Below are 143,579 nucleotides of genomic sequence, written 5' to 3'. Positions count from 1 at the left end.
GAGGTTTAGGGTTTTGGGTCTAGGCTGTAGGGTTTAGGGTTTAAGTCTTAGCATTTACAGCTTTAGGGTTTAGTGTTTTGGGTTTTGGGTTTCTGGTTTATGGTTTAGGGTTTAGGGTTTTACCTTTTAAGGTTTAGTGTTTAGTGTCTAGGGTTTAGGGTTTAGTGTTTACGGTTTACGATTTACGGTTTAGTCTTGAATGTTTAAAGTGTAGGGTTTAGGGTTTACGTTAAGCGTTTAGGGTTTTGGGTTTAGGGTTTAGGGTTCATGGTTTAGGGTTTTAGGTTCAGGGTTGAGGGTTTAAGCTTTATGGTTTAGGGGTTTACCATTTTAGGGTTTAGTGTTTAGGGTTTACAATTTACAATTTTGGGTCTAGGGTTTAGGGTCTAGGATTTTGGGTGTACGGTTTAAGGTTTTAGTGTTTTACGGTTTCAGGGTTTTTGGTTTAGGGTTTTGGTTTTTCGATTTTGGGTCTAGGTTTTAGGGTGTAGGGCTTATGGTTTAGGGTTTAATGGTTGGGTTTAGGGTTTAGAATTTAGGGCCTAGGGTTTTGCGTCCATGGAATAGGGTTTAGGGTTTTTGGATTTAGGGTTAACAATAAAGGGTTTAGGGTTTATTGTCTTGGGTCTAGTGTTTAGGTTTTTAGGGCATAGGGTTTATGTTTTGAGGTTTATGGTTTTCGGTCTAGGGTGTGCCTAGGGTTTAAGGGTAGGGTTTAGGGTTTTGGGGTAGGGCTTAGGGTTTAGGGTTTAAGATTTAGGGTTTAGAGTCTAGGGTGTAGGGTTTAAGGTGTAAGGTTTTGGGTTTATGGTGTAGGGTTTAGGGTTTGGGGTTCAGGCGTAGGGTTTAGGGTTTAGGGTTTATGGTTTAGGTTTTAGTATTTAGGGTTTAGTGTTTAATGTTTAGGGTGTATGGTTTAGGGTTTGCATTTTAGGTTTAGGGTTTAGGGTTTAGGGTTGAGTGTTTTGGGTTTAGGGTTTATGGTTTAGGATCTAGGGTCTAAGGTTTAGGGTTTAGGGTTTGGGGTTTTGGGTTTTGGGTTTGCTATGTGGGTTTAGTGTTTTAGCTTTTTAGGGGTTTTGGGTTTAGGGTTTAGGGTTTTGGGGTTTAGGGTTTACGATGTGGGGTTTTGTGTTTTAGCTTTTTAGGGGTTTTGGGTTTAGGGTTTAGGATTTGGGGTTTAGGGTTCTGGGTTTAGTGTTTAGGGTTTATTGTCTAGGGTTTAGTATTTAGGGTTTTAGTGCTTAGGGTTTATGGTTTGAGGTTTAAGGTTTTGGGTTTAGGGTTTAGATCTTAGCGTTTACAGTTTTAGGGTTTAGTGTTTAGGGTTTTGGGTTTATGGTTTATGGTTTAGAGTTTAGGGTTTTACCTTTTAGGGTTTAGTGTTTAGGGTCTAGGGTTTAGGGTTTAGTGTTTAGGATTGATAGTTTAGTGTTAAATGTTTAGGGTGTAGGGTTTAGGGTGTATGTTTTAAGGTTTAGGGTTCAGGGTTTAAGGTTTATGGTTTAGGGGTTTGCCATTTTAGGGTTTAGTGTTTAGGGTTTATAGTTTACGATTTCGGGTTTAGGGTTTAAGGTCTGGGATTTTGGGTGTACGGTTTAGGGTTTTAGTGTTTTAGGGTTTTAGGGTTTAGGGTTCAGGGTTTTGGTTTTGGGGTTTTTGGTCTAGGGTGTAGGGTGTATGGTTTAGGGTTTAATTGTCAGGTTTGGGGTTTAGAATTTAGGGCTTAGGGTTTTGGGTTTAGGGTTTAGGGTTTAGGGTTTTTGGGTTTAGGGTTAATGATATAGGGTTTAGGGTTTATCGTTTATGGTTTTAGGATTTAATGTTTAGGGTTTAGTGTTTTTAGTTTAGGATTTTAGGGTTTAAGGTTTAGGGTCTAAGGTCTAAATAGGGTCTAAGGTCCAAGGTTCAATGTCTAGGGTTCATGGTTTAGGGTTCAGGGTTTTATCATTTAGGGTTTTCGGTGTAGGGTTTATGTTGTTGCTGATTAGGGTTTAGGGTTTAGCGTTTAGGGTTTAGGATTTAGAAATTGAAGAGGATGTAACTTCTTCTTTTGAACTCTGATTTGGGCATCGGGTTTCCAATTTTGGAGTTGGGTCGAGGTTAGGGTTTAGGGTTTAGTGTTTAGTGTTAAAGTTTTATGGCTTCTAGGGTTCAGGGCATAGGGTTTAGGATTTGGGGTTTTGGGTTTAGGATTTTAGGGTTTTAGGTTTAGGGTTTAGGGTTGAGGGTTGTAAGTTTAAGGTTTAGGGTTTAGGATTTTAAGCTTAGAGTTTATGGTTTTGGGTGTAGGGTTTAGTATTTTAGGACTTTAGGAGTTTAGGGGTTAGGGTTTAGGGTTTCGGGTTTAGGGTTTAGGGTTTAAGGTTTTAGGGTTTAGTGTTTGGGGTTTAGGGTTTAGGGTTTAGGGTTTAGGGTTTTGAATTTAGGGTTTAGAGTTTAGGTTTCAGGGTTTAGGGTATAGGGTCTAAGGTTTAAGGTTTAGGGTTAACTGTTTAATGTTTAGGGTCTAGGGTTTTGGGTGTAGTGTTTAGGGTTTTAGAGTTTTAGGGGTTTAGGGTTTAGGGTTTGGGGTCTACAATTTAGGTTTTTGGTTGTAGGGTTTAGGGTTTATGGTTTTGGGGTAAGGTTTAGGGCTGAGGGTTTAAAATTTTGGGCTTAGCGTTTAGGGTCTAGGGTTTAGAGTCTAGGGTGTCGGGTTTAGGGTCTAGGGTTTATGGTGTAGGGTTTAGAGTTTAGGGTTTTTGGGTTTTTTGTTTAGGGTTTTAAGGTCTTATAATTTTAGGGTCTTTAGGGTTTAGGGTGTAGGGGTTTAGGGTTTTAGGGTTTAGGGTTTAATGATTTTAGGGTGTTAGGTGTTTAGGGTTTAGGGTTTAGGGTTTAGGGTTTAGTGTTTTAGGGTTCTAGGGGTTTAAGGTTTAGGGTTTAGGGTTTGGGGTTTAGGGTTTAGGGTTTTATGGTTTGTGGTCTAGGGTTTGGGTTTTTGAGGTTTAGGGTTTAGGGTTTAGGATTTTAGATTTAGGTTTTAGGGTTTAAGGTTTATGGTTTTAGGGTTTAGTGTTTAGGATTTATGGTTTAGGGTTTAGGGTTTAGGGTTTAGTGTTTAGGGTTTTAGGAGTTTAGGGGTTAGGGTTTAGGGTTTGGGGTTTCGGGTTTAGGGTTTTAGGGTTTAGTGTTTGGGGTTTACGGTTTAGGGTTTAGGGTTTAGGGTTTTGAATTTAGGGTTTAGGGTATAGGGTCTAAGGTTTAGGGTTTAGGGTTAACTGTTTAGTGTTTAGGGTCTAGGGTTTAGGGTGTAGTGTTTAGGGTTTTAGAGTTTTAGGGGTTTAGGGTCTACGATTTAGGTTTTTGGGTGTAGGGTTTAGGGTTTATGGTTTTGGGGTAAGGTTTAGGGTTTAGGGTTTAAAATTTTTGGCTTAGCGTTTATGGTCTAGGGTTTAGAGTCTAGGGTATCGGGTTTAGGGTCCCGGGTTTATGGTGTAGGGTTTAGGGTTTAAGGTTTTTGGGTTTATTGTTTAGGGTTTTAAGGTCTTACGATTTTAAGGGCTTTAGGGTTTAGGGTGTAGGGGTTTGGGGTTTTAGGGTTTAGGGTTTAATGATTTTAGGGTTTTAGGTGTTTAGGGTTTAGGGTTTAGGGTTTAGTGTTTTAGGGTTCTAGGGGTTTAAGGTTTAGGGTTTAGGGTTTGAGGTTTAGGGTTTAAGGTTTTAAGGTTTGTGGTTTGGGGTTTGGGGTTTTGAGGTTTAGGGTTTAGGGTTTAGGTTTTAGGGTTTAGGATTTTAGATTTTGGTTTTAGGGTTTAAGGTTTATGGTTTAGGGTTTATGGTTTTAGGCTTTAGTGTTTAGGATTTATGGTTTAGGGTTTAGTGTTTAGGGTTTTAGGAGTTTAGGGGTTAGGGTTTAGGGTTTGGGGTTTAGGGTTTAGGGTTTTAGGGTTTAGTGTTTGGGGTTTACGGTTTAGGGTTTAGGGTTTAGGGTTTTGAATTTAGGGTTTAGGGTATAGGGTCTAAGGTTTAGGGTTTAGGGTTAACTGTTTAGTTTTTAGGGTCTAGGGTTTAGGGTTTAGTGTTTAGGGTTTTAGAGTTTTAGGGGTTTAGGGTCTACGATTTAGGTTTTTGGGTGTAGGGTTTAGGGTTTATGGTTTTGGGGTAAGGTTTAGGGTTTAGGGTTTAAAATTTTTGGCTTAGCGTTTAGGGTCTAGGGTTTAGAGTCTAGGGTATCGGGTTTAGGGTCTAGGGTTTATGGTGTAGGGTTTAAGGTTTAGGGTTTTTGGGTTTATTGTTTAGGGTTTTAAGGTCTTACGATTTTAAGGGCTTTAGGGTTTAGGGTGTAGGGGTTTGGGGTTTTAGGGTTTAGGGTTTAATGATTTTAGGGTTTTAGGTGTTTAGGGTTTAGGGTTTAGGGTTTAGTGTTTTAGGGTTCTAGGGGTTTAAGGTTTAGGGTTTAGGGTTTGAGGTTTAGGGTTTAAGGTTTTAAGGTTTGTGGTTTGGGGTTTGGGGTTTTGTGGTTTAGGGTTTAGGGTTTAGGTTTTAGGGTTTAGGATTTTAGATTTTTGTTTTAGGGTTTAAGGTTTATGGTTTAGGGTTTATGGTTTTAGGCTTTAGTGTTTAGGATTTATGGTTTAGGGTTTAGTGTTTAGGGTTTTAGGAGTTTAGGGGTTAGGGTTTAGTGTTTGGGGTTTAGGGTTTAGGGTTTTAGGGTTTAGTGTTTTGGGTTTACGGTTTAGGGTTTAGGGTTTATGGTTTTGAATTTAGGGTTTAGAGTTTAGGGTTCAGGGTTTAGGGTATAGAGTCTAAGGTTTAGGGTTTAGGGTTAACTGTTTAATGTTTAGGGACTAGGGTTTAGGGTGTAGTGTTTAGGGTTTTAGAGTTTTAGGGGTTTAGGGTTTAGGGTCTACGATTTAGGTTTTTGGGTGTAGGGTTTAGGGTTTATGGTTTTGGGGTAAGGTTTATGGTTTAGGGTTTAAAATTTTTGGCTTAGCGTTTAGGATCTAGGGTTTAGAGTCTAGGGTATCGGCTTTAGGGTCTAGGGTTTGTGGTGTAGGGTTTAGGGTTTAGGGTTTTTGGGTTTATTGTTTAGGGTTTTAAGGTCTTATGATTTTAAGAGCTTTAGGGTTTAGGGTGTAGGGGTTTGGGGTTTTAGGGTTTAGGGTTTAATGATTTTAGGGTTTTAGGTGTTTAGGGTTTAGGGTTTAGGGTTTAGTGTTTTAGGGTTCTAGGGGTTTAAGGTTTAGGGTTTAGGGTTTGGGGTTTAGGGTTTAAGGTTTTAAGGTTTGTGGTTTGGGGTTTTGAGGTTTAGGGTTTAGGGTTTAGGGTTTAGGATTTTAGATTTAGGTTTTAGGGTTTAAGGTTTTTGGTTTAGGGTTTATGGTTTTAGGCTTTAGTGTTTAGGATTTATGGTTTAGGGTTTAGGGTTTAGGGTTTAGTGTTTAGGGTTTATGGTTTAGGGTTTAGTGTTTTGTGTTTAGGGTCTAGGGTTTAGGGTGTAGTGTTTAGGGTTTTAGAGTTTTGGGCTTTAGTGGTTTAGGGTTTAGGGTTCAGGTTTTAGTGTTAGGGTGTGGGGTCTAGGGTGTTTTGTTTAGGGTGTAGGGTTTAGACTTTATGGCTTATGGGTACGATTTTGGTTTTAGGGTTTAGAATTTAGGGCTTAGGGTTTACAGTCTAGGGTTTGGAGTCTAGGGTGTAGGGTTTTGGGTCTAGGGTTTAGGGTTTAGGGTTTATGGTTTAGAGTTTTTGGGTTTATTGTTTTGGGTTTTAGGTTTTAGGGTGTAGGGGTTTAGGTTTTTAGTGTTTAGGGTTTAAGGGTTTTAGGGTTTGTGGTTAGGGTTTAAGGGTTAAGCTTTAGGATTTAGGGTTTACAGTTTTAGGGTTTAGTGCTTAGGGCTTAGGGTTTAGGATTTAGTGTCTAGGTTGTTGGGGTTTAGGGTTTAGGGTTTAGGGTTTAGGGTGTGGGGTTGAGGGTTTATTTTGTAGGGTTTAGGGTTTAGGGTTTAGGGCTTGGGTTTTCAGGATTTAGGGTTTATGGTGTTGGGTTTAAGGTTTATGGTTTAGCGTTAGGTTTTAGGGTATAGGCCTTAAAGTTTAGGTTTATGGTTTATGGTTTTAGGGTTTAGGGTTTAGGGTTTTAGGGTATAGGGTTTATGGTTTAGGATTTAGTGTTTAGGGATTAGGGTTTTGGGGTTTAGGGTTTAGGGTTTAGGGTTATGGGTCCTTGAAAGCTTAAAGATTATTGGAAATTGAAGAGGGCCTAACTTCTTGGTTTGAACTCTAATTTGGACGTTGGGTTTTCGGTTATGGGGTTGGGTCAGGGTTAGGGTTTAGGGTTTAGGGTTTAGGGTTTAAGGTTTAGTGCTACGGTTTTATAGCTTCATTGGTTCAGGGCTTATGGTTTAGGGTTTGGGGTTTTGGGTTTATGGTTTAGGGTTTACAGGGTTAGGGTTTTAAGTTTAGGGTTTAGGGTTTACAGTTTTGGGTTCAAGGTTCAGGGTTTTTTGTGTAGGGTTTAGCATTTTAGGGTTTTAGTGGTTTAGGGGTTAGGATTTAGGGTTTGGGGTTTAGGGTTTTGTGTTTTGGGTTTACGGTTTAGGGTTCAATATTTAAGGTTTAGGGTTTCGAGTTTAGGGTTTAGGGTTTAGGGTATAGGGTATAGGGTGTAGGGTTTGGGGTTTAGGGCTTAGTGTTTAATGTTTTGGGTATAGGGTTTAGGGTGTAGAGTTCAGGGTTTTTGTGTTTTAGGGATTTAGGGTCTAGGGTTCAGGGTTTAGGGTTTAGTGTCTAGGGTTTAGGTTTTTGGGTGCAGAGTTCAGGGTTTAGGGTTTAGGGGTAAGGTTTAGGCTTTAGGGTTTAGAATACAGGGCTTACGGTTTAGGGTCTAGGGTTTAAAGTCTTGGGTGTAGTGTTTAGGGTCTAGGGTTTATGGTGTAGGGTTTAGGGTTTAGGGTTTTTGGGTTTATTGTTTAGGGTTTAGAGGTTTAAGGTTTAGGGTGATGGGGCTTTGGTTTTTTGGGTTTAGGGTTTAACGATTTTAGGGTTTTGGGTGTTTAGGGCTTAGGGTTTAGGGTGTAGGGTTTAGTGTTTTTGGGTTTTAGGTGTTTAGGGTTTTGGGTTTGGGGTTTGGGGTTTAGGATTTAGGGTTTTCGGATTTGTGGATTAGGGTTTAGGGATTAGGGTTTAGGGTTTAGGGTTTTAGATTTAGGGTTTAGGGTTTAAGGGTTATGGTTTAGGGTTTACGATTTTAGGGTTTAATGTTTAGGATTTACGATTTGGGCTTTAGGGTTTAGGGCTCAGGGTTTAGAGTTTAGGGTTTAGGGTATAGGGTTTAGGGTTTAGTGTTTAGTGTTTAGGGTTTAGGGTTTAGGGTGTAGGGATTAAGGTTTAGGGTGGAGGGTTTTAGGCTTTAGGATTTCGAGTCTAGGGTTAAAGGTTTAGGGTGTAGGGTTTAAGGTTTATGGTTTAGCATTAGGGTTTATGGATTTAAGGTTTAGGGTATAGGCTTTAGGGTCTAGGGTTTATGGTTTACGGTTTTAGGGTTTTGGATTTTAGGGTATAAGGTTTAAGGTTTCAGATATAGGGTTTTAAGGATTAGGGTTTAGGCTTTAGGCTTTATTGTCCTTCAAATTTTGAAGATTAGGAAATTGAAAGGGCCTAACTTCTTTGTTTGAGCTCTGATTTGGACGATTGCTTTCCGATTTTGGTGTCAGGTTAGGATTAGGGTTTAGGGTTTAGGGTGTAGGTTTTAGGGTTTAGTGTTAGGGTTTTAGGGCTTTAGGGGTTTAGGGTTTAGGTTTTTGGGTTTAGGGATTTTGGTTTAGGATTTGGGGTTTAGGGTTTTAAGTTTAGGGTTTAGGGTTTAGGGTTTCAGGTTTAGAGTTTAGGGTTTAGGGTTTATTGTTTAGGGTCTAGGGTTTAGTGTGTAGTGTTTAGGGTTTTAGGGTTTAAGGTTTAGGGTTTAGGGTGGAGGGTTTGGGTTTTAGGGTTTAGGGGTTGGGTTTAGGGTTTGGGGTTTAGAATTTCGAGATTAGGGTTTAGGGTCTAGGGTTTAGAGTGTAGCGTGTAGGGTTTTGGTTCTACATTTTATGGTGTAGGGTTTAGGGTTTACGGTTTACGGTTTAGGGTGTAGGGTTTTAGTGTTTAGGGTTTAAGAGTTTTAGGAGATTAGGGTTTTGGATTTAGGGTTTGGTGTTTAGTATTGTTAAAACTTCAAAGATTATAGGAAATAGAATAAGGCCAAACTTCTTCATTTGAACTCTGATTTGGACGATTGGTTTCCAGTTTTGGAGTCAGGTAGGGGTTAAGGTTTAGGGTTTAGGGTTTAGGGTGTAGGGTTTAGGGTTTTGTGTTAGGGTTTTAGGGCTTTAGGGGTTTAGGGTTTTCGATTTAGGATTTCGGGTGTTGGGTATAGCCTTTAGGGTTTAGGGTTTAGGGTCTAGGGTTTACGGTGTAGGGTTTACGGTTTGGGGTTTAGGGGTGGGGTTTAGGGTTTAAGGTTTTTAGTTTAGGTTTTAGGGTTTTGGGTTTTGTGGTTCGGAGTTTAGGGTTTAGGGTTTTAAGGTTTAGAATTAATGGCTCAAGGTTTAGAGTCTAGGGTGTAGGGTTTAGGGTATAGGGTCTAGGGTTTAGGGTTTAGGATTTTTAGGTTTATTGTTTAGGGTTTTAGGGTTTTAGGGTTTTAGGGGTTAAGGGTTTAGGGTGTAGGGTTTCGGGTTTTAAGGTTTAGAGTTTATGGTTTTTAGGGTTTTAGGTGTTTAGGGTTTAGGGTTTAGGGTTTTAGGGTTATTTGTTTACGGTTTAAGGTTTAAGGTTTATGATTTAGGGTTTACGGTTTTAGGGTTTAGTGCTTAGTTTTTAGGGTTTAGGGTTTATGGTGTACGGTTTAAGGTTTAGGGTGTAGGGTTTTAGGTTTTAGGGTTTAGGGTCTAGGGTTTAGGGTTTAGGGTTTAGGGTGTAGGGTTTACAGTTTATGGTTTAGCGTTAGGGTTTATTGTTTTTGGGTTTAGGGTATAGGGTTTAGGGTTTACGGTTTTAGGGTTTAGGGTTTTAGGGTATAAGGTTTAAGGTTTAGGATTTAGGGTTTAGGCTTTAGGGATTTAAGGATTAGGGTTTAGGCTTTAGGCTTTAAGGTCCTTCAAACTTTAAAGATTTTAGGAAATTGTAGAGGGCCTAACTTATTTGTTTGGACTCTAATTTGGACGATTGGTTTTCGATTTTGGAGTCAGGTCGGGGTTAGGGTTTAAGGTTTAGGGCTTAGGGTGTAGGGTTTAGGGTTTAGTGTTAGGGTTTTAGTACTTTAGGGGTTTAGGGTTTAGGGTTTTGGGTTTTAGGGTTTTGGGTTTAGGGTTTTGGGTTTAGGGTTTTAAGTTTAGGGTTTAGGGTTTCGGGTGTAGAGTTTAGGGTTTAGGGTTTAGTGTTTAGGGTCAAGGGTTTAGGGTTCTACGGTTGTAGGGATTTAGGATTTATGGTTCAGGGTTTAGGGTTTAGGGTCTTAGCTTTACGATTCAAGGTGGAGGGTTTGGGGTTTAGGGTTTAGGGGTAGGATTCAGGGTTCATGGTTTAGAATTTTGGGATTAAGGTATAGGGTCTAGGGTTTAGAGTCTAGCGTGTAGGGTTTTGGGTCTATGTTTTATGGTGTAGGGTTTAGGGTTAACGATTTTGGGGTTTTGTGTTTAGGGTTTGGGGTTTACGACTTACAGTTTTAGGGTTTAGTGTTTGGGGTTTGGGGTTTAGGGTTTTGTGTTTTGGTATTTCGGGTTTTGTGTTTATGGTTTAGGGTTTAGTGTTCAGTGTTTGGGTTTTATGGTGTAGGGTTTAGGATTTAGTGTTAGGGGTTATGGGTTTAAGGTTTACGGTTAAGGGGTTTAGGGTTTAAGGTTTACAATTTTAGGGTTTATTGTTTAGGGTTTAGCATTTTGGGTTTAGGGTTTCGTGTTTAGAGTTTCGTGTTTAGGGTTTAGGGTTTATGGTCTAAGGTTTCGGGCTTAGGGTTTAGGGTTTTGCGTTTTATGGTTTACGGTCTAGTGTTTAGAGTTTAGGGTTTTTGGGTTCGAGGGGTTTAGGGTTTAGGGTTTAGGCTTTGGTGTTTTGGGTTTAGGGTTTTAGGGTTTGTGGTTTGGGGTTAAGGGTTTATTGTTTTGAGTTTAGGGGTTAGGGATTAGGGTCTAGGGTTTAAGGTTTATAGTTTAGGGTTTATGGTTTAAGTTTAGGGTTTTAGGATTTGGGGTGTAGGGTTTAGGGTTTAGTGTTAATGGTTTAGGGTTTAGGGTTTTAGTCTTTAGTGTGTAGGGTTTAGGATTTAGGGTTTATGGTTTTAGGGTTTTGGATTTAGGATTTAGGGTTTAGGGTTTAGTGTTTTGGGTTTAGGGTTTAGAGCTTAGGGCTTTGGGCTTAAGGCTTAGGGTTTAGGGTGAAGGTTTTAGCGTTTATTGTTTAAGGTTGAGGGTTTAGGGTTTAGGGTTTAGTGTTCAGTGTTTGGGTTTTATGGTGTAGGATTTAGGATATAGTGTTAGGGGTTATGGGTTTAAGGTTTACGGTTAAGGGGTTTAGGGTTTAAGGTTTACAATTTTAGGGTTTATTGTTTTGGGTTTTGTATTTTGGGTTTAGGGTATCGTGTTTAGGGTTTATGGTTTATGGTGTAATGTTTAGGGCTTAGGGTTTAGGGTTTAGGGTTTAGGGTTTTGCTTTTTATGGTTTACGGTCTAGTGTTTAAAGTTTAGGGTTTTGGGTTCTAGGGGTTTAGGGTTTAGGGTTTGGTGTTTTGGGTTTAGGGTTTTAGGGTTTGTGGTTTGGGTTTAAGGGTTTATTGTTTTGAGTTTAGGGTTTAGGGACTAGGGTCTAGGGTTTAAGGTTTACAGTTTAGGGTTTATGGTTTAAGGTTTAGGGTTTAAGGATTTGGGGTGTAGGGTTTAGGGTTTAGTGTTCATGGTTTAGGGTTTAGGGTTTTAGACTTTAGTGTTTAGGGTTTAGGATTTAGGGTTTATGGTTTTAGGGTTTTGGATTTAGGATTTAGGGTTTAGTGTTTTGGGTTTAGGGTTTAGAGCTTAGGGCTTTGGGCTTAAGGCTTAGGGTTTAGGGTGTAGGTTTTAGCTTTTATTGTTTAAGGTTGAGGGTTTAGGGTTTAGGGTTTTGTGTTCAGTGTTTGGGTTTTATGGTGTAGGATTTAGGATATAGTGTTAGGGGTTATGGGTTTAAGGTTTACGGTTATGGGGTTTAGGGTTTAAGGTTTACAATTTTAGCGTTTATTGTTTAGGGTTTAGTATTTTGGGTTTAGGGTTTTGTGTTTAGAGTTTCGTGTTTAGGGTTTAGGGTTTATGGTGTAAGGTTTAGGCCTTAGGGTTTAGGGTTTTGCGTTTTATGGTTTACGGTCTAGTGTTTGGAGTTTAGGGTTTTTGGGTTCTAGGGGTTTAGGGTTTGGTGTTTTGGGTTTAGGGTTTTAGGGTTTGTGGTTTGGGGTTAAGGGTTTATTGTTTTGAGTTTAGGGTTTAGGGATTAGGGTCTTGGGTTTAAGGTTTACAGTTTAGGGTTTATGGTTTAAGGTTTAGGGTTTTAGGATTTGGGGTGTAGGGTTTAGGGTTTAGTGTTAATGGTTTAGGGTTTAGGGTTTTAGTCTTTAGTGTATAGGGTTTAGGATTTAGGGTTTATGGTTTTAGGGTTTTGGATTTAGGATTTAGGGTTTAGGGTTTAGTGTTTTGGGTTTAGGGTTTAGAGCTTAGGGCTTTGGGCTTAAGGCTTAGGGTTTAGGGTGTAGGTTTTAGCGTTTATTGTTTAACGTTTAGGGTTTAGGGTTTAGGGTTTAGTGTTCAGTGTTTGGGTTTTATGGTGTAGGATTTAGGATATAGTGTTAGGGGTTATGGGTTTAAGGTTTACGGTTAAAGGGTTTAGGGTTTAAGGTTTACAATTTTAGGGTTTATTGTTTAGGGTTTAGTATTTTGGGTTTAGGGTTTCGTGTTTAGAGTTTCATGTTTAGGGTTTAGGGTTTATGGTGTAAGGTTTAGGGCTTAGGGTTTAGGGTTTCGGGTTTAGGGTTTTGTGTTTTATGGTTTACGGTCTAGTGTTTAGAGTTTAGGGTTTTGGGTTCTAGGGGTTTAGGGTTTAGGGTTTGGTGTTTTGGGTTTAGGGTTTTAGGGTTTGTAGTTTGGGGTTAAGGGTTTATTGTTTAGAGTTTAGGGTTTAGGGATTAGGGTCTAAGGTTTAAGGTTTACAGTTTAGGGTTTATGGTTTAAGGTTTAGGGTTTAAGGATTTGGGGTGTTGGGTTTAGGGTTTAGTGTTCATGGTTTAGGGTTTAGGGTTTTAGACTTTAGTGTTTAGGGTTTAGGATTTAGGGTTTATGGTTTTAGGGTTTTGGATTTAGAATTTAGGATTTAGGGTTTAGTGTTTTGGGTTTAGGGTTTAGAGCTTAGGGCTTTGGGCTTAAGGCTTAGGGTTTAGGGTGTAGGTTTTAGAGTTTATTGTTTAAGGTTGAGGGTTTAGGGTTTAGGGTTTAGTGTTCAGTGTTTGGGTTTTATCGTGTAGGATTTAGGATATAGTGTTAGGGGTTATGGGTTTAAGGTTTACGGTTAAGGGGTTTAGGGTTTAAGGTTTACAGTTTTAGGGTTTATTGTTTAGGGTTTAGTATTTTGGGTTTAGGGTTTCGTGTTTAGAGTTTCGTGTTTAGGGTTTAGGGTTTATGGTGTAAGGTTTAGGGCTTAGGGTTTAGGGTTTTGCGTTTTATGGTTTACGGTCTAGTGTTTAGAGTTTAGGGTTTTTGGGTTCTAGGGGTTTAGGGTTTAGGGTTTAGGGTTTGGTGTTTTGGGTTTAGGGTTTTAGGGTTTGTGGTTTGGGGTTAAGGGTTTATTGTTTTGAGTTTAGGGTTTAGGGATTAGGGTCTAGGGTTTAAGGTTTACAGTTTAGGGTTTATGGATTAAGGTTTAGGGTTTTAGGATTTGGGGTGTAGGGTTTAGGGTTTAGTTTTAATGGTTTAGGGTTTAGGGTTTTAGTCTTTAGTGTTTAGGGTTTAGGATTGAGGCTTTATGGTTTTAGGGTTTTGGATCTAGGATTTAGGGTTTAGGGTTTAGAGCTTAGGGCTTTAGGCTTAAGGCTTAGGGTTTAGGGTGTAGGTTTTAGCGTTTATTGTTTAAGGTTGAGGGTTTAGGGTTTAGGGTTTAGTGTTCAGTGTTTGGGTTTTATGGTGTAGGATTTAGGATATAGTGTTAGGGGTTATGGGTTTATGGTTTATGGTTAAGGGGTTTAGGGTTTAAGGTTTACAATTTTAGGGTTTATTGTTTAGGGTTTAGTATTTTGGGTTTAGGGTTTCGTGTTTAGAGTTTCGTGTTTAGGGTTTATGGTTTATGGTGTAAGGTTTAGGGCTTAGGGTTTAGGGTTTTGCTTTTTATGGTTTACGGTCTAGTGTTTAGAGTTTAGGGTTTTGGGTTCTAGGGGTTTAGGGTTTAGGGTTTAGGGTTTGTTGTTTTGGGTTTAGGGTTTTAGGGTTTGTGGTTTGGGGTTTAGGGTTTATTGTTTTGAGTTTAGGGTTTAGGGATTAGGGTCTAGGGTTTAAGGTTTACAGTTTAGGGTTTATGGTTTAAGGTTTAGGGTTTTAGGATTTGGGGTGTAGGGTTTAGGGTTTAGGGTTTAGTGTTCATGGTTTAGGGTTTAGGGTTTTATTCTTTAGTGTTTAGGGTTTAGGATTTAGTATTTATGGTTTTAGGGTTTTGGATTTAGGATTTAGGGTTTAGGGTTTAGTGTTTTGGGTTTAGGGTTTAGAGCTTAGGGCTTTGGGCTTAAGGCGTAGGGTTTAGGGTGTAGGTTTTAGCGTTTATTGTTTAAGGTTGAGGGTTTAGGGTTTAGGGTTTAGTGTTCAGTGTTTGGGTTTTATGGTGTTGAATTTAGGATATAGTGTTAGGGGTTATGGGTTTAAGGTTTACGGTTAAGGGGTTTAGGGTTTAAGGTTTACAATTTTAGGGTTTATTGTTTAGGGTTTAGTATTTTGGGTTTAGGGTTTCGTGTTTAGAGTTTCGTGTTTAGGGTTTAGGGTTTATGGTGTAGGGTTTAGGGCTTAGGGTTTAGGGTTTAGGGTTTTGCATTTTAGGGTTTACGGTCTAGTGTTTAGAGTTTAGGGTTTTTGGGTTCTAGTGGTTTTGGGTTTAGGGTTTAGGGTTTGTTGTTTTGGGTTTAGGGTTTTGTGGTTTGGGGTTAAGGGTTTATTGTTTTGAGTTTAGGGTTTAGGGATTAGGGTCTAGGGTTTAAGGTTTACAATTTAGGGTTTATGGTTTAAGGTTTAGGGTTGAAGGATTTGGGGTGTAGGGTTTAGGGTTTAGTGTTAATGGTTTAGGGTTTAAGGTTTTAGTCTTTAGTGTTTAGGGTTTAGGATTTAGGGTTTATGGTTCTAGGGTTTTGGATTTAGGATTTAGGGTTTAGGGTTTAGTGTTTTGGGTTTAGGGTTTAGAGCTTAGGGCTTTGGGTTTAAGGCTTAGCGTTTTGGGTGTAGGTTTTAGCGTTTATTGTTTAAGGTTGAGTGTTTAGGGTTTTATGGTTTAGTGTTCAGTGTTTGGGTTTTATGGTGTAGGGTTTAGGATTTAGTGTTAGGGGTTATGGGTTTAAGGTTTACGGTTAAGGGGTTTAGGGTTTAAGGTTTACAATTTTAGGGTTTATTGTTTAGTGTTTAGCATTTTGGGTTTAGGGTTTCGTGTTTAGAGTTTCATGTTTAAGGTTTAGGGTTTATGGTGTAAGGTTTAGGGCTTAGGGTTTAGGGTTTAGGGTTGAGGGTTCTGCGTTATATGGTTTACGGTCTAGTGTTTAGAGTTTAGGGTTTTTGGGTTCTAGGGGTTTAGGGTTTAGGGTTTAGGATTTGGTGTTTTGGGTTTAGGGTTTTAGGGTTTGTTGTTTGGGGTTAAGGGTTTATTGTTTTGAGTTTAGGGTTTAGGGATTAGGGTCTAGGGTTTAAGGTTTACAGTTTAGGGTTTATGGTTTAAGGTTTAGGGTTTTAGGATTTGGGGTGTAGGGTTTAGGGTTTAGTGTTAATGGTTTAGGGTTTAGGGTTTTAGTCTTTAGTGTTTAGGGTTTAGGATTTAGGGTTTATGGTTTTAGGGTTTTGGATTTAGGATTTAGGGTTTAGGGTTTAGTATTTTGGGTTTAGGGTTTAGAGCTTTGGGCTTTGGGCTTAAGGCTTAGGGTTTAGGGTGTAGGTTTTAGTGTTTATTGTTTAAAGTTGAGGGTTTAGGGTTAAGGGTTTAGGGTTTAGGGTTTTAGGGTTTGGGGTTTAGGGTTTAGGGTTTTCGGGTTTAGCATTTAGGGTTTAGGTTTTAGAATTTAGGGCTTAGGCTTTAGGGTTGAAGGTTTTAGAGTTTAGGGTTTAGTGTTTAGTGTTTATGGTTTAGTGTCTAGGGTTTTGTGTTTATGGTTTTAGAGCTTAGGGTTTATAGTTTGGGGTTTAGGGTTTTGGGTCTAGCGTGTAGGGTTTAGGGTTTAGGTCTTAGGGTTTACAGTTTTAGGGTTTAGTGTTTAGGGTTTTTGGTTTATGTTTTACTGTTTAGGGTTTAGGGTTTAGCGTTTAGGGTGTAGGGTTTAGGGTTTACATTTTAGGCTTTAGTTTTTAGGGTTTTAGGGTTTAGGTTCATGGTTGAGTGTTTAGGGTTTAGGGTGTAGGGTTTGGCATTTATAGTTTAGGGTTTAGGGTTTAAGGTTTTAGGGTTTGAGGTTTAGGGTTTAGGGTTAGGGTTTTAGGGTTTTGCATTTGGGGTTTAGATTTTAGGGTTTAGGGTTTAGGGTTTTTGATTTAGAGTTTAGGGTTTAAGGTTTTAGAGTTTACGGTTTATTGTATATTGTTTAGTGTCTAGGGTTTAGTGTTTAGGGTTTTAGGGCTTAGGCTTTATGGTTTGAGGTTTAGGTTTTTGGGTCTTGGGTGTAAGGTTTAGGGTTTAGGATTTAAGTCTTAGGGTTTGCAGTTTTAAGGTTTTGTGTTTATGGTTTATGGTTTAGGGTTTTGCGTTTAGAGTCTAGGGTTTAGGGTTTAGTGTTTAAGGTTTAGGGTTTTGTGTTTAATGTTTGGGGTGTAGGGTTTAGGGTTTACATTTTTGGCTTTAGGTGTTAGGGTTTTAGGGTTTAGGTTCAAGGTTGATTGTTTAGGGTTTATGGTTTAGGGTTTAGGGTTTAGAGCTTAGGGCTTTTGGTTTAAGGCTTAGGGTTTAGGGTGTAGGGTTTAGCATTTATGGTTTAGGGTTGAGGGTTTAGGGTTTTAGAGCTTGGGGTTTAGGGTTTGGGGTTTTAGGGTTTAGCATTTAGGGTTTAGGTTTTAGGGTTTAGGGTTTAGGGTTTAGGGCTTAGGCTTTAGGGTTTAAGGTTTTAGAGTTTTGGGTTTAGCTTTTATGATTTAGTGTCTAGGGTTTATCGCTTAGGGTTTTAGGCCTTAGGGTTTATGGTTTGAGGTTTAGGGTTTTGGGTCTTGGGTGTAGCGTTTAAGGTTTAGGGTTTAAGTCTTAGGGTTTACAGTTTTAAGGTTTAGTGTTTAGGGTTTTGGATTTATGGTTTAGGTTTTAGGGTTTAGCCTTTAGCGTTTAGGGTCTAGGGTTTAGGGTTTAGTGTTTAGGTTTTATGGTTTTGTCTTTAGTGTTTAGGGCGTAGGCTTTAGGGTTTACATTTTAGGCTTTAGGTTTTGGGGTTTTAGGGTTTAGGTTCAAGGTTGAGTGTTTAGGGTTTAGGGTTTAGAGCTTAGGGCTTTTGGCTTAAGGCTTAGGGTTTAGGGTGTAGTGTTTAGCATTTATGGTTTAGGGTTTAGGGTTTAGGGTTTTAGGGTTTGGGGTTTAGGGTTTAGGGTTTTAGGGTTTAGCATTTAGGGTTTAGGGTTTAGGGTTTAGGGTTTAGGGTTTTAGATTTAGGATTTAGGGTTTAAGGTTTACGGTTTAGGGTTGACGATTTTAGGGTTTAATATTTAGGGTTTAGGGTTTAAGATTTAGGATTTAGAGTTTAGGATTTAGGGTTTACAGTTTACGGTTTCGTGTTTAGTCTTTTGTGTTTAATGTTTAAGGTCTAGGGTTTAGGTTGTAGGGTTTGGGGTTTTAGGGTTTTAGGGTTTTAGTGGTTTAGGGTTTAGGGTTTAGGGTTTAGAGTTGGGGGTTTTGTGTTTAGGGTTTAGGTTCTTTGGATTAGGGTTTTGGTTGTAGGGTTTAGGGTTTAAAGGTAGGGTTTAGGCTTTAGGGATTAGTATTTAGGGCTTAGGGTTTAGGGTCTAGGCTTTAGTGTCTAGGGTGTGGGCTTTAGGGTCCAGGGTTTATGTTGTAGGGTTTAGGGTTTAGGGTTTAGGGTTTAGGATTTTTGGGTTGATTATTTAGGATTTTAGGGTCCTATTGTTTTGAGGGTTTAGGGTATAGTGTGTAGGGGTTTTTTGTTTTAGGTGTTTAGGGTTTAGGGTTTTAGGATTTGTGGTTTAGGGTTTATGGTTTAAGGTTTAGGATTTAGGGTTTACGGTTTAGGGTTTAGCGTTTAGTTTTTGGGGTATAGTATTTAGTTTCTAGGCTTATGGGTTTTAGGGTGTAGGGTTTAGGGTGTAGGGTTTATGGTTTAGGATTTAGGATGTAGGGTTGAGAGTTTAGGGTTTAGGTTTTTAGGCTTTAGGGTTTAGGGTCTAGGGTTTAGGGCTTAGGGTCTAGGGTTTACGGTTTACAATTTAGCATTGGTATGGTTTTTGGGTTTAGGGTATAGGCTTAAGGGTTTAGGGTTTACGATTTATGGTTTTTGTGTTTAGGGTTTTAGGGTTTAAGGTTTAAGGTTTAGGATTTAGGGTTTAGGTTTTAAGGTTTACGATTTTAGGGATTAGGGTTTAGGGTTTTAGGTTTTGGGTCCTTCAAACTTTAAAGATTATAGGAAATTGAAGAGGGCCTAACTTCTTCGTTTGAACTCTAATTTGGACAATTGGTTTTCAGTTTTGGAGTCAGGTTGGGGTTAGGGTTTAGGGTTTAGGGTGTAGGGTTTAGGATTTTGTGTTAGGGTTTTAAGGGTTTAGGGGTTTATGGTTTTTGGTTTTAAGGTTTTGGGTTTAGGGTTTGGGGTTTAGCGATTTAGGGGTTTAGGTCTAGTGTTTAGGGTCTAGGGTTTTGGGTTTAGAGTTAGTGTTTAGGGTGTAGGGTTTTTATTGTATAGAGTTTAGGGTCTAGGGTTTAGGCTTTATGGTTTTAGGGTTTAGGGTTTAGGGTATAGGCTTTAGGGTTTAGGGTTTAGGATTTACGGTTTTTGGGTTTAGGGTTTTAGGGTATAAAGTTTAAGGTTTAGGATTTAGGCTTTAGGGTTTAGGGTTTTAGGGATTAGGGTTTAGGGTTTAGGATCCTTCAAACTTTAAAGATTATAGGAAATAGAAGAGGGCCTAACTTCTTCGTTTGAACTCTAATTTGGACGATTGTTTTTTGGTTTTGGAGTCAGGTCGGGGTTTGGGTTTAGGGTGTAGGGTTTAGGGTTTTGTGTTAGGGTTTTAGGGCTTTTGGGGTTTAGGGTTTTGGATGTAGGGTATAAGCTTTAGGGTTTAGGGTTTAGGGTCTGGGGTTTAGGGTTTATGGTGTAGGGTTTACGGTGAAGGGTTTACGGTTTGCGGTTTAGGGGTAGGGTTCAGGGTTTAGCATTTAGGGTTTATGGTTTAGGTTTTACGGTTTAGGGTTTTGGGGTTTGGGTTCTAGGGTTTATAGTTTTAGGGTTTATGGTTTAGGGTTTAGGTTTTAGCATTTTGGTTTAGGGTTTAGGTTTCAAGATTTTAGGGTTTAGTGTTTACAGTTTAGGGTTTCAGGTTTAGGGTTTCGAATTTAGGATTTTGGGTTTAGGGGGTAGGGTTTTAGCTTTTAGGGTTTTGGGGTTCTAGGGGTTTAGGGTTTAGGGTTTGTTATTTTGGGTTTATGGTTTGTGGTTTAGGGTTTAGGGTTTAGTGTTTAGAGTTTAGGGCTTAGGGCTTAGGGATTAGGGTTTAGGGCTTAAGGTTTAGGGTTTAGGGTTTAGGGTTTAAGGTTTAGGGTTTAGGGTCTTAGGATTTCTGGTTTAGGGTATAGTGTTTAACATTCATGGTTTAAAGTTTAGGGTTTTAGTGTTTCGGGTTTAGTGTAGGGTTTATGGTTTAGGGGACTAGCGATTGGTGTTTTTGGGTTTAGTGTTTAGGGTTTAGGATTTAGGGTTTAAGGTTTTAGGGTTTAGGATTTAGGATTTAGGGTTTAGGGTTTAGTGTTTAGGGTTTAGGGTTTAAAGCTTAGGGCTTTGGGCTTGAGGCTTAGGGTTTAGGGTGTAGGGTTTAGCTTTTATGGTTTAGGGTTTAGGGTTTAAAGTTTAGGGTTTTAGGGTTTGGGGTTTTGGGTTTAGGGTTTTAGGGTTTAGAATTTAGGGTTTAGGTTTTAGAGTTTAGGGCTTAGGCTTTAGGGTTTATGGTTTTAGAGTTTACGGTTTAGTGTTTTTGGTTTAGTGTCTAGGGTTTAGTGTTTAGTGTTTATTGTTTTATGGTTTAGGGTTTATGGTTTGAGGTTTAGGGTTTAGGGTTTAAGTCTTAGGGTTTATAGTTTTAAGGTTTAGTGTTTAGGGTTTTGGGTTTATGGTTTATGATTTAGGGTTTTAGCGTTTAGGGTTTAGTGTTTAGAGTGTAGGGTTTACGGTTTAGTGTTTAGTGTTTAATGTTTAGGGAGTAGGGTTTAGGGTTTACATTTTAGGCTTTAGGGTTGAAAAGCAAGGTGTGATCCCAAGAGGGGGGGTGAATTGGATTTTAAAATTTTCTTTTAATTCTCTTTAAGAATCCTTTAGACTTCTTTTATTTCTTTTAACCAATTCTTGACTTGTTTGTTTAATTAGTCAATCACACAAGAATGAGTTAACTGCAACACTATTAGTTTAATGAAAGTATGCAAGATTCAACACTCTTTGGAATATAAACACATTCAAATTTTAAACCATTCAACCACAATATATCAATATATTAAATTCAACTTTCAACTTTTGTTGTCAACCCTGGTTATAAATTTGAATCAAGCTCTATAGTAATGGATTTGCTTTTTTAATATGATGTGTAATATGAAATCCAATCAACACAATATCCACACTCATCCCAATATTCAAAATTCAAATAAACTCTCAGTTAATTTATCTTTGGGATGCTAACCAAGTAACGTACTCTCGTATAGTTTCCGCAAGATATGGTTTAACCAACGTACTCCCTTTCGGTTTCCGTAGCCCAAATAAAAATTAAACTTTAAGTTTACTTGATTCACAAATATTCGTAGTATATATGATTTTCAATCTAAACCATCCATGCAATTTAAATATATACTGAAAATAAATAGTAGGGAAAGAAATAGTGAAACAGAGATTTTTACGAGGTTCGGCTTATACTCAGCCTACGTCCTCGCCTTTGGCAAACCACCAAAGGATTCACTAAACATGTTCCTTTACTGGGTAGAACAAATCTTTACACACTCTTTTAGTAGGCTAGAGCCCGCCTCTCCAAACGATGTACCCTCGTTCGGTTACTCCTTCAATTAGGGTTCTCCAAACGATGTACCCTCATTCGACCACACCTTAATTAGGCTAGAGCTCACCTCTTTAAGCAATATCCCCTTACTTAGCTAACGATCTAAACAATCCTTGGAATCGTCAATCTATAAGAAATACAACCAAAAGATGTGTACAAATAATGCTCACACAAAGAACTGATTAGTACAAGTTAAATCTATATACTTTAATCAAATTCACAATATGGAAATATGAAGCTCAAGAAGATATTACCATAAGCCTTCTTTCTAGGTTGAAAGAATTAATAGTAGACTCAGAAAATTTTCTTGATAAATTCACAGCAAATCTCAGTAGTGAGACTCAAAAATTGATTGCACAAGAGAGCTTTTGAGGGAGTTAGGAGATTTGAGAGCAAGAAAGCTTGTTTGCTATATTTTTTTGGTACAATTAATCCTTAACCTTGGAGGGTTAATTATAGATGACAAATTAAGTCTATTTCGTGTTCCCCAAGTGACTTGGAGTGTTTCCCAAGTTTATAAAAAGTTTGGAGCACAAGAAATATGAATTTGAATTTAAAAACTTTTAAAAAATATGATCATTAACAGTGTACAGACACCTGAAGTATCATGGTCAGTTGCCTGAAGTTTCAGAAAACTGTAATTTTCGAAGTCAGTACATGTTCAGGTGCCTGAACTCACAGGGTCAGTCGCCTGAGGTTGTTCTGTTTGCTGTTTAGGCAGCTGAAGTTCTACCGTGAATAGTGTTCAGTTGGCTGACAGCTTCGATCTTGCTTCAGTATTCTTGTCATAATTTTTTTCTATACAACTCCAAATTAGGTGTTCTTGGTGTCAAACGAAATCTAAGAGAAAATCCTACAACTTTAATGTTGAACACTATTTCAAATAAGGAGATTTTGATAGTGAAAAAATGCACCTCAATGCGGATGTATAAAAATTAACAGCATTTGGAAAATCCTCTTTTTGGCGCTTTTCATTCCAAAAATGATTCTAATCTTTTTGAAATAATTTTTGACCTAATAAGAATATTTTCCAAGTATATTAAAAGGTATCTAGGTCCAATAAATTTAGTTAAGAGATTTATGCATCCATATTGAAATTCTTTGAAGTACTTACATGAAATTTCCTATAGACTCTTTCAAATTTTCAATTCTTGAATTCCTTGAGGTCTTTATGCTTGCTTCATCTTTCTTTGACCTTTCATCAAGTTCTCTTTAATCCTCATGCTCTCATGATCTTGAAGCTTTATCTTTAAATCCATTTTTGAATTCATGCTTTAAGCTTCATATAATCATCCTTCTTTGAAGTACAAGCTTTCATGAATTTTTCTGAATACTTGACCTTGCATTCATTATTGAATCCTAAAATAACATCACTTAACCAAATATGTTAAGTTCTACTTGTTTGTTAGCATCAAAATAATATGTTAAGCCTTGTAAGACCAACAATCTCCCCCTTTTTTATGATGACAAACAAGAAGCAAAAATTGGAGTGAGCCTTAAAAAGACTCCCCCTTTGAATAAGCATCATCTCATCAATATTTGCAATATCAAAATTAATTTCAAAAACTCTTTTAAAATTATACTCGTCACTTCATAAATTGAAGTTTATCAATCAATAACAAATACTTCTCCTCCTTTTGATATATATTATGTTCATGCTCAATTTTTGCAGTATCATGCTATCATGCTCAATTTTTGCTTAAACACTTCTTCCCCTTTTGACATAAATCAAAACGGAAAAAAAATAATTAAGTTCAAGTAAAATCACATTTTGAGCATATCATCAAACATGTGTATTCAAACATATGAACGCACTAAATTTATTATTTTTCAATATAACATGTGTAGTGTGTTATAACATTCAAGTATATGAGTTGTAACTTCATTACTAACAGCTTTTTCCTTTAGATAATATTCAAGATTTCAATTGTTGATTTTGTGATACCGATTTAAAATTGAATTCATGATATCTATTTAAAATTCATGATACCAATTGATAATTGAAAATTGAATTCATGATACCAACTGAAAATTCTCTGAATTGATTAATAGGGAAACAATCATAATATAAGCAATATGACATAACACTACCCCTAAATTCAATACATTCAGTTTTGTTATCAATTTTGCTTTCATCATCCTATATTTCAAAACATTGATTTATATTATGTATCAAATATCAATATTATGCTCATATCATCAATGTTATACCATGCTCACAGATATAATTATTCTTGTCATGCTTAAAAAACCAATTGATCTTTTAGATTGTGATACCAAATTAGTTTTTTTTTTTTTTTAAATTGTAATACCAATTAAAATTTTTAAAACGTGATACCAAAAATATTCATGATACCAAAGAATTTATAGATACCAAAGTCATTATCACATTATACACAGCTCATGGATACCAATATAACCATTATATCTCTCATAGCTCATGGATATCAATATAAAAAGCAATAAATCTATCCATGTAATTCATCAATAGCGTGCATGATCAAGAATTAATCTTATATCAAAATTCATGCTTATACTCAATAATCTCATACTCAAATTTTCAACATAGTGAGCCATAAATTTTCAATATAAGTCAAGCATATCATGTAGCATATCATATAGGAATGTAAGTATATAGCATGTCATGTAGGCATTCATTCTCAAACTTATCTTAAACTTATCATTAAGTTTTTCTATTTTAACTAGTTTTTTTTGTTGATCATGAATTAAATTACTTTCTCAATTTCTAAAGGGAATGACTTAATCCATGGAAATTTTCATTTATGAACTAGTCTATCATCTCGGTACCCATACTTTCTTGGGTCTGGTTGGTTTCATAAAGGATGTTTCTTTAACTCTCCATATTTGTTTAGTTTGCATACCTTCTCTCTTAAATGGACATTCAAACTTTATATGCCCTTTTTTCTTACATTGATAGCATATGGTGTTAGTGTAAGCATTAAAGGATGTGCTTGCATTATCTTTGGAGGCTTTTGAGAAATAACCCATGTAAAGATTCCATTTCTTTTTATTTTCAATTCCATTAAATCCAATGCCTTCTTTGTTTAAATACATTCTTTGGGAGCCTACCATTTTGTTAAAGTTTTTTTTTCCTTTTGTAAAGTTATGAATGATCCTTTCTTTATCTTTAATTTGATTCTTGAGATCATTTATCTCTTTATCTTTCTTGTTATCAACCTTCTTTTGTGATTTCTCTAATTCTAGAGATGATTTTCTGATTTTATCCTCTAATTCAAAAATATATATATCTTTCTCATATTCTACAGAGGATATGGATAGAAGGTCTTCTATCATTTTTTCATTCTTACTTTCTAATTCTTTGATTTTCAAGTCTTTTTCTTTTTCTGCAAGATTTTTAGATTCTAACTCCTTTGTCATAGCTTCATTCTTACTTTTAATTTTCTTGATTCTTGAATCCTTTTCTCTTTCAGCATTTCTAAGAGATTCTAGTTCTTTCATCATTCCTTCATTCTTGTTTTTTAATGATGTATTTTGTTTGGTTACTTTAATCAGCATCTTATGTACTTTGAATAGATCATTTTGTAATTCATCATAAGATGGCATACACTCATCACTAGATTCATTACTTCAAGAATTATTTGAAGATTTAGATGAGGAGCTTTCCTCATCGTTCCAAGCCCTAAAGCACGTATAAGCAACCTCTTGATCACTTGATTCATATTCTGAACTACTTGTACTCATATCAATCCTATTATCCCTAACATCTATAGTGCCTTCGTAAGTGACTTCTAGCTTGTCCCATATTTCCTTAACTTGAATAGATCATTTTGTAATTCATCATAAGATGGCATACACTCATCACTAGATTCATTACTTCAAGAATTATTTGAAGATTTAGATAAGGAGCTTTCCTCATCGTCCCAAGCCCTAAAGCACGTACAAGCAACCTCTTGGTCACTTGATTCATATTCTGAACTACTTGTACTCATATCAATCCTATTATCCCTAACATCTATAGTGCCTTTGTAAGTGACTTCTAGCTTGTCCCATATTTCCTTAACTGATTTGCAAGTCATTACTCTATTAAATTCATTGGCATCTACAGCACAATATAAGACATTCATGGTACTAGAATTTACTTGTAGCATCTTATAGTCTATATCTGTCATATCAATTTTCTCCTTAGGAACATGTTTTTCGTCTACTAGTTTAAAAGGAATTAGGTCACCATCCAAGACAACCTCCCAAGCTTTCCAATTCATAGTTTGAAGATATATTCTCACACGCTGTTTCCAAAAAGTATAGTTCAAACCACAAAATATGGGTGGCCAAAGGGAGCTACATCTAAGTGAGCCATTAGGATATTTTTATAGCTACTAATTAAGATTTGCAATAACCCCGCTCTGATACCAATTGAAAAGCAAGGTGTAGTCCCAAGAGGGGGGGGGGTGAATTGGATTTTAAAATTTTCTTTTAATTCCTTTTAAGAATCCTTTAGACTTCTTTTCTTTCTTTTAACCAATTTTTGACTTGTTTGTTTAATTTTTCAATCACATAAGAACTTAGTTTCCTTTATCCAATCAACAGCACAATTAAACAACCAATCAATTAAGCACAATCTACAAACCAAACAACTAATTTATTTGCCAAGTTTGAGTTAAATGCAACACTATTAGTTTATGAAAGTATGCAAGATTCAACACTCTTTGGAATATAAACACATTCAAATTTTAAACCATTCAACCACAATATATCAATATATTAAATTCAACTTTCAACTTTTGTTGTCAGCCCTGGTTATAAATTTGAATCAAGCCCTGTAGTAATGGATTTGCTTTTTAATATGATGTGTAATATGAAATACAATCAACACAATATCCACACTCTTCCTAATATTCAGAATTCAAATAAACTCTCAGTTAATTTATCTTTGGGATGTTAACCAAGTAATGTACTCCCGTATGGTTTCCGCGAAATAGGGTTTAACCAACGTACTCCCTTTCGGTTTCTGCAACCCAAATCAAAATTAAACTTTAAGTTTACTTGATTCCTAAATATACTTAGTATATATGATTTTCAATTTAAACCATCCACGCAATTTAAATATGTATTGAAAATAAAGAGTAGCGAAAGAAAGAGTGAGACGAAGATTTTTACGAGGTTCGGCTAATACCCAGCCTACGTCCTCTCCTTTGGAAAACCACCAAAGGATTCACTAAACCTGTTCCTTTACCGGGCGGAACAAACCTTTACACACTCCTTCAGTAGCCATAGAGTCCGCCTCTCCAAACGATGTACCCTCATTCAGTCACTCCTTCAATTAGGCTAGAGCCTGCCTCTCCAAACGATGTACCCTTGTTCGGTTACTCCTTATTTAGGCTAGAGCCCGCCTCTCTAAGCAATATCCCCTTGCTTAGCCAATGATCCAAACAAGCCTTGGAATCGTCAATCTACAAGAAATGAAACCAAAAGATGTGTACAAATAATGCTCACACGAAGAGCTGATTAGCACAAGTTAAATCTATATACTTCAATCAAATTCACAATATGGAAATATGAAGCTCAAGAAGATATCATCGTAAGCCTTCTTTTTAGGTTGAAAGTATTAATAGTAGACTCAGAATTTTCTTAATAAATTCACAGCAAATCTCAGTAGTGAGCCTCAAAAATTGATTGCACAAGAGGGCTTTTGAGAGAGTTGGGAGATTTGAGAGCAAGAAAGCTTGTTTGCTACATTTTTTTAGTACAATTATTCCTTAGCCTTGGAGGGTTATTTATAGATGACAAATCAAGTCTATTTCGTGTTCCCCAAGGGACGTGGAGTGTTTCCCAAGTTTATAGAAAGTTTGGAGCACAAGAAATATGAATTTGAATTTAAAAACTTTTTAAAAATATGGCCATTATAGTGTTTAGGCGCCGAAGTATCGGGGCCAGTCACCTGAAGTTTTAGAAAACTGTAATTTTCAAAGTCAGTACATGTTCAGGCGCCTGAACTCACAGGGTCAGTCGCCTGAGGTTGTTCTGCCTGCTGTTTAGGTGCTTGAAGTTCTGCCATGAATAGTGTTTAGTTGGCTAACAACTTCGACCTTACTTTAGTATTCTGGTTATAACGTTTTCTATACAACAACAAATTAGGTGTTCTTGGTGTCAAAAGATAAAATCCTACAACTTTAATGTTGAACACTTTTTCAAATATGGAGATTTTGACAGAGTAAAAATGCACCTCAATGTGGATGTATAAAAATTAACAGCATTTGGAAAATCCTCTTTTTGGTGCTTTTCATTCCAAAAATGATTCTAACCTTTTTGAAATAATTTTTTACCTTATAAAAATATTTTCCAAGTATATTAAAAGGTATCTAGGTCCAATAAATTTACTTAAGAGCTTCATGCATCCATATTGATATTCTTTGAAGTACTTACATGAAATTTCCTATAGACTCTTTCAAATTTTGATCAAGTTCTCTTTAATTCTCATGCTCTCATGACCTTCAAGCTTTATCTTTAAATCCATTTTTGAATCCATGCTTTAAGTTTCGTATAATCATCTTTCTTTGAAGTACAAGCTTTCATGAATTCTTCTAAACACTTGACCTTGCATTCATCACTGAATTCTGAAATAACATCTTTTAACCAAATATGTTAAGTTCTACTTGTTTGTTAGCATCAAAATAAGATGTTAAGCCTTGCAAAGGCCAACAAGGATTTAAGGTTTTATGGTTTATGTTCAAGGTTGAGTGTTTATGGTTTAGGGTTTAGGGTTTAGGGTTTAGGGTTTAGAGCTTAGGGCTTTTGGCTTAAGGCTTAGGGTTTAGGGGGTAGGGTTTAGCATTTATGGTTTATGATTTAGGGTTTAGGGCTTTAGGTTTGGGGTTTAGGGTTTAGGGTTTTAGGGTTTAGCATTTAGGGTTTAGGTTTTGGGGTTTAGGGCTTAGGGTTCAGGGTTTAGGGTTTAGAGTTTTATTGGTTAGGGCTTAGAGTTTAGGGTTTAGGGTTTTAGGGTTTAGGGTTTAGCGTTTATGGTTTAGTTTCTAGGGTTTAGTGTTTAGGGTTTTAGGGCTTAGGATTTATGGTTTGATTTTTAGGGTTTTGGGTATAGGGTGTAGGGTTTTGGCTTTAGGGTTTAGGTCTTAAGGTTAACAATTTTAGGATTTAGTGTTTAGGGTTTAGGGTTTAAGGTTTATGGTTTAGGGTTTAGGGTTTTAGCGTTTAGGGTTTAGTGTTTCGAGTTTAGTCTTTAGGGTTTAGGGTTTAGTGTTTAATGTTTAGGGTGTAGGGTTTACGGTTTACATTTTAGGGTTTAGGGTTTACGGTTTTAGGGTTTAGGTTTAAGGTTGAGTGTTTGGGGCCTAGGGTTTAGGGTTCAGGGTTTAAGGTTTAGGGTTTAGGGTTTTAGTTTTAGGGTTTAGGGTTTAAGGTTTACAGTTTAGGGTTGACGGTTTTAGGGTTTAATGTTTAGGGTTTACGGTTTAGGGTTTAGCGTTTAAAGTTTTGGGTTTAGAGTTTAGGATTTAGGGCCTAGGATTTACAATTTTGTGTTTAGTGTTTAGTGTTTAGGGTCTAGGGTTTAGGGTCTAGGGTTTAGGGTTTTAAGGTTTTAAGGTTTTAGTGGTTTACAGTTTAGGGTTCATGGTTTAGTGTTTAGGGTTTAGGGTCTTGGGTTTAGGTTTTAGGGTGTAGGTTTTTGGGTTTAGGGTTTAGGGTTTAGGGTTTAGGGTTTAGTACTTAGGGCTTAGGGTTTGGGGTCTATGCTTTAGAGTCTAGGGTGTAGGGTTTGTGGTCTAGGGTTTATGCTGTAGGGATTAGGGTTTAGGGTTTAAGATTTTTGGGTCGTAGGGTTTTAAGGATTTGGGGTTTAGGGTGTAGGGATTTTTTGTTTTAGGGTTTAGGGTGTAAGGTTTTTTGGGTTTTAGGTGTTTAGGGTTTAGGGTTTAGGGTTTTAGGGTTTGTGGTTTAGGGTTTAAGGTTTAAGGTTTACACTTTAGGGTTTACGGTTTTAGGGTTAAGTGCTTAGTTTTTAGGGTTTAAGATTTAGTGTTTAGGTTTTTCGGTTTTAGGGTTTACGGTTTAGGGTTTAGGGTTTAGGTTGTAGGGTTTATGGTTTAGGGTTTGGGGTGTAGGGTTGAGTGTTTAGGGTGTAGGCCTTTAGGCTTTACGATTTAGGGTCTAGTGTTTATGGTTTTTGGTATAGGGTTTATGGTTTACAATTTAGTGCTAGTGTTCATGGTTTTTCGATTTAGGGTATAGGCTTTAGGGTTTACGATTTACGGTTTTAGGGTTTTGGGTTTTAGGGTTTAAGGTTTACGGTTTAAGTTTTAAGATTTTGGGTTTAGGTTTTAGGGTTTACAATTTTAGGTATTAGGGTTTCGAGTTTAGGGTTTTCGGTCCTTCAAACTTTAAAGATTATAGGAAATTGAAGAGGGCCTAACTTCTTCATTTGAACTCTGATTTGGGCGATTGGTTTCCGGTTTTGGAGTCAGGTTGTGGTTAGGGTTTAGGGTTTAGGGTGTAGGGTTTAGGGTTTTGTGTTATGGTTTTAAGGCTTTAGGGGTTTATGGTTTTGGGTTTAGGGTTTGGGTTTTGGGTTTTGGGTTTTACTATTTTCTGTTTAGGGTTTGGGGTTTAGCGGTTTAGGGTTTTAAGTTTAGTGTTTAAGGTTTTGGGTTTTGGGTTTAGAGTTAGTGTTTAGTGTTTAGGTTTTAGGTTCTAGGGTTTAAGGTGTAGTGTTTAGGGTTTTAAGGTTTTAGGGGTTTAGGGTTTAGGGTTCAGGGTTTATGGTTTAGGGTTTTGGGTCTTAGGTTTAGGGTTTAGGGTGGAGGGTTTTGGGTAGAGGGTTTAAGGGTAGGGTTTAGGGTTTAGGGTTTAGAATTTAGGGCTTAGGGTTACTCTAGGGTTTAGAGTCTAGGGTGTAGGGTTTTGGGTCTAGGGTTTATGGTTTAGGGTGTTTGGGTTTATTGTTTAGGGTTTTAGGGTTTTTGCTGTTTAGGGTTTAGGATGTAGCGGTTTTGGGTTTTAGTGTTTAGGGTTTACGAGTTTAAGGGTTTTAGGGGTTTAGGGTTTAGGGTTTACGAGTTTAGGGTTTGTAGTTTAGGGTTTAAGGTTAATGGTTTAGGACTTAGGGTTTATAGTTTTAGGGTTTAGTGCTTAGAGTTTAGGGTGTAGGATTTATTGTCAAGGTTGTACGATTTTAGGGTTTAAGGTTTAGGGTTTAGGGTGTAGGGTTTAGGGTTTAGGGTGTAGGGTTTCAGGGTTCAGGGTTTAGGGTCTAGGGTTTAGGGTTTAGGGTGTAGGGTTTATGGTTTATGGTTTAGCATTAGGTTTTAGGGTATAGGCTTTAGGGTTTAGAGTTTAGGGTTTAGGGTTTTAGGGTATAAGGTTTAATGTTTAGGTTTTAGGGTTTACGGTTTTAGTGTTTAGGGTTTAGGGTTTAGTATTTACGTCTTACGGTTTAGGGTCTATGCTTTAGAGTCTAGGGTGTAGGGTTTAACGTCAAGGGTTTATGCTGTATGGTTTAGGGTTTAGGGTTTTTGGGTTGATTGTTTAGGGTTTTTGGGTCGTAGGGTTTTAAGGGTTTAGGGTTTAGGGTGTAGGGAATTTTTTTTTTAAGGTTTAGGGTTTAAGGTTTTTTGGGTTTTAGGTGTTTAGGGTTTAGGGTTTAGGGTTTTAGGATTTGTGGTTTAGGGTTTAAGGTTTAAGGTTGACACTTTTGGGTTTACGATTTTCGATTTTAGTGCTTAACCTTTAGGGTTTAGGATTTAGTTTCTATGTTTTTGGGTTTTAGGGTTTACGGTTTAGCTTTTAGGGTTTAGGTTGTTGGGTTTATGGTTTAGGGTTTAGGGTGTAGGGTTGAGGGTATAGGGTGTAGGTTTTTAGGCTTTAGGGTTTAGGGTCTAGGGTTTATGGTTTAGGGTATAGGGTTCATGGTTTACAGTTTAGCGTTAGTGTTTATGGTTTTTGGGTTTAGGGTATAGGCTTTAGGCTTTAAGGTTTACGATTTACAGTTTTAGGGTTTTGGGTTTTAGGGTTTAAGTTTTAAGGTTAAAGATTTAGGGTTTAGGTTTTAGGGTTTACGATTTTAGGGATTAGGGTTTCGGGTTTAGGGTTTTCGGTCCTTCAAACCTTAAAGATTATAGGAAATTGAAGAGGGTCTGACTTCTTCGTTTGAACTCTGATTTGGGCGATTGGTTTTCGATTTTGGAGTTAGGTTGTGGTTAAGGTTTAGGGTTTAGGGTGTAGGGTTTAGGGTGTAGGGTTTAGGGTTTTGTGTTAGGGTTTTACGACTTTAAGGATTTATGGTTTTGGGTTTTAGGTTTTAGGGTTTTTCATTTAGGGTTTGTGGTTTTAGGGTTTAGGGTTTTAAGTTTAGTGTTTAAGGTTTTGGGTTTTTGGTTTTGAGTTAGTGTTTAGGGTTCAGGTTTTAGGTTCTAGAGTTTAGCGTGTAGTGTTTAGGGTTTTAGGGTTTTAAGGGTTTAGGATTTAGGGTTTACGGTTCAGGGTTTATGGTTTAGGGTTTAGGGTCTTAGGTTTTGGGTTTAGGGTGGACGGTTTTGGGTTTAGAGTTTTGGGGTAGGGTTCAGGGTTTAGGGCTTAGGGTTAGTCTAGGGTTTAGAGTCTAGGGTGTAGGGTTTTGGGTCTAGGGTTTATGGTTTGGGGTGTTTTGGTTTATTGTTTTTTGGTTCAGGGTTTTAGGGGTTTAGGGATTAGGGTGTAGGGTTTTGGGTTTTAGTGTTTATAGTTCACGGGTTTAGGGGTTTTAGGGGTTTAGGGTTTAGGGTTTACTATTTTAGGGTTTTATTTAGGGTTTAAGGTTAAAGGTTTAGGATTTAGGGTTTACGATTTCAGGGTTTAGTGCTTAGAGTTTAGGGTGTAGGATTTATTGTCTAGGTTGTAAGGTTTTAGGGTTTAAGGTTTAGGGTTTAGGGTGTAGGGTTTAGGGTTTAGGGTGTAGGGTTTTAGGGTTTAGGGTTTAGGGTTTAGGGTCTACGGTTTAGGGTTTAGGGTGTAGGGTTTATGGTTTATGGTTTAGCGTTAGGTTTTAGGGTATAGGCTTTATGGTTTAGGGTTTACAATTTATGGTTTTAGGGTTTAGGGTTTTATGGTATAAGGTTTAAGGTTTAGAATTTAGGGTTTAGGGTTTTAGGGTTTAGGGTTTAGGTTTCAGAGTTCTGGGTCCTTGAAACTTTAAAGATTATAAGAAATTAAAGAGTGCCTAACTTCTTCATTTGAACTCTGATTTGGACGTTTAGTTTCCGATTTTTAGGTTTGGTTGGGGTTAGGGCTTTCGGTTTAGGATGTAGGGTTTAGTGTTAAGAGTTAGGGTTTTATGGTTTTAGGGGTTCAGGGCTGAGGGTTTAGGGTTTGGGGTTTTGAGTTTAGGGTTTTAGGGTTTTGGGTTTAGGGTTTGGGGGTTAGGGGTTTATGGTTTTAAGTTTAGGGTTTAGGGTTTAGGGTTTTGGGTGTAGGGTTCAGCGTTTTAGGGTTTTAAGGGTTTAGGGGTTAGGGTTTTGTGTTTGGTGTTTAGGTTTTAGGGTTTTTGGATTTAGTGTTTAGGGTTTACGATTTAGGGTTTAGGGTTTAGGGTTTAGAGTTTAGGGTTTAGGGTTTAGGGTTTAGGGTATAGGGTCCAGGGTTTTGGATTTAGGGTTTAGTTGTTATTTTTTAGTGTCTAGGGTTTAGGGTTTTTGGGTTTTAGCGGTTTGGGGTTTAGGGTTCAGGGTTCAGAGTTTAGATTTTAGGGTTTATGGTTTAGGGTTTAGGGTTTAAGGTTTAGGGTCTAGGGTTTGGGGTTTCGGGTGTAGAGTTGAGGGTTTAGGGTTTAGGAGTAAGGTTTAGGGTTTAAGGTCTAGAATTTTGGGCTGAGGGTTTACGGTTTGGGACTTAGGGTTTTAGGGGTTTGGGGTTTAGGGTGTAGGGCTTTTGGGTTTTAGGTTTTAGGTGTTTAGGGTTTAGGGTTTGGGGTTTAGTGTTTTGTCTTTTAGGGTTTGTGGTTTGGTGTTTAGGGGTTTAGGGTTAATGGTTTTTGATTTTGGGTTTTAGATTTAGGGTTTAGGGTTTAAGGTTTATGTTTAGGGTTTACGGTTTTTGGGTTATGGTTTAGGGTTTGGGGTTTAGGGTTTAGGGTTTGGGGTTTAGGGTCTAGGGTTTAGGGTTTAGGCTTTTAGGGTTTTAGGGATTTAATGGTCTAGGGATTAGGGTTCAAGGTTTAGGGTTTAGGGTTTATGGTTTAGGTTTTAGGGTTTCGGGATTAGGGTTTAGGGTTTAGTGATAAAAACAGTGCAATCTTAAAAGGGGGGGTGAATTGGGTAATTAAAAATTATAGCCTAGGTTGAACAAGATAAACGGTATTACTTAACCCAGGGTTTATCTATGCAAATGTAAACTCAATCATTCACAATATACATACACATGTAGTAATTAAATTGCGGAAATGTAAATGAACACCCCCGATATGTTATCGAGGTTTGGCCAATAATGCCTACGTCCTCGCCTTGACCACACTAGCACAAGGATTGCCACTATAATGCTCACTTAAACGAGTGGAGTGGCACCTAATACAACCAGTTCAATTCAAGGGGCTGACCTCAACTAACACGCCTTAATAGGATGACACACCTAGCTTTCCTAACTGAGTCTAAACCAATCCGGGACTATTTCAAAGGGCTAGTCTCCCTTTTCAGGGCCCGTGCCTAGAAATACAATATATTTGAAATACAATCAAATGGTACAGTGATTGTGCCTTCGTGTAAAGCAGATATGTGCCCAATATGAACAGTATAACTAATGCACTACACAAAGATAAAATATGATAAGCTGTAGTCTAAGTGTTTACTTTCAAATATTTATGCAAATTTGGCAATCAGTGCGTGAGAGTGTAAATGATAGATTCTTCGTATCAAAATAATATTTCAATCACAATGCACAACCAAAGATCATAAGCACACTTCAAATATCTCAACAATTAATATTTCTTAATATAAACCACAATAGATATTCAGATTTAATTTATAAAGTAATTTGATCTTTGTGTTCAAGAAGATAAAATCAATCAAAGGCTATTTCAACAAAGATCTTTTTGCGTATGCACAAATATCTCAACAAAATATTTCTCAAGGTAAATCACACGAGATATTTGAAATCAATTTGCAAAAATTTATTTCACAAACAAAAAGCAATATGAACTCTTGAGTATTGCAATGATGATGCAAAACTCACAAGCTTTACGAAGTTTTCCTATGGAAGACTTATTAACAAACTATCCTAGAAAAAATTCAAGCTTACTCGCGCATAAAAATATATATATCAATCAACTTAGAACAAACGAGAGAGTAAGATAAACTAGATACTCACACTATCACTCTTACTTAGCAAGATTTGCAATGAGGATTAGTAAGAATGGAAAAAAATGAAGCTTGGATGTGAGAAATAGAGCTTTTGAGAATCAGAGGATATTTGCTAATTGTTTTTGCTAATCTGTGTCTAATTATTCCAAATAAGGGGGTATATATAGACTTCCCCCAAAATATAACCGTTTAGGACACACTTGGAATTATTAGGAAAGTTTTAATACAATTTAATTATTTTAACCCCATTTAAAAATGTTAACCACAGAAAAAAATTGGGGGCAACCCAAGAGGTTCGGTCGACCAGAAACATTTTCGTGATCGAGAGTATATGTACTATGAAGTACGGTTGACCAAATGCGTCTATTTTGAAAATTCTGGTCCTGTTTAAGCATGCAAAAACCTTATTCAAATGACCATTCATATATATGCATGTGTGAGTGTCCTAGGGTCATTTTTAGGTACTTTTTAGTTCGAGGACATCGAAAAAATCCGGTGTCAATTAACCGAATATTTCCTAAGGTCCATCTATGGACATGAGCTTAACGATCCTACCATGTAGGTAAGGCATTAATTATTACAGACCATTTCCTATTTACTATTATAGACTCAATATGATAAATATAAATTACAATGCATACACATTTTGAGTCTTCGTCTTCTACAAATCCATGTGTGTGCACCATATGATATGTTCGATTAGTCCTGCACCCAAACTCATCAAACCATTAAATACTGGAGTATTTGTCATAATCAAAACAGGGTATGACCCATAGGGTCAACATTTAGGGTTTAGTGTTTGGGGTTTAGGGTTTCGGTTTTTAGGATTTGTGGTTTAGGGTTTAGGGTTTTAGATTTAGGGTTTAGGGTTTAAGGTTTACGGTTTTAGGGTTTTGGTTTAAGGTTGAGCGTTTAGGGTTTTAGATTTAGGGTTTAGGGTTTAATGTTTACAGTTTAGGGTTGACGATTTTAGGATTTAATGTTTAGGGTTTACGATTTAGGGGTTAGGGTTTAAAGTTTGGGTTTAGAGTTTAGGATTTAGGGTCTAGGATTTACGATTTTTTGATTAGTTTTTAGTGTTTAGGGTCTAGGGTCTAGGGTTTAGGGTGTAGGGTTTAGGGTTCTAGGGTTTTAAGGTTTTAGTGGTTTACAGTTTAGGTTTCGTGGTTTAGTGTTTAGTGTTTAGGGTCTTGGGTTTAGGTTTTAGGGTGTAGGGTTTAGGGTTTAGTACTTAGGGCATAGGGTTTAAGGTCTACGCTTTAGAGTCTATGGTGTAGGGTTTATGGTCCAGGGTTTATGCTGTAGGGATTACGGTTTAGGGTTTAGGGTTTTTGGGTCATAGGGTTTTAAGGGTTTAGGGTTTAGGGTGTAGGGATTTTTGGTTTTAGGGTTTAGGGTTTAAGGTTTTTTGCGTTTTAGGTGTTTAGGGTGTTAGGGTTTGTGGTTTAGGGTTTAAGGTTTAGAGTTTACACTTTAAGGTTTACGGTTTTAGGGTTTAGTGCTTAGTTTTTAGGGTTTAGGATTTAGTGTCTAGGTTTTTGGGTTTAAGGGTTTATGGTTTAGGGTTTAGGGTTTAGGTTGTAGGGTTTATGGTTTAGGGTTTGGGGTGTAAGGTTGAGGGTTTAGGGTGTAGGCTTTTAGGTTTTACGATTTAGGGTGTAGGGTTTATGGTTTAGGGTATAGGGTTTACGATTTACAGTTTAGCATTAGTGTTTATGGTTTTTCAGTTTAGGGTATAGGATTTAGGCTTTAGGGTTTACGGTTTACGGTTTCAGGGTTTTAGGTTTTAGGGTTCAAGGTTTAAGTTTTAAGATTTTGGGTTTAGGTTTTACTGTTGACGATTTTAGGGATTAGGGTTTCGGGTTTAGGGTTTTTGGTCCTTGAAACTTTAAAAATTATAGGAAATTGAATAGGGCCTAAGTTCTTCGAACTCTGATTTGGGCGATTGGTTTCCGATTTTGGAGTCAGGTTGTGGTTAGGGTTTAGGGTTTAGGGCGTAGGGTTTAGGGTTTTGTTAGGGTTTTAGGGCTTTAGGGGTTTATGGTTTTGGGTTTAGGGTTTTGGGTTTTGGATTTTGGGTTTTAGTGTTTTCGGTTTAAGGTTTTAAGTTTAGTGTTTAAGGTTTTGGGTTTTGGGTTTAGAGTTAGTGTTTAGTGTTTAGATTTTAGGTTCTAGGGTTTAAGGTGTAGTGTTTAGGGTTTTATGGTTTTAGGGGTTTAGGGTTTAGGGTTCAAGGTTTATGGTTTAGGGTTTTGGGTCTTAGGTTTAGGGTTTAGGGTTTAGAATTTAGGGCGTAGGGTTAGTCTAGGGTGTAGGGTTTTGGGTCTAGGGTTTATGGTTTAGGGTGTTTGGGTTTATTATTTAGGGTTTTAGGGTTTTTGCAGTTTAGGGTTTAGGGTGTGGCGATTTTGGGTTTTAGTGTTTAGGGTTTACGGATTTAAGGGTTTTAGGGGTTTAGGGTTTACGGATTTAAGGGTTTTAGGGGTTTAGGGTTTAGGGTTTACGAGTTTAGGGTTTGTGGTTTAGGGTTCAAGGTTAATGGTTTAGGATTTCAGGTTTACAGTTTGGGGGTTGAGTGCTTAGAGTTTAGGGTGTAGGATTTGTTTTCTAGGTTGTACGGTTTCAGGGTTTAAGGTTTAGGGTTTAAGGTGTAGGGTTTAGGGTTTAGGTTTTAGGGTTTAGGGTTTAGGGTCTAGGGTTTTAGGGTCTAGGGTTTAGGGTTTAGGGTTTAGGGTGTAGGGTTTATGGTTTGTGGTTTAGCGTTAGGTTTTAGGGTATAGGGTTTAGGGTTTAGAGTTTATGGTTTAGGGTTTTAGGGTTTATGGTTTTAGGGTATAAGGTTTAAGGTTTAGGATTTAGGGTTTAGGGTTTAGGGTTTAGGGTTTCAGGTTTTAGTGTTTGTGGTTTAGGGTTTAGTATTTAGGTCTTAGGGTTTAGGGTCTATGCTTTAGAGTGTAGGGTGTAGGGTTTAACGTCCAGGGTTTATGCTGTAGGGTTTAGGGTTTAGGGTTGAGGCTTTTTTTGGGTTGATTGTTTAGGGTTTTTGTGTTGTTGGTTTTTAAGGGTTTAGGGTGTAGGGATTTTTGGTTTTAGTGTTTAGGGTTTAAGGTTTTTTGGGTTTTAGGAGTTTAGGGTTTTAGGGTTTGTGGTTTAGGGTTTAAGGTTTAAGGTTTACACTTTAGGGTTTACGATTTTCGATTTTAGTGCTTAGTTTTTAGGGTTTAGGATTTAGTGTCTATGTTTTTGGGTTTTAGGGTTTACGGTTTAGCTTTTAGGGATTAGGTTGTAGGGTTTATGGTTTAGGGTTTGGGGTGTATGGTTGAGGGTTTAGGGTGTAGGTTTTTAGGATTTAGGGTTTAGGGTATAGGGTTTACGTTTTACAGTTTAGCGTTAGTGTTTATGGTTTTTCGGTTTAGGGTATAGGCTTTAGGCTTTAGGGTTTATGGTTTACGATTTTAGGGTTTTGGGTTTTAGGTTTTAAGGTTTAAGGTTTAAGATTTAGGGTTTAGGTTTTAGGGTTTACGATTTTAGGGATTAGGGTTTCAGGTTTAGGGTTTTCAGTCCTTTAAACTTTAAAGATTATAGGAAATTGAAGAGGGTCTGACTTCTTCGTTTGAACTTTGATTTGGGCGATTGGTTTCCGGTTTTGGAGTTAGGTTATGGTTAGGGTTTAGGGTTTAGGGTTTTGTGGTAGGGTTTTAGGGCTTTATGGGTTTATGGTTTTGGGTTTAGGGTTTTGGGTTTTAGGGTTTTTAGTTTAGGGTTTGGGTTTTAGGGGTTTTGGGTTTTGGGTTTAGAGTTAGTGTTTAGGGTTTAGGTTTTACGTTCTAGAGTTTAGGGTCTAGTGTTTAGGGTTTTAGGGTTTTAGGGGTTTAGGGTTTAGGGTTTAGGGTTTAGGGTGTACGGTTTAGGTTTTAGGGTCTTAGGTTTAAGGTGGAGGGTTTTGGGTTTAGGGTTTTGGGGTAGGGTTCAGGGTTTAGGGCTTAGGGTTAGTCTTGGGTTTAGAGTCTAGGGTTTATGGTTTAGGGTGTTTTGGTTTATTGTTTAGGGTTTTAGGGTTTTAAGGGTTTAGGGTTTAGGGCGTAGGGGTTTTGGGTTTTAGTGTTTATGGTTTACGGGTTTAGGGGTTTTAGGGGTTTAGGGTTTAGGGTTTACGATTTTACGATTTAAGGTTAAAGGTATAGGATTTATGGTTTACGGTTTTAGGGTTTAGTGCTTAGAGTTTAGGGTGTTGGATTTATTGTCTAGGTTGTATGGTTTTAGGGTTTAAGGTTTAGGGTGTAGGGTTTAGGGTTTAGGGTGTAGGGATTAGGGTTTAGGGTGTAGGGTTTTAGGGTTTAGGGTTTAGGGTGTAGGGTTTAGGGTTTAGGGTGTAGGGTTTATGGTTCATGGTTTAGCGTTAGGTTTGAGGGTATAGGCTTTAGGGTTTACGGTTTATGGTTTGTGGGTTTAGGGTATAAGGTTTAAGGTTTAGGATTTAGTGTTTAGGATTTAGGGTTTAGGTTTTAGGGTTCTGGGTCCTTGAAACTTTAAAGATTATAAGAAATTGAAGAGTGCCTAACTTCTTCGTTTGAACTCTGATTTGTACGTTTTGTTTTCGATTTTTAGGTTTGGCCGGGGTTAGGGTTTTTGGTTTAGGATGTAGGATTTAGTGTTAAGAGATAGGGTTTTATGGTTTTAGGGGTTCAGGGCTGATGGTTTAGGGTTTGGGGTTTTAGGGTTTTAGGTTTAGGTTTTGGAGGTTAGGGGTTTATGGTTTTAAGTTTAGGGTTTAGGGTTTGGGGTTTTGGGTGTAGGGTTTAGCATTTAAGGGTGTAGGGGTTAGGGTTTGGTGTTTGGTGTTTGGGTTTTAGGGTTTTTGGATTTAGTGTTTAGGGTTTACGATTTAGGGTTTAGGGTTTAGGGTTTAGAGTTTAGGGTTTAGGGTTTAGGGTATAGGGTCTAGGGTTTAGGATTTAGGGTTTAGTTAATAGTTTTTAATGTCTACGGTTTAGGGTGTAGTGTTTAAGGTTTTTGGGTTTTAGGGGTTTGTGGTTTAGGGTTCAGGGTTTAGGGTTTAGGGTTTAGGGTTTAGGTTCTAGGGTTTGGGGTTTCGGGTGTAAAGTTCAGGGTTTTGGGTTTAGGTATAAGGTTTAGGGTTTAAGGTCTAGAATTTTGGGCTTAGGGTTTACGGTTTGGGTCTTAGGGTTTTATGGGTTTGGGGTTTAGGGTGTAGGGCTTTTGGGTTTTATGTTTTACGTGTTTAAGGTTTTGGGTTTTGGATGTGGGGTTTAGTGTTTTAAGGTTTTAGGGGTTTTGGGTTTAGGTTTTAGGGTTTGGGGTTTGGGGTTTAGGGTTTAGGGTTTTAGGGTTTGTGGTTTGGGGTTTAGGGGTTTAGGGTTAATGGTTTTGGATTTTGGGTTTTAGAATTTGGGTTTTGGGTTTAAGGTTTATAGTTTAGGGTTTGCAGTTTTTGGGTTATGGTTTAGGGTTTATGGTTTAGGGTTTAGGGTTTAGGGTTTAGGGTCGAGGGTTTAGGGTTTGGGTTTTTAGGGTTTTAGGGATTTAGTGGTCTAGGGATTAGGGTTCAGGGTTTAGGGTTTTTGGTTTAGGTTTTAGGGTTTCGGGATTAGGGTTTAGGGTTTAAGGGGTGGGGTTTAGTGTTTTATGGTTTTAGGGGTTTAGGGTTTAGTGATAGAAATGGTGCAATTCTAAAAGGGGGTGAATTGGGTATTTAAAAATTATAGCCTAGGTTGAACGAGATAAACGGTATTACTTAACCTAGGGTCTATCTATGCAAATGTAAACTCAATCATTCACAATATAACATACACGTGCAGTAATTAAATTGCGGAAATGTAAATGAACACCCATGATATGTTATCGAGGTTCGACCAGCAATGCCTACGTCCTCGCCTTGGCCACACTAGCACAAAGATTACCACTATAATGCTCACTTAAACGGGTGGAGCGGCACCTAATACAACCAAGTCAATTCAAGGGGCTGACCTCAACCAACACGCCTTAACAGGATGGCAGACCTAGCTTTCCTAACTGAGTCTAAGCCAATCCGAGACTACTTCAAAGGGCTAGTCTCCCTCTTCAGGCCCATGCCTGGAAATACAATATATTTGAAATATAAACAAATGGTACAGTGATTGTGCTTTCGTGTAAAGCAAATATGTACCCAATATGCACAGTATAACTAAAGCACTACCAAAAGATAGAATATGATAAGCTCGATGTAGTCTAAGTGTTTACTTTCAAATATTTATGCAAATTTGGCAATCAGTGCGTGAGAGTATTAATGATAGGTTCTTCGTATCAAGATAATGTTTCAATCACAATGCATAACCAAAGATCGTAAGCTAAACTAAATACTCACACTAGCCCTCTTACTTAGCAAGATTTGCAATGAGGATTAGTAAGAATGGAAAAAAAATGAAGCTTGGATGTGAGAAATAGAGCTTTTGAGAATCAGAGGATATTTGCTAATTGTTTTTGCTAATCTGTGTCTAATTATTCCAAAAAAGGGGGTATATATAGACTTCCCCCAAAATATAACCGTTTAGGACACACTTGGAATTATTAGGAAAGTTTTAATACAATTTAATTATTTTAACCCCATTTAAAAAAGTTAAGCACGGTAAAAAATTAGGGGCAACCTGAGAGGTCCGGTCGACCAGAAACATTTTTGATTGACCAAAGTTCATATGGTTTTGCTGACCGGGCCAAACTTGAACTAGAAGGTCGGTCGACTAGGAAGGGTAATTTTTCCAAATAGCGTGATTTGGTCGACCAAGAAGAAATGAGCTAGATGGTTCGGTGGACTAGACCATTGGGGCATCTCTCGAGGACCCTTGGTCAACTAGAGCGTTGGCGTTCATTTTGGGCTCCGTCAACCAAGAGGTCAAAGTGTTGACTCAAAGGGAGTTCGGTCGACCGGGTGTAAATGAACTATAAGGAGTTCGGTTGACCGAGCTGTGGTCAAACGGTTGACCTGGTCCGGGTTCAGTCGACCAGGAGTATATGTACTGTGAAGTACGGTCAACCGAATACGTCTATTTCGAGCATTCTGGTCCTGTTTAAGCATGCAAACACCTTATTCAAATGACCATTCATAGATATGGATGTGTGAGTGTCCTAGGGTCATTTTTAGGTCCTTTTTAGTTCGAGGACATCGAAAAAATCCGATGTCGGTCGATCGAATCTTCCCTAAGGTCCATCCATGGTCATGAGCTTAACGATCCTACCATGTAGGTAAGACATTAATTGTTACAGACCATTTCCTATTTACTATTACAGACTCAATATGATAAATATAAATTACAATGAATACACATTTTAAGTCTTTGTCTTCTACAAATCCATGTGCGTGCACCACATGATACGTTCGATTGGTCCTGCACACAAACTCATCAAACCATTAAATACTGGAGTATTTTTCATAATCAAAACAGGGTATGACCCATAGGGTCAACATTTAGGGTTTAGTGTTTAGGGTTTAGGGTTTAGGTTTTTAGGATTTGTGGTTTAAGGTTTGGGGTTTAGTGTTTAGGGTTTAGTGTCTAGGGTTTGGGGTTTAGGGTGTAGTGTTTAGTGTTTAGGGTGTAGGGTGTAGGGTGTAGTGTTTAGGGTTTTAGGATTTTAGGGTTTTAGTGGTTTAGCGTTTAGGGTTTAGTGTTCAGGGTTTAGTGTTTAGGGTTTAGGGTTTAGGGTGTAGGGATTAGGGTTTAGTGTTCAGGGGTAGGGTTTAGGGTCTAGGGTTTAGAATTTTGGGCTTAGGGTTTAGGGTCTAGGGTTTAGAGTCTAGGGTGTCGTTTTTAGGGTATAGGGTTTATGGTGTAGGGTTTAGAGTTTAGGGTTTAGGGTTTTTAGGTTAATTGGTTAGGGTTTTAGGGTTTTAAAGGTTTGGGGTTTAAGGTGTAGGGGTTTTGGGTTTTAGGGTTTAGGGTTTAAGGTTTTTTGGGTTTTAGGTGTTTAGGGTTTAGGGTTTTGGTTTTTAGTGTTAGTGATTTATTGTTTAAGGTTTATGGTTTATGATTTTGGCTTTACGGTTTTAGGGTTTAGTGGTTTGTGTTTAGGGTTTAGGATTTAGTGTTTAGGATGTAGGGTTTTAGGTTTAGGGTTTAGTGTTTAGGGTTTAGGGTTTAGGGTGTAGGGTTTTAGGCTTTAGGGTTTAGGGTCTAGTGTTTAGGGTTTAGGATGTAGGGTTTATGGTTTATGGTTTTGCGTTTTGGTTCATGATTTTAGGGTTTAGGTTTTATGATTTACGATTTTAATGTTTAGGGTTTTAGGGTATCAGGTTTAAGGTTTAGGATTTAGGGTTTAGGGTTTTAGGGATTAGTGTTTTGGGTTTTGGGTTTAGAGTCCTTCAAACTTTAAAGATTATAGGAAATTAAAGAGGAACTAACTTCTTCGTTTGAACTCTAATTTGGACGAATTGTTTCCGGTTTTGGAGTCAGGTTGGGGTTAGGGTTTAGGGTTTAGGGTTTAGGGTGTTGGGTTTAGGGTTTTGTGTTAGGGTTTTAGGGCTTTAGGGGTTGAGGGATTAAGGTTTTGGGTTTAGGGTTTTAGCGTTTTGGGTTTAGGGTTTGGGGTTTAGGGGTTTAGGGTTTAGGGTTTAGAGTTTAGGGTTTAGCGTTTAGTTTTTAGGGTCTCGGCTTTAGCGTGTAGTGTTTAGGGTTCAAAGGTTTTAAGGGTTTAGGGTTTGGGGTTTAGGGTTTGGGTTCTTCTGTTTAAGGTTCTGGGTGGAGGGTTTTAGATTTAGGGTCTAGGGGTAAGGTTCAGGGTTTAAGGTTTAGAATTTAGGGCTTAGGGTTAAGTGTCTATGGTTTAGAGTCTAGGGTGCAGGGTTTTGGGTCTAGGGTTTGTGGTGTAGGGTTTAGGGTTTAGGGTTTTCAAGTTTATTGTTTAGGGTTTTGGAGTTTTAAGGGTTTAGGGTTTTGGGTGTTGGGGTTTAGGGTTTTTGTGTTTAGGGTTTAAGGGTTTAAGGGTTTTAGGGGTTTAGGTTTTAGGGTTTAGGGTTTAGGGTTTTAGGGTTTGTGGTTTTGTGTTTAGGGTTTAAGGTTTAGGATTTAGGGTTTATGGTTTTAGGGTTTAGGGTTTAGTGCATAGGGTTTAGGGTTTGGGATTTAGTGTCTAGGTTTTAAGGTTTTAGGGTTTAGGGTTTAGGGTCTAGGATTTGGGGTTTGGGGTGTAGGGTATATGGTTTAAGGTTTAAGATTTAGGGTTTAGGGTTTAGGGTTTAGGGTTTAGGGTTTCAGGGTTTTGGGTTTTGGGTTTTGGCTTTAGGGTTCTGGGTCCTTAAAACTTTAAAGATTTTAGGAAATTGAAGAGTGTCTAACTTCTTCGTTTGAACTCTGATTTGGACGTTTGGTTTTCGGTTTTGGAGTTGGGTCGGTGTTGGGTTTAGGGTTTAGGGTTTAGTGTGTTGGGTTTAGGGTTTAGTGTTAGTGTTTAATGGCTTTAGGGGTTCAAGGCTTAGGGCTTTGGGTTTAGGGTTTGGTGTTTAGGGTTTAGGGTTTTAGTGTTTTGGTATATGGTTTTGGTTTAGGGGTTTAGGGTTTTTAGTTTAGGGTTTTGGGTTGAGGGTTTTAGGTTTCGTGTTTGGGGTTTTAGGTGCAGGGTTTAGCGTTTTAGGGTTTTAGGGGTTTAGGCATTAGGGTTTAGGGTTTGGGGTTTGGTGTTTAGGGTTTAGGGTTTAGGGTTTAGGGTTTAGGGTATAGAGTCTAGGGTTCAAGGTTTAGTTTTTAGTGTTTAGGGTTTAGTGTTTAGGGTGTCGTGTTTAGGGTTTTAGGGTTTAAGGGGTTTAGGGTTTAAGGTTTAGGGTTTAGGGTCTAGGGTTTAGGGTTTAAGGTGTAGGATTTAGTGTTTAGAGTTTAGGGGTAAGGTTTCGGGTTTAGGGCTTAGGGTTTAGGGTCTAGGGTTTATAGTCTAAGGTGTAGGGTTTAGGGTCTAGGGTTTATAGTGTAGGGTTTAGGGTGTAGGGTTTAGGGTTTAGGGTGTAGGGTTTTAAGGATTAGGGTTTAGGGTCTAGGGTTTAGGGTTTAGGGTTTAAGGTTTATGGTTTAGCGTTAGGTTTTAGGGTATAGGCTTTAGGATTTAGGGTTTAGGGTTTACGGTTTTAAGGTTTTAGGGTAAAAGGTTTAAGGTTTAGGATTTAGGGTTTAGGGTTTTAGGGTTTAGGATTTGGGGTTCTAGGTCCTTGAAACTCTAATGATTTTAGGAAATTGAAGAGGGTTTAACTTCTTCGTTTGAACTCTGATTTGGACGTTTGATTTCTAGTTTTGGAGATGGGTCAGGGTTAGGGTTTAGGGTTTAGAGTGTAGGGTTTAGGGTTTAGTGTTAGAGTTTTATGGCTTTAGAGGTTCAGGTCTTAGGTTTGGGGTTTGGGGTTTAGGGTTTAGGGTTTTTGGGTTTTGGGTTTAGGGTTCGGGGTATAGCGTTTTAGGGTTTTAGGTTTAGGGTTTAGGGTTTAGAGTTTAGGGTTTAGTGACGAAATTGAATCCGTCACTAAAAATTGAAAAAAATCACGGAAAATAGTTTTTCGAGGAGAAATTATCCCAGGAAAATATTTGCGACGATTTATACGGTATTAGTGATGAACTAGATCCGTCACTAGAAGATATTCATTAGTGATGAATAAATAATTGTCACTACTATAATTTTAAAAATAAATGAAAAATTTTGTTTCAGAGTATTAGTGACGAATGTATATATTCGTCACTATTTGATCATTATTAGTGATGGATTTTAGCACCATCACTAATACTTCCTGTATTTAAAAATGAATACAAATTTTTGTTTTAGAGTATTAATGACGAATTTATATATTCGTCACTATTGTCCCAGTATTAGTGACGGATTTTGAGAACCATCGCTAATACTTCCCGTACGTAAAAATAAATAAATTTTTTTGTTTCAGAGTATTAGTGACGAATTTATATATTCGTCTTTATTGCCTTAGTATTAGTGACGGATTTGAAAACCGTTACTAATACTTCTCGTATATAAAAATAAATAATTTTTTTTGTTTTAGAGTATTAGTGGCGAGTTTATATATTCGACACTATTGCCCCAGTAATAGTAACGGATTTGAGAACCGTCACTAATACTTCCCGTATTTAAAAATAATCTCAATATTTTTGTTTCAGAGTATTAGTGACGAATTTATATATTCGTCACTATTTCTTCAATATTAGTGATGGATTTGAGAACCGTCACTAACACTTCCCGTATGTAAAAATAAAAATTTTTTTTTCAAAGTATTAGTGATGGATTTGAGAACCGTCACTAATACTTCCCGTATTTAAAAATAATCTCAACATTTTTGTTTCAGAGTATTAGTGACGTATTTATATATTCGTCACTATTGCCTCACTAGTAGTGACGAATTTGAGAACCGTCACTAATACTTCCTATTTTTAAAAATAAATAAAAATTTTTGTTTCGGAGTATTAGTGACAAATTTATTTAGTCGTCCCTATTGCCCCACTAGTAGACCCGGATTTGAGAACCTTCACTAATACTTCCCATGTTTAAAAATAAATAAAATTTTTTTGTTTTAGAGTATTAGTGACGAATTTATTTATTCGTCACTATTACCCCACTAGTAGTGATGGTTATGGATTCATCAGTACTAGTTCTTTTATTAATTTCGCCCAAATCTTCCTCTGTTACCTCATTTCCCTTTCCAGCTCCTCTCTCGATCCTCCCCTCCAAATTCTCCTCTCTCTATTTCCCCTCCTTTCCCTCCTCCCTTCTTTTCTCCTCCCTCCTTCCTTCTTCAAGCACATCACCACCTCTGCCTCCTAACCCTCACCCAAGAGCCCCAGCTGGCTGAGCCCTTGGAGCCGCAGCCATCATCGCCGCTACTGTCGTTATCGAGTCCTCTGCCTCCCAACCCCGCCTCCGGCTACCCTCTCTCGAGTCGGGTATGATTTTTTTTTATTATTATTGGTGATAATCAATGTTATAATCCCATTTAAAGAGTCATAGTTTTGCACAAATTAAAATTTAGGATATCAATTCCATGCACCCAAATGTAGTGTTAAAATATTTCAAAATTTGTCCTCAGTTAGTTTTAAAATATTTTTTGGTTTTCTGATTTTTTTGGAAACTTAAAAAGGACAAGATTTGGATTGAAAAAATCTACTTCTTTCAATAAAATAAAATAAATGCAAAGATATTACAAATGTTAGATAAAATTATCAAACACCCATTATGTCTATATATAATTGAGACAGAGACAGTACCCTTTTTTTTCTTCCTGATATTGATATTGATATATATTATTGATAGCAATTGACTCCGTGTTTGAATAGCTGGAAAGTCATTTAGAAAGTTTGGACTCTTTTTCATGGTGTCGTCTAGAACTCACAATGGGAAAGGGGAAAAGAAAAAAAAAAAATCTAAAGAAGAGATATGAGATACATGTTGTTTGATGTCGGTACAAACATCTAATCGATAAAAAAAATTGAAAATTTTGATCATATTATTTTAATCAAAATTATAATCATTAGAATGTATAAAATATTTTTACTTTTCTTGTTATTGTAATAAAAGACCATAACATTAACATTTTGAGGTTTAAAAAGTTTAGTTTTGAAATTGGATTCGAATTTTCAAAAGTTTCATTTGATTAATCCCTCTTAAGGTTTGATTCTCATACCTTCAATATAAAAGTTAGAATCTTTAGCCTCAGGAGCCAAGTGCAAATCTTCATTTTAATACTTATTTTTTGAATGTCAAAAAAATTTTAATTTATATTTTGTATCATTAAAGAAATTATAGTTTCCATTAAACACTACATTTATGAGCATTGATATTATTTAATATTAGCCAATACCCAACTTGCAATAATTTTTAGTGTGACAGACTACCCATTAGGGACCAAAAGAAATTATATTATAAAACAAACAAAAATTAAAACCACTAGCCATAGGGAGGGAGGGAGAGAGCTTTGAAAAATATAGTAAGGAAAGTGGTTGAAATTTTTTTGAGAATAGCAATGTATGAGAGATAGGGAGGTGCATCCTATAACATGAATAGGAGGGATGGAGGGTGTGAGATTATCTTATAATTAAAAATTATAAGGTACTTAGTGCATTACTCATATTGTTCCATTAATACTTTTGATTTTTTTTTTAGTAAAAGCCTATTAATTTAATATATTTAACTTGAATGACACTATTTTACTTTGTGTTTTCAATGAAACATATTCTATTATATTTGATAAAATTTATCACACACATTCCTTTGTGTCCTTTGTGTGTGTGTGTGTGTGTGTGTGTTTTATTATTATTATTATTATTTACTTTGCCTTAAAACAAGTTAAACTATCAAGCTAAACCAAACCACCCAATATTCAAGCCAACCCAAACCGACCAAAATCGCATCCTCAACAGCTCAACTTAAGATTGGCTTCTTATAAAACCAACAAAATTAGATTGAGAAGAATTTTAAGCCCAACCCACTCACCTAACCTATGAATACTCCTACTTAATACCATGACCACTGCATTCACAAAGTTATAGTATAATACCAATTGCATTAGATGAAATTTCAAACAAAATGGTCAATTGTCTCGCCAATGATCTTCAAGAGGTTTAAGGGATACTTGTCTTATCATAGACATAGCATGGATTTGTGTCCTAAATATTTTTGGTTTGAGGAACTAGACGTCTCCTAGAACATAATCTACTTCATGCATATAATCAAGGCCTCATGCTTGTTTTGAACAAGCTTTCAATGATCCAAAATGGCTTATAGATTCAAAGTTCGCATGCAATTTAAGATTGTGAATGTGATTGTTTCGGCAGCTGTTCATTAATAAATATTTACCATCTAATAAAATGGACCCTTAATATTTTAGGTGAATTTATTCTTACAATTTTCAATTTGAATTAAGTTCATTTAATTTAATCTCCATTGTAAATTGAACTACTGAAATACATGCTTGTGTTGAATGCCAACTGCATGGTTGATGCAGTACATTGTGAATTGCATGCTGCTAGTGGATTTAGGTTCTCGCATGCTCAAACTAACTGGTATCTGCATGATGCATATTATTGTGATTTCTTTGTTTGAATCTATTAAGTTCTAGTACAGAAATTTTTTGGGATATGTCCAATTTACAGACGGCATGCGGCCGAAATTTCATTAAAGTTTTTCCATGATAAAACTGTGTACAAAGAAATGTATGCATGATCAGTTAAAACTTAAAGTCATTCTAACTCGCGCCTCTCAAGTGTTGAAATTCGTAAGAAAAGAGGCGATCTTAGGCTTATAATTGAAAATCTAAAACACTAGACTAAGAACAACAATCTTAGGTGTATAGTGAAAGGTCAAGAACTAAATGTCATATGAAGTAAAATTCCAAATTAATTACTGCCATTTCATGTATTCATTGAAGCTTAGACCCATCCAATAACAGTTACTATACATTCATACCTAATCGTACATGTGAGACAAATCAATTGTTATAATTCAATTGATTATTAGTCATACTATGTTGACTAATAATCACTTGAACGTATTAATTATTTGTCTCACTTACAATTAGTAATGTTTGTATTTCAACCATTCTTGGATTGTCCAATGTGGGCAGTTCAGGAAGTTGTATTTACGTTGTTGTCATCCTTCATGCTTCGTCAATTGTCATTATATATTTCGAGCGCGTATCTACTTGCATTCTCTTGGTGTATAGTGGGGTGTCGTGACAATTTGTTAGTGATGGAAAACTAGCAACATGTTTACTTCCCCCATCTCGTGTACTTGGAGAGGCATGGGGAGATACTACCAAAATTTATAACGACTACGACGAAGGAATTTGAGCAATTGATTGCAATGTAAATGCAACATTCCTGAATGGGATAGGATCCGTACCCTTTAAAGTGTGATGGTTGATTATAGGATTCATGATGCGTGCGTTATAAAAATTATGAGAACCATAATAATAACACCATTTACTTGAACATGTTAGAGTGTAATTAATGAACATGGATAAGAGTTGGATGAACGCTCGAGATAGGTTTTTTCCAGAATACGTGAAAGGAGTACATGATTTCATAGAGTTCGTGCGTCCTCGTGCAGACAAAGCTAGTAGAATAAGGTGTCCTTGCAAGAAATGCCAAAACATAACATTCAAACACATTGATTTGGTCCATTCACATTTATTAGACTTTGGAATGGAGAAAAGGTACACAACATGGGTGTTCCACGGTGAAGATTTCGCAGTTCAGAGTGATGATGAAAATGATGAAGATGAGGGCTGGGCGCAAATATAGTAGGTGGTGATGCATGTTCGGAAGGGGTAATTGAAATGTTAGGTGACTTGCAAAGGGGGATTGCAATGGACATGGGCGAAGTCGGTGTGTCGCGTACTGGTGAATCTACTTTAGCAGGTATCATACCTTCCGATCCTAGTACGTTGAATCGACTCAGTAAACCATTTGCTAATCTCATGGGGGATGCATGGGTGCCCCTATATCCAAACTGAAAAAAGTTCTCAAAATTAGAGTTTCTGATAAAGTTTCTTAATGCAAGGACAATGCATGGGATATCTCAGAGCGCATTCAACATGTATTTAAGCCTCATTAAGGCGGCACTACCTGATGGTGAAACACTTTCGAAATATTTTTATAAGGCGAAGACATACATGCTTGAATTGGGTCTCGGTTACACTCTAATACATGTGTGTAGGTATGATTGTGCACTCTTTTATAGTGAACATGAAAATGCGAACGAGTGCCCAGAATGTGGTGAACCGAGGTATACAACTAATCATAAGAAGGGTAAAAAAATCCCCAAAAAGGTTTTGCGATATTGTCCATTAATCCCGCGACTACAACGATTGTATATGTGCAAAAATATTGCTAAAGATACGAGATGGCATCAAGAGAAACATCTTCAAGATGGAAACACCCTTAGCCATCTAGCGGACTTCGAAGCTTGGGCCAATTTTGATAAAATGCATCTGTGGTTTGCTAGTGATTCTTGCAACATCAAACTTGGCCTTGCTTCAGATGGGTTCAATCCTTTCAGTAACATGAACAACCCGTAGAGCATGTTGCTAGTTATGATGATGCCATACAATATGCCGCCATGGCGATGTATGAAAGAACCTTTCATTTATATGTCTCTGCTCATTCTCAGACCGAGGGCACCTGGTAATGATATTGATGTTTACCTGCGTCCGTTAATTGACAAGTTGAAAGAACTATAGGAAAAAGGAGTGGAGACATTCGATGTGGAAACCGGGACAACATTTTGGATGTATGCTACAGTCTTGTGGACAATTAATGATTTCCCTGCTTACGGGAACCTATCAGGTTGGAGCACAAAAGGTTACTTAGCATGCCCAATATGTAATAAGGATGCCGGGTCCTTATCCTTGAAGCATGGCCACAAGTTATGCTTTATGTGTCATCGTCGTTTTCTATGAACTGGACATCCTTAGAGGACTCGTGGCATCAAAATCTTTAATGGAAAACCTGAATAAAGGTCGCAGCCAAAGCGACTAAGAGGGGAAAAGATATTAAACCAGTTAAGGTTGATCGGAGATGTGAAATTTAGGAAACCATCGACCAGTAGAAAAAGAAAACGCGCTAAGTGGGAGTTGAATTGAATAAAGAGAAGCATCTTCTTCGAGTTGCCATATTAGAAAGATCTTCCACTATGCCATAACTTTGATGTCATGCACATCGAAAAGAACATTTGTGAGAATGTCATTGGTACATTTCTGGATATAAATGGGAAGATAAAGGATAGCGCAAATGCTCGCCAGGATATGGAAGATATGGGAATATGGCTTGAGATGCACCTGTTTCGTGATGGTGACAAAATTCTCATGCCATCAGCTTGTTACACATTTTCGAAGGATGAGAAGCATAAATTCTTAGAATGGTTGAAATCAGAGAAATTCCCTTATGGATATGCATCGAACATACCTCAATGCATAAATACGAAGGAAGGGAAGATGCTAGAAATGAAAAGTCATGACTGTGACGTCCTTCTACAACTGGTTCTACTCGTTTTCCTTTGTGGACACTTGATTGAAGATGTTCGCTCAGTGCTGATTGAGCTGGGGATCTTTTTTTGAAAATTGTGCTCCAAAAAATTAAGCGTAAACATACTTGAACGGTTAGAGGATAACATCGTGATCATACTATGCAAGCTAGAGAAAATATTTTCACCAGCATTCTTCGATGTGATGGTCCACTTAGCCGTGCATTTACCAAGGGAGGCCATAATTGGAGGATCGATTTAATATCATTGGATGTATCCTACTAAGGGTTAAATTATAAAGTCCTTGTATAACGGTCACGTGATTTCCTTGTTTTTTTTTTTCTTTTTTGTGTCTACAAGTCTATAATGCTATGTAAAATGCACAGGTTCTTGTCCACTTTGAAGGGGTATGTGCGCAATAAGGCACGTCCGGAAGGTTCAATCATTGAGGCATACATTGACAGTGAATGTCTTGCATTTTGCTCAATGTATCTACATGATATTGACACAAGGTTCACTTGTGAGGAGCGAAATGTAGACGTTCATGCTATTAATGTTGAAGATGAAGAACCAAGGAGCTTTATATTTCAAGAAAATGTTTGGCCTCTCAGTGCACGAGTTTACGATTTCATTGATATGGACGACCTACAAAAGGCTCATTTTTACGTCCTCAATAATTGTGATGAAACTGTTTCATATATCGAGTACGTGGTTCCAAACTCCTTACTTTGCATTGTATTTACATATGCACATTTATATACTTAGTTGACATTAACATGACCTACTGTTGCATATAGCAAACATAAAGCTGAAATTTTGGCCCAAAATGAACGGAATGCTGACGAAATACATAAGAAGGAATTTATTAATTGGTTTGGGAGTCAAGTAAGTAACAAATACTGCTTGAGTTAGAAGCAATGTATATTTTCACTATTGACAGTTTATTCTTCAAAACTTTTGTTTATTTAATAGATGAAAGTCATGTACTAAAATAAGGAACCAACGACAAGTAAAGATTTGTACGTGTTGGCATGTGGCATCGATCAAAGAGTTAACCGCTACAGCGGTTACATTGTCAATGGGTTACGATTTCATATAAAGTCCCTCAAACTGCATAGAAGAACCCAAAATTCTGGGGTTTCGGTGTTAGGCATAGAAGGAGATGAAAAAATTGACTACTTTGGTGTGTTGGATGACATTATAGAGCTTAGTTATGGATCCAACAAACTTGTACACCTGTTCAAGTGTACTTGGTGGGACATTGGCAAAAAAAAAAATACTGGGATAAACACGGATGCCTACTTTACTAGAGTCAATTTTAGTAAGACATGGTATCAAAATGACCCTTTTGTGCTAGCGACGCAAGCAGAACAAGTGTTTTATCTTAAAGACACAAAATTGAAGGGTGAATGGCATGTGGCCCAAAAGATTCCTCCTCGAAGTTTGTACGCTATTACAGAAGTTGTAGATGGGGAGATGAGTGCCAATAAGGCTATATTCCAAGAAGATGAGCCATCTGTCAGTGCAGCACCACGATCTGCTTTCAATGTTGCTGAAGAAGGCCCCAATCTTATACCATTGCATAGGGTTGGTGCCACAACAGAAGACATAGAGATTGCTGACATTACAATTGAACCCTTTGTAGACGTTCACTTTATCAACGATGAGGAAACTGATGGGGAAGATGAAATAGAGGTCAAGTACTGTAGTAAAGTGGAAGAAACTTTAGAAAGTGAGGATCATATCGATATTAAGGATGTGTAGGGGGTAAACAAGTGAAGGTTGTCGCCATGTATCTAACATGTGTAAATAACTAAAAATATATTTATTATGCATCTATCTAATATTTGTACTTTTTTATATTTACTTGTCTAATATTTTGCAAACATTGCACCAGGAGGCCGTCGTGGCTGACTTCCTTCCACGTTATCGACTATGTCATCGCACGAGGTTGATCTGATGGCCTTGAGACCAGTGGAGCACGTCGGTGGTGCTACGGCACCATCATTTTCTAAGCCATATGGACCTCGGCCAAACATGGATACCACAGATGCGACCAATACGTAGGGTGAGTTGCCGACCATGATGAGCAGTGTTGGTAAGGATACGATTAATTTATTTACATTTCAACTATTGATGTTATTTATTCACGTGTATGATTATAATGTTGTTCTTAATTTAACTCTGCTTTCAGCATGTACATCCGCGATGAGGTTAGGTCGTGGTGCAGTGAAGAACATGTTGCAGAAGAAGCACCTAGTGAGGACTAAGCAGCGGATTCGGATCGACATTCCTCTAGGCTACATAGCCCCACTTAACGATTGGTGCACCTTGTGGACCTAAGAGCTCGGCATTATATGCCAATAATATGCTCTAGTCACGGCCTTCGGCTGGCCGCATGTGACTCAGGAGCAGTGCATGGTTCTTTACATGCACATTTTGGGATTATTTGGTAAGTAATCCCAAACCCATTTTTTATTTGTTTTTTTTTTTTACTTTTAATATACTAGCCAATTAACAATTGTCTAACACTCTAATTGTATTACCTATACAGGAGGAGTTCAATATGGACATCCTTGAGGCTAACCCTGTGAAGAGGGTGATGGACGCCCAATTGTGTAGTAAATTTAATAGCCATCGCTCCGAGCATTTTCGGGCGATAGGAGATCAAGCAGAAGCGCTGCCATACGATAAGATATCCCAAGAGGATTGGGAGGTGGCGTGTCTCCATTTCCGCGACCCACACTATTAGGTGATGTGTTTGTATTATAATCACTAATTTTTCACATGGATGTCGCGAATAAATCATCATTACATCTTCCTTGTAGGCCATATGTGAAACCAATCCTGCGAACCACAACAAACTCCCTATGACGCATTACGGTGGATCAAGATTATTCGTAAATCATTGACGGGTAATTACTATACATAAAACTATCTGACCATTACATTACTTAATACTAATGATGTCTTATATGATAATGCATCGTGATCCTGAGACTGGCGCAGAGAAGCCGCTGCTGGATCTTTATCAGAGAACACACCAACGACGATCGAGGGAGTGGTGCGAGGGTGCGTAGGGCAAACATGTAAGTGAAATAAAATATTTAGTTTATTACTTGATTAAAAATATCAAAGTTGTATTCTTACGTATTCCTTTTTATCATTTTCATGAATAAAATTAGGCACAGATGGTCAAGCTAAGGGATGCACCTATTTCAGAGGGGAGTCAACAAATGACAGATTTCCAGATAACTTCTTAGGTGCTTAGGGAATGAGTGGGGGGCTGAGTGAAAGGTCTTGGAAGTGGATACATTGCCCCAACAGCATCATCATCCATGGGTGCGGCGGCTCGTGCAGACATGGAACGAGCACGTCGAGATGCCAAGTCTCATATGGAGGAGATGGCTAGACGGATGCAGATGGTAGAAATGGAGAACTAGCAATTGACAGACACGGTGTCCACCTTTCAAGCCCAGCTGCAAGACATGATGAATAGGCAAGCGCAGCTTGAGCAAATGATGCGCCAATCTCGACTAGATGATGCAGGTGGCTCCTTTCATTATAAGGTATGTAAAATGTGATTTGATTCTCAGCTGTTTTATTTGGATACTGAGTTGTTCTTTTCTTGGGCATATTTATTTTTCTTGGCATTTCCACTTCTGTTATTAGGAATTTCTAGCATATTAGAGCTGCAGTACTGCTACTGCTTTTGCTTTTTTTTTTTTATCTTAATTTGGTTTTTTGTTGCTTACTTCTACTTCTGTGTTATGGAACTTATGGAAAAAACATCACATATTATTTCTTCAAAAAATAAGAAAATTTCTTCAAAAAATATATTCACCATAAGTTGAATATATACATAACTCAAAGGGAGCATCATTTTCATAATTCTTTAAATTAAATGCTCTCATCATCTCATAAGATTCATGTCCATATGCCTAGATGAATAACAATACTACACTAAACTCAATACTATCCATTGTTCTCTACTATTTATATTCTTAATTTAATGGATATATTATATATTGTGATTTGTTGATTGCTACCTGATTACATGCTAGTATAGAATGCATCCTACATGGCGGACGTAGTTGATGTGTATTACATGCTGGTAGTGGATATAGATTCTCGTGTGCCTTGAATGGAATTATAAATGGCTTATTTGAACCTATCAGGTACAGGTTTTATGGAAAAAAGTCCAATTTACAGACGGCATGCTGCCGATATTTTGTTAAAATATTTTCAAAAAAAAAAAAAAAACCATGTTTAAAGATAATTATGGTAAAATGAATGTTAAAATATTTTTGAAAGGATGAGTGAAAGTAAAAGAAAAGTCATTTCATTAAACCCTAAATTCGCATCTATTAACATACATGGAAAATCATTTGCTTTTAACTATGGATAAGCATTATCATTTGTCTACCACCTTCTATTTTGAGAATGAGTTAAAGTGTTTACATGCGTGGTTTGATGCATACAACTGTATATATTCATACATGCGTCATTCACATTCATTTCAGTTATTCGTTTAGGATTGAAAATTATTGTATGGCGCACTCTCTCTATATATATTTTTTAATTATACAGAGCGCCAGCTCTCCATTTGTATACTAATTTTTTTTAATGATTCTTAATTTGTAGGGTTCGCCGCTGTCATAACATCAGTATGATGCCATGCATGCATGCACTACAGTCATTGGATGCAACTTTTGATTATTTCTTTGTAATTTTTATTGTTATTTGAACAAATGGAATTTTTGTATTTTAATTTGATTTTGTACTAGTATTTGTATTTGAAATTTGAATATTTTGAAATTTTTTTTGTTATCTGAACAAATGTCATTTCTTTATTTTAATTGAATTTGTATTTGAACTCGAAATTTTGATTGATTTATGAATTTTGTAGTAATTATGGTTTCACATTATGTTTGCGAAAATATAATTACAGACTTTTACAGGAATTGATGATTAAAAAAAATTAGTATTAAAGAATTTTTTAATTTTTTAATTATTAGTGAAGGATTCAAATTCGTCACTAATAGTAGGGTATTAGTGATGAATTATAATAAAGTATTAGTGAAGGATTCAAATTCGTCACTAATAGTGGAATATTAGTGACGGTTTTTAGATTCGTCACCAATAATAAAGTATTAGTGAAGGATTCAAATTCGCCACTAATAGTGGAGTATTAGTGATAGTTTTTAGATTCGTCACTAATAGTATGCTATTAGTGACGGATTCAAATTTGTCACTCATAGTGGGGTATTAGTGACGAATTTGTACTATTAGTGATGAATTTGAATCCGTCACTAATAGCATACTATTAGTGACGAATCTAGAAACTGTCACCCTATTAGTGTAGGGTTTGGAGTTTAGGGTTTAGGGGCAGGGTTTAGATTTTAGGGTTTAGAATCTAGGGCTTAGGGTTTAGGGTCTAGGGTTTAGAGTCTAGGGTGTAGGTTTTAGGGTCTAGGGTTTAGGGTTTAGGGTTTGGAGTTTAGGGTTTATGGTTTTTGGAATTATTGTTTAGGGTTTTAAGGTCTTAGGGTTTTAGGGGTTTGGGTTTAGGGTGTAGGGGCTTTGGGTTTTAGGGTTTAGGGTTTAAGGTTTTTAGGATCTTAGATGTTTTGGGCTTAGAGTTTAGGGTTTTAGGGTTTGTGGTTTAGGGTTTAAGGTTTGAGGTTTAGGATTTAGGGTTTACTATTTTCAGGTTTAGTTCTTAGTGTTTAGGGTTTAGGATTTAGTGTCTAGGTTGTAGGATTTTAGGGTTTAGGGTCTAGGGTGTAGGGTTTAGGGTTTAGGGTGCGGGTGTTAGGCTTTGGGGTTTAGGGTTTAGGGCCTAGGGTTTACGGTTTATGGGTTAGCATTAGGGTTTATGGTTTTTGGCTTTAGGGTTGAGGGTTTGTAGTTTATGGTTTTAGGGTTTAGGGTTTAAGGTATAAGTTTTAAGGTTTAGGATATAGGGTTTAGGGTTTAGGGTTCTTGGTCCTTGAAACTTTAAAGATTATAAGAAATTGAAGAGGGCCTAACTTCTTCGTTTGAACTCTGATTTGGACGTTCGATTTCTGATTTTTGAGTTGGGTCGAGGTTAGGGTTTAGGGTTTTGGGTTTAGGGTATTCGGTTTAGGGTTTAGTGTTAGGGGTTTTATTGCATTAGGGGTTCAAGGGTTAGGGTTTAGGCTTTCAGGGTTTTGAGTTTAGGGTTTAGGTTTTGGGATTTTTAGGTTTAGTTTTTTAAGTTTATTTTTTAGGGTTTTGGGTTTTGGGTTTAGGGTTTTGCGTTTAGGGTTTTGCATTTTAGCGTTTTAGGGGTTTAGGGGTTAAGGTTTAGGGTTTGGGGTTTAGGGTTTAGTGTTTAGGGTATAGGGTCTAGGGTTTGTGGTTTAGGGTTTAGTGTATAGTTTTTAGGGTCTAGGATTTAGGGTATAGTGTTTAGGGTTTTAGTGTTTTAGGGTTTAGGGTTCGGAGTTCAGAGTTTAGGGTTTAGGGTTTAGGGTCTTACCTTTAGGGTTTGGGGTTCATTGTTTAGGGTTTAGTGGTAAGGTTTAGGGTTTAGGGGTAAGGTTTAGGGTTTAGGGTTTAGAATTTAGGGCTTAGTGTTTAGAGTCTAGGATGTAGGGTTTAGGGTCTAGGGTTATTGTGTTGAGTTTGAGGTTTAGGATTTAGAGATCAGGGTTTTAGGATGGTATTTAGGGTTTTAGGGTCTTAGGGTTTTTGGGGTTTAGGGTTTAGGGGTGTTGGGGTTTGGCATTTTAGAATTTAGGGTTTAAGGGTTTTAGGGTTTTAGGTGTTTAGGGTTAAGGGTTTAGGATTTTAAGGTTTGTAGTTTAGGGTTTATGGTTAAAGGTTTACGATTTAGGGTTTATGGTTTTAGCGTTTAGTGCTTAGGGTTTAGGGTTTAGGGTTTAGTGTCAAGGTTGTTTGGTTTTAGGGTTTGGGGTGTAGGGTTTAGGGTTTAGAGTTTAGGGTGTAGGGTTTGGGGTTTGGGGTGCAGTGTTTTAGTGTTTAGGGTTTAGGGTGTAGGTTTTAGGGTTTAGGGTTTAGGGTTTACGATTTAGCGTTAGGGTTTATGGTTTTTGGGTTTAGCGTATAGGTTTAGGGTTTAGGGTTTGCAGTATACGGTTTTAGGGTTTAGGGATTTAGGGTATAAGGTTTAAGGTTTAGGATTTAGGGTGGAGGATTTAGGGTTTAGTGTTTTAGGGATTTGGGTTTAGGGTTTAGGATTTAGGATGCTTAAAACTTTAATGATTGTAGGAAATTGAAGAGGGCCTAACTTCTTCGTTTGAACTCTGATTTGGACAATTGGTTTCTGATTTTTGTGTCTGGTCGGGGTTAGGGTTTAGGGTGTAAGGTTTAGGGTTTAGTGTTAGCGTTTTAGGGCTTTAGAGGTTTAGGGTTTTGGGTTTAGGGTTTAGGGTGTAGGGTTTAGAGTTTTTGGGTTTTAGGGTTTTAGTGGTTTAGCATTTAAGGTTTAGGGTTTAGTGTTTAGTGTTTAGGCTCTAGGGTTTAGGGTTTAGGGAGTAGGGTTTAGGGTTTAGGGCTTAGGGTTAGGGTTTAGGTTTTAGGGTTTAGAATTTAGGGCTTAGGATTTAGGGTCTAGGGTTTAGAGTCTAGGGTGTAGGTTTTAGGGTCTAGGGTTTATGGTGTAGAGTTTAGGATTTAGGGTTTGGAGTTTAGGGTTTACAATTTTTGGGTTTATTGTTTAGGGTTTTTGGGTTTTAGGGGTTTTGGGTTTAGGGTGTAGGGGTTTTGGATTTTAGGGTTTTAGGGGTTTTGGGTTTAGGTTGTAGGGGTTTTGGATTTTAGGGTTTAGGGTTTAAGGTTTTTAGGATCTTAGGTGTTTAGGGTTTAGGGATTAGGGTTTTAGGGTTTGTGGTTTTGGGTTTAAGGTTTGAGGTTTAGGATTTAGGGTTTACTGTTTTAGGCTTTAGTGCTTAGTGTTTTAGGTTTAGGATTTAGTGTCTAGGTTTTAGGGTTTTAGGGTTTAGGGTTTAGGGTGTAGGGCTTAAGGTTTAGGGTTTAGGGTGTAGGGTTTGGGGTTTTGGGTGAGGGTGGTAGGCTTTGGGGTTTAGGGTCTTGAGTTTTGGGTTTAGGGTCTAGGGTTTACGGTTTATGGTTTAGCGCGGCTTTAGGCTTTAGGGTTTATGGTTTATGGTTTTAGGATTCAGGGTTTAGGGTATAAGTTTTAAGGTTTAGGATTTAGGGTTTAGGGTTCTGGGCGCTTGAAAATTTAAAAATTATAAGAAATTGAAGAGGGCCTAACTTCTTCATTTTAACCTTGATTTGGACGTTTGGTTTCTGATTTTGGACTTGGGTCTGGGTTAGGGTTTAGGGTTTACGGTATTGGGTTTAGGGTTTAGTGTTAGGGTTTTATGGCGTTAGGGATTCAGGGCTTTGGGTTTAGGGATTGGGGTTTAGGGTTTAAGGTTTTAGGGTTTTTGAGTTTAGGGTTTAGGGTTTCAGGTTTAGGGGTTTAGGGTTTTAAGTTTAAGGTTTAGGGTTTTGGGTTTTGGGTTTTGGGTTTAGCATTTTATGGTTTTAGGGGCTTAGGGGTTAAGGTTTAGGGTTTGGGGTTTAGGGTTTAGGATTTTATGGTTTGTGGTTTAGGGTTTTAGGGTTTAGTGTTTAGTGTTTAGTGTTTAGGGTTCAGGGTATAGGGTTTATGGTTTAGGGTTTAGTGTTTAGTTTTTAGGGTCTAGGGTTTAGGGTATAGTGTTTAGGGTTTTAGGGTTTTAGGGTTTAGGGTTTAGGGTTTAGAGTTCAGGGTTTAGGTTCTAGGGTTTAGGGTTTAGGGTTAAGTGTTTAGGGTTTAGGGGTAAGGTTTAGGGTTTAGGGTTAAGGTTTATAGTTTAGGGTTTAGAATTTAGGGCTTAGGGTTTAAAGTCTAGGATGTAAGGTTTAGGGTCTAAGTTTTATGGAGTAGAGTTTAGGGTACTGGATTTAGAGATTAGGGTTTTTGGATTGGTTGTTTAAGGTTTTAGGGTCTTAGGGTTTTAGGGGTTTAGGGTTTAGGGGTGTAGGTGTTTTGCGTTTTAGGATTTAGGGTTTAAGGGTTTTAGGGTTTTAGATGTTTAGGGTTTAGGGTTTAGTGTTTAGGGTTTAGGGTTTAGGGTGTAGGGGTTTGGGTTTAGGGTTTAGAGTTTTAGTGTTTAGGGTTTAGGGTCTAGGATTTAGGGTTTAGGGTGTTGGGTTTAGGGTTTACGGTTTAGCATTAGGGTTTATGGTTTTTGGGTTTAGGGTGTAGGTTTAGGGTTTAGGGTTTGCAAGCATACGGTTTTAGGGTTTAGGGTTTTAGGGTATAAGGTTTCAGGTTTATGATTTAGGGTTAAGGATTTAGAGTTTAGTGTTTTAGGGATTTGGGTTTAGGGTTTAGGGTTTAGGGTTTAGGATCCTTTAAACTTTAAAGATTATAGGAAATTGAAGAGGGCCTAAATTCTTCGTTTGAACTCTAATTTGGAGGATTGGTTTCTGATTTTTGAGTCTGGTCAGGGTTAGGGTTTAGGGTTTAGTGTTAGCGTTTTAGGGCTTTAGGGGTTTAGGGTCTAGGGTTTAGGGCTTTGGGTTTAGGGTTTAGGGTTTTAGGGTATACTATTTAGGGTTTGGGGTTTAGGGGTTTAGGGTTTTAAGTTTAGAGGTTTGGGTTTAGGGTTTCGAGTTTAGCGTTTAGGGTTTTGGGTTTAGGGTTTAGGGTTTAGGGTTTAGTGTTTTGTGTTTAAGGTCCAGGGTTTAGGGTGTAGGTTTAGGGTTTTAAGGTTTTAGGGGTTTAGGGTATAGGGTTCATGGTTTAGGGTTTGGGGTTTAGGGTCTATGGTTTGGGGTTTTGGGTGTAGGGTTTAGCATTTGGGTTTAGGGGTAGGGTTTAAGGTTTAGGGTTTAGGGCTTAGAATTTTGGGCTTAGGGTTTTGGGTCTAGGATGTGAGGTTTTGGGTCTAGGGTTTATGGTGTAGTGTCTAGGGTTTAAGGTTTAAGGCTTAGGGTTCAGAGGTTTTTGTATTTATTGTTTAAGGTTTTAGGGTTTTACGGGTTTAGGGTTTAGGGTTCAGGGGTTTAGGGTTTTAGGGTTTATTGTTTAAGGGTTTAAGGGTTTTAGGGTTTAGGGTTTAAGGCGTACGCTTTTCAGGTTTGTGGTTTAGGGTTTAAGGTTTAAGGTTTAGGATTTACGGTTTGCGATTTTAGGGTTTTGGATTTAGTGTCTAGGTTGTATGGTTTTAGGGTTTAGGGTTTAAGGTGTAGGGTTTAGGGTTTAGGGTGTAGGATTTAGGGTTTAAGGTTTAGGGTTTTAGGGTTTTGGGTTTAGGGTTTAATGTGTAGGGTTTATGGTTTACAGTTTAGCGTTAGGGTTTAGGGTTTTAGGATTTAGGGTATAGGCTTTAGTGTTTGGGGTTTTGGGTTTTAAGTTTAAGGTTTAGGGTTTAGGGTTTTAGGTTTAGGGTTTAGGGTTTTTGGTTGAGGGTTTAGCGTTTTATGGTTTGAGGGGCTTAGGGGTTAGGGTTTAGGGTTTAGGGTTTAGGATTTTAGGGTTTACGGTTTAGGGTTTTAGGGTTTAGTGTTTAGTGTTTAGGGTATAGGGTTTATGGTTTAGGGTTTAGTGTTTAGTTTTTGGGGTCTAAGGTTTAGGGTATAGTGTTTAGGGTTTTGGGGTTTTAGGGGTTTAGGGTTTAGGGTTCAGAGTTCAGGGTTTAGGGTCTAGGGTTTAGGGTTTTGGGTTCAGTGTTTAGGGTTTAGGGGAAAGGTTTAGGGTTTAGGGTTAAGGTTTTTGGTTTATGGTTTAGAATTTAGGGCTTAGGGTTTAGATCCTAGGATGTAAGGTTTAGGGTCTAAGGTTTATGGGGTAGGGTTTCGGGTATAGGATTTAGAGATTAAGGTTTTTGGGTTGGTTGTTTAAGGTTTTAGGGTCTTAGGTTTTTAGGGGTTTAGGGTTTAGGGGTGTAGGTGTTTTGCGTTTTAGGATTTAGGGTTTAAGGGTTTTACGGTTTTAGGTGTTTAGGGTTTAGGGCTTAGTGTTTATGGTTTAGGGTGTAGGGTTTAGGGTCTAGGGTTTAGAGTTTTAGTGTTTAGGGTTTTGGGTCTAGGATTTAGGGTTTAGGGTGTAGGGTTTAGGGTTTACGGTTTAGCGTTAGGGTTTATGGTTTTTGGGTTTAGGGAATAGGTTTAGGGTTTAGGGTTTGCAGCATACGGTTTTTGGGTTTAGGGTTTTAGGGTATAAGGTTTAAGGTTTATGATTTAGGGTTGAGGATTTAGGGTTTAGTGTTTTAGGGATTTGGGTTTAGGGTTTAGGGTTTAGGATCCTTTAAACTTTAAAGATTAGAGGAAATTGAAGAGGGCCTAAATTCTTCGTTTTAACTCTGATTTGGACGATTGGTTTCCAATTTTTGAGTCTAGTCGGGGTTAGGATTTAGGGTGTAGGATTTAGGGTTTAGTGTTATCGTTTTAGGGTTTTAGGGGTTTAGGGTTTAGGGTTTAGGGCTTTGGGTCTAGGGTTTGGGGTTTTAGGGTTTACTGTTTAGGGTTTGGGGTTTTGGGGTTTAGGGTCTTAAGTTTAGGGTTTAGGGTTAAGGGTTTCAAGTTTAGCGTTTAGGGTTTTGGGTTTAGGGTTTAGTGTTTAGGGTCCAAGGTTTAGGGTGTAGGTTAAGGGTTTTAGGGTTTTAGGGATTTAGGGGTTTAGGTTTACGGTTCATGGTTTAGGGTTTGGGGTTTAGGGTTTATGGTTTGGGGTTTTGGGTGTAGGGTTTAGCATTTAGTGTTTTCGGGTAGGGTTTAAGGTTTAGGGTTTAGGGTTTAGAATTTTGGGCTTAAGGTTTAGGGTCTAGGATGTGGGGTTTTAGGTCTCGAGTTTATGGTGTAGTGTTTAGGGTTTAAGGTTTAAGGCTTAGGGGTCAGGTGTTTTTGGGTTTATTGTTTAAGGTTTTAGGGTTTTACGGGTTTAGGGTTTAGGGTTCAGGGGTTTAGGGTTTTAGGGTTTATGGTTTAAGGGTTTTAGGGTTTAGGGTTTAGGGTTTATGGTTTTAGGGTTTGTGGTTTAGGGTTAAGGTCTAACGTTTAGGATTTATGGTTTATGATTTTAGGGTTTAGTGCTTAAGGTTTAGGGTTTAGGATTTAGTGTCTAGGTTGTAGGGTTTTAGGGTTTAGGGTTTAAAGTGTAGGGTTTAGGGTTTAGGGTGTAGGATTTAGGGTTTAGGGTTTAGGGTTTTAGGGTTTTAGTGTTTAGGGTTTAGGTTATAGGGTTTAGGGTTTAATGTGTAGGGTTTATGGTTTACAGTTTAGCGTTAGGGTTTAGGGTATAGGCTTTAGGGTTTGGGGTTTAGGGTTTTAGGGTTTAGGATTTTAGGGTATAAGATTTAAGGTTTAGGATTTGGGGTTTAGGTTTTAGGGTTTAGGGTTTAGAGTTTCGGGTCCATTAAACTTCAAAGATTATATTGAAAAGGGCCTAAGTTCTTCATTTGAACTCTGATTTGTACGGTTGGTTTCTGGTTTTGATGTCAGGTCAGGGTTAGGGTTAAGGGTTTAGGGTTTAGGGTGTTGGGTTTAGGGTTTAGTGTTAGCGTTTTAGGGCTTTAGGTGTCTAGGGTTTAGGGCTCTGGGTTTGGGGTTTTAGGGTTGGTGGTTTAGGGTTTTAGGGTTTAGTGGTTTAGGGTTTTAAGTTTAGGGTTTAGGGTTTAGGGTTTAGAGTTTCGGGTTTAGGGTTTAGGTTTTTGGGTGTAGGGTTTAGCATTTTAGGGTTTTAGTGTTTTAGGGGTCTAAGGGTTAGGGTTTGGAGTTTATGGTTTAGAGTTTTAGGGTATCTGGTTTATGGTTTAGAGGTTTAGAGTTTGTGGTTTAGGATTTTAGGTTCATGGTTTAGGATTTAAGTTTTAGGGTTTAGGGTTTACAGTTTTAGGGTTTAGTGTGTAGGGTTTAGGGTTTAGGGTTTAGTGTCTAGGGTGTAGGGTTTTAGGGTTTAGGGATTATGGTTTTAAGGTTCAGTGTTTATGATTTTATGGTTTAGGGATTAAGATGTTGGGGTATAGGCTTTTAGGTTTTTAGAGTTTAGGGTTTCGGGTTTTGTTTTTAGGGTCTAGGATTTCGGGCTTATGGCTTAGGATTTAGGGTTTAGGAATTAGGGTTTAGGGTTTTACGGTTTTAGGGGTTTAGGGTTTAGGGTTAAGGGTTTAGGGTTTAGGGTGTAGGGGTTTGGGTTTAGGGTTAAGTGTTTAGTGTTTAGGGTCTAGGGTTTTGGGTTTAGGTTTTGGGGTTTACGATTTTAGGGTTTAGGGTTTGGGGTTTAGGGTTTTAGGGTTTAGGGTTTAGGGTTTAGGGGTTTAGGGTTTATGATTTAGGGTTTAAGTTTAGGGTTTTAGGGTTTATGGTTTTGGGTCTAAGGTTTAGGATTTAGGGTTTTATGGTTTAGGGTTTAGGGTTTTAGGTTTAGAGTTTTTGCTTTTGGGGTTTAGGGTTTAGGGTTTAGGGTCCGTTGAACTTTGAAGAATATAGGAAAATGAAGAGGGCATAACTTCTTCGTTTAAACTCTGATTTGGACGATTTTTTATTTTATTTCGGGTAGTAGAAAATTTTTGATGCAATGGTACAATTGGTTTTCAATTTTGGAGTCGGGTTGGGGTTATGGTTTTGGGTTTAGGGTTTAGGATTTAAGGCGTAATGTTTAGGTTGTAGTGGTTTAGGGGTCTAGGGTTTAGGTTTTAGGGTTTATAGTTTAGTGTTTAGGGCTCAGGGTTTATTGTTTATGGCATAGGGTTTAGGGTGTAAGGGTTTAAGGTTTAGGGTTTTTTTGTTTAGGGTTAGCGATATAGGGTTTGGGGTTTATGGTTTTAGGGTTTAGGGTTTGGTGTTAGGGTTTTTGGGCTTTAGGGCTTTAGGGTTTAGGGTTTATGGTTTGGGGTTTAGCGTTTAGGGTTTTAGGGTTTTTGGTTTGGGGTTTGGGGGCTTAGGGTTTTAAGTTTAGGGTTTAGGGTTTAGGGTCTTGGGTGTAGCGTTTAGCATTTTAAGGTTTTAGGGTGTTAGGGGTTTATGGGTTAGGGTTTAGTGTTTGAGGTTTAGGGTTTAGGGTTTTAGGGTTTGTGGTTTAGTGTTTGGTGTTTAGGGGTTTAGAGTTTGGGGTTTAGGATTTTACGTTCTGGGTTTAGGGTTTAAAATTTAGGGTTTATGGTTTACAAATTTAGGGTTTAGCGTTTATGTTTTTTTTGTTTAGCGATTAGGGTGTAGCGGTTCAGGGTTTTAAAGGCTTAGAGTTTTGTGTTTAGGGTCTAGGGTGTAGGGTTTTAGGGTTAGGGTTTTAGGGTTTAGGGTTTAGGGTTTATGGTTTAGGGATTACAGCTTTTGGGTTTAGTGTTTAGGATTTTATGCTTTAGCGATTAGGGTGTAGAGGTTTAGGGTTTTAGGGGATTAGGGTTTTGTGTTTATGGTCTAGGGATTCGGCCTTAGGGCTTGGGATTTAGGGTTTTGGCATTAGGGTTTAGGGTTTTACGGTTTTCGGGTTTTAGGGGTTTAGGGTTTAGGGTCAAGGGTTTAGGTGTATAGGATTTTAGGGTTTAGGGTGTAGGGGTTTAGGGTTTTAGGGGTTTAGGGTTTAGTGTTTAGGGTCTAGGATTTAGGATGTAAGGTGTAGGGTTTAGGGTTTTTGGGGTTTAGGGTTTAGGGTTTAGGGTTTTTGATTTTATGGTTTATGGTTTAGGGCTTACGGTTTAGGGTTTTGGGTTTAGGGTTTAGGGTTTATGGTTTAGGGTTTTAGGGTTTAGGGTTTAGGGTTTAGGGTTTGGGGTTTAGCGTTTGGAGTTGAGGGGTTTTGGGTTTAGGGTTTAGGATTTATGTTTTACAGTTTGGGGTCCGTTGAACTTTGAAGATTATAGGAAAATGAAGAGGGCATAACTTGTTCGTTTAAGCTCTGATTTAGACGATTTTTTTATTATTTTCGGTAGCAGAAATTTTTTTATGTGATGGTACAATCAGTTTTCGATTTTGGAGTCGGGTTGGGGTTATGGTTTAGGGTTTATGGTCTAGGATCTAGATTTGACGGTGCAGCGTTTAAGGTTTATGGTTTAGCGTTACAGGTTAGGGTTTAGGATTGGTTTAGGGTTTAGTGTCTAGGGTGTAGGGTTTTAGGGTTTAGGATTTAGTATCTAGGGTTTAAGGTGCTGGGTTTAGGGTTTATGCTTTAGCGTTAGGGTTTATGGTTTTAAGGTTTAGGGTTTAGGGTTTACAAATTACGATTTTAAGGTTTAGGGTTTAGGGTTTTTTGGTATATGGTCTAAGGTTTAGGATTTAGGGTTTAGGGTTTTAACAGTTAGGGTTGAGGGTTTGGGGTTTAGAGTTTAAAGTTTAGGGTCCGTCAAACTTTAAAGATTATATGAAATTGAAAAGGGCCTAACTTCTTCGTTTGAACTTTGATTTGGACGATTGGTTTCCGATTTTGGAGTCGGGTCAGGGTTTGGGTTTAGGGTTTAGGGTTTAGCGTGTAAGGTTTAGGGTGTAGGGGTTTAGGTGTTTAGGGTTTATGGTTTAGGGTTTAGGGTTTAGTGTTAGGGTTTGGGGTTTAGGGTTTAGGGTTTAGGGTTTAGTGTTTTAGCGTTTAGGGTTTTGGGTTTTGGGTCCGTTAAACATTAGAGATTATAGGAATGCTTCGGTTTAACTCCAATTTGGACGACTTTCATTTTATTTTGGGGTAGTAGAAAATTTCTTATGCGATGGTACGATTGGTTTCTGGTTTTGGAGTCGGGTCAGGGGTAGAGTTTAAAGTTTAGTGTCTAGGGTATTGGGTTTAGGGTTTAGGGTGCAAGGTTTAGGTGTTAGGGGTTTAGGGGTTTAGGGTTTGCAATTTAGTTTTTAGGGGTCAAGGATTAGGGTTTATGGTGTATGGTTTAGTGTGTAGGGGTTTAGGGTTTAGGGTTTTTGGGTTTGTGGTTAGCAATATAAGGTTTAGGGTTTAAGGTTTTAGGGTTTAATCTTTAGGGTTTAGTGTTTCGAGTTTACGGATTAGTGTTTAGGATTTGGGGTTTAGGATTTTAGGATTTAGTGTTTAGGGTTTAGGGTTTAGGTTTTGGGGTTTAGGTTTAGGGTTTAGGGTTTAGGGTTTTTTGATTTAGGGTTTGGTGTTTAGTGTTTAGTGTCTAGGGTTTAGTGTTTGGGATTTTAGGGCTTAAGGTTTATGGTTTGAGGTTTAGGGTTTTGGGTCTAAGGTGTAGGGTTTAGGGTTTAGCGCTTAGAGTTTACAGTCTTTGGGTCTAGTGTTTAGGGTTTATGGATTAAGGTTTAGGGTTTAGGGTTTAGGGTGTAGGGTTTTCGGTTTAAGATTTAGGGTTTGGGATTTAGTGTTGAGGGTATAGCCCTTAAGGTTTTGGGTATAGGGTGTAGGATTTAGAATCTAAGGTTTAGGGTGTAAGGTTTAGGGTTTGGGGGTAGGGTTTAAGGTTCAGGGTTTATGGTGTGGTGTTTACGGTCTAGGGTTTAGGGTTCATGGTGTAGGGTTTAGGTTTTAGGGTTTTGGGTTTAAGGTTTAGGGTTTTAGGGTGTACGGTATAGTGTTTAGGGTTTTAGGGCTTAGGGTTTGTGGTTTTGGATTTAGTGTCTAGGGTGTAGGGTTTTAGGGTTTAGGGTTGAGGGTCTTGGGTTTAGTGTTTAGGGTTTTAGGGTTTAGGGTTTAGGATCTAGGGTTTACGGTGCAGGGTTTAGGGTTTATGATTTAGCGTTAGAGTTTAGGGTTTAGGAATGGTTTTGCGTTCAAGGTTTAGGGTTTATTATCTAGCGGGTAGGTTTTTAGGGTTTAGGGTTTAAGATCTAGGGTTTAGGGTTTATGGTTTAGCATTAGGATTTAGGGTTTTAGGGTTTAGGTATTAAAGTTTACGATCTAGGGTTTACGAATTACGATTTTAGGGTTTAGGGTTTAGGGTTTTATGGTATATGGTCTAAGTTTTAGGATATAGGGTTTAGGGTTTAGGGTTTAGGGTTTTAGTGTTTAGGGTTTAGGATTTAGGGTTTAGAGTTTTCGGTTTAGGATCCGTCAAACTTTAAAGTTTATAGGAAATTAAAGAGGGCCTAACTTCTTCGTTTGAACTCTGATTTGGACGATTGGTTTCTGATTTTGGAGTCGCGTAAGGGTGCAGGGTTTAGGGTTTTGGGTTTAGGGTGCAGGGTTTAGGGTGTAGGGGTTTTTAGGTTTAAGGTTTAAGGTTTAGGGTTTAGTGTTAAGGGTTTACGGTTTATGGTTTTAGCTTTTAAGGTTTAGGGTTTGGGGTTTGTCAAACATTAAAGATTATAGGAATGCTTCGTTTTAACTCCGATTTTGTTGATTTTTTTTTTTTTTTGGGGTACCAAAAAATTTCTTATACGATGGTATGATTGGTTTCTGGTTTTCGAGTTGGGTTGGGGTTAGGGTTTAAAGTTTAGTGTTTAGGGTATGGGGTTTAGGGTTTAGGGTGTATGGTTTAGGTGTTAGGGGTTTAGGGTTTAGGGTTTAGGGTTTACAGTTTAGGGTTTAGGGGTTAGGGATTAGGAATTATGGTGTATGGTTTAGGGTGTAGGTGTTTAGGGTTTAGGGTTCTTGGGTTTAGGGTTAGCAATATAGGGTTTAGGGTTTACAGTTTTAGGGTTTACTCTTTAGGGTTTAGTGTTTCGAGTTTAGGGTTTCGAGTTTACGATTTAGTGTTTAGGATGTGAGGTTTAGGATTTTAGGTTTTAGTGTTTAGGGTTTAGGGTTTAGGTTTTACGGTTTAGGTTTAGGGTTTAGGGTTTAGGGTTTAAGGTTTAGGGTTTAGGGTTTAGGGTTTTTTGGTTTAGGGTTTGGTGTTTGGGGTTTAGTGTCTAGGGTTTAGTGTTTGTTATTTTAAGGCTTATGGTTTATGGTTTGAGGTTTTGGGTTTTGGGTCTAGGGTGTAGGGTTTCGGGTTTTCGCTCTTAGAGTTTATAGTCTTAGGGTCTAGTGTTTAGGGCTTAGGGCTTAGGGTTTATGGTTTAGGGTTTAGGGTTTAGCATTTCAGGTTTAAGGTTTAGGGTGTAGGGTTTAGGATTTTGGGTTCGGGGTTTAGTGTTGACGGTATAGCGTTTAGGATTTAGCGTCTAGGGTGTGGGGTTTAGAATCTAGGGTTTAGAGTGTAGGGTTTAGGGTTTAGGGGTAGGGTTTAGGTTTTAGGGTTTAGGGTTTATGGTGTGGGGTTTTGCGTCTAGGGTTTAGGGTTTGTGGTGTAGGGTTTTTGTTTTAGGGTAGTGTTTAGAGTTTTAGGGCTTATGGTTTGTGGTTTAGGATTTAGTGCCTAGGGTGTTGGGTTTTAGGGTTTAGGGTTTAGGGTCTAATGTTTAGGGTTTAGGGTTTTGGGGTTTAGGGTTTAGGATCTAGGGTTTATGGTGAAGGGTTTAGGGTTTATAGTTTAGCGCTAAGGTTTAGGGTTTTGGATTGGTTTTGGGTTTAGGGTTTAGGGTTTTTTTTTCTAGGGTGTAGGATTTTAGGGTTTAGGGTTTAGGGTCTACGGTTTAGGGTCATAGTTTAGAGTTAGGATTTAGGGTTTTAGGGTTTGGTGTTTAGGGTTTAGGATTTAGGGTTTACGAATTACGGTTTTAATGTTTAGGGTATAAGGTCTAAGGTTTAGGATTTGGGGTTTAGGGTTTTCACGTTTAGGGTTTAGGGTTTAGGGTTTAGGGTTTAGAGTTTTGGGTTTTGGGTCGGTCAAACTTTAAAGGTTATAGGAAATTGAAGAGGGCCTAACTTCTTCGTTTGAAGTTTAATTTGGATGATTTGTTTTTAATTTTGGAGTCGAGTTGGTATTTGGTTTTAGGGTATAGGGTTTAGGGTGTAGAGGTTTAGGGTTTAAGGTTTAGCGTTTAGGGTTTGGTGTTAGGGTTTGGGGTTTAAGGTTTATGGTTTATGGTTTTAGCATTTAGGGTTTAGGTATTAGGGTTTGTCACACATTAAAGATTATAGGAACGATTCATTTTAACTCCGATTTGGACGATTTCTTTTTATTTTGGGGTAACCAAAAATTTCTTATGTGATAGTACAATTGGTTTCTGATTTTGGAGTCGAGTCGGGGTTAGGGTTTAAATTTTAGTGTTTAGGGTATTAGGTTTAGGGCTTAGGGTGTAAGGTTTAGGTGTGAGGAGTTTAGGGGTTAGGGATTAGGGTTTATGGTGTATGGTTTAGGGTGTAGGGGTTTAGGGTTTAGGGTTTTTGGGTTTAGGGTTTTGCAATATAGGGTTTAAGGCTTACAGCTTTAGGGTTTAGTCTTTAGGGTTTAGTGTTTCAAGTTTAGGGTTTGAGTTTACGATTTAGTGTTTAGGATGTGGGGTTTAGGATTTTAGGTTTTAGTGTTTAGGGTTTAGGGATTAGGTTTTAGGGTTTAGGGTTTAGGGTTTAGGGTTTAGGGTTTTTTGATTTAGGGTTTGGTGTTTTGGGTTTAGTGTATAGGGTTTAGTGTTTGTGGTTTTAGGGCTTATGGTTTATGGTTTGAGGTTTAGGGTTTTGGGTCTAGCGTGTAGGGTTTACGGTTTAGCTCTTAGAATTTACAGTCTTACGATCTAGTGCTTAGGGTTTAGGGTTTAGGGTTTATGGTTTATGGTTTAGGGTTTAGGGTTTAGGGTTTAGGGTTTCGGGTTTCGGGTTTAGGGTGTAGGGCTTAGGGTTAATTATTTAGGGTTCGGGGTTTAGTGTTGAGGGTATAACGTTTACAATTTACGGTATTGGGTGTAGGGTTTAGAATCTAGGGTTTAGGGTGTAGGTTTTAGGGTTTAGGGGTAGGGTTTAGCCTTTAAGGTTTAGTGTTTGGGGTTCAGGATTTAGGTTTTAGTGTTTAGGGTTTACGGTTTAGGTTTAGGGTTTAGGGTTTTAGGTTTTAGGTTTTTTGGTTTAGGGTTTAGTGTCTAGGGTTTAGTGTTTGTGGTTTTTGGGCTTAGGCTTTATGGTTTGAGGTTTAGGGTTTTGGGTCTGAGGTGTAGGGTTTAGGGTTTAGCCCTTAGAGTTTGCAGTCTTAGGGTTTAGTCTTTAGGGTTTATGGTTTAGGATTTATGGTTTGGGGTTTAGGGTTTTGGGTTTAGGGTTTAGTGTTTATTATTTAGGGTTCGGGGTTTAGTGTTGAGGGTATAGCGTTTGGGGTTTAGGGTCTAGGGTGTAGGGTTTAGAATCTAGGGTTTAGGGTGTAGGGTTTAGGGGTAGGGTTTAGGGTTTAGGGCTTAGGGATTAGGGTTTATGGTGTGGGGTTTAGGGTCTAGGGTTTAGGTTTTAGGGTTTTGGGTTTAGGGTCTACGGTTTGGGGCTTTAGGGTTGACCGTTTAGTGTTTAGGGTTTTAGGTCTTAGGGTTTGTGGTTTCAGATTTAGTTTCTAGGGTGTAGGGTTTTAGGGTTTAGGGTTGAGGGTCTAGAGTTTAGGTTTTAGGGTTTTGGGGTTTAGGGTTTAGGGTTTAGGATCTAGGGTTTACGGTGCAGGGTTTAGGGTTTATGGTTTAGCACTAGGGTCTAGGGTTTAGGATTGGTTTTGGGTTTAGGGTTTAGGGTTTAGTGTCTAAGGTGTAGGGTTTTAGGGTTTAGGGCTTAGGATCTAGGGTTTAGGGTGCAAGGTTTAGGGTTTATAGTTTAGCGTTTAGGATTTAGGGTTTTAGGGTTTAATGTTCAAGGTTTAGGATTTAGGGTTTACGGATTACGATTTTAGGGTTTTGGGTCTTGGGTTTTAGGGTATAAGGTGTAAGGTTTAGGATTTAAGGTGTAAGATTTAGGATTTAGGGTTTAGGGTTTAGGGTTTTAGCATTTAGGGTTTAGGGTTTAGGGTTTAGAGTTTTGGGTTTAGGGTCCGTCAAACTTTAAACATCGTAGGAAATTGAAGGGGGCCTAACTTCTTCGTCTGAACTCTGATTTGGACGAGTGGTTTCCCATTTTGGAGTCGGGTTGGGGTTTGGGTTTAGGGTTTAGGGTTTAGTGTGTAGGGTTTAGGGTGTAGGGGTTTAGGGGTTTAGGGTTTAGGGTTTAGTTTTAGGGTTTAAGGTTTAGGGTTTTAGCTTTTAGGGTTTAGGGTTCGTCAAACTTTAAAGATTATTGGAAATCTTCGTTTTAACTTTGATTTGGACGATTTTTTTAAAAAAAATTTAGAGTAGCAGGATATTTTTATTGTGATGCTACGATTAGTTTTCGGTTTTGGAGTCAGGTCAGTGTTAGGGTTTAAAGTTTAGTGTTTAGGGTATAGGGTTTAGGGTTTAGGTTGTAAGGTTTAGGTTCTAGAGGCTTAGGGGTTTAGGGTTTAGGTTGTAAGGTTTAGGTTCTAGAGGCTTAGGGGTTTAGGGTTTAGGGTTTACAGTTTAGTGTTTAAGGGTCAGGGATTAGGGTTTATAGTGTAGGGTTTAGGGTATAGGGTTTTAGGGTTTAGGGTTTTAGGTTTAGGGTTTAATGTCTGGGGTTTAGGGTTTAGGGATTAAGATTTTTGGGTTTAGTGTTTAGGATTTTATGGTTTAGGGATTTGAGTGTAGTGGTTTAGGGTTTTAGGGGTTTAGGGTTTTGTGTTTAGTGTCTATGGATTCGAGCTTAGGGCTTAGGATTTAGGGTTTAGGCGTTAGGGTTTAGGGTTCTATGATTTTTGGGTTTTAAGGGTTTAGGTTTTAGGGTTAAGGGTTTTGGTGTATATGATTTTAGGGTTTACAGTGTAGGGGTTTAGGGTTTTAGGGGTTTAGGATTTAGGGTTTAGGGTTTAGTGTTTAGGGTGTAGGGTTTTAGGGTGTAGGGTTTAGGGTTTAGAGTTTTAGGGTTTTAGGGTTTAGGTTTTAGGGTTTAGGGTTTATGATTTTATGGTTTAGGGTTTAGGGTTTAGGGTTGAGGATTTTAGGTTTATGTTTTAAGGTTTAGGGTTTAGGGTTTTAGGGTTTAGGGTTTAGGGTTTACGATGTACAGTTTAGGGTTTTAAGGTTTAAGGTTTAGGGTTTAGGTTTAGGGTTTATGGTTTAGGGTCCATCAAACTTTAAAGATTATAGGATTTCTTCCTTTTTAACTCCGATTTGGATGATTTTTTTTTTTTAAAAATTTTTGAGTAGTAGAAAATTTCTCATGCGATGGTATGACTGGTTTCCGGTTTTGGAGTCGCGTCAGGGTTAGGGTTTAAAGTTTAGTGTTTAGGGTATCGGGTTTAGGGTTTAGGATGTAAGGTTTAAGTTGTTGGGGTTTGGGGTTTAGGGTTTAGGTGGTCAAGGATTAGGGTTTATGGTGTAGGGTTTAGGTTGTAGGGGTTTAGGGTTTAAGGTTTAGGGTTTAGGGTTTAGGGGTTTTGGGTTTATGGTTAGCGATATAGGGTTTAGGTTTTACAATTTTTGGGTTTACTCTTTCGAGTTTAGGGTTTCGAGTTTATTGTTTTGTGTTTATGATGTATAGTTTAGGATTTTAGGGTTTAGGGTTTAGGGTTTAGGTTTAGGGTTTAGGGTTTAGGGTTTAGGGGTTTTCGGTTTAGGGTTTGGTGTTTGGGGTTTAGTGCCTAGGGTTTAGTGTTTGGGGTTTTAGGGCTCAGGGTTTATGGTTTGAGGTTTAGGGTTTTGGGTCTAGGGTGTATGGTTTGTGGTTTAGCTCTTAAAGTTTACAGTCTTAAGTTCTAGTGTTTAGGGTTTAGGGTTTAGGGTTTATTGTTTATGGTTTAGGGTTTAGGGTTTCGAGTTTAGGGTTTAAGGTTTAGGATTTAGGGTTTGGGGTTTAGTGTTGAGGGTCTAGGGTGTAGGGTTTAGAGTCCAGGGTTTAGGGTGTAGGGTTTAGAGCTTTGGGGTAGGGTTTAGGGTTAAGGGTTTACGGTTTAGGATTTAGGGTTCAAGGTTTAGAGTTTAGGGTCTAGGGTTTAGGGTTTAGAGTCTAGGGTTTAGGGCTTTGGGGTAGGGTTTAGGGTTTAGGGTTTATGGTGTGGGGTTTAGGGTCTAGGGTTTAGGGTTTATGGTGTAGGGTTTAGGGTTTGGATTTTAGGGTTTTAGGATTTTGGGTTTAGGGTTTAAGGTTTAGGGTTTTAGGGTTTACGGTTTAGTGTTTAAGGTTTAGTTTTTAGTGTTTTAGGGTTTAGGGTTTGTGTTTTAGGATTTAGTGACTAGAGTGTAGGGTTTTCGGGTTTAGAGTTGAGGGTCAAGTTTTTAGGGTTTAGGGTTTTCGGGTTTAAGGTTTAGGATCTAGGGTTTACGGTGCAGGGTTTATGGTTTAGTGTCTAGGGTGTAGTGTTTTCGGGTTAGGGTTTAGGATCTAGGGTTTAGGGTTTATGGTTTAGCATTAGGGTTTAGGGTTTTAGGGTATAGGGCTTAGGGTTTAGGATTTAGGGTTTACGGATTACGGTTTTGGGGTTTATGGTTTTGGGGTTAGCATTTTAGGGTATAAGGTCTAAGGTTTAGGATTTAGGGTTTAGGGTTTAGGGTTTTAGCATTTAGGGTTTAGGGTTTAGGGTTTAGAGTTTTGGGTTTAAGGTCCATCAAACTTTAAAGATTATAGGAAATTGAAGAGTGCCTAACTTATTCATTTGAACACTGATTTGGACGATTTGTTTTCGATTTTGGAGTCGATTCGGGGTTTGGGTTTAGGGTTTAGGGTTTAGGTTGTAGGGTCTAGGGTGTAGGGGTTTAGGGGTTTAGGGTTTAAGGTTTAGCATTTAGGGTTTGGGGTTTAAGATTTAGGGTTTATTGTTTTAGCGTTTAAGGTTTAGGGTTTAGGGTTCGCCAAACATTAAAGATTATTGGAACGCTTAATTTTAACTCGGATTTGGACGATTTATTTTAATTTTTGGGTAACAGAAAATTTCTTATGCGATGGTATGATTGGTTTTCGATTTTGGAGTCAGGTCGGGGTTGGGGTTTAAAGTTTAGTGTTTAGAGTATTGGGTTTTGGGTTTAGGGTGTCAGGTTTAGGTGTTAGGGGTTTAGGGTTTTGGGTTTACAGTTTAGTGTTTAGAGGTTAGGGATTAGGGTTTATGGTGTATGGTTTAGGGTGTAGGGGCTTAGGGTTTAGGGTTTCTGGGTTTAGGGTTAGCGATATAGGGTTTAAGGTTTACAGTTTTAGGCTTTCGTCTTTTGGGTTTAGTGTTTCGAGTTTAGGGTTTTGTGTCTACGGTTTAGTGTTTAGGATGTGGGGTTTAGGATTTTAGGTTTTAGTGTTTAGGGTTTAGTGTTTAGGTTTTAGGATTTACGTTTAGGGTTTAGGGTTTTTTGGTTTAGGGTTTGGTGTTTAGGGTTTAGTGTTTGGGTTTTAGGATTTATGGTTTAGGGTTTAGGGTTTAGGGTTTAGATTTTCTGGTTTAGGCTTTTTGGGTTTAAGGTTTAGTGTATTCGGTTTAGTGTTTAGGTTTTTCGGGCTTATGGTTTATGGTTTGAGGTTTAAGGTTTTGGGTCTAGGGTGTAGGGTTTAGGGTTTAGCTCTCAGAGTTTACAGTCTTAGGGTTTGGTGTTTCGGGTTTAGGGTTTTAGGTTTAAGGTTTAAATGTTTAGGGTATATAATATAGGGTTTGGGGTTTAGTGTTGAGGGTATAGCGTTAAGGTTTAGGGTCTAGGGTGTAGGGTTTAGATTCTAGGGTTTAGGGTGTAGGGTTTAGGCTTTAGGTGTAGGGTTTAGGGTTTAGGGTTTAAGGTTTATGTATGGGGTTTAGGGTCTAGGCCTTAGGATTTATGGTGTAGGGTCTAGGTTTTAGGGTTTTGGGTTTAGGGTCTACAGTTTTGGGTTTTAGGGTTGATGTTTTAGTGTTTAAGGATTTGTGTTTAGTGTTTTAGGGCTTAGGGTTTGTGGTTTAGGATTTAGTTTCTAGGGTGTTGGGTTTTAGGGTTTAGGGTTAAGGGGGTAGGGTTTAAGGTTTAGGGTTTTGGGGTTTAGGTTTAGGATCTAGGGTTTACAGTGTAGGGTTTAGGTTTTATGGTTTAGCGCTAGGGTTTAGGGTTTAGGATTGGTTTTGGGTTTAGTGTTTAGGCTGTAGCATCTAGGGTTTCGGGTTTAGGGCTTAGGGTTTAGGGTTTCGAGTTTAGGGTTTAGGATTTTGGGTTAGGGTTTAGGGTTAGGATTTGGGGTTTAGGGTTTAGGGTTTAGGGTTTACGACTTTAGGGTTAGTGTTTGGGGTTCACGGTATAGTGTTTAGCATGTAGGGTTTAGGGTTTGAGGTTTAGGATTTAAAGTTTAGGGTTTAAGGTTTTGGGTCTAGGGTCTAGGGTTTATTGTTTAGTGTTTAGGGTCTAGGGTCTAGGGTTTACGGTTTAGGGTTTAAGGTTTAGGGTGTAGAGTTCAGGTTTTGAGGTTTACGGTCTAGGGTTTAGGGTTTAGGGTTTAGGGTTTGTTGTTTTATGTTTAGGGTCTAGGGTTTAGGGTTTATTGTTTAGTGTTTAGGGTCTAGGATTTAGGGCTTAAGGTCTGGGGTTTTAGGGTTTAGAGTTTTAGGGTTTAGGGTTTAGGGCTTCGGTTTTGGGGTTTAGGGTTTAGGATTTAGTGTTTAGGTTTTAGGGTTTAGGGTTTCGAGTTTAGGGCTTAGGGTTTAGGGTTTTGAGTTTAGTGTTTAGGGTTTAGGGTCGAGGATTTAGGGCTTAAGGTCTGGGGTTTTAGGGTTTAGGGTTTTAGGGTTTAGGGTTTAGGGTTTAGGGTTTGGGGTTTGGGGTTTACTGTTTATGCTTTAGTGTCTAGGGTTTCGGGTTTAGGGCTTTGGGTTTAGGGTTTTGAGTTTAGGGTTTAGGATTTTGGGTTAGGGTTTAGGGTTTAGGGTTAGGATTTAGGGTTTAGGGTTTAGGGTTTCGGATTTTGGGTTTAAGGTTTAGGGTTTAGGGTTTAAGGTTTAGGGTTTAGGATTTATGGTTTATTGTTTAGTGTTTAGGATCTAGGTTTTTGGGTTTGGGGTTTAGGGTTTAGGGTTTAGGGTTTAGGGTATAAGGTTTAGGATTTAGGGTTTAGGGCTTAAGGTTAGGGTTTAGGGTTTAGGTTTAGGATTTAGAGTTTAGGGATTAGGGTTTAGGATTTAGGTTTTAGTTTCTAGGGTTTAGGGTTTGGGGTTTTGGGTTTAGGGTTTAGGGTTTAGGTCAGTCAAACTTGAAAAATTATAGGAAAATTAAGAGGGCATAACTTCTTTGTTTGAACTCCGATGCAGGCGATTTTTGTTTTTTTTTGGGTAGCAAAAAATTTCTGAAGCGATGGTTTCATTGGATTCAGGTTTTGGAGTCGATTCGTGGTTATGGTTTAAGGTTTAGTTTTTAGGGTTTTAGGTTTACGGTTTAAGGCTTAAGTTTTACGGTTTATCGTTTACGACTTTAGGGTTTAGTGTTTAGGGTCGACGGTATAGGGTTTAGCATTTAGGGTTTAGGGTTTGAGGTTTTGGGTTTAGAGTTTAGGGTTTAAGGTTTAGGGTCTAGGGTGTAGGGTTTAGGGTTTAGGGTTTAGAGATTAAGGTTTAAGGTTTTGGGTTTTGGGTTTAGGGTTTAGGGTTTAGGATTTAGCGTTAGGGTTTACGGTTTAGGGTTTAGCGTTTAGGGTTAAGGGTTTAGGGCTTAAGGTTTAGGTTTAGGGTTTAAGGTTTAGGGTTAGGGTTTAGGGTTTAGGTTTTAGGGCTTAGGGTTTAGTGTTAGGGTTTTGGGTTTAGGACTTGGGGCTTAGGGTTTAGGGTTTAAGGCTTGGGGTTTAGGGTTTATTGTCTAGTGTTTAGGTTCTACAGCTTAGGGCTTGAGGTTTTGGGTTTAGGGATTAGGGTTTAGGGTTTAAGGTCTAGGGTTTATGGTTACGGTTTAGGGTTTAGGGTTTAGGATTTATGTTTTAGAGTTTAGGGTATTGGGTTTAGGTTCTAGGATTTAGGTTTTAGGGTTTATGATTTAGGGTTTATGGTTAGGGTTTAGGGTTTAGGGTTTAGTTTTTAGGGTTTTAGGTTTAGGATTTAAGGTTTAAGATTAACAGTTTAGGGTTTACGGTTTTAGGGTTTTTTGTTTAGGGTTCACAGTATTGGGTTTGGCATTTTGGGTTTAGGGTATAAGGTTTGGGGTTTAAAGTTAAGGGTTTAAGGTTTAGGGTTTAGGGTTTAGGGTTTATTGTTTAGTGTTTAGGGTCTAGGGTCTAGGGTTTAGAGTTTAGGTTTCATTGTTGAGGGTCTAGGGTTTAGGGTTTAGGTTTTATTGTTTACTGTTTAGGGTCTAGGATTTAGGGTTTATTGTTTACTATTTAGGGTCTAGGGTTTAGGGTCTAGGATTCAGGGTTTAAGGTTTGGGGTTTAGGGTTTAGTGTTTTGGGTTTTTTGTTTATGCTTTAGGGTTTAGGGTTTCGGGTTTAGGGCTTAGGATTTAGGGTTTCCAATTTAGGGTTTAGGGTTTAGGGTTAGGGTTTCGGGTTTAGGGTTTAGGGTTTAGGGTTTAGGATTTATGGTTTATTGTTTAGTGTTTAGGGTGTAGGTTTTAGGGTTTGGGGTTTAGGGTTTAGGGTTTATGTTTTAGGGTATAAGGTTTAGGGTTTTGGGTTTTGGGTTTAGGGTTAGGGTTTAGGTTTTAGGTTTTAGGGTTTAGGATTTAAAGTTTAGGGATTTGGGTTTAGGTTCTAGGGTTTTGGGTTTTTGGTTTAAGTTCTAGGGTTTAGGGTTTAGGGTATAAGGTTTAGGGTTTAGGGTTTAGGGTTTAGGGTTAGGGTTTAGGTTTTAGGGTTTAGGATTTAGAGTTTAGGGATTATGGTTTAGGGTTTAGGGTTTAGGTTCTAGGGTTTTGGGTTTTGGGTTTAAGTTCTAGGTTTTGGGGTTTAGGGTTTAGGGTTTGGGTTTTAGGGTTTAGGGTTTAGGGTCAGTCAAACTTTAAAGATTATAGGAAAATTAAGAGGGCATAACTTCTTCGTTTGAACTCCGATGTGGGCGATTTTTTTTTTCGGGTAGCAAAATTTTTCTGAAGTGATGGTGTTGACCTCATTAGTCACACCCAGTTTTGATTATGACAAATACTCTTAGTACTGATGGTTGTACTGAGAATTGCATGCAGGTTCACCTTGTACGTGCTTTAGGACTGAAAGACATATCATGATGGCGTGAGGTGTTCGTGCCGAAAAATGAAGATTTATGTGTTGTATTTTGTATTCATTTGATTATTTCTTCATTCTGGGATGTAATTTATTATGAACTATGCGCGTATGGCTTGCAATAATTTGCATCCTTCATGGTAGGTAGGTATGTTCAAAACGACCATAGTTGGACTTCAAGATTTTCAATTTAAACCATACACGCATTTTAAATATGTACTGAAAATAAATAGTAGGGAAAGAGAGAAGGAGACAAAGATTTTTATGAGATTCAGCTTATACTACGTCCTTGCCTTTGGCAAACCACCAAAGGATTCACTAAACTTGTTCCTTTGACGGGCGGAACAAACCTTTACAACATTCCTTGGTTAAGGTTAGAGCCCGCCTTCTCCAGACGATGTCCCCTTGTTCGGTTACTCCATAACTAGGCTAGATCCCACCTCTCTAAGCAATATCCCCTTGCTTAGCCAACGATCCAAACAATCCTTGGAATCGTTAATTTGCAATATACAAATCAAATAGATGCATACAAAGAATTTGCTCCTCAAAGAGCTGGTTAGTACACCAATTACCGCACAACTAATATATTTCAAAGTAAACAATAATATGGAAATTAACTTGAAGCTCGATGAAGTATATCACCGATTAATTCTTTCAATGATTGAAAGATTTAGAATTTGTAGCACAATTTCGGTGGAAGAAGATCAACAACAACTCAATTGAATTCGTGCACAATATGTGAGCTTGAGAGCAAGAGAGAGCCTTGAGAATTTGAGAGCAATTTGAGAGAGACTTTGAATTTTTTCATAATTTGAATTCTTGGTGCCTTGATTCAATAATCTTTGAGGCTTATTTATAGACTTTAAAAAGTGTATAACTTGAACCCCAAGTGTCTTGGAGTATTCCCCAAGTTTTAACAAATTTTGAGCCCCAAGCAACCTCTTTTAAAAGTTTGACCGTTATGAAAAAAAAATCAAAACAGTTGCGTGGTAGTAGACTATCCATTTGTGGTAGTCGTCTGTCCAATTAAATTACAGGGGCGGAAAGGCGGTAGTCGGCTGTCCAAACCCACACAGATGCCTCGAAGTGCACTGGCAGTCATCTGCCAAGTTCTTGACGGTCGTCTATCATGCTGTCAATTTCAAGTACCTTTCAGTCTTTTTATCATAACGTTTCTCGTGTAACTCTAAATTTGACGTTTTTGGTTTCAAATGAAAACTAAGAGAAAATCCTAAAACTTTCATGTTGAACACATTTTAAAATAAATATTTTTTGGTGGAGAAAAATGTATATCAATGCGGATGTAGAAAAATTGACAGCATTTGAGAAATCCTCTTTTTGGTGCTTTTAATTCGAAAAATGATTCTAACCTTATTGAAATAATTTTTTACCTTATAAAAATATTTTCCAAGTATGTTAAAAGGTATATAGGTCCAAGAAATTAACCTAAGAGTTTCATGCATCCATATTGAAATCCTTTGAAGTACTTACATGAAATTTCCTAGACTCTTTCAAATTTTCAATCCTTGAATTCCTTGAGGTCTTTATGCTTGCTTCATATTTATTTGAGCTTTCCATGTTGATCACTTGGGCTTTCATTCTTGAAGCTTTTTCTTTAATATCAATGCTCTCATGATCTTCAAGTTTTATTCCATGCCTCAAGCTTTGATATAATCATCCTTCTTTGAAGTACAAGTTTTCATGAATTCTTTAACCTTGCATTCATCATTGAGTCCTTAAAATACATCGCTTAAACAAAGCATGTTAAGTTCTACTGTTTGTTAGCATCAAAACAAGATGTTAAACCTTATAAGGCCAACAATCTCCCTCTTTTTGATAATGACAAATAAGAAACAAAAATTGGAGTGAGCCTTAAAAAGACTCCCCCTTTCAATAAGCATCATCCTAACAGTATTTGCAAGATCAATATCAATTTCAAAACCTTTTTTACAATTATGCTCATCACTATCAAATACTTCTCCTTTTGATATATATTATGTTCATGCTCAGTTTTTGTAATTTGCAATACTATGCTCAATTTTTTCTTTAAAACTTCTTCCCCTTTTGACATCCATCAAAAAGAGAAAAAAAATTATTAAGTTCAAATAAAATCATATTTTGAGCATATCATTATACATGCATATCAAACATACGTACACACTCAATTTATTTTTCAATATAGCATGTGTAGTGTGTTTTAATAGTCATATCTTTACTAACAACTTTTTCTTCCTTTGACATAATTGTTGATTTTATGATACCAATTTAAAATTGAATTCATAATATCTATTTAAAAGTCATGATACCAATTGAGAATTTATACCATTTGAAAATTTAATTCATGATACCAATTGAAAATTCCCTGAATTGATTAATAAGGAAACAATCATAATATAAGCAATATGACATAACACTCCCCCTGAATTCAATACATTCAGTTTTGTTATCAATTTTGCTTTCATCATCTCATGTTTCAAAACATTGATTCACATCATGTATCAAATATCAATATCATGCTAATATCATCAATGTCATACTATGCTCATAGATATAATCATACTTGTCATGCTTAAAAGACAAATTTAACTTTTAGATTGTGATACCAAGTGAGCTTTGTAAAATTGTGATACCAATTAAAATTTGTAAAATGTGATACCCAAAATATTCGTGGATACCAAAGACTTTATAGATACCAAAGTCATTATCACATTATACACTGCTCATGGATACCAATATAACCATTATATCTCTCATAGCTCATTGATATCAATATAACCATTATATCTCTTATAGCTTATGGATATCAATATAAAAAGCAGTAAGTCTATCCATGTAATTCATCAATAACGTGCATGATCAAGAAATAATCTCATGTCAAAATTCATGCTAATACTCAATAATCTCATGCTCAAATTTTCAACATAGTGAAACAGAAATTTTCAATATAAGTAAAGTATATCATGTAGCATAGCCATATAAGCATGTAGCATATAGCATATCATATAGGCATGTAAGCATGTAGCATATAGCATTTCATTCTCAAATATCTTTTTTTAAAAAATTTTTGTAGTCGTCTGTCACTAAACAACCAGGTTTTTAAAAATGAATAGAAGGGCGACAGACGTCAGTCCATATGGTGACTGTCCATGAACAAATTAGTTTTTCAATATACATAGAAGATTGACAGTCGTCTGGAAGAACACTCACAGACGGCTCACTGGTCACTGGAAGTCGTATGTCCATTACTTGACAGTCGTCTATCAGTCTTCTGACTTGTATTAAAACACTTCAAAACATGACAGTCGTCTGTCAGCAGATTTTCCTCATTTCAACATATTTTTGAGTTCTCTCTTCTTTGCTCAATTAATCTTGGAATATGAACTTGTTTAACTTTTTAAAAACATGTTCAAAAACTTAAAACTAAGGTCTCTAAGTCTTTTTGTCTAGAAAGCTTTAAAAAAAAAAAAAGATACTTGAATCAGCTTGAAGTACTTATGTAATAAGCTTAATTTGATATTTTCTTAACATTTTCTTAAGTTAAGCTTTGTAAAAAATTATCCTATAATTTTTGCCAACAATGTCATTTTGAATTTGTTATGATAAGCTTTTAAACTCATCTTTAAGTTTTTCTATTTCAACTAGTTCATTTGTTGATCATGAATTAAGTTACTTTCTCAATTTTTAAGGGGGAATGACTTAATCCATGGAGTTTTTTGTTTATGAGCTAGTTTATCATCTCTATTGACTCTACGAGTCCAATCCTGTTTTGATAATGAAAAATCACTTGGTATTTGATCTGTGCATTGAGTTTGTGAACAGGAACCATATTAAGCATGCATGGAAAGATAACGAGTCATGGAAGCCATAAAGTAAAGCTGACACATCTTGGCAAGATCCATGGAACTCAAAGAGTACGAGAATCAAGATGCAAGGGGCAAAGTTCAAGAACATCTTGGGAATGGGTACTTAGAACTCATGTACTTACATTTTCATATGATTTAATTTGAGACTCAACATAACTTAGAATGATTTTAGGATTCATGCATTTCATATATATCATTAGGAGACTTTCATGGACTTAAAAATACTTTTAAAATCATGGAAAATATGTTTAATAAAAGACCCAAGAAAAAGAGCAAAGAAGATTTTTAAATTATAAAAAGAAAATTGAAAAAAAAAAAAAAGGAACTTCAGTAACCTAAACTCACCCTCAGTAGCCTGAAGAATTTATTCAAGAGCCTGAAGATTAAGTTCGGTAACCTGAAGAATTAATGGGAAAACACAACAAGTTGCCCGAGGCTCCTCGGTCTCCTGACCCTAGAACCTCAGGCACCTGAACCACTTCAAGAGCGTAACCCTATCTTTAGGCACCTGACCCTGCATCCCAAGTTAAATTTTCAAAGGGTTAAGGAACTTTGATCGCCTGGGCTTTCACCCTCAGGCGCCTGAACTTGCGGGAAACTTAAAATTGTGATTTTTATTAAATGATCTCGTGAGCCATTTCTTTAATCCAACGGTTGAGATTAATCCTAAGGGTAAGACACTATATATACTGAATATCTAAACCCTAGAATGAAGCTAAGACACACAACAAGAAAAGAGCACACCTTATTGCAAGAATATAGAGAAACTTGAGCTAATTGTCTGCACTTCATTCTACTTTCATCTTCTTTGGGCAAATCTATTCCAAAAATCAAAGGGCATTCATTCATTCAATTGTATTTCAATCTAGTATTGAGGTTTGATCATTCAAGTTATTATTATCAAGAACTTCTCATCTCATTACATGTTCTTGATTATCTTTAGAAAAGTTTGATCTTGTGTGCGTTCATACATATAAAAAATTGTTTTTGAAAAGATTATTACTTGAGAAAGTTGTTTAGCTATTAATTGATTGTTATTGATTCAAGAGTATATATATTTATATAAATAGTGTTCATAGAACATATTATTGAAAAATCTATTTTTGATTAGGTATTAAAAGGTTGATCTTGAAATTGCTTATACATATATATATATTTTAAACAAGATCATTACTTGATTAAGGTTGTGTGATTGATTGAATGGTTTGATTCAAGTGTGTATTAAGATAAAATATTTATATTTTAGATATATTAAAACACTTGAATATATGTCCTTGTTTTTCATAAATATATATTTTATTAAGGGATATCTTGTTTGGAAAATCTTATACTCAAGATTTTGTTCTTTGAATTACATATCATATACATTTACATATTACAAAAATCGAGTTGTGATTAAATATTTGATTGAAAGTTTTTTGATATAGATTGATAAAATATTCAAGATAAGGCTTTTATCAAGTTCACATTAGATATATGTGTGCATCTTTACAAAGTGAACTAGAACCCTAGTATACTCCAAAGCTATGACGACCTGCTTAATTTCCACATTTTTTTTTTTATATATTCAATATCACAAATCCCAGATTAGCAGACCATAATCTACGTGGCCCGTGGGTACTAGGGATACATCAGAACACATAACGGAAGCCTAAGCAGTTGGAAACATACAATTATATATAAATATATATATATATATATATTTATATATCACATTATTCCATACATCATAATACCAGAGTAACAACAATCACCATACACATATATATACAACACTCATCCCAAAAGAAGACTTAGGGCCATTCTCACAAAAATCCAACTGTCCCTAGTAAAACTTACCCTTCAAAAGGGCAGACAACAACTCTTGATCAGCGGGGCTTTTCCCGCTCTCCTATCTGGGGCTCTTGAAAAGTTTATGAAATTTTGGGGTGAGACACCTCTTAGTAAGGGAAATAAACTAATACCAGTATGTGACAACATTAGTATTCCGTGTTATACATATACCATACAGAACATATTCAGTAACAATTTTGTCAAATCCGGGAAAACATATATATATATATATATATATCAAATCATGACAGAACATACTGTATTTTCATAAACATATCTTATCTCATATAATAATAATAACACAAAACATTCCTGGTAGGTTAGCTGGCTGTTGTCATGTATCACCCCCACATGACTTGGTTGTGTGGCCCGAAGGCCTGCCAAGTCAAAAGTACAATCTGTAAGTTTGATGGGTCTGCCTAACCTGGTCCATACACCAGGGGCACTCGCACACTTCTTAAAAACCACATCGACCATTCAATCTCACACCACTCCGTAGAGCGGTGTTAACACAGATATCATGATCACGAAGACCATGGACACATAGCAACGGTACCGTGCAAGTGCTACCTAGACCAAACCAACTAGGTTCTGATATCATATAACATATACTGAAACTGTGATACATGGATATTTCATATCATTATTTATCAAATCAATCATATCATTTTGCATATATACATGTATCATGAAAATCATCGGTCCGTACGCTGGTATTACACATTTTACCATAGCTTGGCCCGTACGCTGGCAAATCAATCCATAGCTCGGCCCATACACCGAAAAATCATATCATAGCATAGCCCGTACGCTGGTAAATCACACACATAGCACGGATCGTACGCCGACAAAAAATATAAAAATCTCGGCTCGTACACCGATTTTCCATTATAAAAATCCGTATCATAATCACATTTTTAGAAAACAGTATTTCATAACTTTTTATACTCATGCCACACTAACAGATTTTTCGCATATTCAACATACGATCATTTTCAATAGTATTTTCCCAAATATAAATCATATATAAATATATTTATTTTCCTAAAATCAAATGCTATATATATATATATATATATATATATATATACATGCATTTCTAAAAAAGAACTAGCTTAGTTTATCCCCTTACCTGACTATTGAGAAAACCCCCAAAATATTCTAGTCTAACACTCGAAGGATTTCCTGACCAAAACCCTGAAAATGAAAACTCCCAATATTAAACTTTAGTATTTCCATGTGTATATCATTTTCTATTACTACTGCAAGACCAAATTTGGCTTTAAAAGCCTTACCTCAACTCAGGGATGATTTCCAACTTCCTTTCACCAACGATCTGCTCTGGCAGATTTGGAGAGAACTTCCCTAGGAACATCGTGTTGGCTTCGGATTGTCGATCTGGCGTAAATTTAGCCTGAAATCGAAGAAAAAGAGAGAGAGAGAACCGAAGGGGAGAAAGAGAGAGAAAAAAGTGTTAGCTTCATTAGGAAGTTAAAAATCCTGATTTTGATATATATAGAGCAGGGGGTTCGTCAACGAGCCACGTCATTCGTTGATGAATCCTTTAATAATTTCGTCGATGAAAATTCAGTCCTCGTCAACGAAATTTAGCCGGCTCAAAATCTCCCTCAATATTTCCTCGTCAACGAATCCTATCTTCGTCGATGAATTCTCTTCTACCTTTGTTGACGAATCCCCTGTATTCGTCAATGAATTCTCTTATACCCTCGTCGATGAATCCCCTGTATTCGTCGACGAAGCCCTGATGAGTCTTTCGGTTATTCCTTTCAATGTGCAATGTCATCGACGAACGCAAAGTCGACCTCCTCCTTCTGTTACTTTTTTCCATTTCCCTTCCTCTTTATTATTTAAATCCCATTATTATTCAGGTCATTACATTCTCCCCTCCTTATAAAATTTCGTCCTCGAAATTTACTATTCTCGTAACTCGTCATCCCTTAACAAGAAAAGGGTCTACTCATTTTATTACTTACCCTCACTTATGGCGAGGGAATACCGTGGTTACATTCTGAGTCCTGGGAGATTACATATACAAAAGAAAACTTCTCCCAAAACTAAAATGTTACCCTAATTAACCCATTACATGTACCTGCAAAAGAAATGCTACCTAACTACTTACATTTTGCCAATCAAACTTCTTGGAATAGATGCTGATACTTCTGTTTCATCTGTTCCTTGAATTCCCAAGAAGCCTCTTCAATTGCGTGATTCCTCCATGAAACTTTTACCTGAGGGATCTTCTTGTTACGTAGCTCCTGTACTTTCCTATCTAGAATCTGTACTGGTACCTCCTCATACACCAGTGAATCATTAAGCTCTAATTCATCATAACTGATGATATGAGAAGGATCTAAGACGTATTTCCTCAACATCACAACAAGGAATACGTCATGGATCCTAGATAACCCAGGTGGTAAAGCTAGCCTGTAGGCTACTGGCCCAACCTTATCTAGAATCTCAAATGGACCGATAAACCTAGGACTAAGTTCCTTTCTTCCCAAATCGCATAACCCCTTTCAACGGAACTATTTTCAAAAACACATGATTACACACATCAAATTCCAGATGCGACGATTATAAGCATAACTTTTCTATCGATTTTAATCTGCACTGATCCTGACTCTGATAAGCCGAACCTTATCATGCGCTTGCTGCACAAGCTCTGGCCCCACTACTCACCGCTCACCCACTTCATCCCAAAATAAAGGAGAACGACATATCCTACCATATAGAGCCTCAAATGGTGTCATGCCAATATTGGCCTAATAACTATTATTATACGGAAATTCTACCAATGGCATGAACTGAGTCCAACTACCCCCAAAATCCAATACGCATGCACGGAGCATATCCTCTAATGTCTATATCGTCCTCTTAGTCTGCCCATCTGACTAAGGATGGAATGTCATGATGAAAGATAGCTGAGACCCTAAAGCTTCCTGTAAGCTTCTCCAAAAACGTGATGTAAAACGCGAGTCTTGATTTGACACAATCGATACTAGCACCCCATGAGAATGAACTATCTCCTGGATGTAAATCTTCGCTAAACGGCTGAGGGAGTAGCTGATCTTGATAGGTATAAAGTGGGCGGTCTTAGTCAAATGGTCAACAATCACCTAGATGGCATTCTGGCCATGTAATGCCATTGGCAGTCCCGACACGAATTCCATAGATATATGATCCCACTTCTACTCTGGGATAAATAATGACTGCAACTGCCCTACCAGCCTCTAGTGCTCAGCCTTTACCTGCTGGCACATCAAACACTGGGCTACATACTCGACGATCTCTCTCTGCATACCACTCCACCAGTATGACTCTCACAGATCTCTATACATCTTCGTACTACCGGGATGAACTATATACAAAGATCTGTGAGCCTCCTCTAAAATGGTCTTCCTGATCTCAGTATCCGTAGGAATGCATAATCTGGTACGGAACTACAAAGCTCCGTCATCTGCAATATTGAATTCCTCCCCATGACCACTCTGTACTCTATCTATCACCTCTGCTAATTCTGGATTTTCCTTTTGAGCGGCTTTAATTCTTTCTTGCAGAGTAGGTTGTACCACTAGACTGGTAATACACACTGGAAGATCAATCTCTACCATCTCTATGCCGAGTCTCTCCAGATCCCTTATGATCGGATACTGGATCTCCATAGCCGCCAACACTGGTTCCCTGGATTTCCTACTCAAAGCATCAGCTACCATGTTTGCTTTTCCCGGGTGAAAACTGATGGTATAATCAAAGTCCTTTATCAGCTCCAACCACCTTCTCTACCTCATATTCAGTTCCTTCTGCATGAAAAAATACTTAAGCTCTTGTGGTCATAGAAATTCTCACACTGCTCGCCGTACAGGTAATGCCTCAAAATTTTCAATGCATGTACCACTGCAGCTAATTCAAGATCATGTGTAGGGTAATTCTTTTCATATTCTTTCAACTGCCTGGACGCATACGCCACTACCCTACCATGCTGCATCAATACATAGCCAAGTCCCTTAAAGGGCGCATCACTGTAAATGACATACCCCTCGCCCCCTGATGGGATAATCAATACTGGTGTTGCGACTAATCCTTGCTTCAGTTCTTGAAAACTCTGCTCATAGCAATCATCCCACTCAAATCTAACATTTTTCCTCGTCAATCGTGTCAAAGGTCCTAACAGAGTTGAGAATCTCTTAACGAAATGGCGATAATAGCCAGCTAGCCCCAAGAAACTCTTGATCTCCTAGATATTTCTCGGTCTAGCCCAATTCACTACTGCCTCAATCTTACTGGGATCTACAGAAATACCGTCTCCAAATACAACATGCCCCAAGAACATAACCTTCTCAAGCCAGAATTCACATTTACTGAACTTGGCGTATAACTTCTTTTCTCGAAGTGTTTGCAAAACCTGCCTCAAGTGTGTCTCATGCTCCTCATAGCTCCTCGAATAGACCAGTACATCATCAATAAACATAACAACAAACTGGTATAGGTATTGGTGAAAGACTCTATTCATCAAGTCCATAAATACAGCAGGAGCATTGGTCAAACCAAATGGCATAACAAGAAACTCGTAATGCCCGTACCTGGTCGTGAAAGCCATCTTCGAGACGTCTTCTGCTTTCACTTTTACCTGATGGTAACTGGATCTGAGGTCAATCTTCGAATACACCCGTGTACCTTGACGCTGGTCAAACAAATCATCGATATGGGGTAGAGGATACTTGTACTTGATTGTCACTTTATTAATCTCCCTATAGTCTATACACATCCTTAAAGTCCTGTCTTTCTTCTTCACAAATAAAACTCGAGCTCCCCATAGAGATACACTGGTTCGTATGAAGTCCTTATCAAGCAGATCTTGCAACTGATTCATCAATTCTGTCAATTCTATTGGTGCCATCCAATAAGGTACTTTAGAAATTGGTGCTATACCAGAAGGTAGATTAATAGGGAAATCTACCTCACGGTCGTGTGGCAAGCCTGGTAACTCGTCTGGGAAAACATTTGTAAACTCCTTTACTACGGGCGTGCTAGCAAGTTTCAATTCATTCTCTAACATCTCTATCACAACAGCCACAAACCCCTGACAACCACTCAGTAGTAGTCTTTTGGCCTGAATAGCTGAAACTAGCTGAGGTGAGGATTGCACTCGTGACCCTAGGAACTTGAATTTTGCTTCCCTCGAGGATTTGAATATCACTTCTCATGCTTGGCAGTCTATGCTGGCAAAATTAGCTACTAGCCAATCCATGCCAAATATAACATCAAACCCATGCATGTCCAGTACTATCAAATCAGCAGACAAAGTCTTTCCTTGAATATCAACTGGACAACCTCGGAGCACCCTATTACACCTCACTGCTAACCCAGTCGGTGTAGATACCAACAATTCAACTTCTAATAGTTGTGTTTCAGCCCCACATAATTTAACATACCCCGAAGACACGAATGAGTGCGTAGCTCCTGAATCAAATAATGCAATAACTTTAAAAGAAAACATAATAACCACACCTGTCACCACGTCACCTGTCGTCTCAGCCTCCCTCGGCGTCAAAGTAAACACCCTAGCTGGAGCCGTATTCCCCTGCTAGCCCCCACGTGGCCCCTAATAACCTCCCTGGTATGGTCTGGGAGCTGGAACTACATCTGGTGGGGTAGGGCAGTCTCGCACCATGTGCCCCGATCTACCGCAACGATAACACACCACACCACCAGCTCGACACTCTCCCCAGTGCCTCATACCACAAATCTGACAGACTGGAGGACCATGCCCTGCCTGCACCTCTCGTCCTCCTATCTTCTACCTCCGTCCCTTGCTTTGATTTCTTCTCCTCCACTAACCCGGCCTATGACCCTACTGGTAGCCCATAGATGCAGATCTCTTCCTCTGTCCCAGCTCCTCTACATCAAGATGCTCACCATTCTCTGCCAAGGCTGCCCTGTCGACTAACTTAGCAAAGTCCTAGATCCGCAGCACCACCACCTGCTTGAATATACTCTACCTCAAGCCTCTCTTAAATTGCCTCGCCTTCTTCACCTCATCAGGAACAATATACGAGGCAAAACGAGAGAGCTCGATAAAACGCGCCGCATACTACTGTACAGATAGCTATCCCTACTTCAGACTCAGGAACTCTTCTACCTTAGCCTCCCTAACAGTAACTAGAAAATATCTATAGAAGAACAACTCCTTAAACCGGTCCCATGTCATGGCTGTTGGAGTCACCCTTTGCTGCTCCAATAGTCTCACCGCAGTCCACCACTTCTCGGCCTCTCCCGTCAATCTATAGGTGGCGAAGAGGACCCTCTGTTCCTTAGTACACTGTAACACGACCAAGACCTTCTTAGTCTTCTGCATCCAGTTCTTGGCAGTTGTAGGATCAACTCCACCTGAGAATGTCAGAGGATTCATCTTTATAAAATTTTCTATAGTACACCCATGGCCTGCAGATGGACCACTCTGCTCCCTCGAGCTCCTAGCGATCTCAGCCATAACCTGCTGAGCCATGCTACGTAATATCGCGTCAGAGTTGGTCCCAGCTGCACCTGATGGTCCTGCTCCATCACTGCCACTCGAATGGGCACTATTTCCTTCTAGATCCATCCTGAAAAATAGCGGTTGCAACTCAATAATCCTATCCTAATAATTTACCCACTTATCCTCACCACTTACCTCAACATTTCTAACTCATTTCTAATTCCCAGTCCTACATTCTAGGAACACAATTCGACAATAGCTTACTATGGTTTTCCTAAAATCGTCACCCCATGAAAAACACAAAAACTACCACGGAAGTCCTGCCTCTAGACTATAGAACAACCTTAAATCATTTCCTAAACTCTGGTATTGTTTTCGCTGCATTCTAAAGTCTACAGAACCTAGCAACCTAGGCTCTGATACCACATTGTGACGACCTGCTTAATTTCCACATTTTTTTTTTTTTTTTATATATTCAATATCACAAATCCCAAATTAGCAGACCATAATCTACCTGGACCTGTGGGTACCAGGGATACATTAGAACACATAATGGAAGCCTAAGCAGCAGGAAACATACAATTATATATATATATATATATATATATCACATTATTCCATACATCACAATACCAGAGTAATCACAATTACTATACACATATATATACAACACTCATCCCAAAAGAAGTCTTAGGGTCATTCCCACAAAAATCCAATTGTCCCTACTAAAACTTACCCTTCAAAAGGGCAGACAACAACTATAGATCAACAGGGCTTTTCCGCTTTTCCCGCTTTCCTATCTGGGGCTCCTAAAAAGTTTATGAAATTTCGGGGTGACACACCTCTCAGTAAGGGAAATAAACTAATACCGGTGTGTGGCAACATGAGTATTTCGTGTTATACATATACCATACAGAACATATTCAGTAACTATTTTGTCAAATCTGGGAAAACATATATATATCAAATCATGGCAGAACATACTGCATTTTCATAAACATATCTCATCTCATATAATAATAATAACACAAAACATTCCTAGTAGGTTAGCTAGCTGTTGTCATGTATTACCCCCACATAACTAGGTTGTGTGGCCCAAAGGCGGGACCTGACAATGGTTGGCCGACCACTGCCAAGTCAAAAGTACAGTCTGTAAGTCTTATGGGTCTGCCTGACCTAGTCCATACACCAGGGGCACTCACACACTTCTTAAAAACCACATCGACCATCCAATCTCACACCACTCTGTACAACGGCGTCAACACAAATATCATGATCATGAAGACCATGGACATATAGCAACGGTATCGTGCAAGTGCTAGCCTAGACCAAGCCAACCAGGTTCTCATATCATATAACATATACTGAAACTGTGATACATAGATATTTCATGTCATTATTTATCAAATCAATCATATCATTTTTCATATATACGTGTATCATGAAAATCATTGGCTCCTACGTCGGTATTACACATTTTACCATAACTCGGCCCGTACGCCGGCAAATCATAGCACAGCCCATACGCTGACAACTCAATCCATAGCTCGGCCCATACCCAGCAAATCATATCATAGCACAGCCCATACGCTGGCAAATCACACACATAACATGGCCCGTATGCCAGAAAAACATATAAAAATCTCGGCCCGTACACCAGTTTTCCATTATAAAAATCCGTATCATAATCCCATTTCTAGAACACAGTATTTCATAACTTTTTATACTCATGCCACACTAACATATTTTTTGCATATTCAACATACGATCATTTTCAACCGTTTTTTCCCAAATATAAATCATATGTGAATACATTTATTTTCTAGAAATCAAATGCTATATATATATATATATATATATATATATATACATGCATTTTCTAAAAAAGAACTAGCTTAGTTTATCCCCTTACCTGGCTACTGAGAAAACCCCCAAAATATTCTAGTCTAACACCCGAAGGATTTCCTGGCCAATACCCTGAAAATGAAAACTCCTAGTATTAAACTTCAGTATTTCCACGTGTATATCATTTTCTATAACCATCGCAAGACCAAATTTGGCTTAAAAAGCCTTACCTCAACTCAGGGATGATTTCCAACTTGCTTTCACCAACGATCTGCTCCAGTAGATTTGGAGAGAACTTCCCCAGGAGCGTCGTGGTGGCTTCAGATTGTCGATCCGACGTAAATTTAGCCCGAAATCGACGAAAGAGAGAGAGAGAGAGAGAGAGAACCAAAGGGGAGAGAGAGAAAAAAGTGTAAGCTTCATTAGGAAGTTAAAAATTTGGATTTTGATATTTATAGAGCAGGGGATTCGTCGACGAGCCACGTTATTCGTCGATGAATCCTTCAATAATTTCGTCAACGAAATTCAGTCCTCGTCGACTAAATTCAGTCGGCTCAAAATCTCCCTCGGTATTTCCTCATCGATGAATCCTATCTTCGTCGACGAATTCTCTTCTACCTTTGTCAACGAATCCCCTGTATTCGTCGACGAATTCTCTTATACCCTCATCGATGAATCCCCTATATTCGTCGATGAAGCCCTGATGATTCCTTTGGTTATTCCTTTCAAAGTGCAATGTCATCGACGAAGTCGACCTCCTCCTTCTGTTACTATTTTCCATTTCCTTTCCTCTTTATTATTTAAATCCCATTATTATTCGGGTCATTACAAAAGCATTTTAAATATATGATTACGTAGGAGTTTTGATTAAAGAGGGTTTGTGTGTTGAAGCATATCATACAAAAAGCGATTGTATCATTTTCATACATTCATAAGCTTTAAGTTTAATCATATGTTAATGTGTTAGGAATTTGATTTGTACTCACACACTTTTGTTAGAAGAATTTTTTTGCGTTATTTTTCAGATTCTATTGTATACACGGTTTGGTGTGTGAACTGGTGTGTGAGGAGAGAGCTGTATCTCTTGTAAGTAGCGGAGTAGGAGGGAGTTGTGCCTCTTGTAAGCAGAGGATTGTAAGGGAAGCTCCGTCCCAATTAAAGGAGCGGGAATTTAGTGAAATCCATGAGTGGTTGCTCAAGGCGAGGACGTAGGCCAAGTTAGCTGAACCTTGTAAAAACCGTGTTTTTCTTTTCTCTTCCTTTTACTCTTTATTTTTAGCACTGCATTTAAATTGTATATATTGCATGTATAGGTTAGATAGCCTTACACATAAGTAATTGAGTAACAAGAATTCATTGGTAAATATATAAGAAGGGTTTAAGGGGTAAATAAGTGTCAAAGAATTTTTTTTAATACCCAATTCACCCCCCTCTTGGGATTACACCTGATTCAACAATCTCGGTACCCATACTTTCTTGGGTCCGATTAGTTTGATAAATGATGTTTCATTTACTTTCCATACTTGTTTAGTTTTTACATCCTTTCTTTTAAATGGACAATCAAACTTGACATGCCTCTTTTTCTTACATTGATAGCATATGGTGTTAGTGTAAGCATTAAAGGATGTGCTTGCATTATCTTTGAAGGCTTTTGAGAAATAACCCATGTAAAGATTCCTTTTCTTTTTATTTTCAATTCTATTTAATCCAATGCCTTCTTTGTTTAGAGACATTCTTTGGGAGCCTACCATTTTGTCAAAGTTTGTTTTTCCTTTTGTAAAGTTATAAATGATTTTTTTTTTATCTTCAATTTGATTCTTGAGATCATTTATCTATTTATCTTTCTTGTCATCAACATTCTTTTGTGATTTCTCTAATTTTAGAGATAATTTTTTAATTTTATCCTTTAATTCAAAAATATATATATGATTCTCATATACCGTAGAGGATAGGGATCGAAGGTGTTCTATCATTTTTTCATTCTTGCATTCTAATTCTTTGATTTTCAAGTCTTTTTCCTTTTTAGCAAAATTTTTGGATTCTAACTCCTTTGTTATAGCTTCATTCTTACTTTCTACTTTCTTGATTCTTGAATCCTTTTCTCTTTCAGCAGCTCTAAGAGATTCTAACTCTTTCATCATTCCTTCATTCTTGTTTTTCAATGAAGTATTTTGTTTAGTTACTTTAATTAACATCTTATGCACCTCGAATAAGTCATTTTGAAGTTGTTCATAAGATGGCATGCTTTCATCATTGGATTCATCACTACAAGAATTATTTGAAGATTTAAATGAGGAGCTTTCCTCATCATCCCAAGCCATAAAACATGTATAAGCAACCTCTTGGTCACTTGATTCATTTTATGAACTACTTGTACTCATCATGTCCCAAGTAGTGGCTTTCATGGCCTTTTTATTTTTCTTCTTAGACTATTTCTTAAGTAGAGGACATCCCAGTTTTAAATGTCTAGCTTTGTTGCAATTATAGCATGTAGGAGTTTTACTTTTAGATTTATTTTTACTAATTTCTTCTCCTTCTTCATCTGATTCGGAGTTTTGGTTTCTAATTTTAATTTTGTTTCTCCTTCTTAGTATCCTTGCTAGCTTTTTAGATATGAAGGCTTCTTTGTTAGAATTGGTGCATTCCCAAGAGGGGGGGGTGAATTGGAATTTTAAACTTTTCTTCTAGGTTAAATCAAAAATCAATATGGTTTAGTTACCTAGGGTCTTTCTATACTATCCCAAATGTGCAAGTAGATATAATGTACGGGAATCTAAATCATGCGCATCATTCACACCATAACATACACGTGTGGTAGATATAGAATGCAGAAATATAAACAAACACACGATATGTTATCGAAGTTTGGCCAACTGTGCCTACATCCCTGCCTTTAGCTCACAAGCTCAAGGATTCCACTAAAGGCTCACTTAAGGGTGGAGTGGCACCGATTACAACAAGGTCAATTATCACATGGCTAACCTCAACCTTTACAACTAGGTCAATTAGCGAGACTGACCTCAACCTACACGCCTTAATAGGATGGTACACCTAACTTTCCTAACCGGGTTTAAGCCAATCCGGGACTATTTCAAAGGGCTAGTCTCCCTCTTCTGGCTTATTCTCGTATACAACATTTTTGCTCAATAAATGAAATGGTACAGTGATTATGCTTTCGTGTAAAGCATATATGTACCCAATTGCGTACAGTCACATACACCACTAATGATATAATAAGTAAGCTCAGTGTGGTATAATATTTCAACTCTCAAATATATTTTCTATCAGTGTAATGAGTGTGTGAGAGTATCAACAAGCAATCTTTGTATCTCAAGATATTCAATCAACAGATTCACACAAAGATGTCAAGCAAGTTTAAAATGTATCAATATGAAGGATATATCAATCACGTAAATAGTAGATGACGTATATGCTTGGTTTGCAAAAGATGTACAATTTTTGTATTCAACAAATGATATGCAAATAGATATTGCAACAAAGATATATATTACAAACACAAATATATTCTCAAATATATATTAATATAAATCACGCAAGATATTTGAGTATGTTTTGAAAAAGTTTTTGCAACACAAAGACAAATACAAGCTTCCTAAGATATTGCAACACAAATGTAATACTCTGAAGCTTAGGCAAGTCCTTTTAGGATAGGCTTATAAACAAAGTCCCCTAAGAATACTCTGGTTCAGCTCTCGTTGAAATCGAATCAATCAAATAAAAATGGGAGAGCAAACCTATGAAGATAAACACTCAATCAACTTACAGATAGTATGATCAATAGAAGAAGGTAAAGTATGAGTTATTTTAGTATGAAAATGAGTATTATAGGTTTTTGGATTTTCAAAGAATTTTCTTTATTCAAATCTGCTAATCTCCTACTAATAATCCCAAATGAGGGGGTATATATAGACACCCCATGAAATATAACCGTTGGGCACATAGCCGTGATTATTAGAAAAGATTAATGATGTTTTAAGTATTTTAACCCTAATAAAAATAAGTTAATCATGGTAAAAATGTAGGGCAACCCGAGAGACCCGGCTGACTAGAAACCTTTCGGTCAACCGAAGTTCATATAGGTCCATCGATCGGGCTATTTTTGAACTTAGGACTCGGTCGACCAGACGTACATATCTGAGGCAATTTTTCCATTTTACCAAGGTTCAGTCGGTCGGGAAGATTTGAACTAAATGGTTTGGCCGACCAGACCATTGGGACTTCTCCTGAGGACCCTCGGTTGACCAAACAGTTGGACTACAATTTGGGCTCGGTCGACCAGGAATTCAAAATGTTGACTTCAAGAGGTTTCGGTAGATCGGGGGTATTTGAACTATAATGGTTCAGTCGACTAGGCTGACCTCAAAATGTTGACCCAGACCGGATCGGTCGACCGAGGTAGAATGAACTGCCAAGGTCGGTCGACCGAAAGTGCACAAAGTGTGCATTTCGGTCTTGATTCAATATACTTTCACCCTATTCAAGTGCCTAACATTTATAAGTGCAAAGGTGAGTGTCCTAGGGTCATTTTTGAGTCCTTTGGAAGACACCAGAAAAATTCAGTGTCAGTCGACTGAAGGTTAAACCCAAAGGTCATTCTAAGGTCATTTGTATTATGAGCTTACGTATTTGACAATGCATGTGATGTGTGTTATTATTATATACAAAAAGCCCTAATTACTATTACAGACCCTTTACATGAATGAATTATATTACTATGTAAGAAATTGGGTCTTCAATAGAAATTTGTTCTTCAAGCTTCACTCTCTCCATGTGCATTATGATCTATCAATTTAAGTTCCTACACAAAGTCTCAAACACTCATTACATACAATGAGTATTTGTCATAATCAAAACCGGGCGTGACCTATAAGGTCAACATTCTCCCCCTTTTTGATGATGATAAATACGATCAACAAAAATATGGGTTTAAGCCTAAGAAGGCTCCCCCTATCAATATGCGTCCAATGTATTTTAGTCAATTTACTTTACCCAATATTTTTGTCCCTTTTCATCTCCCCCTTTTGGAAACAGCAAAAAGAGCCATATTAGTTAATACTTGAGGCAATAGGTGAGTATTACAATTATTCAAGAAAAATTTTGGAAAGACTTAGGAAAATTTCGGCAGAGTGCCGTTTGTAAATTGGACTTTCCAAAATGAATCTTGTATAATTGTAACCTGTTTGAGTTTAAATATTTCCTAACAGTTTATCCACAACTACTCAAATAGTTCAGTAATGTCCAACAAGCAAATAAAATTTTAATACGATCATGAAGTGGACAAGTTGTGCATCACAAATGATGACCAATGTAATCATGCTATAGAAATAAAACATGTGCACATAAGCAATAGTCATGATTCACAAAGTCTAAGACAATAAAACAAATCAACAATGATATTGGTTGCTAAAACTTTGTAAATTTCACTTGAGAGCTCCCCAAATATTTGATGATTATGTGAAGATGAGATTTCATTTTCGTTAGATTTTCACTCATCTTTTCAAAAATATTTTAAAGTCAATTTTATCATAATCATGTTTGGTGGCCACAATAAATCTGTATTTTCAAGAAATACATGATAATGAAAGCACGATGTCCTAGTATCAGGTGTTACAAATATACAGTTAAGAATACATGTTTGTTTCTTAGGCCCTGATACCAAGTATGCATTTCGGTCCAATTGCTTTAAATATATATGCATAACGTAGATGAACCAAGCGTAAAATATTTAGCTTTTGCACACACATAAATGTTTCAATCATTTGAGAAAATGTCTACAGAAAATTTGGAAGCATGCCGGCTGTAAACAGGACATTTCCCAAAATTTACCTACACAAAAATGATTCTCAAACAAGCAGTATCTCAAGAGTAAGGCATACGAAAACCTATAATCTACTAGCAGATAATTCTTTTCAACTGTATCCGCCATGCAGGAGGCATTCTATACTAATCATGCATTTTAGTAACATAGTCATTTACGCTCAAAGGTTTACGCAATCCTAAATTGTAACAAATATATATGATCATAATCAAAACAGGTAACATATGATAGTATCTGCATATGGTGTGTGTGATCGTCATGATAAAATGAAGCAAAAGTAAAAGTTGTTTTATATAGGTACATACCTGATGATATAGAATAACATAAAATGAATCAAGGCCACACAATCTGATCTGCAGGCTACTCTCGTGAATCTAGAACTCCCCTCTATCATCACCTCCATCACCACCATCACCGGCATCAGAGTCAAAATCCATGGTCATCTGGTCTCTGTCGTCTTGCATCTCCTGAATGCAATTGTTCAGCTCACTGAAGCTGACTATCATAGACCTTTCTAGATTAGTGAATCGACTGGTAGTAGAGATGGAGAACTGCCGAAACTCATCACGAAGGGTAGTGGATGACAATGCCAGATCTCGTAGGTTTGACTGGACTGATCTTCAAAACTGTATAAATGAATCAGATAAACTAGTGATGGCTGCCATAAGATCCACGTTTGATGGCTGCGTAGGCTATGGTGGCTCCTGCGGTGCCTCTTCTTGCACTGTTGCAGCTCTAGAAGGCAACCAGATGTTGCCAACTAGCTCATACCCCATAAGTCTTAGGTCACACTAGAGAAAATATCAGCAGGTCATCTTCTCTTCAGTGAAGCCACATTTGAGCGTGTGACTCCAATCGATCTAAACAACTTGTTCAGGATTCCCCCGTATGGCATTATAATTATGTGGCCAATCGTTTTGGCCATCATCCATCTGATCATCAAGTTGAGCAGATCTAACTTTTTCCAGGAAAATAAACACCACATAATAAAACAGTCTAGGAAGGATAAATGCACTCTAGAAGCTACCTTGGGCAGGAAATTATAAGTGATCAAATGGTGCACTACTCTGGCCTCAAACGTAAACTGCCTATACTGTGGGGGATGGTTTTGGCTGGTCGTGCCTGGATCAGATAAGGTCAGGTTTGCAAATGTGGCAACCATGAATTCCTGTTCATGAATCCAGGAATTTACCACATCTGGGCACTCAAAATCTCCACGATCAATATCAAGGACATCTGAAAGGTACTATGCATCGAAACATCCATCGGTCCTTAATACTCAGGAAAAGTACCCATTTTCATCATTACCCAAATTTGCATAAAATAGCCTAACATACGTTGGGTAGTGACCCCTAGGCTGATAGGAAATAAATGTTTTCTAGCCTTGATATTAAAACATGTCCATTATATTTGCAAAATACTGATTCATGAACTCCAAGTCTAAGATCTTACCTAGTATTGCCTCCTTAGGACGAAACTCTCGTATGTATCTGACCTTGGATCATTCTGATATGAAGTACTTGTCCTTAGCATGTGCTAAGTCGTGGGCTTCAATATGCTCATTGTGGTGTTCCATGAATATAGGATGAAGGATGTGAGGCACAAATCAAAGTTTGCTTGGTAATGTTAGGGGGAAAGGCGAAAGATCTCTCAAAATTTTTGCGCAAATAAGCTTCGATTGAGGGAAAAGTGTATATATATATATATATATCACAACTTGGTCGACTAGAAGCAGATACGGTCGATCGATGGTTTGGGTTCTTTATGCACCGACACTATTCAATCGATCGGGGCGAATTTGAATTGAGATGGACAGTCGACCGAGAGGGAGTACTGTATCTATGTCCGATCGACCAAGGGAAAATCGACAAGTTCGGTCGACCATGGTGGATAGGTTCATTGAGGTTTAGTCGACTTAAGGTCAAAATCAATGGGTTTTCGGTCGACCGAGAGTTTTTACTCATTCAATGCTCGGTCGACCGAGCATAGTGAATTTCCCCGATTTGGCTTGATTTTGATCCAAAGTTCTCCCTTAGGTTCAAATTTGATATGTTACAATATGAACATGACTTTTAGGGATTCTTGGTGAAGAAATAATACACAATTGAAACACGTATCAAGATTTGACATATTGAACGTAGATTACTTCCCAGTTTTGCAATTACTTTGACTGTACTTCCCTTTGAGTCCTATCAATTTTGGCACCAAGCATTAAGGAGTATGTGACTTTTCTTTAAAAATGCTCTTTGGTGATTGGAGAGTATTTTTAAAAAATGATGACATAGAGGAGCAAGGATACAAACCAAGGAATGGGTGAAACCTCACCGAATATGATCATGGTTTGGTAAGGAGGATTTGCAATCTAAACTAAAAGGGAATGCTCCCTTAGTGGATGCCTATAATTTTGATTAGGAATGATATCCAATGACAAGCACTTATCGGATTAGGAATTTATAACAACTAGTGCTTACGCCTAGAGTGATGACTTCTACTTGTTAAGGGCTATAAAGTTCAAGGATGGGTTTAAGATTACATGGTATATAGTGTGAGATGGATTCCCTAAACCACAAACTTATGCAATGGACAATAGTTGCTTAACTTTTGTGATTTTCATGTTAGCATGGGTTAAGCATTTGGAATTAATTACTAGGCATAGATTCCATGTCCATTTGGAAGTAGATAAAAAGTATTAGTATAACAAGATGGCTTAGTGAGTGTGTATACTAAGAGTTTCATTTTAAGCATCAATCACTTCCCAATCCTATAGTAATCACAACCCCTAAACCTAGGAACAAAGGAAAAAATTAACTAGAATACAGTTTCTATTTGAATATGCTTTTCCTTAAGTCCTACGGGGTTAGATTCGCTGATTATCCATTTCATTTCCTTTTCTAAGCCTTTGGCACTTCTAAGTAAGCAATTAAACCATACGTGCCACATAGTTTTGCAAAATAAGCAGGTATTAAGTATACATAAAGGATTGTGCTTATTTATTACATCTTTCTTGAGTGAGGCTATATTGTTGGTTTTATGTAAGCAACCTGAACCCTTTTTGAAAAGAATTTTCTTTTTAAGTCTAAAGGGGTTGTTTAGGTTATCTTTATCACTTGAGGATTTGAAAAACATTTTAGAATAATTTTTAATTTTTCTTTCTAGGCAAATGATTTTCAAAACCTTCTCCATTTTTCTCCTTTCTAGAGTGGCCTGATATTCTTTAAAATCATTTAAGCGCTTTGCCACCTTTTCATTTTAATTTTTCAAAAATGTTTTCTTCTTTGATATCTCAACTAGAATTCTATGCATATTAAGTGAGGTCTTTTCTAGTTTTCCATAAGAAGGCATCTCATCAAATGATTCATCACAAGATTTATCAAACTAAGAAACACATGAATCATTGCATTTATTCATACCATCATCATCACAAGAAACATTTGAAGATTCATCACAAAATATATTATAGGGATCTACAGATGAATCATCATATGCAATTTTAATAGAATTATCATTAAGTTTAATAGATGATTCAGCATGTGACACAACATAGCATTCATCACAGGAATCATCAATCGATTTATCATTCGATTCAGTATATGTTATATAACAACATTCATAATAGGAGTCATCAAAAGAGATAGAATGAGAATCATATACCTCATTGGCTATAAATGCTATATGGTTATGATTTACCTCATGATCTTTTGAACTCGGAGCATTCGGAAGAGTGATATTTTTTTCCTTAGTCCCTCCATATCTCTTTTCTAGCTCAACCCAGATTTCCTGTGCATTATTTCATGCCACAAACTCAAGTAGAATATGAGAATCTAAAGCATAGCATTATAAGTCCATGGCACATGAATTCGTATGCATTAACCTAGTATCATTTTCATTTAAGAGCATATGAATCCTATTAACAATCACTTGCCATGCCATCCAAACCATTGATTTTATAAATATGCTCATCCTAATTTTCCAGTTGGTGTAATCGACACCACAAAACAATGGAGGACTGGAAGGTGACTATCCCTCACTGAATGGGGATACACCAATTTGAGCCATTGAGATCTTTTTGCAAAAATGTTTCAGTCAAGTGCAATGAGGCTCCGATACCAATTATTAGAATTAGTGCATTCCTAGGGGGGGTGAATTGGAATTTTAAACTTTTCTTCTAGGTTAAATCAGAAATCAATATGATTTAGCTACGTAGGGTCTTTCTATACAATCCCAAATGCGCAAGTAGATATAATGTATGGGAATCTAAATCATGTGCATCATTCACACCATATCATACACATGTGGTAAATATAGAGTGCAAAAATATAAACAAACACACAATATGTTATCGGGGTTCGGCCAACTGTGCCTATGTCCCAGCCTCTAGTTCGCAAGCCTGAGGATTCCACTAAAGGCAGTAAGGGTGGAGCGGCACTGATTACAACCAGGTCAATTAGCGGGGCTGACCTCAACCAGCACGCCTTAAGAGGATGGTGCACCTAGCTTTCCTAACCGGGTCTAAGCCAATTCGAGACTATTTTGAAGGGCTAGTATCCCTCTTCAGGCACGTGCCTAGTATATAATAGTTTTTCTCAATAAATGGAACGATACAATGATTATGCTTTCGTGTAAAGTAGATATGTACTCAGTTACACAAAATCACATACACCACAAATGATATAATAAGTAAGCTCAGTGTGGTCTAATATTTCAACTCTCAAATATATTTTCTATCACTATAATGAGTGCGTGAGAGTATCAACAAGCAATATTTTTATCTTAATATATTTAATCAACAGATTCACACAAAGATGTCAAGCAAGTTTCAAATGTATCAGTCTGAAGGATATATCAATCACTTAAATAGTAGATAACGTATATGCTTGGTTTGCAAAAGATGTTCAGCCTTTGTATTCAGCAAATGATATGCAAATAGATATTGCAACAAAGATCTATATTAGAAACACAAATATCTTCTCAAATATATATCAATATTAATCACACAAGATATTTGAGTATGTTTTGAAAAAGTTTTTGCATCACAAAGACAAATACAAGCTTCCTAAGATATTGCAACACAAATGCAATACTCAGAAGCTTAGGCAAGTCCTCTTAGGATAGGCTTATGAACAAAGCCCCCTAAGAATACTACGGTTCGACTCTCGTTAAAATCGAATCAATCAAATACAAATGGGAGAGCAAACCTATGAAGATGAACACTCAATCAACTTTTAGAGAGTATGATCAATAGGAGAAGGTAAGTATAAGTTGTTTTAGTATGAAAATGAGTATTATAGGTTTTTGGATTTTCAAAGAATTTTCCCTAATCAAATATGCTAATCTCCTGCTAAAAATCCCAAATGAGGGGGTATATATAGACACCCCATGAAATATAACCGTTGGGGACATAGCTAGGATTATTAGAAAATATTAATGATGTTTTAAATATTTTAGCCCTGATAAAAATAAGTTAACCACGGTAAAAATGCAGGGCAACTCGGTTGACCCGGTTGACCATAAACCTTTTGGTCGATGGAAGTTCATATAGGTCGGTCGATCGGGCTATTTTTGAACTTGGGACTCGGTTGACCGGACATATATAGCTAAGGCAATTTTTCCATTTTACCGAGGTTTGGTCGACCGGGAAGATTTGAACTAAATGGTTCTATCGACCAGACTGTTGGGACTTCTCTCAAAGACCCTCAGTCGACCAGACAGTTGGAATACAATTTGGGCTCGGTCGACTAGGAAGTCAAAATGTTGACTTCAGAAGGTTTCGATCGACCGGTGGTATTTAAACTATAATGGTTCGGTCGATCGGGCTGAGGTCAAAATGTTGATCCAGACTGGATTTGATCGACCGGGGCAGAATGAACTGCCAAGGTCGGTCGACCGAAAGTGCACAAAGTGTGCATTTCAGTCCCGATTCAATACACTTTCACCCTATTCAAGTTCCTAGCATTTATGAGTGCAAAGGTGTGTATCTTAGGGTCATTTCTGAGTCCTTTTGAAAACACCAAAAAAATCCTATGTCGATCGATCGAAGGTTAAACCCTAAGGTCATTCTAAGGTCATTTGTATTATGAGCTTACGTATTTGACCATGCATGTGATATGTGTGATTATTATATATAAAAAGCCCTAATTACTATTATAGACCCTTTACATGAATTATATTACTACATAAGAAATTGGGTCTTCAATAGAAATTTGGTCTTCGAGCTTCACTCTCTCCATGTGCATTATGATCTGTCAATTTAAGTTCCTGCACAACGTCTCAAACACTCATTAGATACAATGAGTAATTGTCATAATCAAAACTGGGCGTGACCTACAAGGTCAACATTCTTCATCTTCATCCATTTTACCACTTGACTTTTCTTTTAAGGCTTTAAAGGCTATTGATTCTTGGGCTTTGGTTTTTCAATTCTTTCCATTCATTGCCATTTCATATGTAATGAGAGAACCTATAAGTTTATCTAAGTAAGTGTTTTTCAAATTTCTTCCTTTGGCAATGGCAGTGGTTTTTGGTTTCCATACAGTTGGTTGCCCTCTAAGAATTTTCCTTATCATTTCATAAGTAGTGTAGGTTTTTCCTAGTGCATTTAGGAAATTTATTATGTGAGTGAACCTAGTAAACATATTACATATGGATTCATCCGGGTTCATCTTAAAAGCTTCATATTCACTTGTGAGTATATCAATCCTATTATCCCTAACATCTATAGTGCCTTCATATGTTACTTCTAGCTTGTCTCATATCTCTTTAGCTGATTTGAAAACCATTACTCTGTTAAATTCATTGGCATCTAAAGCACAATATAGAGCATTCATAGCACTAAAATTTACTTGCAGCATCTTATAGTCTAAGTCTGTCATATCAATTTTCTCCGTAGGGACTTATTTTCCATCAACTATCTTAGTGGAAATTTGGTCACCTTCCATGACAACCTCCCAAGGTTTCCAATTCATAGTTTGAAGATATATTTGCATTCTCTTTTTCCAGAAGGTATAGTTCAAACCACAAAAGATTGGTGGCCTAGTTGAAGATTGTCCCTCTCCAAAGGGAGCTACACCTAAGTTAGTCATTAAGATCTTTTTATAGCTACTATTTAGGATTTACTATAACCTCTCTCTGATACCAATTGAAAAGTAAGGTGTAGTCCCAAGAGGGGGGGTGACTTGGATTTAAAAACTTTCTTTTAATTCCTTTTGAGAATTCTTAAACTTCTTTTATTTCTTTTAACCAATTCTTGACTTGTTTTTTTAACTCTTTAATCACAAAAGAACTTAAATTATTTTATCCAATCAAAAACACTATTGCTTAGCCAAACAAGTAATCAATCATTCAACCAAACCAATCAAGCACAATGTTTAAACTAAACAAAAATGGTCTGTCAAGTATAAGTTAATTGCAGCACTATTTGATTAATGGAAAATTCAGCACTCTATGGAATGTAAACACAAACCACTCAATATCAAACTTTAAACCATTCAATCACAATATAGCTTATGTTGTCCGCCTTTGATATAAGTTAACTGCAGCACTATTTAGTGAAATGTTATGCTTGCTGATATAAAGCCTTGTATGAATGGATTTGCCTCTTTAATATGATGTGTAATATAGAATCCAACACTCTTCCCAATATTCAAAATCCAAATAAACTCTTAGTTAATTTATCTTTGGGATGTTTAACCAAGTAACGTACTCCCGTATGATTTCCGCAAAATATGGTTTAACCAACGTACTCCCTTTCAGTTTTCGCAACCCAAATCAAAATCAAACTTTAAGTTTACTTGATTTCCAAATATACGTAGTATATGTGATTTCCAATTTAAACCATCCACGCAATTTAAATATGTACTGAAAATAAAGAGTAGGGAAAGAAAGAGTAAGATGGAGATTTTTTCGAGGTTCGGCTTATACCCAGCCTACGTCCTTGCCTTTGGCAAACCACCAAAGGATTCACTAAACCTATTCCTTTTATGGGTGGAACAAACCTTTACAACACTCATTGGTTAAGGCTAGAGCCCACCTTCTCCAAACGATGTCCCCTCGTTCGGTCACTGCTTAACTAGGCTAGAGCCCGCCTCTCTAAGCAATATCCCCTTGCTTAGCCAATGATCCAAACAACCCTTGGAATCATCAATCTATAAGATACAAATCAAATAGATGCATGCAAATAATTTTCTCCTCAAAGAGCTGGTTCGTACACCAATTACAGCACAACTAATATACTTCAAAGTAAACAACAATATGGAAATTAACTTGAAGCTCAATGAAGTATATCACCAATTAATTCTTTCAATGATTGAAAGATTTAGAATTTGTAGCACAATTTCGGTAGAAGAAGATCCGCAACAACTCATTTGAATTTGTGCACACTCTATGAGCTTGAGAGCAAGAGAGAGCCTTGAGAATTTGAGAGCAATTTCAGAGAGACTTTGAATTTTTTTAGAATTAGAATTCTTGGTGCCTTGATTCAATGATCTTTGAGGCTAATTTATAGACTATGCAAAGTGTATAACTTGATCCCCAAGTGTCTTGGAGTATTCCCCAAGTTTTTACAAATTTTGAGCCCTAACCAACCTCTTTTAAAAATTTAACCGTTATGAAAAAAAAATCAAAACAACTGCGTGGCAGTAGACTGTCCATTTGTGGCAGTCGTATGTGTAGTTAAATTAAAGGGGGAGAATGGTGGTAGTTATCTATCCAAACCAACACAGATGCCTTAAAGTGCACTGGCAGTCATCCGTCAAGTTCTTGACAATCGTCTGTCATGCTGTCAGCTTCGAGCATGCTTCAGTTTTTTAATAATAACCTTTTCTGTGTAACTCCAAATTTGATGTTCGTGGTGTCATATGAAATCTAAGATAAAATCCTAAAACTTTCATGTTGAACATAGTTTAAAAAAAAAAGATTTTTTTATAGAGAAAAATGTACATCAATGCTGATGTAGAAAAATTGAAAGCATTTGAAAAATCCTCTTTTTGGTGCTTTTCATTCCAAAAATGATTCTAACCTTTTTGAAACAATTTTTTACCTTATAAAAATATTTTCAAAGTATGTTAAAACGTATCTAGGTCAAAGAAATTAACCTAAGAGCTTCATGCATCCATATTGAAATTCTTTGAAGTACTTACATGAAATTTCCTAGACTCTTTCAAATTTTCAATCCTTGAATTCCTTGAGGTCCTTATGCTTGCTTCATCTTTCTTTGAGCTTTCCATGTTGATCACTTGGGCTATCATTCTTGAAGATTTTTCTTTAATATCAATGCTCTCATGATCTTCAAGTTTTAATCCATGCCTCAAGCTTTGATATAATCATCCTTCTTTGAAGTACAAGCTTTCATGAATTCTTTAACCTTGCATTCATCATTGAGTCCTGAAAATGCATCACTTAAACAAAGCATGTTAAGTTCTACTTGTTTGTTAGCATAAAAACAAGATGTTAAGCTTTGCAGGGCCAACAGGGTTTATTGTCTAGTGTTTAGGGTCTTGAGTTTATGGTTTAGGGTTTAGGGTTTGGGTTTAGCATTTAGGGTTTAGGGTTTGGGGTTTAAGATATAGGGTTTAGGATTTAGGGTTTAAGGTTAGTGTTTAGGGTTTAGGGTTTAGGATTTAGGGTTTAGGGTTTAGGATTTAGGGTTTACGATTTTGGTTTTAGGGTTTAGTGTTTAGGGTTTATGGTTTTGGGTTTAGGGTTTAGGGTTTAGGGTTTAGGGTTTAGGCTTAGGGTTTATAGGGTTTAGGGTTTAGGGTTAAGGGGGTTTTGGGTTAGGGTTTAGTGTTTAAGGTTTAGGGTTTAGGGTTTAGGGTTTAGGGTTTAGGGTTTAGGGGTTTATATTTTAGGGTTAAGGGTTAAGGGTTAAGGGTTAAGGGTTTTGGGCTTTGGGTTTTAGGGTTTAGGGTTTAAGGTTTAGGGCTTAGTGTTTTGGTTTTAGGGTTTAGGGTTTAGGGTTTAGGGTTTAATGTTTAGGCTTTAGGGTTTAGGTTTTCGGGTTTAGGGCTTAGGGTTTAGGGTTTAGGGTTTAGGGTTTTTGATTTTGGGTTTAGGGTTTAGGGTTAGGGTTTAGGGTTAGGGTTCTGGGTTTAGGGTTTAGGGTTTAGGGTTTAGTGTTTAGGGTTTTGGGTTTAGTGTTTAGGGTTTTGGGTTTAGGGTTTAGGGTTTGGTGTTTAGGATTTTGGTTTTAGGGTTTAGGGTTTAGGGTTTAGGGTTTAGTGTTTAGGGTTTAGGGTTCGCGTTTACGATTTTGGGTTTAGGGTGTAAGGTTAGGGTTTAAGGTTCAGTGTTTAGGATTTAGAGTTTAGAATTTAGGGTTTTAGGTTTAGGGTTTAGGTTTTAGGATTTAGGTTCTAGGGTTTAGGGTCAGGGTTTAGGGTTTGCGGTTTCGGGTTTAGGGTTTAGGGTTTGGGGTTAGGGTTTAGGGTCTATTGTTTAGTGTTTAGGGTCTAGGGTTTAGGGTTTCGAGTTTAAGGTTTAGGGTTTAGGGTTTATGGTTTACGATTTACGGTTTCAGGTTTCAGGTTTAGGGTTCAGGGTTTTTGGTTAGGGTTTAGGGTTTAGGATTTAGAGTTTAGCGTTTAAGGTTTTGGGTATAGGGTTTATGTTTTAGGGTTTAGGTTCTAGGGTTTAGGGTTTATGGTTTACAATTTTGGGTTTAGGGTTTGGGGTTATTGTTTAGGGTTTAGGGATTAGGATTTTCAGGGTTTAGTGTTTATTGTTCAGTTTTTGGCATCTAGGGTCTAGGATTTAGGGTTTAGTGTTTAAGGTTTATGGTTTAAAGTTTAGGTTTTAAGGTTTAGTGTCTAGGGTTTGGGGTTTAGGGTTTATTGCTTAGTGTTTAGGGTCTAGGGTTTAGGGTTTGTTGTTTAGTCGTTAGGGTCTATGGTTTAGGGTCTAGTATTTAGGGCTTAAGGTCTAGGATTTTAGGGTTTAGTGTTTAGGGTTAGGGTTTGGGGTTTGGGTTTAGGGCTTAGGGTTTAGGGTTTTGTGTTTGGGGTTTAGGGTTTATTGTCTAGTGTTTAGGGTCTAGAGTTTAGGGTTTGGGGTTTAGGGTTTAAGGTTTAGTGTTTAGGGTTTAGGGTTTCATGTTTAGGGTTTAGGGTCTAGGGTTAGGGTTTAGGGTTAGATTTTCGGGTTTGGGTTTAGGGCTTAGGGTTTAGGGTTTAGGGTTTGGGTTTTAGGGTTTATTGTCTAGTGTTTCGGGTCTAGAGTTTAGGGTTTGGGGTTTATTGTTTAGGGTTTAGGGTTTAGGGTTTAGGGTTTAGGGTTTAGGATTTAGGGTTTTGGGTTTAGGGTTTAGGGTTTGGGGTTTGGGGTTTAAGGTTTAGGGTTTAGTGTTTAGGTTCGAGGGTTTAGGGTTTAGGGTTTATGATTTAGGGTTTAGTTTTAGGGTTTAGGGTTTTTAGGGTTTAGGGTTTTTGGTTAAGGGGGTTTATGACAAGGGTTTAGGGTTTTGGGATTTAGGGTTTGTGGTTTCGAGTTAGGGTTTAGGGTTTAGGGTTTTAGGTTTTTGGGTTTTGGGTTTGGGGTTTAGGGTTTAGGGTTTAAGGTCCGTCAGGCTTTAAAGATTATAGGAAAATTAGGAGGGCATAACTTCTTCGTTTGAACTCCGATGTGGGCAATTTTTTTTTTTAAGGGGTAGCAGAAAAATTCTAAAACAATGGTGCGAATTGATTCCAGTTTTGGAGTCGATTAGGTATTATGGTTTAAGGTTTCGTTTGTAGGGTTTTTGGTTTAGGTTTTAAGGTTTAAGCTATATGGTTTATGGTTTACATTTTTAGGGTTTAGTTTTTAGGGTCGACGGTATATGGTTTAGCATTTAGGGTTTTGGGTTTAAGATTTAGGGTTTAGAGTTTAAGGGTTTAAGGTTTAGGGTCTAAGGTTTAGGGTTTAGGGTTTATTGTTTAGTGTTAAGGGTCCAAGGTTTAGTGTTTAGGGTTTAATGTTTAGGGTTTAGGGTCTAGGGTTTAGGGTTTAGGGTTTGGGGTTTAGGGTTAGGGTTTAGGGTTTAGGGTTTAGGGTTTAAGGTTTTCAGTCTTTAAGGTTTAGGGTTTGGGGTTTAGAGTTTATGGTTTAGGGTTTAGGGTTTAGGGTTTAGGGTTTAGGGTTTAAGGTTTATGTTTAGGGTTTAGGGTTTTTGGTTTAGGGTTAGGGTTTATGGTTTAGGGTTTAGGGTTTAGTGTTAGGGTTTAGGGTTTAGGGTTTAGGGTTTGGGGCTTAGGGTTTAGGGTTTAGGGTTTGGGGTGTAGGGTTTATTGTCTAGTGTTTAGGTTCTACAGCTTAGGGTTTAGGGTTTAAGGTTTAGGGTTTAGGGTTAGGGTTTAGGACTTAAGGTTTAGGGTTTAGGGTTTAGGGTTTAAGGTTTAGGGTTTAAGGTTTAGGTTTGATGGTTTAGGGTTTAGGATTTAGGGTTTAGGGTTATGGCTTATGGTTTTTAGGGTTTAGGGTTTAGGGTTAAGTGGGGTTATGGTTAGGGTTTAGGGTTTTGGGGTTTAGGGTTTGGGGTTTCGGGTTTGGGTTTAGGGTTTAGGGTTTATGGTTTAGGTTTTTGGTTTTTAGGGTTTAGGGTTTAGGGTCCATCAAACTTTAAAGATTATAGGAAAATTAAGAGGGCATAACTTCTTCATTTGAACTCCAATGTGGGCGATTTTTTTTTTTTTGGGGGGGGGGGGGTAGCAAAAAATTTCTAAAGTGATGGTACAAATGGATTCCAGTTTTGTAGTCGATTCGGGGTTATGGTTTAAGGTTTAGTTTTTAAGGTTCAGGTTTAGGGTTTAAGGTATAAGGTTTACGATTTATGGTTTACGGTTTTAGGGTTTAGTGTTTAGGGTTGACGGTATAGGATTTAGCATTTTGGGTTTAGGATTTAAGGTTTAGTGTTTAGAGTTTAAGATTTAAGGTTTAGGGTCTAGGGTTTACGGTTTAGGGTTTAGGGTTTACTGTTTAGTGTTTTGGGTCTAGGGTTTAGGGTTTAAGATTTAGGGTTAGGGTTTAGGGTTTAGGGTTTAGGGTTTAGGTTTTTGGGTTTAGGTTCTAGGGTTTAGGGTTTCGAGTTTAGGGTTTAGGGTTTCAGGTTAGGGTTTAAGATTTAGGGTTTAGGGTTTAGAGTTTAGAGTTTAGGGTTTAGGGTTTAGTGTTAGGGTTTAGGGTCTAAGGTTTAGGGCTTAGGGGTTAGGGTTAGGGTTTAGGGCTTAGGATTTCGGTCTTAAGGTTTAGGGTTTAGGGTTTACCGTTTAGGGTTTATTGTCTAGTGTTTAGGGTCTTGATTTTAGGGTTTAGGGTTTAGGGTTTAGGGTTTCAGGTTTAGGGTTTAGGATTTAGGGTCTAGGGTTAGTGTTTAGGGTTTAGGATTTAGGGTTCAGGGTTTAAGGTTTACTGTTTAGGGTTTAGGGTTTTGGTTCTAGGGTTTAGGGTTTAATATTTAGGGTTTAGGGTTTAGGGTTTGGGCTTAGGGTTTAGGGTTTTTAGAGTTTAAGGTTTAGGGTTAAGGTGGTTTAGGGTTTGGGTTTAGTTTTTAGTGTTTAGGGTATAGGGTTCATGGTCTAGGGTTTAGTGTTTAGGGTTTAGAGTTTAGGGTTAAGGGTTAAGGGCTTTGGGTTTAGGGTTTTAGGGTTTCAGGTTTAAGGTTTAGGGTTTGGTGTTTTGGTTTTAGGGTTTAGGGTTTAGGGTTTAGTGTTTAGGGTTTAGGGTTTAGGTTTTTGGGTTTAGGGCTTAGTGTTTAGGGTTTAGGGTTTAGGGTTTAGGGTTTTTAGGGTTTAGGGTTTAGGGTTTAGGGTTTAGGGATTACGATTTATGATTTAGGGTTTAGGGTTTAGGGTTAGGGTTTAGGGTTTTGGGATTAGAGTTTAGTGTTTAGTGTTTAGGATCTAGGGTTCAAGGTTTCAGGTTTAGGGTTTGAGGTTTAGGGTTTAGGGTTTATGGTTTCAGGTTTAGGATTTCGAGTTTGAGGTTTAGGGTTTAGGGTCAGGGGTTAGGGTTATTAATTAGTATTTAGAGTTTAGCGTTTAGGGTTTTGGGTTTAGGGTTTATGTTTTGGGGTTTAGGTTCAAGGGTTTCGGGTTTAGGGGCTAGGGTTTAGGATTTGTGGTTTCGGGTTTAGGGTTTATGGTTTGGGGTTAGGGTGTAGGGTTTATTGTTTTTTGTTTAGGGTCTAGGGTTTAAGGTTTAAGGTTTAGGGTTTAGGGTTTGGGGTTTAGGGTTTAGGGTTTACGGTTTCGGGTTTACGGTTTAGGGTTCAGGGTTAGGGTTTAGGGTTTAGGGTTTAGGGTTTTGGGTTTTGGGTTTAGGGTTTATGGTTTAGGGTTTAGGGTTTAGGGTTTAGGGTTTAGTGTTTAGGGTTTATTGTTCAGTGTTTAGTGTCTAGGGTTTAGCGTTTAGGGTTTAAGGTTAGTGTTTAGGGTTCAGGGTTTTGGATTTAGAGTTTAGCATCTCAGGTTTTGGGTTTAGGATTTTGGTTTTAGGGTTTGGGTTCTAGGGTTTAGGGTTTAGGGTTTAGGGTTTAAGGTTTGCGATGTAGGGTTTAGGGTTTAGGGTTTGGGGTTAGGGTTTAGGGTTTAGGGTTTATTGTTTAGTGTTTAGGGTTTAGGGTTTGGGGTTTAGGGTTTAGGGATTAGGGTTTACGGTTTACGATTTACGGTTTAAGGTTTCGGGTTTAGGGTTAGGGTTTAGGGTTCAGGGTTTAGGGTGTGGGGTTTATGTTTTAGGGTTTAGGTTCTAGGGTTTAAGGTTTAGGGTTTAGGGTTTACGATTTATGGTTTCTCGTTTAGGGTTTAGGGATTAGGATTTTCAGGGTTTAGCATTTATTGTTTAGTGTTTGGCATCTAGGGTCTAGGGTTTAGGATTTAGGGTTTAAGGTTTATGGTTTAGAGTTTAGGTTTTAAGGTTTAGTGTCTAGGGTTTTGGGTTTAGGGTTTATTGTTTAGTGTTTAGGTTCTAGGGTTTAGGGTTTATTGTTTAGTATTTAGGGTCTAGGGTTTAGGGTCTAGTATTTAGGGCTTAAGGTCTAGGGTTTTAGGGTTTAGGGTATAGGGTTAGGTTTTCGGGTTTCGATTTTGGGCTTAGGGTTTTGGGTTTAGGGTTTGGGGTTTAGGGTTTATTGTCTAGTGTCTAGGGTCTATAGTTTAGGATTTGGGATTTAGGGTTTTGGGTTTAATGTTTAGGTTTTAGGGTTTAGGGTTTAGGGTTTAGGGTTACAGTTTAGGGTTTAGGATTTAGGGTTTAGGGTTTAGGGTTTAAGGTTTAGGGTTTAGTGTTTAGGTTCAAGGGTTTAGGGTTTAGGGTTTAGGATTTAGGGTTTAGTGTTAGGGTTTAAGGCTTTTGGGGTTTAGGGTTTAGGGTTAAGGGGGTTTATGGTAAGGGTTTAGGGTTTAGGGTTTTAGGGTATAGGGTATAGAGTTTGGGGTTTAGGGTTTACAGTTTAGGGTTTAGGGTTCGTCAGGCTTTAAAGATTGTAAGAAAATTAGGAGGCCATAACTTCTTCATTTGAACTCTGATGTGGGCGATTTTTTTTTTTGGGTAGCAGAAAATTTTTGAAAAATGGTACGAGTGTATTCCGATTTTGGAGTCGATTCGGGGTTATGGTTTAAGGTTTAGTTTTTAAGGTTTTTGGTGTAGGTTTTAAGGTTTAAGCTTTATGGTTATCGTTTAGTTTTTAGGGTCGACGGTATAGGGTTTAGCATTTATGGTTTTGGGTTTAAGGTTTAGGGTTTAGAGTTTAGGGTTTAAGGTTTAGGGTCTGGGGTTTAGGGTTTAGGGTATATTGTTTAGTGTTTAGGGTCTAAGGTTAAGGGTTTTGGGTTTAACGTTTAGGGTTTAGGGTTTAGGGTTTAGGGTTCGGGGTTTAGGGTTAGGGTTTAGGGTTTCAGATTAGGGATTAGGTTTGACGGTTTAGGGCTTAGGGTTTTCAGTCTTTAGGGTTTAGGGTTCATGGTTTATGGTTTAGGGTTTAGGATTTAGGGTTTATGTTTAGGGTTTGGGGTTTAGGGTTTAGGGCTTTTGGTTTAGGGTTAGGGTTTAGGGTTTAGAGCTTAGGGTTTGGTGTTAAGGTTTAGGGTTTAGGGCTTGGGGCTTAGGATTTAGGGTTTAGGGCTTAGGGTTTAGTGTTAGGGTTTAGGGTTTTGGGCTTGGGGTTTAGGGTTTAGGGTTTAGGGTTTTGGGTGTAGGGTTTATTGTCTAGTGTTTAGGTTCTATAGTTTAGGGTTTGTGGTTTAGGGTTTAGGGTGTAGGGTTTAGGGTTTATGGTCTAGGGTTTAGGGTTAGGGTTTAGGATTTAGGTTTTAGGGTTTGTGGTTTAGGATTTAGGGTTTAAGGTTTAGGTTCTAGAGTTTAGTGTTTAGGGTTTAGGGTCTAGGATTTAGGGTTTACGGTTAGGGCTTAGGGTTTTTAGGGTGTAGGGTTTAGGGTTAAGGGGGGTTATGGTTAGGGTTTAGGATTTTGGGTTTTGGGTTTTGGGTTTTGGGTTAGGGTTTAGGGTTTAGGGTTTAGGGTCCGTCAAACTTTAAAGATTATAGGAAAATTAAGAGGGCATAACTTCTTCATTTGAACTCCGATGTGGGCAATCTTTTTTTTTTGGGGGGGGGGGTAGCAAAATTTTTTTGAAGCGATGGTACGATTGGATTCCAGTTTTGTAGTCGATTCAGGGTTATGGTTTAAGGTTTAGTTTTTAGGGTTTAGGTTCAGGGTTTAGGGTATAAGGTTTACGGTTTTAGGGTTTAGTGTTTAGGGTTGACGGTATAGGGTTTAGCATTTTGGGTTTAGGATTTAAGGTTTAGTGTTTAGAGTTTACGATTTAAGGTTTAGGGTCTTGGGTTTAGGGTTTAGGGTTTATTGTTTAGTGTTTAGGGTCTAGGGTTTTTGGTTTAGGATTTAAGGTTTAGGGTTTAGGGTTTAGGGTTTAGGTTTTTGGGTTTAGGTTCTAGGGTTTAGGGTTTAGGGTTAGGGTTTAGGGTTTAGGGTTTAAGTTTTAGGGTTTAGGGTTTATTGTCTAGTGTTTAGGGTCTTGAGTTTAGGGTTTAGGGTTTAGGGTTTAGGGTTGAAGGTTTGGGGCTTAAGATTTAGGGTTTTGGGTTAGTGTTTAGGGTTTAGGGTTTAAGATTTAGGGGTTAGGGTTCAGGGTTTTGGTTCTAGGGTTTAGGGTTAAGTGTTTAGGGTTTAAAGTTTAGGGTTTATGGTTAGGGTTTAGGGATTTTAGGGTTTAGGGTTTAGGGTTAAGGTGGTTTAGGGTTAGGGTTTAGTATTTAGGATTTAGGGCATGGGGTTCAAGGTTTAGGGTTTAGGTTTTAGGGTTTAGAGTTTAGGGTTAAGGGTAAAGGGCTTAGGGTTTAGGGTTTAAGGTTTAGGGTTTGGTGTTTTGGTTTTATGGTTTAGGGTTTTGGGTTTAGTCTTTAGTCTTTAGGGTTTAGGTTTTCGAGTTTAGGGCTTAGGGTTTAGGTTTTAGGGTTTAGGGTTTAGGGTTTATGTTTTTGGGTTTACAGTTTATGGTATAGGGTTTAGGGTTAGGGTTATGGGGTTAGGGTTTAGGGTATAGGGTTTTGGGTTTAGGGTTTATGTTTTAGCGTTTAGGTTCAAGGGTTTCGGGTTTAGGGGTTAAGGTTTAGGGTTTGCGGTTTCAGGTTTAGGGTTTATGGTTTGGGGTTAGGGTTTAGGGTTTATTGTTTAGTGTTTAGGGTCTAGGGTTTAGGGTTTCGGGTTTAAGGTTTGGGATTTAGGGTTTACGATTTACGGTTTCGGGTTTACGGTTTAGGGTTACGGTTTGGGGTTCAGGGTTTAGGATTTAGAGTTTAGGGTTTAGGGTTTTTGGTTTATGTTTTAGATTTTAAGGTTAAGGTTCTAGGGTTTAGCGTTTAGGGTTTAGGGTTTACGGTTTTAGGTTTAGGGTTTAGGGTTTGGAGTTAGGGTTTAGGGTTTAGGGTTTTCAAGGTTTTAGGGTTTATTGTTTAGTGTTTAGGGTCTAGGGTTTAGGGTTTAGGGTTTCGGTTTTAGGGTTTAAGGTTTAGGGTTTAGAATTTAGGTTTCAAGGTTTAGGGTTTATTGTCTAGTGTTTAGGATCTAGGGTTTAGGATTTATTGTTTAGTGTTTAGGGTCTAGGGTTTAAGGTTTATTGTTTAGTGTTTAGGGTCTAGGGTTTAGGGTCTAGTATTTAGGGCTCAAGGTCTAGGATTTTAGGGTTTAGGGTTTTAGGGTTAGGGTTTGGGGTTTGGGTTTAGGGCTTAGTGTTTAGAGCTTAGGGTTTAGGGTTTAAAGTTTGGGGTTTAGGGTTTAGGGTGTTCGCCTTACAAGGCCTAATATCCTATTTTGATGCTAACAAACAAGTGGATCTTAACATGCTATGTTAAGTGATGTATTTTCAGGACTAAATGAAGAATGCAAGGTTAAAGAGGTCATGAGAGCTTGTACCTCGGATAAGGATGATTGTTTCAAGCTTGAAACATGGATTTAAAGTTTAAAGCCTGAAGATCGTGAGAGCATTGATGTTAAAGAAATAGCTTCAAAGAATGAAAGCCCAAGTAATCAACATGGAAAGCTCAAAGAAAGATGAAACAAGTATAAAGGTCTCAAGGAATTCAAGAGTTGAAAAAGTCTAGGAAATTTCATGTAAGTACTTGAAATAATTTCAATATGGCTGCGTGAAACTCTTAGGTAAATTTATTGGACGTAGATACCTATGAACATACTTGGAAAATACTTTTATAAGGTGAAAAATCATTTCAAAAAAGGTTAGAATCAGTTTTGGAATGAAAAGTACCAAAAAGAGGATTTCTCAAATGTTGTCAATTTTTCTACATCTGCGTTGATGCACATTTTTCTCCATCAAACAATCTTTATTTTAAAATGTGTTCAACATGAAAGTTGTAGTATTTTCTCTTAGATTTCATTTGACACTAAGAACTTGAAATTTGAAGTTACAAAGAAAAAGTTATGATCAAAATACAAAAGGGTACTCGAAGCTGACAACTTGGTAGACGACTGTCAAGAACTAGACAGTCGATTGCCAGTGTACTTTGAGGCGTCTGTACGTGTTTGGACATATGACTGGCACCCTACTGCCCCTTTGGCTTAACCGGATAGACGAATGCCCAAAATGGACAGTCTACTGCCACGCGCCTGTTTTAAATTTTCTTATTACAATCAAATTTTTAAATGAGGTTGCTCGGGGCTCAAAAATTATGGAAACTTGGGGAATACTTCAAGCCACTTGGGGATCAAGTTATACACTTTTTAAATTCTATAAATAAGCCTCAAAGATCATTGAATCAAGGAACCAAGAATTCAAATTCTAAAAAAAATTCAAAGTCTCTCAAATTGCTCTCAAATTCTCAAGGCTCTCTTTTGCTCTCAAGCTCACATATTGTGCATGAATTCAACTGAGATTTTGTTGATCTTCTTCCACCAGAATTGTGCTAAAAATTATAAATCTTTCAATCATTAAAAGAATTAATCGGTGATATACTTCATTTAGCTTCAAGTTAATTTCCATATTGTTGTTTACTTTGAAGTATATTAGTTGTGCTATAATTGGTGTACTAACCAGCTCTTTGAGGAGCAAGTTCTTTGTACACATCTATTTGATTTGTATCGTGTAGATTGACGATTCCATAGGTTGTTTGGATTATTGGCTAAGTAAGGGGATATTGCTTAAAGAGGCGGGCTCTAGCCTAGATAAGGAGTGATTGGACGAGGGGATATCGTTTGGAGAAGGCGGGCTCTAGCCTTACCCAAGGAGTGTTGTAAAGGTTTGTTCCGCCCGTTAAAGGAATAGGTTTAGTGAATCATTTGGTGATTTGCCAAAGACGAGGACATAGGCTGGTATAAGTCGAACCTCATAAAAATCTCTGTCTCACTCTTTCTTTCCCTTACTCTTTATTTTCAGTACATATTTAAATTGCGTGGATGGTTTAAATTGAAAATCAAATATACTACGCATATTTGCAAATTAAGTAAACTTATAGTTTAATTTTGATTTGGGTTGTGAAAACCGAAAGGGAGTACGTTGGTTAAACCATATCTTGTAGAAACCATACGGGAGTACGTTTCTTGGCTAAACACTCAAAGATAAATTAACTGAAAGTTTATTTGAGTTTTGAATATTTGGAAAGAGTGATTGAATGTTATATTGAACATCATATTAAGCAAATCCATATATACAGGGCTTGATTCAAATTTATATCTAGGGCTGACAACAAAAGCTTTGTTGTGTTTGTGAAAGTATTGTTGAATATTAAATTACATTCTTCACAAGGTTTTCAAATTCATAATCACAGGGCTTATATAAACAAACAAACTATCTTAAGATCTTATATTACCAAAGTGTTGAATACTTTATATCTTGGTTTGGTTGTTTATTGTTTAACTTGTACTTGACAAATAAATTGATTGTTTGGCTTGAAGATTGTGTTTAATTGATTGGTTGTTCAATTATGTTATTGATTAGATAATAGAAATAAGTTCTTGATTGATTAAAGAATTAAATAAACAAGTCAAAGAATTGGTTAAATCACAAAAGAAGTTAAGGACTTTAAAAGAACTAACGTGAAAGTTTTAAAAAACCAATTCACCCCCCCTCTCTTGGGAAGCTATTCCTAATTTCAATTGGTATCAGAGCGGGGTTATAACAACTCTTAACTAGAAGCTATAAAAAGATCTAAATGGCTAACTTAGGCGTAGCTCCCTTTGGAGAGGGACAATCTTCAATTAGGCCACCAATCTTTTGTGGTTTGAACTATACTTTCTAGAAAAAGAGAATGCAAATATATCTCCAAACTCTGAATTGGAAAGCATGGGAGGTTGTCATGGAAGGTGACCAAATTCGCACTAAGATAGTTGATGGAAAACAAGTCCCTAAGGAGAAAATCGATATGACATACTTAGACTATAAGATGCTGCAAGTAAATTCTAGTGCCATGAATGTTCTATATTGTGCTTTAGATGCCTATGAATTTAATAGAATAATGGCTTGCAAATCAGCTAAAGAGATATGGGACAAGCTAGAAGTAACATATGAAGGCACTATGGATGTTAAGGATAATAGGATCGATATGCTCACAAGTGAATATGAAGCCTTTAAGATGAACCCAGATGAATCCATAACTAATATGTTTACTAGGTTCACTCACATAATAAATTCCCTAAATGCACTAGGAAAAACCTACACTACTTATGAAATGATAAGGAAAATTCTTAGAGGGCTACCAACCGTATGGGAACCAAAAGCCACTACCATAACCGAAGGAAGAAATTTGAAAAACACTTCCTTAGATGAACTTATAAGTTCTCTCCTTACATATGAAATGGCAATGAATGAAAAAACCAAAGCCCAAGAATCAATAGCCTTTAAAGCCTTAAAAGAAAACTCAAGTAGTGAAATGAATGAAGATGAAGAAGCCTTCATATCTATAAAGCTAGCAAGGATACTAAGAAGGAGAAACAAATTCAAGAGAAGAAATCAAAAATCCGAATCAGATGAATCAGAAAAAGAAGTTAGCAAGAAATCAAAGAATAAAACTCCTACGTGTTACAATTGTAACAATGCTGGACATATAAAACCGGAATGTCCACTACTAGATAAAGAGTCTAAAAAGAAAAGGAAAAAGACCATGAAAGCCACTACTTGGGACATAATGAGTACAAGTAGTTCTGAAATTGAATCAAGTAACCAAGAGGTTGCTTATACGTGCTTTATGACTTGGGACGATGAGGAAAGCTGTTTAGCCAAATCCTTAGATAATTCTTATAGTAATTCTTCAAATGAATCCAATGATGAGGGTATGTCATCTTATGAAAAACTACAAAATGATCTATTCAAAGTACATAAGATGCTGATCAAAGTAAATAAACAAAATGCTTCATTGAAGAATAAGAATGAAGGTATAATGAAAGAATTAGAATCCCTTAAGAATGCTGAAAGGGAAAAGGATTCAAGGATCAAGAATATTGAAAATAAGTATGATGCTGCAATGAAAGAATTAGAAGCTAAAACTCTTGTTGAAAAAGAAAATGACTTGAAAATTAAAGAATTAGAATGCAAGAATGAAAAAATGATAGAAGACCTTAGATCCCTATCCTCTACGGTATATGAGAAAGATATATATATATATATATATATATATATATATATTTTTGAATTAGTGCATAAAATAAGAAAATTATCTCTAGAGTTAGAGAAATCTCAAAAGAAGGTTGATAACAAAAAAGAGATAGAGTTAAATGATCTCAAAAATCAGATTAAAGATAAAGAAAGAATCATTTATAACTTTACAAAAGGAAAAACAAACTTTGACAAAATGGTAGGCTCCCAAAGAATGTCTCTACATAAAGAAGGCATTGGATTTAATGGAATTGGAAAAAAAAAAAAAAAGAATCTTTACATGGGTTATTTCTCAAAAGCCTCCAAAGATAATGCCTGCACATCCTTTAATGCTTACACTAACACCATATGCTATCAATGTAAGAAAAAGGAGCACATAAAGTTTGAATGTCCATTTAAGAGGAAAGGTGTAAAAACTAAACAAATATGGAGAGTTAAAGAAACATCCTTTATTAAACCAACCAGACCCAAGAAAGTATGGGTACCAAGGTGAAAGACTAGTTTATAAATGAAAAACTCTATGGATTAAGTCATTCCCCTTTAAAAATTGAGAAAGTAACTTAATTCATGATCAAAAAACAAACTAGTTGAAATAGAAAAACTTAAAGATGAGTTTAAGAGCTTATTATAACAAATTCAAAATGACATTGTTGGCAAAAATCATAGGATGATTTTTTTTTTTTAAAAGCTTAACTTAAGAAAATATTAAGAAAATATCAAATTGAGCTTATTACATAAGTACTTCAAGTTTATTCAAGTATGATTTTTTAAGCTCTTTAGGCAAAGAGACTTAGAGACCTTAGTATAAAACTTGGAAAAAGTTTTCAAAGTTAAATAAGTTCATATTCCAAGATTAATTGAGCAAAGAAGAGAGAACTCAAAAATATGTTGAAATGAGGAAAATCTGCTGACAGGCGACTATCTGTTCAAAGACAGACGACTAGCATGTTTTGAAGTGTTTTAATACAAGTCAGAAGACTGATAGACAACTGTCAAGGCTCTAATAGATGACTACCAGTGACCAGTGAGCCATCTGTGAGTGTTCTGCCAGACAACTGTCCACCTTATGTGTATATTGAAAAATTGATGTGTTCATGGACAGACGACTGTCACCATATGGACAGACGACTGTCACCTTTTGTTCATTTTTAAAAACCTGGTTTTTTAGTGATAGACGACTACCCCCTGTTAACATGCGACTGCATAATTTTTTTTAAAAGATATTTGAGAATGAAATGCTATATGCTACATGCTTACATGCCTATATGATATGCTATATGCTACATGCGTACATGTCTATATGATATGCTATATGCTTCATATGTATGACTTGACTTGACTTGAGTTATATTGATATTTTAAGGCTCACTATGTTGAAAATTTGAGCATAAGATTATTGAGCAACAACATGAATTTTGATATAAGATTAATTCTTGATTATGCATGTTATTGATGAATTATATGGATAGACTTATTGCTTTTTATATTGATATCCATGAGCTATGAGAGATATAATAGTTATATTGGTATCCATGAGCTGTGTATAATGTGATAATGACTTTGGTATCTATAAAGTCTTTGGTATCCATGAATATTTTTGGTATCAAATTTAAAAAAAAAATTAATTGGTATCACAATCTAAAAGTTAAATTTGTCTTTTAAGCATGACAAGTATGATTATATCTATGAGCATAGTATGACATTTATGATATTAGCATGATATTGATATTTGATACATGATGTGAATCAATGTTTAGAAACATGGGATGATGAAAGAAAAATTGATAACAAAACTGAATGTATTGAATTCAGGGGGAGTGTTATGTCATATTGCTTATATTATGATTGTTTCCCTATTAATCATTTCAGAGAATTTTAAATTGGTATCATGAATTAAATTTTCAATTGGTGTCAATTCTTAATTGGTATCATGAATTTTAAATAGACATCATGAATTCAATTTTAAATTGGTATCATAAAATCAACAATTGAAATCTTGAATATTGTCTAAAAGAAAAAAGTTTTTAGTAATGAAGTTACAACTCATATACTTGAATGTTATAACACACTACACATGCTATATTGAAAAATAATAAATTGAGTGTGTTCATATGTTTGATACGCATGTTTGATGATATGCTCAACATGTGATTTTACTTGAACTTAATCATTTTTTTTCCTTTTTGATGGATGTCAAAAGGGGGAGAATTTTTAAAGCAAAAAATGAGCATAGTATTGGAAATTGCAAAAAACTGAGCATGAACATAATATATATCAAAAGGAGAAGAAGTATTTGTTATTGATTGATAAACTTGAACTTGAATAAAGTGATGAGCATGATTGTAAAATGAAGTGATGAGCATAATTATAAAAGAGCTTTTGAGATTAATATTGATCTTGCAAATATTGTTAAGATGATGCTTATTGAAATGGGGAGTCTTTTTAAGGCTCCCTCCAATTTTTGCTTCTTGTTTTTCATCATCAAAAAGGGGGAGATTGTTGGCCTTATAAGTCTTAATATCCTATTTTGATGCTAAAAAACAAGTGTGTTAGCTTTATCATGATCCCAAGAGGGGGAGGGGTGAATTGGTATTTTTAAAATCTATCCCCTAGGTATTCCTCCTAACAACAGTATGTTCACAATCCTACGGTCAATCTAGTGCAAGTAACATAAAAAATTAAATAAAGCAGTTTAATCAATTACACAAGCACCAGAAAGCACTAAAGAGAAAGGTGACACACAGATATGTTATCGAGGTTCCGCCAACTGCCTACATCCCCGCCTTGGCTAACCAACACAAGGATTATCACAATAACTTGCTCACTTAAACGGGTGGAGCGGCACCTATACAAATCAGGTCAAATTATCACAAGGCTGACCTACAACCTTTACCAATCCTTACCGAGTTGGATTACCACCCCCTCAGGCCACGCTTGGAATCTCTCAGATATACAATCAAAAGGTACAATGTATGGGTGCTTTCATGTAAAGCAAATTTGTACCAAAAATGCGCACAATATCACATACACCACAGATGATTTAATAAAGTAAACTCAGTGTGGTCTTAGTAGTTCAACTCTCAAGGATGTTTTCTATCAGTGTACTGAGTACGTGAGAGTATCAATAATAATCTGTGTATTTCAAAATATTCAATCAAACGTGTTCACACAGAATATCAAACAAGCCTCAAGAATATCAATCAATAGAATATCTCAATCGTATGAATATGTATATGCTGGGATTGCAAGATATATGTAATCTTTGTATTTCAGCAAATGATATAGACTTGAATGGATATTGCTACAAAGATTAATATAACACACACAAATATCTTTTCACAAATATATCAATATGAATACCACAAGATATTTGAGTACTTTTGAAAATATTTTTGCAAGCCAAAACTAATACAACCTTCCTAAGTTATTGCAATGAGAATGCAACACTCAGAAGTTTAACAAGTCTTCTTAGGATAGGCTTATTAGCAAAGCCTCCTAAGAATACTTAGGTTAAGCTCTAGTTTGAAAAATTGATTCACACACTCACCAAACGAGAGAGCAAACCTCTAACCAATAACACTCAAATACACTTATAAATGATACTGAGATGAAGTAGGTAAGTTTAAGTGGATTTGGAACTAGTATAAGCAGTAGGGAGTATTTAGCTTGAGAGAGAAATATGATTTTTGGTTTCTTCTAATCCCATCTTAATTCTCCCAAATGAAACAGTATATATAGACATACCAAAATATTTGAACGTTAGGGACCTATTAGGGATTGTTAGAAAAGTTTAATGATACTTAAACCATTTTAACCCTGTTTAAAAATTATTTATCCGCGGTAAAAATTATGGCAACCGGAGAGGTCCGGTCAACCAGATAAGTTTCGATCGACTAGGGGACTTTTTAACTAAGGGCTTGGTCGACCAAAAGAGGGCAATTTCTCAATTTTTTGAGGTTGGATCAACCAGGCCATTCTGAACTGGTTGGATTGGTCGACCAGATAGTTGGGAATTCTCCTAAGGACCCTTTGGTTGACCAGGTAGTTGGAGTACAAAAAGGGTCGGTCAACGAGATGGTCAAATTTTTTACCAAGGGGAGGTTTCAGTCGACCAGAGCCTTTTGAACTACTTGGTTCGGTCGACCAGGTGGTCAAAATGTTGAGCAAAAAGGGTTTTGGTCAACCGGGGCTTTTTGAACTATTTTGGTTCGGTCGACCAAGGCCTTGGTCAATTGTTGACCCAGACCTAGTTTCGGTTGACCAGGCCAAAATGAACTAAATGTGCTGGTTGACCGAAAGTGCACCATGTGTGCATTTCAGTCCAATATTGAAGCATATAAACCCTATTTAAGTTCGTAACAAACAAATGTGTATATGTGTGTGTCCTAGGGTCACTTGGGGTCCAATTTGAAGACACCAAAAACGTCCAGTGTCGGTCAACCGACGCCCTAAGGTCATGTTAAGATCCTTTTGCATTATGATTTGATTTGAGCTTATAAGATAAACCATGCATGTGTTGTGTGTGCTTATTACAAACCAAATTTCCTAATTACTATTACAGACCAAATAGACCACTAAATATATTACAACTAAAAATACGAACTGGTCTTCAAGCTTTGAGCTTTCTCGTGCCATTGATGATATGCTAATATGAACCTGCACATGAGCTAAATATTTATTAAATACAGGAGTATTTGTCATTATCAAAATTGAGCGTGACCTATAAGGTCAAAATTCTCCACCTTTTTGATGATGACAAATACAATTGGCAAAATAAAGGGTTAAGCCCAAGAAGGCTCTCCCTCACAAGATGCATGCAATGTATTCCCATTATTTTGCCTCTTTCCATCTCCCCCTTTTGGCAACAGCAAAAAGTGTCATTAGAATTAAAATCCTAGGCAATGGGTGTTTAGTAAATTGGACTATACAAGAGTAATTTTGGAAAGAATTTTTTAAAAATTTCGGCGGAGTGCCGTTTGTAAATCGGACTTTCCAAAAGTAAACCTAGATAAATGTAACCTGTTTGAGTTTAAAATGTCCTAACAATGTATCCACAACTACTCAAATAGTTCAGTATGGTCCAATGCAACAAATAAACTATCAATATGAGCATGAATTGGACAAGGTGTGCAACATAGATGATAATCACTATAATCATGTAATAGATATATGTATAACATATGCACACAATCAACAAACAACTTTCACAAATTCTGAAGCAAGAAGATAAGTCAACAATAGAATTAGTTGCAAGACTTAGAAAGTTTTCATAAAAGAGCTCCCCCTGAATTTATACAAGTTGTGAAGCATTTAAGTTTAGGAAGCTTCTCTACTATGCATTAAGCCTAACTCACGTCTAATTTGTATGAACCAATCCTCGGGTAGTGGTTTAGTGAAAATATCGGCCCACTGTTCATTGGTGCATATAAACTTAAGAGCCACATCTCCTTTTTGCACATGATCACGAAGAAAATGATGTCTAATCTCAATATATTTAGTTCGTGAATGTGAGATAGGATTTTTAGAGATGTTAATTGCACTAGTATTATCACATTTAATCGGTATTGTTTCATAGTGCAATCCAAAATCCACAAGTTATTGTTTCATATAGAGAGTTTGGGCACAACAACTTCCAGCCGCAATATATTCAGTTTCGGCTGTGGATAAGGCAATTGAGTTTTGTTTCTTAGAGAACCAAGAAACAAGAGATTGTCCTAAGTAATGACAAGTGCCGCTAGTGCTTTTTCTATCAACCTTACTACCAAAAAAGTCAGCATTAGTGTAACTAACAATCTCAAAGGTAGTATGCTTAGGGTACCCCAATCCTAACTCTATAGTCCCAACTAGATACCTAAGGATTCATTTAATAGCTTTTAGATGAGATTCCTTAGGGGCAGCCTGAAATCTAGCACACATGCAAACGCTAAACATAATGTCAGGCCTACTAGCAGTGAGATATAGGAGACTCCCAATCATGCCACGATATAATTTTACGTCAACAGGGATTCCTTACTCATATTTATCAAGTTTAATGGAAGAGTTCATAGGTGTACCAAGAATTTTACAATCTTCCATATTAAATTTCTTTAGCAAGTCCCTAATGTATTTAGATTGGCATATGAAAGTTCCATGATTAGCTTGCTTAATTTGTAGATCTAAGAAGAAACTAAGTTCACCCATCATGCTTATTTCAAATTCACTTTGCATGCATTTGGAAAACTCATTACACAACTCATCATTAGTTGCTCCAAAAATGATATCATCCACATAAATCTGAACGAGGAGCATATCATCATTTTTGGATTTGATGAAGAGTGTATTGTCAATTTTGCCACGGGTAAACCCATTTTCTAGTAGAAAACCACTAAGCCTCTCATACCAAGCTCTAGGAGCTTGTTTCAATCCATACAAGGCTTTAGATAACCGGTAAACATGATTGGGATATTTATGATTTTCAAAACCGGGTGGTTGTTCTACGTATACCTCTTCATTTATGTAGCCATTTAGAAAAGCGCTTTTAACATCCATTTGAAACAATTTAAAATTTTTAAAAGCGGAAATAGCAAGTAGCATACGAATGGATTCTAATCTAGCAACAGGAGCATATGTTTCATCAAAGTCAATCCCTTCCTGTTGGTTATATCCTTGGGCAACTAGTCTAGCTTTATTCCTAGTTACTACCCCATTCTCATCATTCTTATTTCTATATACCCATTTAGTTCCAATGATGGTGTGCTCATTAGGCCTAGGAACTAAGGTCTACACTTTGCTTCTTTCAAATAGATTAAGTTCTTCTTGCATGGACATCACTCAAGATTCATCTTCAATCGCTTCTTTAATATTTTTAGATTCTTCTTGGGATAAGAAAGCAGAGTGATTCACTATATTTCTCAAAGAGGATCTTGTGGCTACTCCACAGGATGGTTCACCTATGATTTGATCTATAGGATGACTTCTAATATATTTTCGATCTCTAGGCAACTCCTGATTTCCATTTTCATTATCTTCAAGTGATTTTTCATTTGCATCTTGATTTTCACTTGCATTATTTTCAATTGACATTTTCTATAAGCATTTTCTAATATCAATATCATCTTCATCATCTTTATTAGAAAATGGATTAGACTCATCAAACACAACATGAATAGATTCAATCACAGTTAAAGTTCTTTTATTGAAAACCCTATATGCTTTACTATTAAGTGCATAACCTAGGAAGATGCCTTCATCAGATTTAGAGTCAAACTTTCCTAGATGTTCATTATCTCTAAGCACAAAGCATTTACAACCAAACACATGAAAATAGGAAATATTAGGCTTATGGTTGTTCCACAATTCATAAGGGGTTTTATTGATTGATGGTCTAATTAACTCCCTATTCATAACATAGCATGTAGTATTAATAGCCTCAGCCCAAAAATATTTAGGTAAGTCATGATCATTCAACATAGTTCTACCCATTTCTTGCAGTGACCTATTCTTTCTTTCTACTACACCATTTTGTTGAGGTGTTCTAGGTGCAGAGAAGTTATGTGATATGCCCTCTAAGTCGCAGTATTTTTCTATGCTTTCATTTTTGAATTCCGTGCCTCTATCACTTCTTATGTGAGTGATTTTATATCCTTTTTCATTCTGAATTCTCCTACAAAGTTTGGTGAATTGTTCAAATGATTCATTTTTATGTGCAAGGAATAACACCCATGCGAATCTAAAAAAGTCAACCACAATTACAAAAGCATAAGATTTTCCACCAAGGCTTTGCACATAATTAGGTCTATATAAATCTAGGTGAATCAACTCTAAGGGTCTGGTAGTAGATATGAATTTCTTTTTCTTAAAACTAGATTTTTTTTGCTTACCCATTTGACATGCATCACATATTTTATTCTTTACAAAAGACATCTTAGGTAAGCCTTTAACTAGCTCTTTTCTAACAAGTTTAGATAGTAAATCCATGCTAGCATGTCCCAAACACCTATGCCATAACCAACTAGCTTCATTTATAGTAGAAAGACATGTCACTTGTTGTGAAGCTAGATTATTACACATTTTCATGTCTATCGGCAGTAAAAAGCACTTTGTGATCTGTTTTACTTTCTACTATGCATTTCTCATTTTCGAAAGATACTTTGTATCCTATGTCACACAATTGACTTATGCTTAGTAGATTATGCTTCAATCCATCAACCACTAAAACATTATCAATAGTAAGAGAGGAATCCTTACCAACCTTTCCTACCCCGATGATACGTCCTTTGGCATTGTCGCCAAATGTCATATAGCCTCCATCCTTCGGAACAATTGATGTGAATTTGCTTTTGTCGCCGGTCATGTGCCGTAAGCACCCACTATCTAAGTACCACCGGTCTTTGGAGGAGGACGATCTTAGGCATACCTGCAAAATAAGCTAAGTGACTGATGCTGGTCCCCAAATTTTGTTGGGTCCATGGGGGTTAGTAGCAGGATCTCCCTTAACTATCCATACCTTCCTAATTATAGCATGCTTATTTCTAAGTGGACAATCAAATTGAATGTAACCAATCCGTTTACATTTAAAACATTTCAATATACACTTAGGTTCTTTAGGAGGGATATGAGATTTTGACTCATGTGCAAAATGTCCTAAGTAAAGATTAGGTCGTCTAGCATTTTCAATACCATTAAAACCAAGACCCTCTTTACTTAAGGAGTTTCTTTGGGCACCAAGTAGTTTTTCAAAATTTTCTTTGCCCTTGGTGAATTTAAAAATAATTTTGGAGCTATCCTCCAATTTTCTCTCAAGCTCAACAATAGTTGTATCTTTTTCTTTTAAAATAGATGCATGAGAGGTTTTTGCCATATTAAACAATTTTAACCGATTTTCACATTTCTTTTTCAAATCATTATTCTCTTTGGTCATTTTGCTTAGCAATTTTGAAACACAAATATATTCAAATTGTAATTCTCTAAATGTAGGCATGCTGTCAGAATCACAATCATCAGATGAATAATAAGAAGATGATGAACAAGAAGACAATACCTCATCCTCATGTGCCATCAAGCACAGATTAGCGACCTCCGTGTCACTAGGATCCGAATATGAGTTGCTGCTGCTGAATTGATCCCATGAAGTCCCAGCCTTCATGGCTTTCTTCTTTTTCTTAGCCTCCTTTTTCAGTAGTGGGTAGTCAGGTTTGATGTGCCCTACCTTGTTACAGTTGTAGCACGTAGGAGCATTTGATTTTTTCTTTCTTTTTCTGGACTCTCCCTTCTCATTAGTGGAGTCTCTATATTTTTTAAACGGCTTCCTGTTCTTCCTAAAAAATCCACTAAACCTTTTGGTTAGCATGGACATTTCCTCATCAGTGTCAGACTCACTATACTCACTAGATGTGTTATTAGCTACTTTTAGTGCAGTCACTTTCTTAGCCCTGTTATGCTCATTAAGTCTTTCATTTATGGATAATTCATAAGTGATCAAGGAGCCTATCAATTCATCTAAGCTCATGGCCTTAAGGTTTCTACCCTTAGCAATGACCGTAGCCTTGGCTTCCCAGACAGGAGGTAAGCCTCTAAGGATCTTCCTGATCATCTTATATGTGGGATAGGTCTTTCCTAATGCATACAGTGAGTTTATGATGTGTGTGAATCTAGTGTGCATGCTTTGAATGGACTCACCTACATTCATCCTAAAGGCCTCATACTCACTGGTCAACATATCTATCCTACTATCTTTCACGTCTCTAGTACCCTCATATGTGACCTCTAACTTATCCCATATATCCCTTGCAGTAGAATATGCCATCATCCTATTAAATTCATTTACATCAAGACTACAATATAAAATATTCATGGCAGTGGCATTAAGACTAACAACTTTCATATCATCATCATCATATTCATCCTCAGTCTTAGGAACCCTAGCTGCACCCTTAATTTTCATCATCATCATATTCATCCTCAGTCTTAGGAGCCCTAGCTGCACCCTCAATTTTCATAGGGACATAGTTTCCCTTAACGACAATCCTCCACACCTTCCAATCAGTATTTTGAAGGTAGATGCGCATCCTCTGTTTCCAGAAGGTGTAATTAACACCACTGAAAATAGGAGGTCGTGTGGAAGATGGTCCCTCAGGGAAAGGTGTCACGGAGCTCTGAGCCATATGTGATCATTTTGCAAAATAATAACTAGTCTATGCTACATGGCTCTGATACCTATTGTTAGCTTTACCGTGATCCCAAGAGGTGGGGGGGTGAATTGGTATTTTTAAAATCTATCCCCTAGGTATTCCTCCTAACAACAGTGTGTTCACAATCCTACGGTCAATCTAGTGCAAGTAACATCAGAAATTAAATAAAGCAGTTTAATCAATTACACAAGCACCAGAAAGCAGCAAAGAGAAAGGTGACACATAGATATGTTATCGAGGTTCTACCAACTGCCTACGTCCCTGCCTTGGCTAACCAACACAAAGATTATCACAATAACTTGCTCACTTAAATGGGTGGAGCGGCACCTATACAAACCAGGTCAAATTATCATAGGGCTGACCTACAACCTTTACCAATCCTTACTAGGTTGGATTACCACCCCCTCAAGCCATGCCTGGAATCTCTCAGATATACAATCAAAAGGTACAATGTATGGGTGCTTTCATGTAAAGAAAATTTGTACCACAAATGCGCACAATATCACATACACCATAGATGATTTAATAATGTAAGCTCAGTGTGGTCTTAGTAGTTGAACTCTCAAGGATGTTTTCTATCAGTGTAGTGAGTACGTGAGAGTATCAATAATAATCTGTGTATTTCAAAATATTCAATCAAACATGTTCACACAGAATATCAAACAAGCCTCAAGAATATCAATCAATAGAATATCTTAATCGTATGAATATGTATAAGCTTGGATTACAAGATATATGTAATCTTTGTATTTCAGAAAATGATATAGACTTGAATGGATATTGCCACAAAGATTAATATAACACACACAAATATCTTTTCATAAATATTTAAATATGAATACCACAAGATATTTGAGTACTTTTGAAAATATTTTTGCAAGCCAAAACTAATACAACCTTCATAAGTTATTGCAATGAGAATGCAACACTCGGAAGTTTAACAAGCCTTCTTAGGATTGGCTTATTAGCAAAGCCTCCTAAGAATACTTAGGTTAAGCTCTAGTTTGAAAAATTGATTCACACACTCACCAAACGAGAGAGCAAACCTCTAACCAATAACACTCAAATACACTTACAAATGATACTAAGATGAAGTAGGTAAGTTTGAGTGGATTTGGAAGTAGTATAAGCAGTAGGGAGTATTTAGCTTGAGAGATAAATATGATTTTTGGTTTTTTCTAATCCCATCTTAATTCTCCCAAATGAAACAGTATATATAGACATACCAAAATATTTGACCGTTGGGGACCTATTAGGGATTGTTAGAAAAGTTTAATGATACTTAAACCATTTTAACCCTGTTTAAAAATTATTTATCCACGGTAAAAATTATGGCAACCCGAGAGGTCCGGTCGACCAAGGGACTTTTTAACTAAGGGCTCGGCCGACCAGAAGAGGGCGATTTCTCAATTTTCTGAGGTTCGATTGACCAGGCCATTCTGAACTGGCTGGATTGGTCGACCAGATAGTTGGGAATTCTCCTAAGGACCCTTTGGTTGACTAGGTAGTTGGAGTACAAAAAGGGTCGGTCGACCAAATGGTCAAATTTTTTACCGAGGGAGGTTTCAGTCGACCAGGGCCTTTTGAACTACCTGGTTCGGTCGACCAGATGGTTAAAATGTTGACCAAAAAGGGTTTCGGTCGACCGGGCTTTTTGAACTATTTTGGTTCGATTGACCAGGGCCTTGGTCAACTGTTGACCCAGGCTTGGTTTCGGTTGACCAGGCCAAAATGAACTGAATGTGCTAGTCGATCGAAAGTGCAGCATGTGTGCATTTCGGTCCAATCTTGAAGCATATAAACCCTATTCAAGTGCCTAACAAAAAAATGTGTATATGTGTGTGTCCTAGGGTCACTTGGGTTCCAATTTGAAGACACCAAAAAAGTTCGGTGTCGGTCGACCTTGATACGCCCTAAGGTCATGTTAAGGTCATTTTGTATTTTGATTTGATTTAAGCTTACAAGATAAACCATGCATGTGTTGTGTGTGCTTATTACAAACCAAATGACCTAATTACTATTATAGACCAAATAGACCACTAAATATATTACAACTGAAAATACGAACTGGTCTTCAAGCTTTGAGCTTTCTCGTGCCATTGATGATATGCTAATATGAACCTGCACATGAGCTAAATATTTATTAAATATAGGAGTATTTGTCATTATCAAAACAGTGTGTGACCTATAAGGTCAACAAAGTGGATCTTAACATGCTATGTTAAGTGATGTATTTTGAGGACTAAATGAAGAATGCAAGGTTAAAGAGTTCATGAGAGCTTGTACCTCAAATAAGGATGATTATATCAAGCTTGAAGCATGGATTTAAAGTTTAAAGCCTGAAGATCATGAGAGCATTGATATTAAAGAAATAGCTTCAAAGAATGAAAGCCCAAGTGATCAACATGGAAAGCTCAAAGAAAGATGAAATAAGTATAAAGGCCTCAAGGAATTCAAGAATTGAAAAAGTCTAGGAAATTTCATGTAAGTACTTCAAAAAATTTCAATATGGATGCATGAAGCTCTTAGGTAAATTTATTGGACCTAGATACCTTTGAAAATACTTGGAAAATATTTTTATAAGGTGAAAAATTGTTTCAAAAAGGGTTAGAATCAGTTTTGGAATGAAAAGCACCAAAAAGAGGATTTCTCAAATGTTGTCAATTTTTCTACATCGGCATTAATGCACATTTTTATCCATCAAAAAATATTTATTTTAAAATTTATTCAACATGAATATTGTAGTATGTTCTCTTATCTTTCATTTGACACCAAGAACGTCAAATTTGGAGTTACACAGAAAATGTTATGATCAAAATACTGAAGGGTACTTGAAGGTGACAGCTTGACAGACGATTGTCAAGAACTGGACAGTTGACTGCCGGTGCACTTTGAGGCATCTATGCGTGCTTGGGCAGAAGGTTGACACCCTACTTCCCCTTTGGTTCAACTAGACATATGATTGCCCAAAATGGACATTCTACTGCCACGCGGCTGTTTTAAATTTTCTCATAACGGTCAAATTTTTAAATGAGGTTGGTTGGGGCTCAAAAATTATGGAAACTTGGGGAATACTTCAAGCCACTTGGGGATCAAGTTATACACTTTTTAAAGTCTATAAATAAGCCTCAAAGACCATTGAATCAAGGAACCAAGAATTCAAATTCTGAAAAAATTCAAAGTCTCTCTCAAATTGCTCTCAAATTCTCAAGGCTTTCTCTTGCTCTCAAGCTCACATATTGTGCATGAACTCAATTGAGATTTCATTGATCTTATTCCACCGAAATTGTGCTACAAATTCTAAATCTTTCAATCATTGAAAGAATTATTTGGTGATATACTTTATTGAGCTTCAAGTTAATTTCCATATTGTTGTTTACTTTGAAGTATATTAGTTGTGCTGTAATTGGTGTACTAACCAGCTCTTTGAGGAGCAAGTTCTTTGTACACATCAATTTGATTTTTATCTTTTAGATTGACGATTCCAAAGGTTGTTTGGATCATTGGCTAAGCAAGGGGATATTGCTTAGAGAGGCGGGCTTTAGCCTAGTTAAGGAATGACCAGACAACGGGATATCATTTGGAGAATGCGACTCTAGCCTTACTCAAGGAGTGTTGTAAAGGTTTGTTCCGCTCGTTAAAGGAACAGGTTTAGTGAATCCTTTGGTGATTTGCCAAAGGCGAGGACGTAGGTTGAGTATAAGCCGAACCTTGTAAAAATCTCCGTCTCACTCTTTCTTTCCCTTACTCCTTATTTTCAGTGCATATTTAAATTACGTGGATGGTTTAAATTGAAAATCAAATATACTACGCATATTTAGAAGCCAAGTAAACTTAAAGTTTAATTTTGATTTAGGTTGCGGAAACCGAAAAGGAGTACGTTGGTTAAACCATATCTTGCGGAAACCATACGGGAGTATATTTCTTGGTTAAACACTCAAAGATAAATTAATTGAAAGTTTATTTGAGTTTTGAATATTTGGAAAGAGTGATTAAATGTTGTATTGAACATCATATTAAGCAAATCCATATATATAGGGCTCGATTCAAATTTATATCTAGGGCTAACAACGAAAGCTTTATTGTGTTTGTGAAAGGATTGTTGAATATTAAATTACATTCTTCACAAGGTTTTCAAATTCATAATCATAGGGCTTATATAAATAAACAAACTATCTCAAGATCTTATATTACTAAAGTGCTGAATAATTTATATCTTGGTTTGGTTGTTTGTTGTTTAACTTGTAGTTGGAAAATAAATTGATTGTTTGGCTTGAGGATTGTGTTTAATTGATTCGTTGTTTAATTGTGTTGTTGATTGGATAAAAGAACTAAGCTCTTGATTGATTAAAGAATTAAATAAACAAGTCAAAGAATTGGTTAAATCACAAAAGAAGTTAAGGACTTTAAAAGAACTAAAGAGAAAGTTCTAAAAAACCAATTCACCCCCCCCCTTGGGAAGCTATTCCTAATTTCATAGGGTTTAGGGGTTAAGGGGGGTTATGGTTAGGGTCTAGGGTTTTGGTGTTTAGGGTTTAGGGTTTCGGGTTAGGGTTTAGGGTTTTAGGGTTTACGGTTTACGGTTTACGATTTAGGGTTTATGGTCTGTCAAACTTTATAGATTATAGGAAAATTAAGAGGGCATAACTTCTTCATTTGAGCTCCGATGTGGGCGAAATTTTTTTTTTTTTTTGGGTGTAGCAGAAAACTTCTGAAGCGATGGTACGATTGGATTCCGATTTTGTAGTTGATTCGGGGTTATCATTTAAGGTTTTTTTTTAGGGTTTTAGGTTCAGGGTTTAAGGTATAAGGTTTACGGTTTATGGTTTAGGGTTTTATGGTTTAGTGTTTAGGGTTGACGGTATAGAGTTTAGCATTTAAGGTTTAGGATTTAAGGTTTAGGGTTTAGAGTTTTGGATTTAAGGTTTTGGGTCTAGGGTTTAGGGTTTAGGGTTTATTGTTTAGTGTTTATGGTCTAGGATTTTGGGTATAGGGTTTAAGGTTTAGGGATTAGGGTTTAGAGTCTAGGGTTTAGGATTTAGGCTTAGGGTTTAGGGTTTAGGGTTTAGGGTTTAGGGTTTAGGGTTTATGGTTTAGGTTTTAGGGTTTAGGTTTTAGGGTTTAGGGTTTCGTGTTTAGGGTTTAGGGTTTAGGGTTAGGGTTTAGGGTTTTAGGTTTAGGGTTTAGGGTTTAATGTTAGGGTTTAGGGTTTAGGGCTTAGGGGTTAGGGTTTGGGTTAGGGTTTTGGGATTTGGGTTTAGGGCCTAGGGTTTAGGGTTTACAATTTAGGGTTTATTGTTTAGTGTTTAGGGTTTTGAGTTTAGGGTTTAGGTTTTAGGGTTTAGGGTTTAGGGTTTAGGGTTTAGAGTTTAGGGTTTGAGGTTTGAGGTTTAGGATTTAGATTTTAGGGTTAGTTTTTAGGGTTTAGGGTTTAGGATTTAGGGTTTAGGGTTTAGAGTTTAGGGTTTTGGTTCTAGGGTTTAGGGTTTAGGGTTTAGGGTTTAAGGTTTAGGGTTTAGGGTTTAGATTTAAGGTTTAGGCATTTTAGGGTTTAGGGTTTAGAGTTTAGGGTTAAGGGTTTAGGGTTTAGGGTTTAGGGTTTTAGGGTTTCGGGTTTAAGGTTTAGGGTTTGACGTTTTGGCTTTAGGGTTTACGGTTTACGGTTTAGTGTTTAGGCTTTAGGGTTTAGGTTTTCGGGTTTAGGGCTTAGGGATTAGGGTTTAGGGTTTAGGGTTTAGGTTTTTGGGTTTACGGTTTAGGGTTTTGGGTTTACGGTTAGGGTTTAGGGTTAGGGTTCTGGGTTTAGGGTTTAGGGTTTTGGGTTTAAGGTCTAGGGTTTAGGGGTTCGGGTTTATTGTTTAGTGTTTAGGGTCTAGGGTTTAGGGTTTAGGTTCTAGGGTTTAGGTTTTAGGGTTTAGGTTCTAGGGTTTAAGGTTTAGGGTTTAGAGTTTAGGGTTTACGATTTTAGGATTATGGTTTAGGGTTTGGGGTTACGGTTTAGGGTTTATTGTTTAGTGTTTAAGGTCTAGGATTTAGGGTTTCAGGCTTAGGGTTTAGGGTTTAGGGTTTAGGGTTTAGGGTTTAGGGTTTAGAGTTTACGATTTCGGGTTTAGGGTTTGGGGTTTAGAGTTAGGATTTAGGGTTCAAGGTTTAGGATTTAGAGTTTAGCCTTTATAGTTTTGGGTTTATGGTTTAGGTTCTAGGGTTTAAGGCTTAGGGTTTAGGGTTTCAGGTTCAGGGTTTAGGGTTTAGGGTTAGGGTTTTCAGGGTTTAGGGTTTATTGTTTAGTGTTTAGGGTCTAGGGTCTTGGGTTTAGAGTTTGGGTTTTAAGGTTTAGGGTTTAGGGTTTATTGTTTAATGTTTAGGGTCTAGGGTTTAGGGTTTTTTGTTTAGTGTTTAGGGTCTAGGATTTAGGGCTTAAGGTCAGGGGTTTTAGGGTTTAGGGTTAGGGTTTAGGGCTTACGGTTTATGGTTTAGGGTTTAGGGTTTATTGTCTAGTGTTTAGGGTCTAGAGTTTAGGGTTTGGGATTTAGGGTTTAGGGTTTAGGGTTTGGGGTTTAGGGTTTAGTTTTTAGGGTTACGGTTTAGGGTTTAGTGTTTAGCATTTAGGGTTTAGGGTTTAGGGTTTAGGGTTTAAGGTTTAGGGTTTAGTGTTTAGGTTCTAGAGTTTAGGGTTTAAGGTTTAGTGTTTAGGGTTTAGGGTTAGGGTTTGTGTTTTTTTGGGCTTAGGGTTTAGGGTTTAGGGTTTGGGGTTTACGGTTTAGGGTTTAGGGTCCGTCAGACTTTTAAGATTATAGGGAAATTAAGAGGGAATAACTTCTTCATTTGAACTCCAATGTTGGTGATTATTGTTTTTATTATTATTATTTTGAGTAGCCGAAAATTTCTTAAGCGATTGTACGATTGGATTTAAATTTTGGAGTCGATTCGGGGTTATGGTTTAGGGTTTAGTTTTTAGGGTTTTAGGTTTAGGGTTTAAGGTTTAAGGTTTACGATTTATGCTTTACTGTTTTAGGGTTTAGTGTTTAGGTTTGACGATATAGGGTTCAGCATTTAGGGTTTGGGGTTTAAGGTTTAGCGTTTAGAGTTAAGGGTTTAAGGTTTAAGGTCTAGGGTTTAGGGTTTAGGGTTTATTGTTTAGTGTTTAGGGTCTAGGGTGAAATTAGGATAGCTTCCCCAGAGGGGGGGGGGGGGGTGATTTGGAATTTTAAAATTATTTCATGTTTAATTCTTTGTTTTATATCAACAATCATAATAAGTAAATACAAAACGAATTCAACCACAACCAATTAACAAGATAATCAAAATCTTGATCTTTATATCAATAGCCCTGTAATAAATTGTAAAGCATGCTAAATTTAAGTAAGCCCTGTGTTTATTACAAACTCACAATTCTTCTTTGTGTTTAGCTTTTAAACAAACTTTCAGATTAATTAGTTTAGGATGATCAACCAACGTAGTCCCTTTCAGTTTCTGCAATCAATGCTGATCAAGCCAAAACAAATTATCCTCCAGTCTATTTAACAATCATACACTCAGAATTAACAATTTAAAGCATACACGCAGGTTGAAATTTTTGCTGAAAAATAAAGAGTAAGGAAGAAAAGAGATACAAGATTTTATGAGGTTCGACTTATACCCAGCCTACGTCCTCGCCTTTGGAAAACCACCAAAGGATTCATTAGTCCAGTTTCGTTGACAGGTGGAACAATACCGATTACAATCACTCATTCCATTAGGCTAGAGTCTGCCTCTCCAAATGAAATTCCCTCATTTGGTACAACGATTCTTACAGCCCTGAATTGTCTATAAACAAGAACCAATCTAGAGAAGAGTTTGTGTACAAGAAAACACTCTCACAGCAGAGTAGGTTAGTGCAGCATTCAGCACAATAATACTTCAAAGTAATTCAAATATAAAAGAATATGAAGCTCAATACTCAATTTAGATCACCAAGTAGCTTCCAAAATTTGAAAGATTTAGACTTTGAAGGCTTTACTTCGAAGTTTGAATCAGCAGCAATTCAGTAGTTGAAGATGAATGAACACAAGAGAATTTTAGAGCTTTTTAGAGAACTTTGATTGCTAGAAATATCTTGGTGTAAAAATCTTTGAAGTTTGGGGCTATTTATAGAAGTTTAAAAGTAATTCCTTACCCCCAAAGTTTCCTTGAAGTAGTTTACAAGTTCTTCAAAATAATAGTGTCCAAAAAAATCATTTAAAAAATCCTCTTATTAAGAGTTTTTAAGCCAACGTTCGAGTGGCAGTCACCTGTCATAGAAGAAACTCACAACACCGAACACTGGCAGTCACTTGCCAAAACCAAAGCAGTCGCCTGGCATGACCACCCAGGAGCCTAGCTATGTTCAGGCAGTTGCCTGGCATGCTACTGTCTCTTTGAAAAATTCTTCATTTAATTTGGCAGTTGCCTGCTACAAGAGGACAGTCGCCTGGTCGTTCTGTTTTTCAAAAACTTTTCTTTTTCAAAAACCTTTATTTTCTTCGATTTGAAAAACATACTTTAGGGTTTTTCTAAAAATATATTTCTGAGTTTGAGAGCTTCAATTCAGTTTATACTTGAAATTAACTTAAAGTACTTAAATTTAAACATCCTTAAAACTTTAATCCTTTGATCTTCAAGTAAATCCTTATTCTTCCATCATCTTTGAGTTTCTAATATTTTCTTTGAGCTTTCATCAAGTTATCTTTAATCCTCATGCTATTCAAGATTGCTTTTAATCCATAAGCTTTATCATCCTTTTGAGCTTTGTCACTACCTTTAAGCTTTGCCTTTTTCCTGAAAAACTTTCACTTAAACCACATCAAACACATCACGGTTTGTTATCATCAAAATAAGAATTGTGAGCCTTGTTAGGCCAACAATCTCCCCCTTTTTGATGATGACAAATCGAGAGAAAAAATAATAAGAGTTAGTACTCATGGCTTCCCCTTTCAACAAGCATGATATATTTATAGTCATAGTCACATAAGTAATGAATTCGTGATACTTGCAAAATGATCCATACAAGATCCATACATGATAATCCATAAATGATCCATACATGATCCATACATATTGATAGTTTTACAAATATATCCATACATGATCCATACATATTCATAGTTTTACAAACGATAGAGCATATTAGCATTTTTCATTTTTGCACTCCCTTCTCTCAAACATCTCCCCCTTTGGACATTAATCAAAAAGGAGAAAAGAGTAATAAAAAAAAATATAGTGAAGTGTTGCAATACATAGTACTTATAGATCTTACAAACATAAAGAGCATACTATCTGGTAAAGCATTAATACATAAAAGTGATAAATAGCTCATAGATGAAACACATCAATCGGAGGCTTCCATAGACTCACTTTCATCATCTTCTTCGTCTTCTTGTTCTCCTGATTCATCATCACTTGATGGAGCAGAGCTGATATCCATCGGAGATTTTGCCTTTAGAAGAGCTAGCCAAATGTTGCTCAATCTTGTCAACACGCTGAACAAGGCTTGAACAATGAGTTTCCACGGTAGAAACCTTCTCCCTAAGTGTACCAAGTCCAGATTGCATTCCATCACTGAAGGTCATATAGTGATTAAAAAATGGAACGAACCAAGAAGGAGTATCTGGGTCAAGTTGAACTGAAGATGCTGGTATGGAAGACTGAGGTGGTGGTGCAGATGATATGTGACGATGTCCCTTATGAAACCACCCTTGAGGAGAGTTCTTATATCCTATAAGCTTAAGAATAGTATCAGAAAAGATATCGTAATGGGTTTTTCTAGTGAAGTTAAATGATGGTGTAAGAACATTGAAATGAGCAAATATCATATTTAACATCCCAGCATATGGTAGAATAACACGAGGGGCATCAACTTTCATGATAATCCATTTGATAAGTAAACTTGGAAGATCCAACTTTTTTTTCTTTAAGAATACACCACTTAACAAAACAATCTAAGAATGAAATATGATCATGAGAACCAGAACGTGGTAGGATATTGTATGTAATAAGTTTGTGCAGGATTAGAGCTTGTAGATTGAGTTGTTTGTAAAGAGGTTGATGCCCAAAGTTGACAGGTGTATCATTTATGACTAAGGGTAAAAATTCCTTTGGAGTAAATCCTTGGGACATAATCCATTGTTTCTCAACAGTATGGACCTCAAAATCTTTTGGCTTGACTCGAAGAATTTTTCCCAAAGATATGGGAGTAAGATGAATATTTTGCCCTAGGAGATTTGTTTTGATCCCATTTTCATCCCTTTCCATATTTGCATAGAAAATCCGAACCACATTTGGATAGTATCCTTTCACTTGATATGTAATAAACCGATCCCACCCAATTTCCTTGAAAAGTTCCATAATTTCAGGAAAATTTGAATTGAAGAATGTAACATCAAGAACTTTACCTAGAATGGGTTCGGCTGAGGCAATTTGGTTCCTATAGAGTTGCTTAGCATGTGGAGTTACTAACCATTTCTCTACTTCATCATTGTTGATCCTTGTCAAAGAGGAAGACCCCTTGTTACCAACTGATTTTGCCCATGGCATGTTTGTATTGAAGAGAAAGGTAGAGAAACCCTAGGTTATATTCGTGATTTGGTGTGGAGAGTAGATTTGATGCTCAGTTTTAGGCTGATTTGGAAGAGGTGTCTGTGTGGAAAAGATTAGGAAAGAAGAATTTCAGAGAAAGAAAAGAAGTAGCAGGCGCTTGAAGGAAGTTAAAATGACATAAAACAAGGTTTTAAACCCTACCCGCCGCGAGGCAGTCACCTGCTAGGATAAGGCAGGCGCCTGTCAATGAAGAATTTGAAAAGTTAGTAGCCTAGCAATCGCCTGGTACCTTGGTGGCAGTCGCCTGCCAAGCAGAAAAAACTTTAGTTTACTTCTCGAATATGCATCATACCCAATTCTCTTCTAATGAATATAATCATTCTTCAGATAGAGGTTTTGTGAATATATCTACTAATTGGTCATTTGTATCTACAAATTCTAGCATTATATCTTTGTTTCGCACATGATCTCTCAAGAAGTGATGTCTTATGTCTATATATTTTGTTCTTGAGTAAGATACTGGATTTTTTGAAATATTTATAGCACTTGTGTTGTCACATTTTATTGGAATAGTTTGATATTGAATTTTAAAATCTTTTAGTTGTTGTTTCATATACAATGTTTGGGCACAACAACTCCCTATAGCTATGTATTGTGCTTCTGCTGTGGATAGAGTTACAGAGTTTTGTTTCTCTGAAGATCATGAGACTAAAGAGTGTCCTAGAAAATGACACGTTCCGCTTGTGCTTTTTCTATCTATCTTGCATCCAACAAAGTCTGCATAAGAATAGCTTATCATTTCAAATTCAGTTTCCTTTGGATACCATAAACCTAGTTCAAGTGTGCCTAGTAGATATCTAAGGATTCTTTAACTACTGTTTGAAGTGATTCCTTAGGAGCTGATTGGAACCTAGAACACATACATATGCTAAACATAATATCCAATCTACTTGCTGTTAAGTAAAGTAAGCTTCCTATCATACCTCGGTAATGCTTAGTATCTACTTTTTTCCCTTTTTCATCCTTGTCAAGACTAGTTGAAGTGCTCATAGGAGTTCCTATAGGTTCACTTTCTTCTATATCAAACTTCTTTAACATGTCTTTAATATATTTAGGTTGATTTATGAAAGTTCCATTTTTTTCTTGTTTGATTTGTAATCCTAAAAAGTAATTTAACTCTCCCATCATGCTCATCTCAAACTCTTTTTGCATAGACTTAGCAAATTCATTACACAAATCCTCATGAGTTGCTCCAAAAATAATATCATCAACATAAATTTGTACTATAAGCATGTCTTTGTTTTTGGTTTTTATAAATAAAGTACTATCTATCTTTACTCTTGAAAAATTGTTTTGAATTAGAAACTTACTTAGCCTTTCATACCAAGCTCTAGGAGCTTGTTTCAAACCATATAAAGCTTTAGTTAACTTAAATACATGATCTGGATTTTTTGAATTTTCAAAACCTGGAGGTTGTTTTACATATACTTCTTCATTTATATATCTATTTAAGAAAGCACTTTTTACATCCATTTGGTATAATTTGAAGTCCTTATAGGCTGCATAAGCTAAAAGCATCATAATTGCTTCCATTCTTGCTACGGGGGCAAAGGTTTCATCATAATCGGTACCTTCTTCTTGATTATAACCTTGTGCTACTAGCCTAACTTTATTTCTTACAACAACTCCATTTTCATCCTTTTTATTTCTAAACACCCATTTGGTTCCTATGATTGATTTGTCTTTGGGTTTAGGTATAAGTTCTCATACTTGGCTTCTTTCAGATTGATTTAGTTCCTCTTGCATAGCTATAATCCAAAAGTCATCTTTTAACGCGTCTTCAATATTTTTGGGTTCATCTTGAGACAAAAAGGCATAATGGCTGCAAATATTTTTCAATGAGGCTCGAGTGGTTATTCCTTTTGAAGTTTCTCCAAGTATTTGTTTTTTTTGGATGACTTTTAGCATATTTCCATTCTTCAGGTAGTTCTAGATTATCTACAATGTTTTCATTTGAAGTCTCATTATTATTTTCTTCTTTTATTTCAAGATCTTCTTCTTCTTTTTGTGGAATATCTTTTTTTCATCATTCCTAATTTTATTTTTCATAATTGTTTGATTCATTAAATGTTTTGTGTATTGATTCAATGATAGTAAGAGTTCTCCTATTATAAACCCTAAAGGCTTTGCTATTTGTAGAGTAGCCTAAAAAG

Source organism: Malania oleifera, chromosome 8 (genome assembly GCF_029873635.1).
Source record: "Malania oleifera isolate guangnan ecotype guangnan chromosome 8, ASM2987363v1, whole genome shotgun sequence".
In the NCBI taxonomy this organism is placed as follows: domain Eukaryota; kingdom Viridiplantae; phylum Streptophyta; class Magnoliopsida; order Santalales; family Ximeniaceae; genus Malania; species Malania oleifera.
The sequence above is the reverse complement of the archived record's forward strand: the minus strand, read 5'-3'. Positions refer to the sequence as shown.